General features: G+C 40.7%; 6 protein-coding genes across 7 annotated transcripts; all 6 read left to right on the forward strand.

Moving 5' to 3' along the window:
* The first annotated feature begins 2,987 nt into the window (after positions 1-2,987).
* On the forward strand, positions 2,988-4,812 carry LOC127220701 (zinc finger protein 728-like). Its single transcript, XM_051182629.1, has one exon. The coding sequence runs from the start codon at positions 3,082-3,084 to the stop codon at positions 4,165-4,167; it is 1,086 nt and encodes a 361-aa protein (XP_051038586.1). The 5' UTR covers positions 2,988-3,081; the 3' UTR covers positions 4,168-4,812.
* A 9,574-nt stretch (positions 4,813-14,386) lies between these two features.
* Positions 14,387-20,904, forward strand: LOC127220708 (zinc finger protein 728). Its single transcript, XM_051182634.1, has 4 exons — positions 14,387-14,439; positions 18,201-18,327; positions 18,695-18,790; positions 19,719-20,904. The coding sequence occupies exons 1-4, from the start codon at positions 14,434-14,436 to the stop codon at positions 20,810-20,812; spliced, it is 1,323 nt and encodes a 440-aa protein (XP_051038591.1). The 5' UTR covers positions 14,387-14,433; the 3' UTR covers positions 20,813-20,904.
* A 15,069-nt stretch (positions 20,905-35,973) lies between these two features.
* LOC127220696 (zinc finger protein 728) lies at positions 35,974-39,112 on the forward strand. The gene is made up of 3 exons (XM_051182621.1): positions 35,974-36,056; positions 36,970-37,065; positions 37,257-39,112. The coding sequence occupies exons 1-3, from the start codon at positions 36,023-36,025 to the stop codon at positions 39,110-39,112; spliced, it is 1,986 nt and encodes a 661-aa protein (XP_051038578.1). The 5' UTR covers positions 35,974-36,022.
* A 24,693-nt stretch (positions 39,113-63,805) lies between these two features.
* On the forward strand, positions 63,806-75,434 carry LOC127220695 (zinc finger protein 493). 2 transcript variants are annotated; one of them, XM_051182620.1, is made up of 5 exons: positions 63,806-63,929; positions 69,090-69,216; positions 69,843-69,938; positions 71,353-73,206; positions 73,627-75,434. In XM_051182620.1, exons 1-5 carry the CDS (start codon positions 63,924-63,926, stop codon positions 73,788-73,790), a joined length of 2,247 nt encoding a protein of 748 aa, XP_051038577.1. In that variant the 5' UTR covers positions 63,806-63,923; the 3' UTR covers positions 73,791-75,434. The 2 variants fall into 2 exon arrangements, with proteins under 2 accessions (XP_051038577.1, XP_051038576.1); XM_051182619.1 differs by having other exon boundaries at positions 71,353-75,434.
* A 10,491-nt stretch (positions 75,435-85,925) lies between these two features.
* Positions 85,926-95,435, forward strand: LOC127220698 (zinc finger protein 728-like). The gene is made up of 4 exons (XM_051182623.1): positions 85,926-85,972; positions 90,387-90,513; positions 91,220-91,315; positions 93,119-95,435. The coding sequence occupies exons 1-4, from the start codon at positions 85,967-85,969 to the stop codon at positions 94,510-94,512; spliced, it is 1,623 nt and encodes a 540-aa protein (XP_051038580.1). The 5' UTR covers positions 85,926-85,966; the 3' UTR covers positions 94,513-95,435.
* A 9,987-nt stretch (positions 95,436-105,422) lies between these two features.
* LOC127220703 (zinc finger protein 58) lies at positions 105,423-112,819 on the forward strand. The gene is made up of 4 exons (XM_051182631.1): positions 105,423-105,476; positions 108,351-108,477; positions 108,967-109,062; positions 110,842-112,819. Exons 2-4 carry the CDS (start codon positions 108,354-108,356, stop codon positions 112,005-112,007), a joined length of 1,386 nt encoding a protein of 461 aa, XP_051038588.1. The 5' UTR covers positions 105,423-105,476; positions 108,351-108,353; the 3' UTR covers positions 112,008-112,819.
* The last annotated feature ends 9,077 nt before the right edge of the window (positions 112,820-121,896 follow it).

A 121,896-nucleotide genomic window follows, 5' to 3' on the forward strand; every position in this document is an offset into this window, starting at 1 on the left:
CATTTTATGGTCTTTTGATACAAGAATGGGACAAAACACATGTTTTATTTCAAACTTGTATTTTTAAATTATGTAGTGTGCATGGTTGTTCTTCTAGTGTCCATGTCTGAGAGATTGTCTGATCCTCTGGAACTGGAGTTAAAGACAATTGGGAACAGCCGTGTGGCTCCTGGGAATCAAGCCCAGATCCTCTGGAAGAGCAGCCAGTGCTGTTTGCTCCTGAGCCATCTCTCCAACTTCAACATACACTTCTGTAGACACACCTGCTCTCCATTGTATGGATCTTAAAAGTATAATTTCTATGGGAGTTTCTAGAGTCTTCTGCCATTCAGTTTCCTTAATCATAAGTCCTGTGCTAATCACAGAACCAAATGAGACTTCTTTATGGATATTGCTTTTCCTGTATCAGCTGTGCTTGTAGGTCTCCTCTCTGGGTCACTGTTACATTTATATCTAGAAGCACATATGTCTACAGGTATTCATGTTTTTATCAGAAGTTTCTGTTAGTATAATGTATAGCATTCATTCTTTTTTCTTTATTTCAGGAAATGCTGTCATTTGGGGATGTGGCCATAGATTTCTCTGCAGAGGAGCGTGAATGCCTGGAGCCTGCTCAGTGGAATCTGTACAGGGATGTGATGTTGGAGAATTTCAGCAACCTTGCATTCCTAGGTGGGTTGCTCTTTGGTTTTCAATTGTAGTTGCCTTTTAAACCATGACTGTCCTCATCAGGAACTGCAACTCCTCTGCTACCAGCAGCTGTTAGGCCACAGGAGCAGCAGCCTGGGAGATTTCGCTTTCCTCAGGCACTGAACTCTTTCAAAGCTAGGAAGAGAACTTATCTAAATCTCTGTCCTCCTAAAGAACTCAAGATTCAAAGATTGAGATGGGATTCTTCTCCTCAGAGGCTGAATAGCAAGTACCTCACCTTCTTTCCTTACTCATGTCTCTCAAAAAGGCCTCCTTCTCCTCAGCCCTCAGTGGATAAAGGATAAATAGCCTTTATCCACTTGGCTCCTCCCTACCACTTCCTGTCTTAACCTTCTTAGCACATGTGAATTTTATGTATTCAAATACATTTTTGTATCAATAAAGAAATGTTCCAGAGCATAAACAAAAGTAACACATCTGAAAATAATATTCTTCATCATGGGTGAGGAATACTTCCATGATGAACTCTTAATTGTCATGATCAAACTATCTTTATACAGTATCACATGGGAGCTCGTACTTCAAAAGTGAAATTTGTGGGCAAATTTTAAGGAAAATTAAGAAGAGTATTCATATACCTGAGAATGATTTTTATTTATTCTTATGTTCACAACCTCCCCCTTTTAGAAGGATCCTTTATATTCATGGTAATGTTATAACATAAGTGGCATTAGTGGAAAGTATACAAGTTAAAAAGAATGTTACACTCTTTTCATATTTTTCCTTCTAGCTGAGGAACATGAATGTAACAACATGCAAATTTTAAATTCCTTCAAGCATCTGTTGTATCTTTTCATTCCTTATACATATAGCATATAGTCCTAGAGAGGGCATGTGATCTCCAGGAGCACACACTAATTATGCTGTTCTCTTTTCCCATGAACAGGTCTTGCTTCCAGTAAACCATACCTGGTCACATTTCTGGAGCAAAGTCTAGGTCCTTCAGATATGAAGAGACCAGCAGCTGCTGACATGCATACAGGTGTGTAGGAATGGGGAAAGGGACAATGACAAAGTGGGAGGCCTGAGATGCAGCAGGAAGCCTGGCTTTGTCATGAACACTGACTCACAGTGTTCTGTGGAGATCAGTTTTAAGGGTCTCCTTGTCTATGTTTTGCTGTGACAAAAGGATGTTATGATACATGGATTCTCTAATGCTTTCTCCTTTTCCCATTAGGTCAGCTAAGTTTACAGTGAATGCATACATTCTATAATTTCTAGGTGACTGTGATTTTCTTTGTATAAGTTAATCAATCGGTATTCATTCATTATGTCTTTTTCACAAGTTGATCAATGAATTTAATTTATTAACTGAGCATAGATCCTACTTCCTTCAGTCCATGAAATACATTATTTATTATTGTTGTGGACAGATTTCTAGTGATGAAGTCTATCTTTCATACTTTCCAAAACTAGAAATCTGTGCTGAGGATACATACATACATACATACATACATACATACATACATACGAGAGAACATGTGTCTCCAAACTGTGACTACTTTAATACTTTGTGTTCATTTAGTTATAAAATTTCTATATTTCTTTAAGCAGCTCATTTCTAATAGCATAATAATCTTATTTTCTTAATTGATCTTATGCTGTCCTTGTTAGGGACCTCACCATCCTCACAACCTCAGGTCTCTGAGATAGAAAATTACTGCCTCTTAAGAACTAAGCAGAATGTTCAGCAGAGTATTCCCAGATACAGGCTTGTGGGTTTTACAGCCAGTTACAGAGTAGCTCTGGGCTATACCCCCTGCTGCAGTTTTATAGCCAGCTAAAGATTGTTTCAAGGCAATTCTTCTACTGACCTCCTCACCCTGCCTGCCTGCAAACCCTGCTCATATCTTGCCTATGGTCCAATATAAACTTCTCCTGAGAAAATAAAGTTTGTCAGCTTGATCAGAATACTGTCTTTCTGTCTGGTCTCTGTATTCCTTGTCCCCATTCTCTCCTAGGTGTCCTGGTTCCTGGTTGACTGCCCCACAGGTCAGGGCACTTCCTTACATGTTTGACTTTGACTAATATTCTTTGTTCCCCTATGTTCTACATAGTCATCATCTTCATCTTCCACTGCAAGTTGCACAATTTTCACCTATTACTATGGTTTTTTAATTTGACTCCCAGAAAATAACTTTAGAAATTTTAATGTAACTCATTATTCATATTTTAACATGCAGGTGTGAGTAAATGTTTCTGTAGTTAAAAATGAACAAAAATACAGAGAATTTTGCTAACTTTTCATTCATTTCTTAACTTTATTCACTAGGAAAAAAACACTCTACAGGAAAAGAATGTGGCATTACCCTTCCTTGGAACTCACAATCCATTAACCACCAGAAAATTAATTTAAGCAATAAGCCCTATATGTGTGAAGAATGTGGTAAGGCCTTTCGATTTCCATCACTTCTCTATGTGCACCAGAAAAGTCATACAGGAGAAAAACCCTTCAAATGTGAAGTATGTGACAAGGCCTTCTATATCCCATCACAACTATCTGTACACATGAGGATTCACACAGGAGAGAAACCTTACAAGTGTGCACTATGTGACAAGGCCTTCTATCGTCGATCAGGACTTTCTGTACACAAGAAAGTTCATACAGGAGAAAAACCCTACAAGTGTGAACTATGTGACAAGGCCTTCTATATACCATCACAACTATCTATACACATGAGGATTCATACAGGGGAGAAACCTTACAAGTGTGATGTATGTGATAAGGCCTTCAATCGTATATCAGCACTTTATGTACACAAGAAAATTCATACAGGAGAGAAACCCTACAAATGTGAAGTATGTGACAAGACCTTCAATATTCCATCACGACTGTCTGTACACATGAGGATTCATACAGGAGAGAAACCTTACAAGTGTGAACTATGTGACAAGGCCTTTGTTCATCCTTCAGGACTTTACGTACACAAGAATATTCATACAGGAGAGAAACCCTACAAGTGTGAAGTATGTGGTAAGGCCTTCCCTTTTCCATCATTTCTTTCTGTACACAAGAGAAGTCATACAGGAGAGAAACCCTTCAAGTGTGAAGAATGTGACAAGGCCTTCTGTGTTGCATCACAGCTTTCTGTACACATTAGGATTCATACAGGAGAGAAACCTTACAAGTGTGAAGTATGTGGCAAGGCCTTCCATGCTGCATCATTACTTAAAGTACATGAGAGAATTCATACAGGACAGAGACCCTACAAGTGTGACCTATGTGACAAGGCCTTCTATATTCCATCACAGCTATCTGTACACATGAGGATTCATACAGGAGAGAAACCTTACAAGTGTGAAGTATGTGGCAAGGCCTTCCCTGTTTCATCACGACTTTCCATACACAAGAGAATCCATACAGGAGAGAAACCTTTCAGTTGTGAAGTTTGTGGCAAAGCCTTCCATTATCCATCATTACTTTATAAACACAAAGAAATTCATACAGGAATGTAAACCTACAAGTATTAAGTATGTGGTAAGGCCTACAACTGTCCATTAGGACGTTCCAAACAAAGAAAATTCATATAGGAGAGAAACCTTACAAGTGAAGTATGTGGTAAGACCCTCAATCATCCTCTAGGACTATCTGTACTCAAGAGCATTCATACAGGAGAGGAACCCTACAAGTGTAAAGTATGTGGCAAATTTTTCCATTTTTCCTTACTACTTTCAATACTTTCATGCAGGAGAGAAACCCTAGAAATGTGAAATACGTTGCAAGGTCTTTAAAACTTCCCAGATTCTTTCAGCTCACTAGATAATCCATTGTGGAAAGAAACCCCACAAGTGTGAGCAGTGTGGAAAATCCTTCTATATGAAGTCACACCTATCTCAGCACAGATGAACTCACACTGGGGAGAAACATTACAAATGTGAAGACTGGCAAACTGTACAAGTGTACCAGAAACCTCAAGGAATACCAAAGAATTCATTCTGGGGAGAAACTACAAGTATAAAGAATGTGGCAAAGAGTTTAAAACTTATGCAACATGTTCTATATACCAGACTAGTCACATGGAGAGAAACATTACTAGTGTGGAGAATGGCAAGGCCTATCTCCAGTCTTCTGGTCTTACAACAGCAAAGAATTCATTTGAGAGAGAAAGCCTGTAGAGAATGTGCCAAGGTCTTTGGCAATTCCTAAGATCTTTTAAAACACCTAGTAATTATACTGGAAAGAAATGCCACTAGTGTCAAAAAAACATTAAAAACCTTCTAATTTCTAGTTTTTCACAACCCAAGGTAGTTTAAACTTAAATAATACAAATGTTTAAATTTCATAACATGTTTTCTACTTTTTACTTCTTTAAAAGAAGAATATCAAAAAATATTGTGAATAGAAGCCATACAAATAGGGAGAATGTGGTAAAGCTTTTGGAATCATTGAGATGTTACCCAGGATAAAAGAATCCATAGTACAAGGATGAGGGTAGTGAGGTACTTTACCATTCTATCAACATTTCCCGAACTTAGAATTATCCCAAAGGGAAACAACATAACTGTGAATGGTGTCACAATGCCTTTAACAAGCCTTCATGCCTTCAGCTAGTCAATTCAACCTTCCTAATGCTGATATCCTATAATACAGTTCCTCATGTTATGGTGACTCCAACCATAAAATTGTTTTCTTTGCTACCTCCAACCTAACAGTTTGCTACTGTTATGAATCATGATATAAATATCCTTGTATCCAATGGTGTTAGGTGTCCCCTGTGAAAAGATCATTTGAACTCCAAAAGGTCATGACTGCTGCCTTAAACAAAGGTATTCATACTAAGCAACTCCCCTAGAAATGTGCAGAGCATTGAGAAAATTTTTTTTTGATGATTCATCCCTTCTTCAGCATCAAGGAAGTCACAAATGACTCTGCAAATGTAGAATATGGCCAGGTGTTTAGTTATTCCTCTTGCCTTTGTCTGCGTTATAGGGTTATTATTTGTAAGTTGCATGTTGAAGGCTAAGATTATGGCAAGACTTTTACCTGACTTTCACATAGGAAGTATCCTCTAAGATTTAATAGTAGTGAAAAACACTGTAGACCCAAATAATTCAGAAAGCTTTCAATAATATTTTGATTCATCAACACCAAATTCTACATGTCTAAGTGATAAAAAAAAAAAACTTGTATAATATTCCAATCTTCACCAACACCAAAGAAAATTTATTGAGAAGAAATAATTCAATTTCTGATGTCCTTGGTTGATTCTGCTCTCAACTTCACACAGCCCATTACTATGTATGAGTCTCACTTGTCTAGATTTCATGATGACTGTCCTATGGACATGTCTGTGGGTTATTTTATTTATGTTAATTGATGTAGTAGAATCTAGACCACTGAATGATGGCAGTGCACCATGCATGTGCCACCCTTGGCTTGGCTAGGACTCTAATCATTCTTAATAAGAAGAAATAAGAGTTGGCTTTCGGGGTAAAACCTGAGGGATCAGAGAAGCACTCAGCCAGGCACTAGAGTTCTTACCTCTACCAATGCTCCAGACAGTGGGATGATCCTGTCCTCAGGCTGATGCCTTTTTCAGACTACATCCTCAGACTGCTTCAGACTGACTCTGCTCAGACCTCACTGAGAGCTCTTGTCTCTTCTTGCCTTATATTGTCCTCTGCCCAGCCATATCACTCCTGTCACCACCTCCCTAGTGCTGGAATTAAATTTGTATGATCCAAAATGCTGGGATCACTGTTGCGTGAGCTGTTTCTCTTTTGGAATGGATTTCCTGTATCTCAGGTTGGCCTTGAATTAACAGGGATTTGTCTTTGTCTCCTGAGTGCTGGGATAAGTGTGTGTCACCACTGCTTGGCCTCTATGGGTAACTAGTGTTGCTAGCTCAGTGCTCTGATACTCAGGAAAGCTTTATTTGTTAGATCATAAACAAAATTCTGTGTATTTCCCCCTGTCTGTCTAAAATAAAAAAGATTATAAGAAAAACTATACAATAAAGGCAATAAATACATCAACAATGATAATCCATTTTCATTTGACTAATTCAGAGAAAACAGTCTATCCTAATGTTGTGATTCCAAAGTCTTGTAGCTAATTCATTTTCTAGCCTAATAGGAAGTACCGTCCAGTACCATCTTTTGATCTCTCTCAACCTTATACACGTAAAATATCTTTAGTGAGTTTCTTTATTGAGTCAGGTAAACAAGGAAAACTTTTAACTATAACTATCTAGTCTTGAACTCCTTCAGAGACCTAAGAAGGAAATAACATGAAATGAGTAAGCAGGAAGTGCAAGCAAGCAATTTCCAAAAACCGTGTGTTGGTTTGAGCTCCCTCATTCATGTTTGGGAGCCTTGCATTCCCACCTTTCCCTGTTCTCTGTTTCTCTGCATCCCCATCTCTTCCCCCTTTGGGACCTGCTCCTCTGCCTGCATAAGGGCGTAAGTCTCTTTCTTCTGTTTGTTCTTTCCCTGTTGACTTCCCCCAACCCCTCGGCCCTCCTGTTCCTGGGCATCCCGTCTGAAGCTGATGAGCTGATCTGCCACCACAACTCAGTGCTCTGATGCTCTGTGGCTGGCGTGTTCAGCTGTGGCAGCTATGCTAGAATTTCTGTTAGAAACATCCCACTTATTGTGTGGGGATGGATGGAAGTGTGGCCACGGTATGTTTGTTTTGGGCTGGTCTTGGATGCCTGAGTGTAGTGTACATATTCCATGTGTCTTGGTAACAACTATATATGTGGGCTCAGATTTTGCATCTGGGCTTTTCTTGCCCTGAATCTGATATGAGAGAAACACTTATTTTATGCTATTCTGTCAAAAAAGAACAAAGAAAGAAAAATAAAGAGCTAAGAAATTTATGTTTTAAATCCTGTAAAACTTGTAATTCCAAATTGGAACTGCTCTGGAAAGCAACTCATAGTCTGGCACTACCCTAATTAAGTACAGCTAACTGTTGTGCCCAGTCTCTGAATACTCAAAACCACCAAGAGGCCGGACCCAATGAAAAAGCCGGAGCCTTTAGTTTTATAAGTTAACTGGTGTTAACTCAGGTCTTCTGTCTGTGGGACACAGCTGGTGGAGTAGGAGGGACCCCAAGCAGCAGTTGGGCAGGGAATATATTGAGTAGAGCAAGGGGAGTGTCTGCGGGGGTGGGCATGGGCGTGGGGGTGGGGAAATCTGCTAGTTGCATAGCAACTGTCTCAGGTGCACCTCCAGTCTTGGGCATCCTACAGTGAGTTGATCATTCACTGTGTGTTGCTGTGTGTAGAAACCATCCCAGGGCAGTTGTTATGCTCTGTGTTACACTGTTATCAGTAAAGCACATCCAGAGCCTGCCAACTAACTCCTGCTTTGTTCCTTGTCACATGGAGGGTATCAGGCTTCCTAAGGAGTAGGGCAAGGTCACTCAGCACATGTTGCTAAGTCAGAGGCCTACTTCTTGCTGGATCTTTTCTGCAGCCTGTCATGGCTACCAAAGCAGAGGACTGGGTGAGGGGCTGGGCCCTTCACTAGCCACATGGACAGCCACCATTTTGATTAATGAGAAGGAAGTCATATGACTTCCCCACCATCTTGAATAAAGCTGACCACATGGAGTGAGTGGCCCCACAAAGGAGACATTGTGTCTCCACTATATTTTAGCCATATGAAAATTCCTGTCCTGTCCTAAAAGCAGGGTTTATAGAAGGTAAGATTCAAGGCAATACTGGTTTCCTGGGGTATTAAAGGTGCACCTCCATGCATTCATGTACAGGGATGTATCTTTCTGACAGTCAGATTATATAGCATAAAAGTATTCCCTTTATTATTGATTTTTAAAACACTAAATTGTTTGCAATGTTAAAACTTGGTTTTGTGTTAGGACTGCAGCTTGAAGGGGTCAGACCCTCAGCCATTCCCCTGCTTTTAGCAATATTGACTGAACTGCCCTCCTGTCTTTTATTCTGTGTCTCTGTCTTTTCTTTATTGTCTATAGCTAATCTTTCCCTCATGCCCACACCCCCACTCAGGTAGGAACTGAACTTAGGGCCTCTCGTCTGGTTCTGATTGCAGCCCCAAAAAGACATCTCCTGACATCTCCCCAATCCCTACCCCATAAGAAAGTCTGTGAGATATTCTGGACTTTGCAGCTGAAGACTGGAATTTCTGTCTCCCAATGTCCACAGAGTTACCTGGGACAGCTGCCTTTGGTAGCTGGTAAGCTGTCTCACTTCTGCTCATTTGTTTATCCCTCTCAGATCTGAGGATGTTTGATGACTAGGGTGGCCTTCCAGGTTTAACAGCCCCCCCCACCCCTCAAAATGACAGATAGTTTCCGAAGTTCTTAAATTCCTGTGGATTTTACTGGTCCCACCTTTTAGGACTGCATAGAGGCTTTTTTCTATGACACCAAGATGTAAATATGTTTCAGTTGTTTTACAGACATCTGCATGTATGTGGAAAAGGGCTCTGCTACTGTGTCAAGAAATCTGGCCTGGTGGAAACTAATATCAGTCACTAGAAAACCCCTTTTGGCCGGACCCATCTTTAAGTATATTTTACAGATCCATTCCTCCTGCCAGACATGTGCCAAGGCCAACTCACAGGAGGCCCTTCAGATACACCAGTCCATAACCAGGCCCACCTCTAAGGATGCCAATACAGACAGTGAATACTGACAGGATGACTCCACCTGCATTCCCACCTCCAGGGAAGCAGCAGATGTGTTGACTCGGGCATCCCTCAACATATCCTTCTCTGATTAGGCATGCCACCGCCCCCCAAGGTCCTGGTCCATCAGTACTGGTGCCACCATCCTGACTCAGTCATCTATGCATGATTGTCAGAAGCTGTCTTTGCGGGGGCTGTAATTAGAGCCAGGCTAGCAGCCCTAGTAGGTTCGTGCCCGAGTAGGGTAGTGTGGATAAGGGAAAGGCTAGCTAAAAGGAGTTAAGAATCCAAGACATAGACACAGGATAGTTCTCGGGAGGGCAGATTCAATCCATACTGAATATGCTTAGTTTATTCTTCAACATGTTTAAGTATCCAACCAAAAAGTGGGGACAATGGCAGAAGACTTCTATTATCACGTATAAGGGGCAAAGTGACTTCCTTAATCCTCCAGGTATTTGGTAGCCACAGGTGCCATCCAGCTTTCAGGGTTGAGAGGAAATGCACCTGGGCCCAAGTCTATTGTTATTTAGATAAGAGATATCTAGCACTAAGGCCAGAACAACCTGTGGAGGCCAAACTAATGCCATAGGCAATAATTAGATTTGAGCTCTCTGAACTTGTGGCTAAATAGAATGGACTCCTTTTCATGGGTCCTGATAATCCCCCCTTCTTAAATTAATAAATAATGCCTGTGCTTCTGCAAAAGGACAGATAGATAGTCTCCTTCCAACTTCCAGTGCTTACCATCTTCCGACTACATATTCCATCATGTGTGACCTGTCTTAGCTCTCCTGGAGGCAAGAAGATCTTACCCATCCCTGACTACCTGCCTCTGTAATACAAAACCATTAGGAGGTGGTGCATATTGTAATGCTATGTACCTCTGAGCCAGCTTTTCATTGAGAGTTCACAAGCAAGCTTGATAATGCTAAGTAATGCACATGCTTTTGTGGCTACAACATCTCCTGCAAAAGGAGAGGAGGAATCGAGATAAAATGGCCTTTCAAAATTAGTCTGGGTTGTTCTGAGTAGCTTTTGCTGTATCAAAATCTAAATCTGCCTTTTTAATTACATTGGATACAAAGACTCATAAGCATCAAGTCAAATTCCTATCAGAATGACCTCTGACATTTCACACTCATAAACACTTACATAACACAGCAAAAGTTGCAAACATTACTAATTCCAGTATAGCTAATAACAGTAGGCATACAACTGGCAGGATTACAAGTCTCATAATTTCAATTCAATCAAAGGATGATAAAAAAATGTTCTCTTGGTAAGTGAAGTATGAATGACTCCACAATTCTGAACCTTTTCTTTTTCCCTTTCCAAAGTACAATGCATTGCTGCTTGTAAAGTTCAAAGATAAGTTTGAGATACCATACTTCTTGAGTGTTGAGTACCAGCTGGCAAACTTTTGTCCATCCTCTCTTCATATGCTGAGGGGTTTTCATGAATCATTTCAATAATAGTGTCCAATTGTTCTAAATGAGTCCTTTTCCCCAAAGGGAAAAAACTGCAAAATAAGTTCTGTGTCCCAAGATGTGGTGTGGATAACTCCTAAACATTTAGTCCTTGGCTGGATCCAGGATGAAAACTCACAGGCCTATAAGTCGATGCAGAAGGCTTGCTGAGAAACTGGAAATCTTGAAATGACAATCTCCTTTTCTTCTCAGACTGTGGAATCAATGACATCAGAGTGTTGGGAACAGCTTTCAGCAGGTCTCACTCATGCATGGAGCAAAGGAATGGCAGACTTGTGACCGCAGGAGTCTGCCCAAGTGAGCCACAGAAAGACGGAAAGTATACAGAAAGACTGGATTCTGTGTTATTGTGTTGGTTTTGAGGTTTTTGAAAGCTGAGCAAAACACAGCTGCTGACAGACATGGTTTTGAAAGAGGGAAACATGGACATGCCACAGATCTCTGTTGTTGGGCAGGTCATAGTTAGTGATGAGGACCAACTGAGGGACATATGACACTGTGCCAAGAAGTCTATGGAAATGGCCACCAGCTGGCAACTGACTGAAACTCCTTCATGACGGTCTGGTTCTTTCTGTAGCCTGTCCATGCACGGACAGCACAGTGACACGGGCTTCTCTCATCTTCTCTGTCAACAGTCAGCCTTCCTCTTGATGTCAAAGATGACAGGTCATCCTGTCATAGAGATCACACAGTGTCAAACTTCTGTTCCTCCCTTTCCATTGCCGTAAGAAAGGTTTGATGCCTTACAGACTCAGTTCATCACACTTCACCAATCATGTATGGGCTCAGTCATGGACTTGCTGGTCATCTCCAGAACCTCCTGAAGCAATGTGGCACTGATGGGTACTGCCTGTGTGGCTGGTGACAGGTTCCTGTATACATCATCCATTTGCTCCTTGAAATCTTTGTTCAACATCTCACCTGCCTCTTCTGAAACCAACATCTAAGTAGCCCATGTGCTTAAACTCCTATAGGGAATCACATGAAAGAACCATATCCCTGTGTGCCTGCCACAACGTACTGCCCATAGTCCAGCTGCCAGTAGAGACTTCAGGTGTCAGCCCAAGGCCTAATAAATTAACATACCTAAATCTATAGGAATTTGCCCACAAGATGACCCTGCCTAATTAGCCACCCACAGCAAAGCTGTTGTGGGATTTACTACTGAGATTTTAGGGCCCCTAAATCAATAAAACAGTACAAGAGTTCTTATCAATGCTGTTAAAAGTTTACTGACCAGAGACAATGATTATTCTCTAAACTCAGTAAATCAAATCCCTGGTATGCTGACCACAAGCAGTCCAAAATAAACAGAGGTTCCCTGCTACACACTTGCTTAGATGTATTTACGATATCATGCTCCAAAGTAATTGCTGACATTTCTATAGTATGTCTGTAATTTTAAACTGTGGCAAAAGATCTGTTCCTTGAACTTTCTGCATAAAAACCTGATACTCTGAAGTAAAAATCGCAGCAGTTGCAAACCTCCTAGAGTGTGTTTGTGGCCGAAGCCACTCCTGGCCTGTTCATCCAAGTGTTGGTCACCCCACAGACCAGTCATCCACTGAAAGGTCTCTGGCAGTTATAGACCAGCATGACTTCTACTTCAGTGATCCAGCTCTATCGGCTTCCTGAGTACTGGGATGAAAGGTGTGTGCCACCATGCCAACTTTAAATTTTTTAATTATATATACTTTCTATCATTTTTACCAGTTGTGTGTATATGTATGTATGTATGTGGATATCAGTGTGTCTTTGTGTCCATCTATACATGAGCTTGAAGATGTCAAATACGGAAGTCAGATCCCCTAGAATTGCTGCTACTTGTGCTTGAGAGCCACCATATGCACACTGGAAAATAAACTCACATCCCTTGCAAGAACAGTAAATTTCCTTAGTTACTGAACCACCTTTTTAGCCTACAAGAGTACATTTTAAAGTGATTGGACCACACATCACCTGTAATGCAACATGCTAAAATGGGAGGAAATTGAAAAAGTTATTAAAATATTGTTATAGGCAATAAAGTTAAAATTGTCAACTTGGGCTAAGCAAACATATTTGGCCTAAGAATCCAGCTGTGGTATACTTTTCCACAACTATGCCTGAGTCTCTAACATCCTACCTGTAGGGTGTTCTGTGTTGCATGGGCAGGCAAAAGGATAGGTAACTCCAATATGAAGTTTTAGGCCTGTGTGGCAGCAGGAAGGTCCAGCATCTGAGGATTAATCCTTGAACAGCCATTCGAAGTCATATTTAATGATTGTTACACAAAGTGGTATATTGGGTACACAAGTTCCTCTTACTAAAGTCCTTGAGATATCTGTCTCCTGAAGGAAAGCAACAGACCCCTCCTACTGAGGTCTGTATTGTGATCACACCCCTTATTGTGTACCATTGGCAGCACCCAACAATCCAAGAGCTTCAGGAGTGCCACAGGCACTCAGAGGAGAGGGGAAGTTCAATAATGAAGAGGAAACGTAACTCAGAAGGAAACCCTAATGATGGACCAGGAGATGGTGCACACTCCAGTGTGATCCCAGGAGCTGTGCCCTCCTCCTGGGGGAGATGCAGAGGAGGAAAGCCTGTGCTCAGAGAACACCTGGTGCTGACTCCTTGCCTGAGTAGTGAGAAGCCAGGGAGGAGTGTGTGAGGTCTTTGTGGAAGAGCAGACCCTGAATTTATATTTATTACACAGGTTAATAGGTGAACGTGTGGGAAAGGAATTTACAGACAGAAAGATCTGGGATGGATTCTGGAATTTCATTGCAAGCAAACGTCAGAGATCTGCAGTTTCCATTTTGTTTAATGACTTTAAACATCTGTGTACCTGACCCATGCCCTTCACTGTGTGGATTCCAGGGTTCATATAAACCCCATTCCACCTGTGGAGTCTGGTCCATGCGTGGCTCACACTGTGTAAGCAGAGGATATTAAAGAAAAGCCATCTTCATCATAGCCATGTTCTTTACCCTGAGCTAGCCCACTGTCCATCTTCTACATTGTGCTTATATGTAACACATCTATAAATTGTCATTGTTAGCCTTGTTTTCTGGTTCTTCTGTCTTTAGCTCCTGAGACACTGGATGACAGGCAGGGTCACCAAGGGCAGCTTCAAAAAGCATCTTGAAAAGATGATGCTCAGTCCTACATTAGCTTCCTGATTCCTTATTATAAGTAAAACAGATGAATCTGAGTTTCCATGCGGTAGTTAAGATCTCATAGTAAGTAGACCTGAGCTTTAACATCAGAACCTTTCAGCGGAAATGCCTACGAAACGCGGCAAACAAGACCGTGAAAGGCTCGGCTGGCAGGCTAACATCGGGTGCTGAGATCTCAGGACTGAAACAGTGCGAATCCCGTGCTGTCCCTGTGATCAAGTCTGTTTCCTTCTAACTTCCCCTTTGCAGAGTGGGGGCAGGAATCCAAGCACAGTGCAAACCACCTTCTGTGGGATCCCGGAAGTCCTTCGCGCTGCCTTGTGGGAAATGTAGTCCCGCACAATGTGACGTCACAATAAGGGGCTATGGACCCCAAACTTCCGCGTTCAGTCTTCTAACTTAGCTTCTCTCCAAAGTTAGGTGCTGGTCCTGCTCAGCGCTGCGCTTGGATCTCTGCCATGGAGGTTGGTGCACGGTGCAGCGCCGTCCTGCAGATCTGAGGGACTGTGCAAGATATGGGCTGGTTGGGAGGCAGGAGACCCAGACCTGGAGGTGCTGCTGTGCTGACCTGGGCTGGACCACTGCACCTGGGTGCAGGTTTGACAGGGGAGAGAGCGCTTTGGCAGAGCCACGTGCTGGGGTGTCCAGTCTCTTAGCACGCCCTGCTGCCCGAGTCCACCTGTGCTCCTGGGACTGGAGCTCTGCGTCAATAGTCAAGGATTGGAGAAAGTGGGAGAGAACAGGGTTTCAAGGGCAGTGAGGGTCTGTGACTCTCCTGTCTGCGGAGGGAAGGGAACTAACTTCCTTTCCTACTGGCTGGGGAAGTATGCTCTCCCTAGTGACCCTTGCTGTTTTGGTTGGCGTCAGATTTCTCTGGATTTTGAGACCATGTGTACAACTCATCCCTCCTATAATTTATAGCCTGTCTATTACTCCTGGTTTATGCCCAGAGTGGTTTCTAATGTACCTAGTTCCCAGAGACCAAGTCCTGTGAGTGCTGCTGTTGTATGGGATGTTGGTTCCCTTTCCTTTGGGATGATTTGTATGCCTCCGGTTAAATAGGAATCCCTGATGTGTACTCCTATGTTTAACCATCACATAAACATCCCGGTATAGTTTTGTAATAGGTAGTAAACGACCATTGAACAATCCATACAATTACAAATACATACTACACTGCAGAATGGAAGAGACTAGAAAATAATACTACACAAAAATTCCGTTTGATACTGTGTGATGTCAGAAGTTTGGACTCCTTTTCAGATGGGAGAGAGGACTTGGTGTGATAAGAGAAATGGACCTCATGATTGCCAGGAGAAGGCTTGAATGTCTCTGAAAGGGAGAGGAAAAACCGGCCCTGCTGGTCTGGCAGGCTGTGTACACTGACCTCTCATCACAAGTTATCATTCTGTCTTTTCACTTTATTGATAGTGTCTACACTCCCTTAAACATCTCTGTCACTGAATGTAGTACCCAGGTTCCCTGATGCTGTCTGAACAGTTCTGGAAAAGTTTGCCTAAGTTTTCATGCTGAGCTAGAGATAATAGAATGTAACTTAGAAAAGCTGTGGCCCATTCAGGGCCCTTTAATTTGCACGTAGAAGTTTCTTCCTCCTTTGACAACTGCTGCTCTAGTCTTAAAGGGACAGGAGATAGTTTAGCTTGGAGATATTTGTATGACCATGCCCTGGGAACAAAAATTAGGTTACCCTGAATAACATGCTCAGACATAGAAACAGTTTCATGGGTTCACAGAATGAAGAATATTATTAATCAAGGCAACTTTAAAGTGTATAGGTGGGTAGCCCAGGATGGCCGGTGATATGAGATGGGGGACCTATTCTATCTGCTTAAGCTCCTATCTAGTGACATTCTTGGCTTTTGGATTGATGGAAGTTCCTGTTCTGCCAAGTCAGTGGATTGTAAAAGTCCCTTTCATTTATTGTCACAAGCTTTTTACTCTCAGAACCTGCAAAATTCCAGTCTCTCCACAGTTCTGAACTTCCCCATGACCCATCAGTCTGCAGACACAGACTCTCAGAGTTTTTCACACACAGCCAGACACAGGTTCTTATCAATAATTTTCCTTCACAGCCCCTTCCTCTAGCTTCCAAGGCTGTGTGACAAGGGCGGGTGAGTGAGTCTCAATTGTTATTGCATATATTACTCAAGTGTTTGTGAGCTGCAGTCTGGCTCATGACATTGAAGTCTACTCTTAGGAAACACAGGCTTCCAGTCACCTTGTCCCATCTACTGGAATTCCCAGTGAGTTTCCAGCCATATATAAAATAATAGACACTTGCTATTATTGCTAATCTGTAGGGAAAATAGTATCATTCTGTGAAGTGGGAAAAACACACTGACTTCTATATCAAAACAGCTTCCTTACAATGTAGAGATTTTACAGCACCATACTCAAATGTAACATACCAGCCCCAAATAGTTTCATACATTTAAAATTAAGCATCATCTGTGGCACATCAATGTCCTCTCTGCATTTTGAGTATGAGTCAGGAAATCCAGACTTCAAAGTCATCCTCTACTTCATAGCAAATTCTAGGTAAGCCTAGTCTTCATTTTCTCTCTTTGAGTTACAACATTTCAGTCAGCGAGTCCAAGGACACTTTTCCAATTCAATGACATTTTTGAGTTCAAAAGTATGTTTCAATTTGTCAGCCACTATCAGAAACTGTAATCAGTTTTTTTTGTTTGTGGTAGGTTGACAACAAAAGAAACAAAGCCAAGAAAGAAATAGTCCTGAGCCCATGGATTGGAATCATTTTCAGCTTTTGAGTTAAAAATTTTTTGTCACTGAGTCCAAGAGTACATCCATGGTCATGTCTCTCCATAATTCGTGCCCCAGTATTGTTCCTAGTTTCCTTCATGAAGTCACATTGACCCTGCATTCTCGCTGTGGGTACCCTACTGTATCTCTGCAGGGGTATTTTGACCTTTATGTCTAGACATGGGGGAGCTAGAAGGCAGTCCTGCCAAATGAAATTCGGTAGCAGGTATTGGTTCAAATGTCAGGAGTGTGACCCCCTAGGGAAGGATTTTATGCACATCTACACACAAGCACAATTAGATGAAAATTCTTATGGTTATAATTAACTCAGTCCCGCATGCACAACCAAGCATACATGAATCATTTTGAGGAAGAAAGTAAGCTAAATACAGAACATATGTGGCTATGAGGATACTCTTTGTAAAGTCTACATAGATAAGTTCTATAGATTTAATGAGAAAAACATATAAACTAATTTATTAGGGTCTGGATAGGGACCTGTGACAGAATCAGCTCTAGCCACAGATGAAACATAGGTCAGAAGGCAAAATCCACTCTAGGCTTCTGGACAGGAAACAGGTTTTGCATTCCTTCCCTTAAAGGAGGAATCCTGAATGCTTTGAATTGCAGGTTCCTCAAGTGCATATGTGCATACATAGACCTCTGTGCCCAATACATATCCCCACAAGGGTCTTCCTTTACCTTCCTGGTTTCTGCAGTTGTTCCAGGATGTGCAGAAACATCTGAAGATTTAGAGCAAGGAGGTCAGATGACAAAGGTCATGCAGTGTTTGTCATCATGGATCTGGGCTACTTCACGCAATATGATCTTTTCTTGTTCCATCTATTGACCTGAGACTCTTATTTTCTTTACAGCTGCAGAGTATTCCATAGTGTATATGTACCACATTTTCATTATCCATTGGTCAGTTGAAGGATGTTTGTGTCATTTCCATTTCCTAGCTCTTATACATAGAACAATAATAAACATAGCAGAGCAACTATCTATGGACTGAATGTCAAGGTCTTTTAAACTACTCCAAAGAGTGGTATAGTTGGGACATATAGGAGATTTATTTTTACCTTTTGGGAATTCTCTATAGATTGATGTTTCCTGTCCTGACCAGTCACTCCTCGTCCTGGTAGCTGCTTCCTAATTACTACACAGAAGCTTAATATTATTTGTAAATGATCAGTCAATAGCTCAGGCTTATTACTAACAAACTTTTACATTGAAATTAACCCATGTAATATCATGGTACTATGTCAGACTTGTTTTAGGGAAATTGCTTACCTATATTAGCAATGCTTCTAACTCTCCTCCTTCTTGATGACTTTTAGAATTGTATGCAGAAGCACATGATGCCTCTGTGTATGTATGTTATTATTGACAGTTTTAATAAATGCAACTTGTGGTATTCATTCGTTATTCTTTATTTCAGGATATTCTGTCATTCTGGGATGTGACCATTTATTTCTCTGCCGAGGAGTGGGAATGCCTGGGCCCTGCTCAATGGAATCTGTACAGGGAGGTGATATTGGAGAATTATAGCAATCTGGTGTTCCTGGGTGAGGAGCTTTTCCATGATAAATTCTTAATAATTGTCAGCATGAAACTTGCTACCTTTGAGAATATCTGATGGGAATTTGTACTTACAACAGTGAGTGGTAATGTTGGAAATTAAGTGGCATGAGCAGGGTATGTACACACTTAAGAGAATTTCACACTCTTCAGTTTTAATATTTTTCCTTATAACTGAGGGACATGAAGCTCAAGATCTTCAAATCCTAAATTCCTCCAAAGCATTCTGATGTGAAGAACTAACTCTCTGCTATTCTTTATTGTGTCTTCTCATTCTTTCTGTACAATCCTGGAGAGGACATGTTATTCCCAGGAGAACATGCTAACAATGTTGTTCCCTTTTCATACAAACAGGTCTTACTTCATCAAAGCCATATCTGGTGACATTTCTGGAGCAAAAACAAGAGCCTTTAGACATGAATAGACAAGCAACTGCCACCATGCAGCCAGGTGTGTAGGGATTAGGGGGTCGGTGGAGATCAATGGTCCAATAGGAATCTGGGCTTTATCCTGACCATTGAGACAAAAGGTTTTGGTGGAAATTATTTTCTAGGGATATCCTTTCTATCCTTTGCTTTCTAAGGGGAGCATCTTTCAGATGCTTATGATGCTTTCTAAGGAGAGCATCTTTCAGATGCTTATGATGCTTTCTTCAAGTCTCCCATGCTTAGTTCTCCTCCTCCCATAAGGCCAACTTGTGTTTATTGTGACTCCAAAGCTCTCTCATTTCTAAGCGAACTAGGCTTATTTTTCATATTATGATTTTCTTGGGTATTTACTTTCCTCTTAAAACATGCATAAAATCTTCCTGTCTTAAATCTTTGAAATGTATTATTTAATATTGTAAATACAGTCTTCTGGTTATCTAACCTAACTTTTATACCTTACAAAAATAAAGCTCTGTTTTAGGATATGTATAAATTATGTATACATGTGTTTTCCACATTTAACTACTTTTATACTTTGTGTTTATCTAGTCATTATATATACATATACGTATACATATACATATATATATATATATATATATATATATATATATATTTTACGGGACTGATTTCCATTAGTGTAATACTCTTAAGGGTCTTATTAACTCTTTTTGTTATGTCTTCATTCCATGTTTGACTTTGATTATTATTTTCGTTGTTGTTTTTCTATGTTCTATGTTGCCATGGTCTTATTTCAAAGTAAGGTTACATGATTTCTAGCTATTGTGTTTTTTAACTATGCTCCATTTAATATAGCTATAGAAATTTTTATAGAGCCTATCATTTACAAAAGGAAATGCATGTATAATAATTAGTAAATGTTTCTGTTTTTAAAAATAAGCACTGTGACTATAAAGAGGTTTGCTTAGCTTTCATTAATTTCTTACCAGGAAAAGAACAATATACAGGCAAAGAACATGATAAAACCCTCCATTGGGACTCACCACATACTAACCAGCAGATGACACATTTAAGAATGAAGCCCTATAAGTGTGAAGAATGTGGCAAGTCTTTCTGTTTCCCATCATTGCTTTCTGTACACAAGAGAACTCATACAGGAGAGAAACCCTTCAAGTGTGAAATATGTGGCAAGGCTTTCCACTCCCCATCATTATTTTCTGTACACAAAAGAATTCATACAGGTGAGAAACGCTACAGGTGTGAATTATGTGGCAAGGCCTTCCATTGTCCATCATTACTTTCTGTACACAAGAACATTCATACGGGTGAGAAACCCTATAAGTGTGATATCTGTGGCAAGGCCTTCCATTGTCCATCAGTACTTTGTAGACACAAGAGGATTCATACAGGGGGAAAACCCTATAAATGTGACATATGTGACAAGGCCTTCCATTGTCCATCAGTACTTTCTGACCACAAGAACATTCACACAGGAAAGAAGCCCTACAAGTGTGAAGTGTGTGGCAAGGCCTTCCATGCTCCACCATTACTTTCTGCGCACAAGAGAATTCACTCAGGACAAAAACCTTACATGTGTGAAGTATGTGGGAAGGCCTTCCATACCCCGTCATTACGTTCTGTACATAAGAGAATCCATACAGGGAAGAAACCCTATAAGTGTGAAGTGTGTAGTGAGGTCTTTAGCACCTCCTGGCAAATTTCCAGTCACTTGGTAATCCATTCTGGAGAGAAGCCATACAAATGTGAGGCGTGTGGAAAAGCCTTCTCTGCGAAGTCATACCTAACAAAGCACAAATTACTTCACAATATGGAGAAACTTTATAGATGCGAAGAATGTGGCAAACAGCTCAACAGTTCTAGAAGCCTTCAAGAGCATCAAAGAATTCATTCTGGAGAGAAGCCCTACAAGTGTAAAGACTGTGGTAAAGACTTCAGAACTTACACAGCACGTTCTAGACATCGGACCGTTCATATTGGAGAGAAGTGTTACAAGTGTGGAGAATGTGGCAAAACCTTTTACCAGTCCTCTGGTCTTAAGCAACACCAAAGAAATCATCTGTGAGAGAATGCTCACTAGTGTGAATAATGTGCCAAGGTCTTTTGGGACACCTAAAATCCATACTGGAGAGAAATGCCTTGAGTGTGAAAAATGTTGCCAACTCTTTCATAAGCTTTCTTATCATCTCAACACAAAGTAGCTCAAACTGGAGTAGAACACTACAAATTTTAAGGTGGTCATAAAATGTTTTACACTTCTTCAGACTATAAAAAGGTATCAAAATTTTCATTCTTAATAGAAGCCCTAATGGTAAGGGATGTGGTAAAGCTTTGGAATAATTCAGACCGTAACCATCACCAAAAAATACAGTGAAAGGCATGTAAAGAATGTAGGGAGTGTTCCATGGAATGAATGCTTTCTGACCCCCATAGGATTTATACTGAAGAGACACCGCAATGGTGAAGGCTATGGCAATGCCTTTAAAGGTCCCTCATTAAGAAAAAAGAAGTTCTCACACTTGGCAATACCCCTGCTGTGCAAGAGTCTCTGCAAACATGGAGTGTGCCCTGGTGCTTACCTGTTCTTCATGCCTGTTTCCACATCATAGAGTTCATATTGGTATAGTGCACTACAAATGTTAAGATTGTGGCAAGACCTTTATCTGGCTTTCATATCAGAAGTGTTCTCTGAGTCTTTACACTAGTAAGAAACTCTACACTAATGGCAGTGGTGGCACACACCTTTAATCCCAGCATTCTGGAAGCAGACGCAGGCAGATCTCTGTGAGTTCGAGGCCAGCCTGGTCTACAGAGCTAGTTCCAGGACAGGCTCCAAAGCTAAACAGAGAAACCCTTTCTTGAAAAACCAAAAAAAGAAAAAAAAGAAAAGGAAAAGAAAAAAATGAAGGAAGAAAAGAAAGGAGGAAAGAGAGAGAAATTCTGTACACCTAAAACTGTGGAAAAGCCTTCAACAATATCACTAATCATCATCAACACAAAAGTCTATACATACAAATAACTCAGGAACACCTTATGTAATATTTTTAATCTTCATCAACACCAATTAATCTTCACTGATGAGATGCTCTACAAATGCAGATGTCCTATTTCCTTCTGTTTTCAACTTCACAGACAAGCAATATGTGACGGAGTCTCTATTGGATGCCTGGATCTGATTGACCCTTAGTCATGTCTGCAGGTCATTTTCATGAATTCTAATTGACATAAGAGTATCTAGACTACGGGATGAGGGCAGTGCACCTTGCATGTGCCAATCTTGGGGATTTGGTTTCTACTTCATCCCTGTTGCCTCTGTATTTCTGCTGTGTTCTGTCCTGGCTTTCATGGATGGAGTGCACCCAGTGAGCTGCAACAATCCCTTTCCTCCCCTATGTAGTTTTTAATTGTGGTGTAATCACACCAGCAGAACAAAACAATGAGGGAAAGCTTTCTACTCTTCTTTCTACATTAGTTATCATCAGAGCCTCCACACTTGAGATGATGTCACAGGGCTTTGAGCATCCATTAACCTTAATTCTGCTCCAAAGCATTCCTAGGTACAAAATCCCCTACTGTTACAAAGAAAAGTACAGAGTTTATTGGTTGTTTGTTTGTTTTTAATCAGGATTTGAAAACCACAAACAGGATTTGAACATCACAGACAAATCTGTGAAAAGAAACTCAAATCTAAACTCATGAATCATGAGAAATTCATATCAGAAAATTTGTTTTGTGGGGAAACCCTACAAAGAAAAGTAATGTGGGAAGCTTTTGATTTAAACTCCGTTCTAACTAACCATGTGTGAATTCATATTATGGAGAAACCTCCAAAATGTGACTATGGCAGTAACTTTGTACAACATAGAGCAAGTTACTTACAGCAAAAAACATTGTGTGAAGTGTCGGGAGCTGTCTTGGCGGGGCTGCAATCGGAGCCAGCGGAGCAGCCCCAAGTCTGTACCTGAGTGGGGGAGTGTGGATAAGGGAAAGGCTAGCCATAGACAATAAAGAAAGACAAGGACGAATAAAGGTCAGGAGGGCAGATCAGTCAATACTGAAATGCCACGAGTTTATTTTTCACCACTCCTATATACCATAACTTAAAAGTGGAACACAGTATCATGTATACAGAACAGAGTTTTCTTCCTTTCTCATTCTAAGGGTTCAGGAACCACACCTTCGCTCTAACTTCTTCCCTAGCCTTAAGGTCAGGAGTAGCCATACCTCAGATTCAACATCTTCTCCCTTAGCCTTAACAGTCAGGAGTAGCCACACCTTAGATTTGGGTCTGTTGTTATTTAGACTAAGATGGCTGAAACATCCTTCTGTAGCCACACCTTTGATCTTTAGGTCTTGTGACTTGCTGACAGCTTTGAACTCTCTGTCCTTGTGCCAAGATGGAGTGCAGCCATCTTCATGGGCACCCACAGTGAAGGCAAAAAGTAGCAAAGTTCTTCATCCTCACTTATAAAGTAATGGCTAGAGGGGAATTATTGTTAATAGATCAATCCTGTTACTAATGAATGTTGGAAAATGTGAGGTGTTGCTTAGGATTAAAGTGACATTGACTTGATATGCTTTTGATATGCTAAAAAATGTCATTACTTTCAGAAACGAAACAGTCTTGTAAACTTTAACACAGCTAACCTTTCTAAGATTCAATCACATGACTTAGAGAAAGTTCACGGGGTGTTCTTTTTTTGTTTTGTTTCTTGGAGGCTTTTTTTTTTTTAATTATTATAGCTTGTTAGTTTTTGTTTCTCTGTGTTATAGCCTGACTGTGAAAGGATGGAAAAATACAGCCTCACCAATGACCACAGGAAGCTAGAAGTTTAGAAATACTATCTAAAAAGCCCTAAAAACTTCAAATTCCAGACCCTGTCCTCTGCCAGTAAATAGGGAAGGTCACACTCCTTTCTGTTTACGGAAGACAGGCCCTTGAGTACGTAATATTGGCCCAGTAAGATAACAGAAAATGTGCTGGATAACTGCTTATCTGACTTTGTAAACTGTTTGTGAAACCCCCTCCCCAGTGACCTATGTGTGGCCTTTGTTGTAAACCCTATAAAAATTGTCTCAATTCTGTCCTCGAGGTCCTCAGTCCTCTACTCCTGCATGGCATATGACTGTGGACCCCAGTGCACTTGCAATAAAAACTCCTCATGATATTTGCATCAAGACTGATTCTCATGAGTGATTCAGGGAGTCACCTTTTCTGTGTGGGAGCGTGAAGATTCATACTTTGCGGGTCTTTCAACTGTCCTGTAACTCTCTTTGTAGACCAGGCTGTCTCTGAACAACCAGAGAGCAATCTGCCTCTGCCTCCAAAGTGCTAGGATTAAAGGCATGTGCCGCATGCCTAGCTATTTTGTTGGGTTTTTTTTTTTTAATACTGTACAACCAAATTATTATATGGTCCAGAACATTGCAGATGCCAAGAGAATGAAGGAAGTAAGTACAGGACCTGCTAAGGAAAACTACAAGCAATGAATGGAGTGTGCTGAAGGGAGAAGCTGGTACTTTCAGGCAAAGCTGGAAGGCTGGGCACTTAAGTCCTGTGAAGTCATCACCAGTACAGCAGTTTCAGAAAGGTGTCAGGTCCTGCATTTGCCCCTCTGAATTTTGGGCTGATACTTGCTGTGATACATTTCTTCCATTTTAGAATCAAAATGTTTGCTCTGGGTCAGTGTGTGATGGAAGTAGTCTCTTTTTATCTTGAAGGAACTCACAATGAGGAAACTGCCTTGAGTCTTAGATTAGATACAGACTGGGGCCTTTTAGGCTCTTGCAATTGTTAAGTACTTTGTGGAGCTTTCAAATTGGATCCTACTTTGTGAATCAGATGTTCTAATACTGGGGAGAAGGAAAAGAATATTAGGATTTAAAGTTAGGCTACTGGAGTAATGATGTCTTTGAAAAGAAATGGGATGGCCAACAATACCCACAACTGTATTTGTATTCATAACAGAAATAGAGAATTATCTCTGACAATTGTCCTCTGACCTCCAAGCTTGGACTCCAACACACACACACACACACACACACACACACACACACACACACAAAACTAAATTGGGTTTTTAAAGTGCATTTTTGTTTCATATAGAGAAGAGATGGGGAAGTAATGCATAAGTCTCAATTATTAACATTATGGGATGTGTTATATGAGAAGCAAGTCTCTGGTAATTCCTTTCCAGGGGTCATCTTCAGTACTTTACTGCTGGTCAAAAGACTTGTTAACTGTGGGTGGAAGCAGCTGTTTGACTGAACCCTTCATGGTATAAGAATGAGAAAACACCCTGAGGATAAGCAGTGTTCACTCAGAAGCAGTTCCTTGTGAATCAGTAGCCATCATGGAATCATGAAATCTTCCTTCTGTTGGGTGTTCTATCATTGTCTAACCCATGACCTGCACAGAAATCTTCCAAAGAAGAAATGGGCAATCTCAGTCCTCCATAGGCCCAATATAGCTTCTTCACTAAGTGAGCTCACTCAATAGTCCTAAGAACTAACACATTCCTGACTCCTTTGTATGCAAGTAGGAATCATCTCTGTGTTCTGCTTAGCACAAATGAGGGAAGGTCACTGAAGATACTATTATGTTCAAGACAGTATCAAATACGAACAGTGTCAGGATCAGAGGAGAGGGAAAATTCAATAAGGAAGATGAAATGTAACTCAGAGGGAAACCCTACAGTGCATGAGGAACCAGGAGTCAGTGCACACCCAGTGCAATCCCAGGAGCTGTGCCCTCCTCCTGGGGGACGTGCAGAGGAGGAGAACACCTGGTGCTGACTCCTTGCCTGAGTAGTGAGAAGCCAAGGAGGAGTGTGTGAGGTCTTTGTGGAAGAGCAGACCCTGAATTTATATTTATTACACAGGTTAATAGGTGAACGTGTGGGAAAGGAATATACAGATAGACAGAAAGATCTGGGATGGATTCTGGAATTTCATTGCAAGTAATCGTCAGGGATCTGCAGTTTCCACTTTGTTCAATGACTTTAAACATCTGTGTACCTGACCCATGCCCTTCACTGTGTGGATTCCAGGGTTCATATAAACCCCATTCCACCTGTGGAGTCTGGTCCATGCGTGGCTCACACTGTGTAAGCAGAGGATATTAAAGAAAAGTCATCTTCATCATAGCTGTGTGCTTTACCCTGAGCTAGACCACTGTCCATCTTCTACATTGTACTTATATGTAACACATCTATAAATTGTCATTGTTAGCCTTGTTTTCTGGTTCTTCTGTCTTTAGCTCCTGAGGCACTGGATGGCAGGCAGGGTCACCAAGGGGGGCTTCAAAAAGCATCTTGAAAAGATGATGCTCAGTCCTACATTAGCTTCCTGATTCCTTATTTTAAGTAAAATAGCTGAAAAGAGTTTCCATGCGGTAGTTAAGATCCCATAATAAGTAGACCTGAGCTTTAATATTAGAAACTTTCAGCGGAAATGCCTACGAAACGCGGTAAACATGACCTGAGCTTTAATATTAGAAACTTTCAGCGGAAATGCCTACGAAACGCGGTAAACATGACTGTGATAGGCTCGGCAATCAGGCTAACATCGGGTGCTGAGATCGCAGGACTGAAACAGCACAAATCCCCTGCCGTCCCTGTGACCAAGTCTGTTTCCTTCCAACTTCACGTGGGCAGAGTGGGGCAGGGATCCAAGCACTGTGGGTTCCCGGAATTCCTTCGCGATGCCTTCTGGGAAATGTAGTTCGGCGCATGATGACGTCACAAGGATGGGCTTTCCTTACCGGAACAACTAGCGCGTTAACAATTCAAATTTTGCTTCTCCCAAAAGTTAGGCACGTGTCCTGCTCAGTGCTGCGCTTGGATCTCTGCCATGGAGGTTGGTGCAGGGTGCAGCGCTGTCGTACAGATCTGAGGGACTGTGCAAGGTGGCGGGTCCTCCGTGGAGGGAGCTGACTCGGGATGGTTGGGAGTCAGGAGAAGCTGACCTGGACATGCTGTGCTGAACTAGGCTTGCTCACAGCACCAGGGTGAAGGTTTGACAGGGGAGAGGGCGCCATGGCAGAGCCACGTGCTGGGGGTGTCCAGTCTCTTAGCACGCCCTGCTGCTCGAGTCCACCTGTGCTCCTGGGACTGGAGCTCTGGGTCAGAAGTCAAGGACTGGAGTAAGTGGGAGAGAACAGGGTTGCAAGGGCAGAGAGGCTCCCTCCTGGAGAGGGAAGGTAACTCACTTTCCTGCTTAGCTGGGAAAGTATGCTCTCCCTAGCTGACCCTTGCTGTCATGGTTAGAGTCACATTTCTTAGGACTTGTAGAACACGTGTACATCTAGAGCCTGCTGTATGTTATGGCCGGCCTAGTAGTATTGGTTTGATCTAACAGAGGTTCTGCAAGTTCCTAGTTTCCAGGAACAGAGAGTGTTGTTCCTTTGCTGCAGCTATGGGCAATGAAACACTAATATGAGACTCAGTGCCCACGTGTTTATTGGTGGAGAGAAGAGAAAGGGGGGGGGTAGTGGGTGGCCAACCTAAAGCAGCAGAGAGTGGAGGATTGGGGGGGGGGGGTGCTACTCTTGCTTCAAAAGGGAAATACACCCATCCATAACTTAATCCACTAAGCAGTCTGGTAATGAGTGACTTGGCCATGCCTGTCCCTCCCATCGTTAGGGGGCGGGGTCAGCAGAATGCAGGTTTCCAACAGAGTGCTGTGAAGGCTATTGTTGTATGGGATGTTAGTTTATTTTCCTTTGCAATCAATTGTTAGGTTTATGGATGCCTCCAGTGGAACAGGAATCTGTATTATTTGATACTGTGACCAGACTCATCACATTAATACATCTGCATACATAGCCACAGAATAATCGTTCACTTGGCTGTAGGCAGATTTCTCAGGACTTCTAGAAAGAGTGGACACCTCGCCCCACCTACACTTATTAGGACACCTACACCTTCCCATATTATAGGAAGCTCACAGAAGTTCCTAAAGTTCCTAATTTCCAGAGTCCTGTGAGTGTGATTGCTGTGTAGGATGTTAGTTTCTTTTCCTTTGGAATTAATTGTTGGATCTATGGATGCCTGCGGTGGAATAGGAATCGCTTATATAGACTACTGTTACCAGAATCACCACATTACACTCCCATATGACCCAGAATAATCCTGTAGTTAGTATGAAGCTGTTTTGCAGAATCCACACAATTCTGTACTCCACACTACAGAGTGAAAACTACTAGAGAGTAAATCTGCATCCAATTCCTTTTGAGTGTGAAGTCAGAAATTTGGGTACATTTTCAGATGTGAGAGAGGACTTGGTGTAATGTGATAAGTGGACCTCATGATTCATGGAGGCTTGAAAGTCTCTGAATGGGAGAGATATAGGCAGATGTTTCTCTCCTGTCAGCCAGTCCCACGCCCTGTCCCCCATAATAAAACCAACTCAGAGGCTGTATATTAATTATACAAGCTCAGCATATAGCTCAGGCTTATTACTAACTATCTCTTACATTTTAAGTTAACTCATATTCTGTATTTATCCTCTACCACATAGCGGTACCTTTATCAACATGGAACGTTAATCTCCTGCTCCCTCTGTGTCTGCTGGCAGACTCCTCACACTCTCTCTCCTTCAGATCCTTCTTAATTTGGTTGCCCTGCCTGGATACAGTCAGCATTTCATACCAATTTGAGTGACAAGTCTATATAGAATGTGTAAGGCGATTATTCCATAGCAGAGGGGAGAGATGGCGGGGTGGTCTGGCAGGTTCTGTACACCGTCCTCCAATCTCGTGCTTTCCTTCTGTTCCTTCACTTTAGCAGTAGCGTCCATAAAAGAAATCTTTTGAATGTGTTTCTCGAAGAAACAGAAAGATGGACCTTGTTTCTTGGCCCATTGGTCGGTGCTGTGAGTTTTGCCTGGGGAAAGGAGGGCATTAGTTGTTCTGATATGGGATATATGAGTTGTCACTGTCCTGCTGTTTCTTGTTTTCTCAGTGGCCTTTTGTGTTCTAGTAATTTTGGCTTCTTCTTCTCACGGTCTCTTTGCTATGCATATCCTTCTCTGTGGTGATATATTATTTATGATTTATTAAAAGCCTGGTGATTCAGAAAAACAAAATCAGCCTTAAAATGTACAGACAGGCAGTGGTGATACACACCATTAATCCCAGCAGCCAGAAACTGGGAGGTGGCTGTACATACCTTTAATCCTAGGACTCAGGATTAAGAGGTAGATGGATCTCTGTGAGTCCAAGTCCATCCAGACTTACACAAGAGTGAATAAGTCTAAAGGAGAATGATAGCTCACATCTGTTACGAGTAAGGTTTTTCCTGCTGGCCCAGAACCATCGCGGTGCCAGCCCTAAATAACTCACTGAGACTCTGTGTTTGATATGATGCTGTTAGCCAGGTACTAGTTTCTTATCGGCTAGCTCTGTCTTAAATATTAACCCATTTCCATTAATCTAAGTGTTTCCACATGGTCTCATCTTACGGGAGAACGGAGCCAGTGTTCTCCTCTCTCCAGTGTCTACATGCTGACTCCTCCCTCCTACTTCCTCAAATCCTCCTTGTCTCCTAATCCCGCCTATCTTGCTTTCCTATTGGCCAACAGTGCTTTAGTCATTAACCAGTATGAGAAACATATTTACAGAATGACATCTCCCATCATCTCCCCTTTTCTGTCTAAATACAAAGAATGGTTTTAACCTTAACAAAGCAAAATATATCACACAACAGTTTTCAAATAAGAATTATAGTTAACAATATTTAGTCTACTAACATTTAGCAAGATTTCAAGAAAATATTTCATCATCAATCCTATCTTTGTGAGTCTGAAGTCCTATATGTAACTTATCTTTAATCCTAAGGAAAACTATAACCATAACTATGTGTCTTCAACTCCATCAAAGACCACAGAAGGATAGTATATAAACTCTAGAAAAGACTGAGACATCTTGCTACCTGATCAGCCACCCAAAATTCTTCTGTCATCTTCCATCTTCAGCCCATAGGCCATAGTGTGTCTGGCAGACTCTTCAGCAGAGCAGGAAAATTTAAACTGTCCACCTGTATTGGCAGTTTGTTAGTCACTTTTCTCTGTGTCCTGTAGACTGGTTGGCAGGCATTTCCATGAAGCAGGAACCCTGTAGCAATGTCCATCTTGAATCAGCAGTCACTTTCCTGTGGGTCTTGCATGTCCAGTATATATAGCATAAAAACAAACAGTCAAGACAAGAGCAGTATCTTGTCCAAATGGCTAGTTTTGCCATATTAGAGGCAAACTCAATAACGAGTTTCTTTGATATCCATCTTCCTTTCTGACACAGGTTGAGTTGCCAGGAGCAGTTACATCTCACTTTCAAGAAAAACCCTAAACCATTTTAAATGCCATATTCTGTAGGTCTTTAACCAGTAAGAGAAACATATTTATAGGATGATTTCTCTCATCACACATCTTTAATCCCAACATTTAAGACAGAAGAAAGGTCTCAGAAGTATTCATTCTGCAGCCACACTGAGGGGAAGCAACAGTCTGAGGCTTGGTGAGAGCTCATGAAGAGTGTCAGCCCGAGATGGAGATGAGAGGTAGTGGTCAGGTGCTTTGCTTCCCTGAGCTTCAGCTTGACCCCCAATATCAGTATCTAGGTCCTTTTATTTTTTGTGTTTCACTGCTCTTCAGCCTGTATTTTCTTTTGGTTTGTAGGATATGCATGTTTAATGCTTCTTATATTATCTCTGACCTTCAGTTATGACAGATAGTTTTGCTGTGTGTAGAATCTTAGTGGCTTTTAAGACTTGGGATGCATTTCTCCAGGCCCTTCTGGGTTCCAAAGTTTCCACTGAGAAATCAGCTCTGATCTCTGTGTGCATATCTTCACTTGCAGCTCTCAGTATGCCGTGAAAAGGTTCTTTGTGCTCTTGTCTTGCATGTTCTGTGTGCTTCTTCTCATTGGAGGAGAATTTCTTTCATGATCTTGTTGAAGATCTTGTCTGTGCCTGGGGATTCTTCCCATCTGTGCCCATTTTTTTGCAGGTTGGTCTTCTCATAGTGATTATTATCTCCTATGTTCCCCTTTGTGGGTTCTTTTCTATTTTCATATTCTTAACTTATTTCATGTAGATGAGCTACTCTGTCTCTAAGTCCTGACACCTTGTTCTCTGTGATTCATTCAGTTGTAAGCTTTTGTGATTGGGTTGCTGACTTTTCAATTCCATCTCCATTTCAGCTAAAGCCATCATCAGTCTTTCTCTTTATTGAACTCCACTTTCAGATTCTGGATTGTGCTTGTCATTTCCATCATTCTTATATTTTGGGGGTTTTACTCTTTTTTCCTGTTGTTGTAATTTAGGAAAAGCAGCACATGTGAAAAAGATTCCATGAAACAGAATTCAAGCAGAGGGTTTTGTTTTGTTTTGTTTTGTTTTAATTAGGGGAAATGATCATAAAAACTGGAAAGGGGAAGAGGTAGATCAGCCTGCTGAGACAGGAGCAACAGGAGAGAGGAAAGAGAGGGAGAGAGGAGAAAGAAAAGTGTAGAGAAGAGAGAACAGAGAAGAGAGAGGGAGAAAAAGAAAAAGAGGGGGGATGGGAAGTGAGTAGGACCCTTTTACAAGGGAGCATAATGAATGTGCACAGGTGGTGCTCTCAGTCGTTGGAGCTGAATATGTATCCTGTCAGAACCCCAAGGGCAGGCCAGTACAGCTGTGTGAATACTAATAGTTGTAGGGCACCAATAAGCAATTTATTCTCCTTAACTTCATTGTCTTTAATGGTAGAGAGAATGTTTGGTTTTTTTCAATGAAGGAGGGAGGAGTTTATACAACACAGTCAGTGTTGAAATCCCAAGACTGACCACATGTGCCTTGTATCCCTACCTACCCCTTCCATAAACTAAGATTGCACACACGTGTCACCATACTGGCTTCTCTCTCTCTCTCTTTATTTACATGGTGTCCAGTGAACCTCTTACACTCCCTTGGTGCTCTTTAGTACATTCATTGACTGTTTTCTTGATTGACTGACTGACAGACTGTGTACCTGTGTTTGTATGTAGATACACATACCATGTCATGCACATTCAGATGACAGTGTCTTTCTTTCCACTGTGTGAGTGGTCAGGATCCACTTCATGCCATCAGGCTTTGCTGAAGGGTCTTTTTGTGCCAAGCTAACATGCAGAGCTTTAGTGTTCTTTCATGTCTTGTTCATACTCTTGTAATTTTTTGCCAGCATTTGTGTTTGTCCAGGCTTTCTTGTGCCTTAGCATGTGATGTCAGGTGTTTATTGTTTTCCATCACTGTGGTATTTTCAGCCTCACCCTTGACTTTTTCAGACTTCCTTACATGGTATATTTCTAACATTCTTTATTGTATATATGGTCCTATTTAGTTTGTGATCTAACAAATAAAGCTTGCCTCAAGATCAGAGTGCAGAGTTAAGCCATGAGTTAGCCATAGGGGCCAAGCAGTGGTGGCACACACCTATAATACCAGCACTTGGGGGTCATGTGCCTTTATTTCCAGATTTTGGGAGGAGGAAGCAGGAAGGTCAGGAGTTAAAGGCCACCCTGGGCTATATGAGACTGGATCAGTTTACAAGATAAAACAGAGTCACATGATCGCTCATATCTTCAATCTCAGCACTCGGGAGGGGGAGACCAGAAGGGATGTGGCTGGGCAGAGAGGAGAATATAAGGCAGAAGGAGACAGGAGCCCAGCCTTCAGCCTGAGGTTTTGTAGAGACAGGATGCACTCAGCCTGAGTATTCCTAGAGACAGGATCTCCCATGTGGTATGCATTGGTAGAGGTGAGAACTCTCTAGTGCTTCTCTGATCTTTCACCATTAACTCTGGGTTTCTATTATTAAGAACAATATGAATTCATGATATATATATATGTGTGTGTGTGTGTGTGTATATATATACATACACACATAGAGAGAGAGAATGTGTTATTATTTTGACTTTTTGTTAGTTGTCTGAATTTTCAGTCAAACCATTAACCCATATGTTATGTTCAGAACATATTTGTAGATTTGTGTTTGTTTCTTGTTTCTATCCAGTCCACATTCCCTATTCATAAGCTTTATTATGGTTATTGACTTTGGGCTTTAGGGATTTCACAGCCCCTCAAGCTAGAACTCCAAAGACCTCTCTAACATATTGTAGGAACCTATCTCTGGGCTAGAGAGTCTTCTCAATGGCTGGACCCCACCATTCCAGATGTCATGCCCTTTTTATTGGCTCTCCAAGGGATGCAAGTGAGAATTCCATTCTTTACTAGGCCTAAAATGAGATAAAAATGAGATGCTTGTGCTGATCTTTCCAGAGTCCACTCTTCTGTGAACATTTCTGTGGCTATCTATATACTTTAAATGATTTTACACCTTTCTGACATCTTATTTTATAAAAACACAGGAATTTTTATGTTTCAACATCACCACTCCTCTGATTTTTAGAATATATTTCACAATTAATATCATAGATGGGAAACAATTCTATGAACAAGAGAAGAATCATCCGTGTATTGCATGACTAATATCTCCAGGAATTTAGACAGTGTTGCCTTTATGTCCTAATTGTAATTATTCTTGTATTAGAATCTATGCCCATTTTAATTCTCCATGTAGTGGTCATTAATCAATTTGTATGAGTCATTACCACTATGGGGGAAAACAAGAAGAAACTAACAAAAGTAAGCAGAAAACAACAACATATAAGCTCTGTGGCAGCCAATAGCAGTAGAGCCCCGCCCAACATTTATTGGAACTTGTATGTTACAGAGGACAGTCTACATCCCAGGGCCACATGTTCAGAGAGCCTTGACTTGCGATCAGATTGCTCAGGATGACTGAACTAACTTAGCTGGCCTGGATGCCGAGCAGCTAGCGAAAATCTTTGTCCTTCCTGTGACCTGCAAAGATGTGTCCAGCAGGAAACAAATGTTGCTTTTTGTTTGTATGTTCATTGTGTGTGTGTGTCTGTGTGTATATATGTGTATGTGGTTTTTGTTGTTGTTGTTGTTTGTTTGTTTTTCTCTTTCCCATTGTTTAAAAACATACTTGACAAGGATTTTTATCTCCTTCATGGGCTCTCTTTACATTAGTTATCTGAGTATAAAGTTGAGGAGGAATTGCTCGGCAGGCTTTGTACCTTTGGACCTTAATAAATATTTCAATGAGAATAAACAACACTGGTACACACTACTGAGAAGAACCTATATTTATTCTACTCTCTCATTTACATTTGTGAACCCTTTTAGGTAAGTTCTCCAGTCAGTTTGACATTGATTTCTACTGAAAGAAAAACTGTAACTTCTCCTAGGGCAGAGTTTCACATTCCCAGAATTCCTGCAAACTTCATGGCTGGCAGGCACACAGGACACATGGAGTTAAGAATGAAACTCCATCAGCACCACGTTAGCCAGAGCTGGGATAAATATTTCTTCAGTTTAACCAAGCAGCTTATTTTTCTTACATAACTGCACACAGTAAATCTGCCAGAAGACATTTCCATTTGAAAAATATCACAGCAAAGATTAAGATGTCGCTACACTGACACTCCATTGTAATGAGCATCTTTTTGGTGAAGTACCTGTGCCCTTTACCTTAAGAATGGGTTCTTGTTCACAAAGAAACAGAGTTCAGGGTGAGTGCAGAAAGAGGAGGGATTTGTCATAAGCACAAGCACAGGTTTTATTGACAGAGGATGCAAATGTCTTTCGACCACTTTCATAAGAATAGGATTTATTCACTGAGACAAAGCTCAGAATGAGGGCCTGATCAATGGTTAGGATTTGGGGTGGAGTGAAATTCAGGTGAGGTCAGATCCATAGACTGGCAGAAGATCACCAGGTTGTTAGACACCATCCACTCCAGCTTCCTAGTGAACAGACATCAGCCATTTCCTTCTGAAGAAAACCATCCTGCATGCTCAACATTTCTGGTTCCTCTCATGCTTTCTGTAGGCTATGCCCTGTGTGTCATTCCCTTTGTCCTTTCCCCAGGGCCTGTGAGGGAGCCGGGTCAGTGTAAGTTCCTGCTAAATTTCCTAATCCTAATTTTGTTAAAATTCTTGTGATTGATTCCATTGTCTACAAGTTCTTCATTTATTGTGCTGCCCTTTGGTGGCTGAAACCTGTAACGAGTTTGGTTTTTCCGCCTGCCGCCTCTCGGTCTTGTCCCGCCGCCATGCCGCCAAATAATACACAGAGACTCTGTATTTGATACAATACTGTTGGCCCGGTTACTTGTTTTTTATCGGCTAGCTCTGCCTTAATTATTAATCCATTTCTGCTGATCTATGTATTTCTCTTACCGGGGAGCCGGCGGCATACTACTTTCCTCAGACTCTCCATCTTGACTCCTCCTTTCTACTTCCTATTTCCTCCTTGTCTCCTAGTCCCTCCTATCTTCCTTTCCTATTGGCCAACAGTGCTTTATTATTAACCAGTATGAGAAACATATACAGAATGACATCTCCCATCAGAAACCTATGTTGCCTGGTACACTGTCACTTGCATCTCTCTGTACATGCTCAGGAAGCCAGCCCTCAGCCTGGAGTGCCTGGATCAGATCTGCATGTTTATTGTGTTTATCATTAGTGATTGCTCATATTGAGTGAGAAGTGCCCTCTCCATCACCATGGCTCTCTACTGTGAAAATGGACATTCAGTGCGTGGTCTTTTGATACAAGAATGGGACAAAACACCTGTTTTATTTCAAAATTGTATTTTTTAATTATGTAGTGAGCATGTTGTTCTTCTAGTGTCCATGTCTGAGAGATTGTCTGATCCTCTGGAACTGGAGTTACAGACAGTTGGGAGCAGCTGTGTGGCTGCTGGGAATCAAGCCCAGATCCTCTGGAAGAGTAGCCAGTGCTGTTTACTCCTGAGCCATCTCTCCAACTTCAACATACACTTCTGTAGACACACCTGCTCTCCATTGTATGGATCTTAAAAGTATAATTTCTATGGGAGTTTCTAGAGAAACTGCCATTCAGTTTCCTTAATCATGAGTCCTATGCTAATCACAGAACCACATCAGACTTCTTTATGGATATTGCTTTTCCTGTATCAGATGTGCTTGTAGGTCTCCTCTCTGGGTCACTGTTACATTTATATTTAGAAGCACATATGTCTACAGGTATTCATGTTTTTATCAGAAGTTTCTGTTAGTTTAATGTATAGCATCCATTCTTATTTCTTTATTCTAGGAAATGCTGTCATTCGTAGATGTGGCTATTGATTTCTCTGCAGAGGAGTGTGAATGCCTGGAGCCTGCTCAGTGGAATCTGTACAGGGATGTGATGTTGGAGAATTTCAGCAACCTTGTGTTCCTGGGTAGGTTGTTCTTTGATTTCAAATTGTTGTTGCCTTTTAGACCGTGACTGTCCTCATCAGGAACTGCAATTCCTCTGCTACCAGCAGGTGTTAGGCCACAGGAGCAGCAGCCTGGGAGAATTTTGTTCCCTCAGGCACTGGAGTCTTTCAAAGCTAGGAAGGGAGCTTATCTAAACCTCTGTCCTTCTAAAGAACTCAAGATTCAAAGATTGAGATGGGATTCTTCTCCTCAGAAGCTGACTAGCAAGTACCTCACTTCTTTTCCTTGCTCATGTGTTTCAAAAAGCCCTCCTCCTCCTCAGCCCTACTTAATAGCCTTTCTCCACTTGGCTTCTCTCTACCACTTCCTCTCTGCTAGTTGCTGTCTTACCCTTCTTAGCACATGTGTATTTTATGTATTCAAATACATTTTGCATCATTAAAGAAATGTTCAACAGTATAAACAAAAGTAAATAATATTCTTCATCATGGGTAAGGAATATTTCCATGATGAACTCTTAATTGTCATGATCAAACTATCTTTATACAGTATCACATGGGAGCTTGTACTTCAAAAATGAAATTTGTGAGGCAAATTTTAAGGAAAATTAAGAAGAGTATTCATATACCTGAGAATGATTTTTATTTATTCTTATGTTCACAAGCTCCCCCTTTTAGAAGGATCCTTTCTAAATGTTATAACATAAGTGGCATTAGTGGAAAGTATACAAGTTAAAAAGAATGTTACACTCTTCACTTTTCATATTTTTCCTTCTAGCTGAGGGACATGAATGTAACAACATGCAAATTTTAAATTCCTTCAAGCATCTGTTGTATCTTCTCATTCCTTATACATATAGCATATAGTCCTAGAGAGGGCATGTGATCTCCAGGAGCACACACTAATAATGCTGTTCTCTTTTCCCATGAACAGGTCTTGCTTCCAGTAAACCATACCTGGTCACATTTCTGGAGCAAAGTCTAGGTCCTTCAGATATGAAGAGACCAGCAGCTGCTGACATGCAAACAGGTGTGTAGGAGTGGGGAGTGGGACAATGACAGAGTGGACCTGAGATGCATCAGGAAGCCAGGCTTTCTGTTGAACACTGACTCACAGTGTTCTGATGGAGATCAGTTTTTAAGGGTGTCATTAACAAATAACAGAGATTTTGACTCACTCTTCATTCATTTCTTCATTCATTTCTTAACTTTACTCACCAGGGAAAGAACACTCTACAGGAAAAGAATATGGCATTAACCTTCCTTGGAACTCACAATCCATTAACCACCAGAAAATTAATTTAAGCAATAAGCCCTATATGTATGAAGAATGTGGTAAGGCCTTTCGATTTCCATCACTTCTTTGTGTGCACAAGAGAAGTCATAAAGGAGAGAAACGTTTCAAGTGTGAAGTATGTGACAAGGCCTTCTATATCCCATCACAACTATCTGTACACATGAGGATTCATACAGGAGAGAAACCTTACAAGTGTGAAGTATGTGACAAGGCCTTCTATTGTCGATCAGGACTTTCTGTACACAAGAAAGTTCATACAGAAAAGAAACCATACAAGTGTGAACTATGTGACAAGGCCTTCAATATCCCATCACGACTATCTGTACACATGAGGATTCATACAGGAGAGAAACCTAACAAGTGTGACGTATGTGAAAAGGCCTTCAATATTCCATCACAGCTATCTGTACACATGAGGGTTCATACAGGAGAGAAACCTTACAGGTGTGAACTATGTGACAAGGCCTTCAGTCGTATATCCGCACTTTATGTACACAAGAAAATTCATACAGGAGAGAGACCCTACAAGTGTGAAGTATGTGACAAGGCCTTCAGTATTCCATCACGACTGTCTGTACACATGAGGGTTCATACAGGAGAGAAACGTTACAAGTGTGAACTATGTGACAAAGCCTTCGTTCATCCTTCAGGACTTTACGTACACAAGAAAATTCATACAGGAGAGAAACTCTACAAGTGTGAAATATGTGGTAAGGCCTTCCCTTTTCCATCACTGCTTTGTGCCCACAAGAGAAGTCATACAGGAGAGAAACCCTTCAAGTGTGGAGTATGTGACAAGGCCTTCTGTGTCACATCAGAGCTTTCTGTACACATGAGGATTCATACAGGAGAAAAACCTTACAAGTGTGAAGTGTGTGGCAAGGCCTTCAATCGTATATCAGCACTTCATGTACACAAGAAAGTGCATACAGGAGAAAAACCCTTCAAGTGTGAACTATGTGATAAGGCCTTCTATATTCCATCACAATTATCTGTACACATGAGGATTCATACAGGGGAGAAACCTCACAAGTGTGACCTATGTGATAAGGCCTTCAATCGTATATCAGAACTTTATGCACACAAGAATATTCATACAGGAGAGAAACCCTACAAATGTGAAGTATGTGACAAGGCCTTCAGTATTCCTTCACGACTGTCTGTACACATGAGGATTCATACAGGAGAGAAACCTTACAAGTGTGAACTATGTGACAAAGCATTCGTTCATCCTTCAGGACTTTATTTACACAAGAATATTCATACTGGAGAGAAACCCTACAAGTGTGAAGTATGTGGTAAAGCCTTCCCTTTTCCATCATTTCTTTCTGTACACAAGAGAAGTCATACAGAAGAGAAACCCTTCAAGTGTGAAGTATGTGACAAGGCCTTCTGTGTTGCATCACAGCTTTCTGTACACATTAGGATTCATACAGGAGAGAAACCTTACAAGTGTGAAGTATGTGGCAAGGCCTTCCATGCTGCATCATTACTTAAAGTACATGAGAGAATTCATACAGGACAGAGATCCTACAAGTGTGACCTATGTGACAAGGCCTTCTATATCCCATCACAGCTATCTGTACACATGAGGATTCATACAGGAGAGAAACCTTACAAGTGTGAAGTTTGTGGCAAGGCCTTCCCTGTTTCATCACGACTCTCCATACACAAGAGAATCCATACCGGAGAGAAACCCTTCAAGTGTGAAGCTTGTGGCAAAGCCTTCCATTACCCATCATTACTTTACAAACACAAAGTAATTCATACAGGAATGTAAACCTATAAGTATTAAATATGTGGTAAGGCCTTCAACTGTCCATTAGGACTTTCCTCACAAAATTCATACAGGAGAGAAACCTTACCAGTGTGAAGTATGTGGCAAGGCCCTCAATCATCCTCCAGGAGTATCTGTACTCAAAAGCATTCATACAGGAGAGAAACCCTACAAGTGTAAAGTGTGTGGCAAAGTCTTCCATTTTTCCGTACTACTTTCAATACTTTCATGCAGGAGAGAAACCCTAGAAATGTGAAATACATTGAAAGGTCTTTAAAACTTCCTAGATTCTTTCAGCTCACTTGATAATCCATTGTGGAAAGAAACCCCACAAGTGTGAAGAGTGTGGAAAAGCCTTCTAAATGAAGTCACACACCTATCTCAGCACAAATGAACTCACACTGGGGAGAAACATTACAAATGTGAAGACTGACAAACTGTACAAGTGTACCAGAAACCTCAAGGAATACCAAAAAAATTCATTCTGGAGAGAAACTACAAGTATAAAGAATGTGGCAAAGAGTTTAGAACTTATACAACATGTTCTATATACCAGACTAGTCACATGGAGAGAAACATTACTAGTGTGGAGAATGGCAAGGCCTATCTCCAGTCTTCTGGCCTTAAACAACATCAAAGAATTCATTTGAGAGAGAAAGCCTGTAGAGAATGTGCCCAAGGTCTTTGGCACTTACTAAGAACTTTTAAAACACCTGATAATACATACTGGAAAGAAATGCCACTAGTGTCAAAAAACATTAAAAACTTTTTAATTTCTAGTTTTTCTCAACCCAGGGTAGATTAAACTTAAATAATAATACAAATATTTAAATTTCATAACATGTTTTCTACTTTTTACTTCTTTAAAAGATATCAAAAATATTGTGAATAGAAGCCATACAAATAGGGTGAATGTGGTAAAGCTTTTACAATCATTCTGCTCTTACCCAGCATAAAAGAATCCATAATACAAGGAAGCCATACACATATGAAGAGTGTAGTGAGGTATTTACCATTCTATCCATATTTCCGGACCTTAGGATTATCCCACAGGGAAACAACATTACTGTGATGGTGTCACAATGCCTTTAACAAGCCTTCATATGTTCAACCAGTCATTCTCAAACTTCCTATTCCTGATACACTTCCATACAGTTCCTCATGTTGTGGTAACCCCAACCATAAAATTATTTTCTTTGCTACCTCCAACTTAACAGTTTGCTACTGTTGTGAATCATGATAAAAATATGCTTGTATCCTATGGTGTTAAATGTCCCCTGTGAAAAGGTCATTTGAACTCCAAGGGGTCATGACCCACGTGTTGAGAACTGCTGCCGTAAAGAAAGGTATTCATACTAAGCAACAACCCTAAAAATGTGCAGAGCATTGGGAAATTTTTTCTTGATCATTCACCCTTTCTTGAGCATCAAGAAATTCACAAATGAGCCTGCAAATGTAGAATATGGCCAGGTGTTTAGCTATTCCTCTTGCCTGTGTCTGCGTTATAGGGTTAATACTGGTAAGGGGCATGATGAAGCCTAAGATTATGGCAAGACTTTTACCTGACTTTCACATAGGAAGTATCCTCTAAGACTTCATAGTAGTGAAAAACACTGTAGACCCAAATAATCCAGAACACTTTCAATGATATTTCTATTCATCAACACCAAATTCTACACGTCTAAATGATAAAAAAAAAAAAAAGAACTTGTGTAATATTCCATGCTTCACCAACACCAAAGAAAATTTATTGAGAAGAAATAATTCAATTTCTGATGTCCTTGGTTGATTCTGCTCTCAACTTCACACAGCCCATTACTATGTATGAGTCTCACTTGTCTAGATTTCTTGATGATTGTTCTATGGACATGTCTGTGGGTTATTTTATTTATGTTAATTGATGTAGTAGAATCTAGACCACTGAATGATGGCAGTGCACCATGAATGTGCCACCCTTGGCCAGGACTCTAATCATTCTTAATAAGAAGAAATAAGAGTTGGCTTTCAGGGTAAAACCTGAGGGATCAGAGAAGCAGTCAGCCAAGCACTACAGTTCTTACCTCCACCAATGCTCCAGACAATGGGATGATCCTGTCCTCAGGCTGATGCCTTTTTCAGACTACATCCTCAGACTGCTTCAGACTGACTCTGCTCAGACCTCACTGAGAGCTCTTGTCTCTTCTTGCCTTATATTGTCCTCTGCCCAGCCATATCACTCCTGTCGCCACCTCCCTAGTGCTGGAATTAAATTTGTATGATCCAAAATTCTGGGATCACTGTTGCGTGAGCTGTTTCTCTTTTAGGCTGGATTTCCTGTATCTCAGGGTGGCCTTGAATTAACAGAGATTTGTCTGTGTCTGTCTCCTGAGCGCTCGGATAAGTGTGTGTCACCACTGCTTGGCCTCTATGGGTAACTAGTGTCGCTAGCTCAGTGCTCTGATACTCAGGAAAGCTTTATTTGTTAGATCATAAACAAAATTATGTGCATTTCCCTCTGTCTGTCTAAAATAAAAAAGGTTATAAGAAAAATTATACAATAAAGGCAATAAATACGTCAACAATGATAATCCATTTTCATTTGACTAATTCAGAGAAAACAGTCTATCCTAATGTTGTGATTCCAAAGTCTTGTACCTAATTAATTCACTTTCTAGCCTAATAGGAAGTATCGTCAAATACTACGTTTTGATCTCTCTCAACCTTATACACTTAAAACATCTTTAGTGAGTTTCTTTATTGAGTCAGGTAAACAAGGAAAACTTTTACCTATAACTATCTAGTCTTGAACTCCTTCAGAGACCTAAGAAGGAAATAACATGAAATGAGTAAGCAGGAAGTGCAAGCAAGCAATTTCCAAAAACCGTGTGTTGGTTTGAGCTCCCTCATTCATGTTTGGGAGCCTTGCATTCCCACCTTTCCCTGTTCTCTGTTTCTCTGCATCCCCATCTCCCCCCTCTGGGACCTGCTCCTCTGCCTGCATAAGGGCGTAAGTCTCTTTGTTATTTTATTTTATATAACCAAGTCCATTTAAATGAAAACAAACATTTATAGACAATATTTGGGAATTTGGATGTCGTTCTTTCCAAACTACTTCCTGCTGGTAAGGAACGCTGTCAAGGGGATTCGAAGAAGATGCAGAAATCCTGGCTGTAGTCTGTAAGGCTGCTTTGTCCAGCTTTTTGAATGTAGGATCACCTGTTACTCTGTTTCAGGCGGTCTGGCTTCATCAAACCACATTAGTCTGGAAGGAATCCACATCTTTTCATTTTCTGTGGAAACAAAAATAGAAATCCTTTTCCCCAGTAACTTGTCCTTCAACTTAAATTTTGGAGTCAAAGCATTTTTTTTAATTTATTATTTTACATGTCGATCCCAGCTCCCTCTCCCTCCCAACCTCCCTCCTTCTCTACCTTCCTCCCTCCCTCCTTCGCTCCCTTTTACCCTCTCTGCCCTCTCACATGCACTCTAACCACCCTACCCTCCTATCCCCCACCCCAATTCCATATGTAGGGGAATGCTATCAAGTTGGGATCATGGAGGTCTGACAGGTTATGTGAAGTAGAGACTAGGGCTTCTCTCCTGTCTCTAGATTAAGGCAGTTATCCCTCCATGGGGGATGTGTTCGCAAAGTCCTTTTGTGCACCAGGGATACATCCTGGCTCCACTGACTGAGGTCCCTTAGACTGCTCAGTCCTTCTGGCTGAGACCCATATTCAGGGGGGGCCTGAGTCAGTCCCATGCTGGCTTCCCAGCTATCAGTCTGTTGGCCCGTTAGCTCCTCCTTGTTCAGGTAAGCTGTCTCTATGTGTTTCTGCCGCCTGGTCTTGTCCTCTCCATCTGCATCTGAGTTCTATTTCGACTCAGTGTTTATGTATGGGTGTTTGCTCCTGTTTCCAACAGGCATTACTTGAGGGCTGCATGGATAAGTTAGTTGTTGATCTCACTCTCCGGGAAGGGCATTTATGGTAGCCTTTCCACGGAAGCTCAAATTGTTATTTGGCAGCAGTCTTGTAATTCTCTAGACCTTTCTTTGTGTTCAATTTTATCTTCAAACCAATATTGGCTCCCTCTTTTAAGCTCTCTCTCTCTCTCTCTCTCTCTCTCTCTCTCTCTCTCTCTCTCTCTTTCCTGTCTTCTATTCCTAACCAGGTTCAATCTTCCTGGTCGCACATGTTTTCCTTTCCTCCCCCTTGTTTTCTCCTTCTTCTCTCTCCATTTGCTGCCCCCCCCACTTCCCCTGAGCTCTGGGGGACTTGTCCCTTCCCAGTTCTGTGAGGGACTTTATGTGAATCTCTTAGTTCCTCTGGTGGTGTGAATTATAGGCTGGTGATCCTTTGATGTAGGTCTAAAATCCATATATGAGTGAGAACATACTGTGTTCCTCTTTTTGTGACTGGGTTACCTCATTCAGGGTGGTTTCTTCAAGTGCCATCCACTTGCCTGCGAATTTCAAGATACCATTATTTTTTCTGCAGAGTAGTATTCCATTGTGTAGATGTGCCACATCTTCATTAACCATTCTTCAATTGAGGGGCATCTAGGTTGTTTCCAGGTTCTTGCTATTACAAATAGTGCTGCTATGAACATAGTTGAACAGATGTCTTTGTTGCATGGATGTGAATCCCTTGGGTATGTGCCTAAGAGGGGGATTGCTGGGTCCTGTGGTAAACTAATTCCCATTTTCCTGAGGAACTGCCATACTGATCTCCAAAATGGCTGTACGAATTTGTACTCCCACCAGCAGTGGAGGAGTGTTCCCCTTTCTCCACATCCTCTCCAACATGAGTCATCATTGGTGTTTCTAATTTTAGCCATTCTGGCAGGAGTAATATGGTATCTCAAAGTTGATTTGCATTTCCCTGATAGCTAGGGATGTGGAGCATTTTCTTAACTATCTTTCAGCCTTTTTTATTTCCTCTATTGAGAATTCTTTCTTAAGTTCTTTACCCCATTTTTTAATAGGGTTATTTGGTGTTGTGTTGACTAGTTTCTTGAGTTCTTTGTATATTTTGGAGATCAGCCCTTTGTCAGTTATAGGATTGGTGAAAATCTTTTCCCAGTCTGTGGGTTGTCATTTGCTCTTGTCTACTGTGTCCTTTGCCTTACAGAAGCTTCTAAGTTTGAAGCATTTATTAATTGTTTCTCTCAGTGTCTGTCCCCCTGGAGTTATGTTCAGGAAGTGGCCTCCTATACCAATTTGTTCAAGGGTACCTCCTACTTTCTCTTCTAAGAGGTTCAATGTGGCTGGATTGATGTTGAGGTCTTTGATCCATTTGGACTTGAGTTTTGTGCATGGCGACAGACATGGGTCTATCTGCAGTCTTCTACACACCCTCATCCAATGGTGCCAGCACCATTTGTTGAAGATGCTGTTCTCACCCCATTGTATAATTTTAGCTGTTTTGTCGAAAATAAGGTGTTCATAGATGTGTGGGTTAATATCAGGATTTTCAATTCGATTCCATTTGTCTACCTGTGTATTTTTATGCCAATACCAGGCTGTTTTCAGAACTATAGCTCTGTAGTAGAGCTTAAAGTCAGGAATGGTGATGCCTCCTGAATTTCTTTTATTGTATAGGGTTGTTTTGGCTATCCTGGATCTTTTGTTTTTCCATATAAAGTTGATTATTATCTTTTCAAGGTCAGTGAAGAATTGTGGTGGGTAGAATTCTGTGCTGAATCCATCTGGCTCTGGACTTTATTTTGGTTGGAAGGCTTTCGATGACTGCTTCTATTTCATTGCGGGTTATAGGTCTATTTAAGTTGTTTGCCTGTTCTTGATTTAAGTTTGGTAAGTGATAGTTATCCAGAAATTTGTCCATTTCCTTTGAATTTTCAATTTTTGTGGAATACAGATTTTCAAAGTATGACCTGAAAATTGTCTGGATTTCCTCTCTGTCTGTTGTTATGTTCCCCTTTTCATTTATGATTTCGTTAATTTACATGTTCTCTCTGTGCTTTTTCGTTAATTTGGATAAAGGTTTGTCTATCTTGTTGATATTCTCAAAAAACCAATTCTTCGTTGCATTGATTTTTTTTTTTGTATTGTTGTCCTGGTTTCTATTTTGTTGATTTCAGCCCTCAAGTTGATTATTACCTGGCATCTACTCCTAAGGGGTGAGTTCGCTTGTCTCTGTTCTAAGGCTTTCAGTTGCACTGTTAATTCTCTTATGTGACTATCCTCTGTTTTCTTCATATGGGCACTTAGTGCAATGAACTTCCCTCGTAGCACCGCTTTCAAGATGTCCCATAAGTTTGGGTATGTTGTGTCCACATTCTCGTTGAATATTAGAAAGTCCTTAATTTCGTTCTTTATTTCTTCTTTGACCCAGGAGTGGTGCAATTGCACATTGTTCAGTTTCCATGAGTTTTCAGGTTTTCTGCTATTTGTGTTTTTGTTGAATTCCAATTTTAAAGCATGGTGGTCGATGAGATACAGGGGACTATTCATATTCTCTTGTATCTGTTGAGGTTTGTTATGTCACCTAGTATGTGGTCGATTTTAGAGAAGGTTCCATGTGGAGCAGAGAAGAAGGTATATTCTTTTGTCTTTGGATGGAATGTTCTATAGATGTCTGTTAACCCCAGTTGAGACATAACTTCTATTAGTTCTTTTGTTTCTTTGTTGAGTTTCTGATTTGTGGTCCTGTCCAGTGTTGAGAGTGGTGTACTGAAGTCTCCCACTATAAGTGTGTGAGGTTTTATATGAGCTTTGAGTTTTAGAAGTGTTTCTTTTACGAATGTGGGTGATTTTGTATTAGGGGCATAGATGTTCAGAACTGAGACTTTGTGTTGATGGATTTCTCCTGCGATGAATATGAAATTACCATCTTCATCTCTTTTGACTAATTTTGGTTTGAAGTCTAACTTGTTAGATATTAAGATAGCTACGCCTGCTTGCTTCTTATTTCCATTTGATTGGAAAATCTTTTGCCAACCCTTTACCCTGAAGTAATGTCTATCTTTGAAGCTTAGATGTGTTTCTTGTATGCAGCAGAAGGATGGATTCTGTCTTCGTATCCATTCTGTTAGCCTGTGTCTTTTTATAGGTGATTTAAGACCATTAATTTGAGTAAGGACCATTGATTGTTGATGCTTGTTTGATTTAGGTTTGTTGTTGGCAGTGGTATTGTGAATATATTAGTTCTGCTTTACCCTTGGTTTCTGGTGTAGTTGCATTATCTGTTGCCTACATTTTTGTGGGCATAGTTACCTTCCTTGTTGGAGTTTTCCTTCCAATACTTTCTGTAGGGCCGGATTTGTAGGTACATATTGGGAAAATCTGGTTTTGTCATTAAATATCTTGTTTTCTCCATCTATAATAACTGAGAGTTTTGCTGGATATAGTAGCCTAGGCTGGCATCCGTGTTCTCTTAATACTTTTAGAACATCTATCCAAGACCTTCTGGCCTTGAGGGTTTCCATGGAGAAGTCAGGTGTAATTTTGATAGGTCTGCCTTTATATGTTACCTGTCCTTTTTCCTTCGCTGCTCTTAATATTCTTTCTTTATTCTATATGCTAGGTGTTTTGATTATTATATGTCAAGGGGTCTTTTTTCTTTGGTCAGACTATTTGGTGTGCGGTATGCTTCTTGTACTTTCATGGGCATGTCCTTCTTCAGATTTGGAAAGTTTTCCTCGATGATTTTGTTGAATATGTTTTCGGCACCTTTGAGCTGGGCTTCCTCACCTTCCTCTATGCCTATTATTCTTAGGTTTGGCCTTTTGGTGGTGTCCCACATTTTCTGGATGTTTTGTGTTAAGGATTTGTTGGATTTATGATTTTCTTTGGTCAATGAATCTATTTCTTCTAGTTTATCTTCTGCGCCTGAGATTCTCTCTTCCATCTCTTGAATTGTTTGTTATTCTTGTGTCTGTAGTTGCTGATTTTTGCCCAATTTTTCTATTTCCAGCATTCCTTCAGTTTGTGTTGCCTTTATTTTCTCTATTTCAGTTTTCAAGTCGTGAACTGTTTCCTTCACCTGCTTAATTGTTTTTTCTTGGCTTTCTGTACTTTCCTTAAGGAATTTGTTCATTTCTTCCACATTTTTGTTTGTTTTTACCTCCATTTCTTTAAGGGATTTTCACACATCTTCTTTGAGGGCCTCTATTATTTTTATGATGGTAATTTTTAAGTCCTTCCCTTCTGCTTCCTCTGCTTTGTTGTGTTCCATTCTTGTTGGTGTAGATTCCCTCGATTTTGGTGGTGTCATGCTTGTCTTTCTGTTGTTAGGTGTTTTCTTTTTGCTGTCTTCCCATAGGCTCTTCCAGTAGGTGTTGGTGGGGCCTCTCCCTCTCTCTATGGTACTTCCCCGGTGGGTTTATGTGGGTCTGAGATTCAATTTCTGTAGCTCTGTGTGGTCCAAGCTCTCTAGGAGGTTTCTCCGCATACAGGACTGGGACTCCAGCAGAGGATTGGAGGTGGGGTCAGAGACCAAGCAGGTGGAAATTACGGTTGGTCCGGCGTGGATAGTCAGGTCTCCTTTGTTCAGAGTTCTCCGAGAAGTCTCTGAAGTAGGGTGGGCTTGCATATGTCTCTTTCTTCTGTTTGTTCTTTCCCTTTTGGCCTCCCCCCACCCCTCGGCCCTCCTGTTCCTGGACATCCTGTCTGAAGCTGATGAGCTGATCTGCCACCACAACTCAGTGCTCTGATGCTCTGTGGCTGGCGTGTTCAACTGTGGCAGCTATGCTAGACTTTCTGTTAGAAACATCCCACTTATTGTGTGGGGATGGATGGAAGTGCGGCCATGGTATGCTTGTTTTGGGCTGGTCTTGGATACCTGAGTGTAGTGTACATATTCCATGTGTCTTGGTAACAACTATATATGTGGGCTCAGATTTTGCATCAGGGCTTTTCTTGCTCTGAATCTGATATGAGAGAAACACTTATTTTATGCTATTCTGTCAAAAAAGAAAAAAGAAATAAAAATAAAGAGCTAAGAAATTAATGTTTTAAATCCTGTAAAACTTGTAATTCCAAATTGGAACTGCTCTGGAAAGCAACTCATAGTCTGGCATAGGAACTGTCTCAGGATTGGTGCACCTCCAGGCTCGGGCAACCTACCCTGAGTTGATCGTTCAGTTGCAGCTGCAGAGAGGTTGCTGTGTGTAGAAACCATCCCAGGGCAGTTGTTATGCTCTGCGTTACACTGTTATCAGTAAAGCACATCCAGAGCCTGCCAACTATCTCCTGCTTTGTTCCTTGTCACATGGAGGGTATCAGGCTTACTAGGGAGTAGTGCAAGGTCACTCAGCACATGTTGCTAAATCAGAGGCCTACTTCTTGCTGGATCTTTTCTGCAGCCTGTCATGGCTACCAAAGTAGAGGACTGGGTGAGGGGCTGGGCCCTTCACTAGCCACATGGGCAGCCACCATTTTGATTAAAGTTAATGAGAAGGAAGTCATATGACTTCCCCACCATCTTGAATAAAGCTGACCACATGGAGTGAGTGGCCCCACAAAGGAGACATTGTGTCTCCACTATATTTTAGCCATATGAAGATTCCTGTCCTGTCCTAAAAGCAAGGTTTATAGAAGGTAAGATTCAGGGCAATACTGGTTTCCTGGGGTATTAAAGGTGCACCTCCATGCATTCATGTACAGGGATGTATCTTTCTGACAGTCAGATTATATAGCATAAAAGTATTCCCTTTATTATTGATTTTTAAAACACTAAATTGTTTGCAATGTTAAAACTTGGTTTTGTGTTACGATTATGTGTTAGGACTGCAGCTTGAAGGGGTCAGACCCTCAGCCATTCCCCTGCTTTTAGCAATATTGACTGAACTGCCCTCCTGTCTTTTATTCTGTGTCTCTGTCTTTTCTTTATTGTCTATAGCTAATCTTTCCCTCATGCCCACACCCCCACTCAGGTAGGAACTGAACTTAGGGCCTCTCGTCTGGTTCTGATTGCAGCCCCAAAAAGACATCTCCTGACATCTCCCCAATCCCTACCCCATAAGAAAGTCTGTGAGATATTCTGGACTTTGCAGCTGAAGACTGGAATTTCTGTCTCCCATTGACCACAGAGATACCTGGGACAGCTGCCTTTGGTAGCTGGTAAGCTGTCTCACTTCTGCTCATTTGTTTATCCCTCTCAGATCTGAGGATGTTTGATGACTAGGGTGGCCTTCCACGTTTAAGAGCTCTGAAGCTGGCTTAAGGGGTATAGAGCTAGTTCTCTTTTGGGGGGAGGGAACAGAGGGGAGCAGGGAGATATCCCAAGCCTATTGGCTATCGTGGGATTTGGGTCATTCTCCTCTGAGGCCAGTTTATGGTAGCGAACCTGTATAAACATGTGGCAGACTCTACTTGCTGTTTGATAAAGTCTACTAATTTATGAAAGAGCCATGGGCCAAAGGAGACCAAAAGCAGGAATCCTATAGGAGGCCCAAGCAGGGAAGTGAGTAAAGTACTCAACCAAGGAGATGTAGAGAACCAATTTTGATATCAGGATTCCTGTAATTCTGTAGCCTTTTGGCCATTTTCTAATCTTTCTCTTTCCCTTGTCATACTGTCTTTGATGACTCCCGAGCGGTTTACATAAAAGCAACATTCTTCCTTGAGTGCAACACAAAGGCCTTTCTGCTGCAGATAAAGTAAGTCGAGTCCTCCTCTATTTTGGAGGACTACCTCAGACAGGGACTGAAGAGACTCCTCTTGGTAGCTGATCTGATTCTGAAGTTCCTCAACATCTCTGTCTATGGTAGCACTTAGCTCTGATTGGCTAGATTGACCTATAATGAGGGAGGATATCCCTGTGCCTGTTCCTACAGCTCCTAGTCCTACAAGGACAGCTATAGTAACTGCAGTAATGGGTATAAGTAATGCATATAAGTGTGAAGTTGTTTTCTTGGGTCTGTTCCCAGAAATGAAAGAACTCTTCAGGGTGATAGTAAGTTAGGTGAGGGACAAAGGTGCAGAAGCCAACATCAGAGAAATAATGAGTAGACAGGCAAGGGGTGAGTCCATCAAGACAAGCCCAGTAGGTATTACTGAGAGAAATAACATAGTGATCATAGGTATTAAGAATTATGGTGGTATTGCATAGCTGGGTATATGAGGGTAAAGGAGAGGGTGAGTCAGTGAGGTAAGGCAGAGTCCTGAGACCAAAACTTGCTGTAGGGTGAGACTGGCTACTAAAGCAGGTTTCCATCGACAGTAATTAGAATGATTGGTGGTATAAAAGGGTGCAGAAATAGCAATTCCTTCAGGAGGGTTGGGAGGAATGATAGCAAAGCCAACAATCTTCATCTATTTTGGGAGTAGTGGAATTTAGTGCAAGGAAGGTCTTGTTGATGAGGGTCACGATGACACCCTGGGATTTGTCCATGTGGGGACTTGGGTTATAGTCCTGTGGGGGAGTAAGATTAAGTGGTCGTGGTCTAGTGCTATCTGGTTTTGGATGTGAGCCTGTTGAGGGAGGAAATATGGGTTATGGTGGCAGCTGCTCCCCCCATAAAAATAATATTGGTACTGAAAGACCCGCAGAGCGTGGACCTTCATGCTCCCACTCAGCTAAGGAACCCCCCACCACCACCAAATCACTCATGAAAAGCAGTTTTGATGTAAAAGCATGAGATTTTTTATATTCCAAGTGCACTGGGGTCCACAGTCATGCACCACACAGGGGTAGAGGACTGAGGACCCTGAGTACAGAATTGAGGCAGTTTTTATAGGGATACAACAAAGCCCGCACATCGTAAACCAATCATCTCATAGCATCCAGAGCCGGCACAGTGCGGACCAATTAATTTAAACCATCCGAGCCCACAATTTCTAGACCAATCAGTTTTCTATAGCCCCAGGCATGGGCTCCTGGGTGGGGTGACAAAGCTCATATCCTGTACTGTAAACAGCAAAGAATGTGACATTTTGCCTATTTACTGGCTGAGGGCAGAGTCTGGAATTTAAGGTTTAAACTTCTAGTTTCCTGGGGTCATTGGAGAGTTAGGCTGTATTTTTCCATCCTTACAGTACCAATAACAACAGTGGGGGTGTAAATGGGGGTTTCTTTGAGGAGCTTAATTGAGAAGGGGATTCCCTCATCGTGTCCTTCTTTATAAAGGCAAAGGCCCCCGTGTGTCCTTGTTACTAATTAGGGGCATGATAGCCTGGGGTGGTAAAAGTAATTTTGATAGGACTACACCAGCCTTTTGTGGGAGAGGATGTATGGCATTCCCAGGGGCCTGGATAGTGTAAATTGATTCATAATATTTACTAATGTAGGAATAGGTGTTTTGAGGGTATCCATTAGTGACTGTGATGTAGTCCCAACTGGTGGAGGATTTCCAATAGGTGTCACCTGTGGTTTCAATAATAATCAGAGCTGTCCCCACATTTATGTTGGAGGCTGCGGTCCCTATGGGGGCCCGTGCATACATAAAAGGTGTATCTCAGCATGACTGCCCATTGGCTTGGATGGGAGCAGCCAGTGTAGGCAGAGCCCTCAAAGTGGATGGATGGTACGGCTGACTGATCAAAGAGGCCCTCAGTATCCCATGGGGCAGCAGCACCTAAGGCTTGTTTGCATAGATCAGGGTTATGTTGTTCAGGCCACCAACGGATATTGTGAACACGAGAGGCAGACCAGACTATGTCTCCTCTTTCAGGGAGGACCACCCAAGTATAGTTCCAAGGGATATGGCAGTTCAGTCCGTTTATGGAAGGCCTGTGAGGAAGGTGACACGTGGGGCTGAAAGGACTTCAAGAGAAGAAAGAAAATGGGTAAGAGGGAGTTAGACATCCATCCAGGTGAAGTTTGCCACGCCGGTGGCAGAGTCTTCATCACCGTCGTCATTCTTAGGAGAATCTTTATCCAGGCAGTCATCTGGGACCATCATGTTGTTAATCATAGATGCAGGCTGAGCCTCGTCCCCAAATTAGGATGCAGTCTGGGCTATTCCAAGCGCCAGTAAGAGCATCTTTCCACTTTGCCAAAGCATGTGACTTGGATGTGGTAGGATGCCAGAGGCAATCAGCTGCAGAGTTTTATTGAGAGCGTTTTTAAGGAGCTGATTGGCTCATTCTATGATACCTTGTCTCTGACGAATGTAAGGGATACCTGTGACATGGGAAATGTGTAGGGACATACTGAAAGACCTGTAGAGTGTGGTCCCTCACGCTCCCATTCAGGAAAGGCGCCCCCCCCAATCACTCATGAGAAGCAGTCTTGATGTAAAAGCATGAGGTCTTTTATATTCCAAGTGCACTGGGGTCTATAATCATGAGCCATGCAGGGCCAGAGGACTAAGGACCACGAGGGCGGAAGTAAGATAGCTTTTATAGGATTACAACAAAGCCCGAGCATAGTAAACCAATCGTCTCATAGCATCCTGAGCCTGTGCAATACAGACCTGTGCAGTGCAGACCAATCAGTTCAAACCATCCAAGCCCGCATCCCATAGACCAATCAGTTTTCTATAGCCCCAGAGGTTTGCATTTGCTCGGGTTTCTGGGTGAGGCGACAAAGCTCACATACTCACAGGTCCTGTGAGTACAGCAAAGAATGTGACCTTTCGCCTATTTATGCCTCAGGGCAGGGTCTGGAATTTAAGGTTTAAACTTCTAGCTTTTTGAAATTTGAATTAATATGAGTTAGGGGTTGTAAGGATGGAAAAATTTAGCCTAACTCTCCCTAGACTCTGCCCCCTAGCAGTGAGTAGGCAAAAGGTCACATTCTTGACTGTTTACCACAGGGCAGTTTTATGACAGCACTTGTAAGTGAATGAACACAGGAAATGAGCCTTGTCACACCACCCAGAAGCCCTATCGAAAGCAGACTTTCTGGGCTAAGCGCGGGCTTGGATAGTTCAAATTAATTGGTCCACACTGGATGCTATGAGATGATTGGTTTGTGATGCACGGGCTTTGTTGTAACCCTATAAAAACTGTATGAACCCTGTACCCAGGGTTCCCAGTCCTCTACCCCACATGGAGCATGGCTGTGGACCCCAGTGCACTGGAATATAAGAGACCTCATGCTTTTGCATCAAGACCACATCTTGTGAGTGATTTGGGGGGGGCGCCTTTCCTGAGTCGGGGCGTGAGGGTCCACGCCCTCTGCAGGTCTTTCAGGGTAATATAATAAGCTGAGCAAGCTGTTGTCCTTTAAGAAGGGAGAGTACCCCTTGTACAGCCTGAACTAGAATTTTTTAATTTCTGTATGTGTGCCTGGGTCAACAATACCTGGAAAATCTGGAGCCCCTTTAAGGTGGTGGAAACACATCCTAGGATCAGCCCAAAAGTGTTTGGGGAAGGGGGCCAAACACTCCTGTGGGGAGGGGTTAATACTGAGTTGGCCGCAGGACCTAGGTCCAGTCCTGGACTGCCCTTGCTCCCTCTCCATAACTCTGTGATATGTTTGTATTCTGGGGAAATAGGGTAGGGTTGCTGCCTGGGAAGGCTGGTATCGACACGTTTGTCCTGGGGGGTTGGGGTCGAGGTCAGGGTGAAAGACAAAAAAGTAAAGTTAAAGAAACCCCCCACTTGAAATGAAGGACAGACCCTGGAAAGCTAACCCAGACCAATATCTGTTCCTTAGAATTTGCTAACAAGGCCCTGAGATAACAAGATACCAAAAATTCACACTGCCCCCTCCTTTCTTGTGAGTCAGCAGGTGGTAAATAGGGTCCTTAAGAAACAAAGAGATAACTGTACCTCCGGTTTGCCCAGACAAGATTAATTAGCACACCCTGAGGCCCTAAGTTCTGTTGACCCTAATAGCGAGATCATCCGGCCTCAAAGGGTCATGTACTCAATGGACAGAGGGTCCCACCCCCTCCCTAAGCTTGTGGGTTTTGCCTTTAAAAACACCTGTGCCCAGGGGAGGGCTCTTCTCTCTAGCCTGCATGCTAAGGAAGCCCATTTGCGCAAATGTTTCCTGTTCATTAAAGCCTCTTGCAAGTTGCAGCAACTGGACTGGACATTGAGTTCTTGGGGGTACCAACCAAAACTGGGAGACTCCTCATTCTGAGGGTCTTACAAGGGTGTCCCGAGGCTGCCCCTGTCTGAAGTTTCCCAGACCTCTAGGCAGGAGTGGGCAGCCCTGAATATCTGTTTTGTCTTTTTGCAACCATATTCCACAAATCTTTTAGAGACTCTTTACTATCCATTATACATTAAATTATATGTTGTATGTTGGTTTATATGGGGGCAGTATAGTGTGACTCTGCAGCTATGAGGACAACTTTTTATTCTAGAATCAGTTCTTTCACTGTAGTACTGAAGGATGAACTTCAGGTCAGTAGGCTGGGTGGGAAGTGGTTTTATGTGCTGAGCCTTCTGGTAGACCCTTCATTGTTCATTCATTTATTCCCCTGACTTTTTGTTTGTCTGAATCTGCCTTGAGATCATTCTCATTTGAATGAGAATGCCCTCTTGGGAGTCATATATTTGAATCCTCGGTTCCCAGTTGGTGGGATTGTTTCTGTTTGTCTGTCTCTCTGTCTCTGTCTCTCTGTCTCTGTTTATCTGGCTTTGTCTGTCTGCCACTCCATGTTTCTGTCTTTCTCTCTGCTTCTTACTTGTAGATCAAGGTAGATGATTTCACCTATTCATGCCTTTGCTCCAGCTTCATTTACTCTAATGCTCTGAAACTGCAAGCTCCAAATGAAATCCATTGTTTATAAGTTGCCTTTGTCATGGTCATTTGTTTCAGCAAAGGAAAAGTCACTAAGATAGAGGTTTGTAAGAGGAAATGAAATGAGCTACAGCTGTGAGAGGCTTGACCTCTATGGAGAAATGTGGAAGACTTTGGGACTTTGAGCTAGGAAATCAGTTTGAACATTGTAAACAGCTTAATGGGCCATATTGGGCATTTGGAAAACAGTAATAAGGAGAAGAAAGTGGACTATGAAGGTGCAGCTCAAGAATTGTAGCAGGGGAAAATAATAGCAACTCCACTGGAGACCATTCTTAGATGTTTTGGCAAAGATCTTTCAGCCCTTGTCCTAAAACTTTGCCTGAGGCTAAATTGGAAAATATTCAATATTGACTCTGTTGTGTGGCTCATAAAAATCACTATTAATATGAGTCTAAAATGAAAAGGAGTAAGCAGGGGGAAAGGAATTCATTTAATATTGGAGCTAAGGCTTGAACTGAAACAGATGATAACAGTAAAGAGAGGCCAGATCCAAAATTAAATAAAGGGATTGATGCTCTCAGGTTAAAGCCCCACCTGGTTTAGCTCCCAACTTGTAAAAAGGGATTGAAAGATATCCTCAATGTTCACAGAGTAGTTACATTACTATACTTGATAATTTGTAATTTGTTAAAATAATTGATTCCATTTTTCTCATGAATTCTTCCTTTAGTATTCTACCTATTTACTACTCAAACTCCTATCCCTTGGTACACTGTGATTTGCATCAATACTGAACTCTGCGCATGCTCAAGAAACCATGCCTCAGCCCAGAGCTGCTGTATCAGAATCTGTATTTCATGTTCAGTAGTGTGTATGTTAGTTGTTTGGAACTCTCTTCTCACTCACTTTAACTTTCTTCTGTGATAAATGCATATAACATATGGTGTATCATATAAACCTAAATGTACAGTGTCTTATGGATGCATTTTTAACACTTATAATTTTTAATTTTCAATTTTATTTTTTATTTTATGTACATTAGTGTTTTGCTTTCATGTATGTGTGAAGATGTCAGATCCCCTGGACTGGAGTTATAGAGACGTGTGAGTTACTAGTGCTGAGAATTGAACCTAGTTCCTCTCTGGAAGAGCAATCAGTGGTCTTAACCATTGCACCATCTCTCCAGCCCTCTTGTTTCACGTTTTATTTCTCTTAAAACCAAACTACCCATAGTTGCTTCAAGAATCTTTTCTCATTCCCTTTCCTTAAAGATGTGTATGGTTATGTAGCCAGGTTAGGGGCATCTTAGGAATTTAACTCAACTACATAGAAACACTTCTAGGTGTTCATCTTGGGCAAACTTTAGAGTTGTGTCTACAGACACATGATGGCCACTGGCATTTATATTATTAGAAATGCCTTTAATCAATGTAATGTGTGGTATTCATTTATTTCAGGAACTGCTGTCTTTCGGGGATATGGCCGTTGATTTCTCTGCAGAGGCTAGGGAATGCCTGGGCCCTGCTCAGTGTAATCTGTACAATGATTTGATGTTGGAGAATTACAACCACCTTGTCCTCCTGAGTGAGCTATTGTGTTCTGATGGAAAACACTTTTTAGATGACTCCCTGTTTAATTCTTGCTGTCTAGAAGGTCACCTGTCAGATGTTTCTGGTGTTTTAAGAGTCTAAGCTTTGTTCATCCCCTGTAGTAAGCTCTGCTGAATTTACAGTAAGAGCTGAAGGTCTTCACTTAGCTGAGACCCTTATAACTGTCTTCATTGTTTCCTTCTCCTCTGAAGATTTATATTCTTCACCTATGAGTGAAGTCATTGTAATACAGCAACTTCACACGTAAGTTTCTTTGATATCACTTACACTCATGTTAACTAAAGTCATCTCATCAGACTTCTTAGTGAATGATGTATAATGTATGCATCTTTTTTTTCCCTTATCTTTTTCTTTTTACCTTTTTGCAACTTGAAACAAGCTAGAGTTACCTGGGAAGAACAAGTCTGCAGGGCATTTTCTTGATTAGTAATTGATGCAGGAGGTCCAGCCCACTGTGTGTGGTGCTGTCTTGAGCTGGTGGTCCTGAGCTGTATGAGAAAGCAGGGTAAGCAAGCTTGTGTAGAAAGCCAGTGAGCAGTGATCCTTCATGGCTTCTACTTTGGCTACTGCCTCTGAGTGTCTGCTTCTGTCCCTGTCCTGACTTCCCTTGGCCTGAAAGTTGTAAGGTGAAATAAATCCTTTCTTTCCTCCCTAAGTTATCTTTGGTCGTGTGTTTTATTGCACCAATAGAAACCCCAACTAAGGGAATTTCATAATCTTCTTTCTTTCACACACACAGTACTAATGGTTTGCAGTACTTATACTTTATGGATGAAAGCTTTTAGAATTTCTTTTTAGACCCATATTCTTTTTTCCTAAGACTTCCATATTCTGTAAACTGGTTGTCTATAATCATTTCTCTACATGTGACCTTTATATTTTTGTGGATGGAGCATCGAGTGGTAAACAGTTCAGGACAGTGTGATATTAAAAAAAATCAATAAGATCTAGTTTTGTGGCCAATAGGACTGTACATTTCTACTTCGTGTTTAAATGTGAGGGTCTTATTTACTGTTCTAATGCTGTGAAGATACATCATGACCAAGGCAACCGTAAGCAACTTCCCCAATAAATGCTTTCATTAAGGTGGAGAGCATGGCAGCTGGTATGTAGGATGGTGGGCATGATGTTGAAGTAACTAAGAGCTGCATGCTGATCTACAGGCAACAGGCAGTGAGAGGGGGAGACAGGGCCAGGCATGGACTTTTGTATCTTTTGAAAGCCCACTCTCAGTAACACCACTTCTCCAACAAGGTAACTTTTCAGAATGATTCTTAAACAGATCACCAAGTAAAGACTGAGCATGCAACTATATGAGCCTATAGGGGCCATTCTCATTTGAACCACCACAAGGAAGACCTGGCAGTGGTGGTGCACACCTTTAATGCCAGCACTTGGGTGGGAGGGGCAGGTAGTTCTTTGTGAGCTCAAGGCCAGCATTGGTCTGCAGAGAGTTCCAGGACAGCCAAGGCTGCACAGAAAGATCCTGTCTTGAAGAACCAAAACAGAAGAAAAAAAATTACCACAAGGAGACTTGGGTTGTTGTGCCTTGTACATTTTCTCTCTTTATTGACTACTCAACGTTTTTAATGTTGTAAATGAATAATTCTTAGAAATGGTAATTTTATCATCTATTCATTGACAGATATGTTGCCTTTAGCAGAAGTTCTCAGTCATGGTGAGCTTTAATTTTCATTCGTAATTTGGTATGTTTGATGTGCTTTTGTTGATAAAAAAGAAAATATAGTCTTTAATCCTTGAAATAAATTAGTAAGGAGTGTTGCATACAATCTGCTTGTCATGTAGCATGCTGTTCCAATCTTACACAATTACTATTAACTTACTGTTTTCCATGTATGTCTACTTTGTACCTTTAATTTGTATCCGGCCATACAATTTCTGTATTTGTTTAATGCACTTATTTCTGATGGCATAATGCCCTTGAGAGTTTTCACAATTTTCCATGCTGCAACTTATTTAGCTATTTAGCTTTGAATAATATCCCATCATTTCTATATTCTGTGTTGTCTTCCTATTCTTATTTTAGTGGAATTTAGATAGTTTCCTCCTGTATTTTCTGAATTACAATGCATTGAGTATAAGCATACAACTATACTATAGCTTTTCATTTATATATAAAAGTATAAGTATAAATATAGGTCTTTATTTTAATGGCAAGCATAGTTAAGAATGTTAAGTTTTTATTGTTTTAGTCACCAGGAATAAACCCCTATAAAAGAATATGACAAAGCCTTTGATGTAAAAATACTCTTTATTCAGCACCAGGAAATTCATTCTAGAGAGAAATCCTACAAATATGAAGAATTTGGTAAGGACTTTAGTTCCAGCTCAACAATTTATACACACTTGAAAATTAATCCTGTAGATAAAGCCTACAAGTACAAAGAATGTGACATAAAGCATATTTGTACCCTTCATTGCTTAAGGAATATCGCAGAATTTGTTCTGGAGAGAAACTCTACTTGTGTGGAAAATGTGGAAAGTGTATCCCTGTCTTTCATTCCTAAAGACACATCAAAGAGTTCATTCTAAAGAAATTTCTCCCAGTATCAAAACTGTGACAAAGTGTTTTATCACCTGTCTTTCCTTAAGATTTATCATAGATTCCATTCTGTAAAGAACCTCTACACATGTGACAACTGTGGCAAAGTGTTTTCCTGTCATTTGTTGCTTAAGCGACATCAAATAATTCATTCTGGAGAGAAACTCTACAAGTGTGAAGAATGAGACAAAGCCTTTTACCTTCCTTCATTCCTTAAGCAGCATCTAAATATCCATTCTGGAAAGAAACCCTACATGTGTGTGAAGAGTGTGGCAAAGTATTTTTTATACTTCATCGCTTAAACAACATCAAAGAATTCATTCTGTAGCGAACCCCTACAAATGTGAAAAGTGTGGCAAATGTTTTTCCTGTTCCTCATACAAGCGTGGGAAACCTGGTCTCCTTACTCAACACAAAGTAGTTCATACTGGAGAAGAACCTTACAAATGTGAAGAGTGTGGCAAAATGTATTATTCCTCCCCAGCCCTTAAGAAACATCAAAGAATTCATTCTGGATAGAAGAAACAGAGCATGTGGAAACAGGCAGAGCCTTTGGAAAGGTTGCCCTGAACAAATGAATCCACAGTGGGGAGAAGCTGTGCCCATGCATAGGTGAGGGGTGTAGAGAGTGCTTCACCACAAGTCAACACTGTGTGCCATCAGCTAAGCTCTTACTGGACAGAGTCAGCGCAAAATAGAAGGGGATGACAAGACTTCTAAAGGTTTTTATAATGTAAATATCACAAAAGCATCCACTCTGAGCACCACAGCTGCAAATACAGGGATTGTGTCAAAGTCTTTATTATTCAATCTCAGCTAATTCCCACTTGAGATAAACCTTATACACGCGCTCCCACTTGAGATAAACCTTATACACGCATGTGCGCGTGTACACACACACACACACACACACACACACACACGCACGCACACACGCACGCACGCACATGCACACACATTATGACCAGGCATTTAGCTTTATCTTGCCTATATAAGCATCAGAGTATTCATACCAGTAATGAGCCCTACAAAAGCAAACAATGGGATCAATTCTTTCCTTGTTTTTCATACTGTAAATAAACATCCTCAGAGACTTCAAATAGGAGAGAAACTCTACAGAAATAATATGGTAAATGCTTAAAGAATAATATATGTATTACATTTGTGGCAAAGACTGCAAATGGAGAAATGGAGATGTGCTAGTTAGATTCAGCTGTCACACACACTCAGCCCAACATTATCTAATTAGATACCTATTAGATATTTATTTTCCTATTCAGAAAATGTAGTATAAAATACTGTTGTAAATCCTTGAAATGTATTATGATATCATGTTATCCACAGTGTAATTGCTATGCAGCAAATCTTTTAAATCTTCCAAATCTAAAAATTCTAATCGTAAGATAAATATATGTATTTCTGTGTCAGTTTAATCTCACACAATCAGCAGATATCCAAGTTTGACTAATATCATTGTTTGAATGATAATGCCTCCATGGGCTCTGGTATTTTAATGCTTAGTTCCTGGTTGCTGGTGCCTTGGGTAGCTTTATGAGGTGTGACTTGCTGGAGGAAGTAACTGGGAGTAGGCTTTCAGAGGGAAATATCCTACCATTGCTAGTTTGTTCCTTTGCTTTACGGTTTGCCTTCACCATGCTCCAGTACCATACCTGCTGCTTGCTGCCTGTCATACATCTCTGTGATGGACTCTAATCCCTCTACTGCCATAAGCTCAAGTACACTCATTCTTGCCTCAGTCAGGGTATTTTAAGATTTATTTCTTTTAATTTATGTTGTATGAATATTGTACCCACATGTACATGAATGAACCATGTGTGTACCTGGTACCTGCAGAGGGAAGAAGACAATGTCAGATCCCCTGGAACCAGAATTATGGACAGTTGTAAGTCACCATGTGGGTGCTGGAAATAGAACCTATGTTCTCTGCAAGAATACGTGTCCTTAACTTCTGAGAAGTCTCTACAGCCTTTGGTCATGATATTTTATCACAGCAACAGAAAGGTAACTCATAGAGATTCTTTATGCTTTTTATGTATATCTGGTCATACATTTTATTTCTGGTTAATGGGCTTGTTTGTTTCAGCATTATGTCCTTAAGTATTTATTTCTATTATTATCAATGCTACAATTTCCTTAGCCATTTAACTTCAGAATTTCTGAATTTCACTAAAGTGAATATGACTGTAGAAATGTAGTTTCTTACCTGCCTATAAAATTATAGTAGTCTACATATTAAAGATAAGCATTATAAATTCAAAGGATGTCGTTCAGCTTTCATCTCAACTTTCACTCATCAGATACAAAACTATATAAAGAATGTGGCAAGACCTTTGATTGGAATTCACTCCTTATTCAACACTAGGTAATTCATTCAAGAGAAATCTTACAAGTGTGAAGAATGAATGTAGTTTGACCTTTAGAGCTTGCTCAACACTTTACACCAGAAAAGTCATTCTGGATGGGAAAACAATGTGAAGAATGTGCTAGAGTTTGTTTGTTTTTCTATCCTTCATTACTGGAGAGAACCTTCATTCTGGAGAGAACCCCTACAGGTGTGAAGAATGTGGCAACACATTTTGAATACCCTGAAACCTTAAGCAACATCAAGGAATTCATTCTGGTGAGAAACCCGGACTGCTGAGGGCCACTCCTCATCGTTCCTGTCTTGTACTCACAGCAAGCTTAATGTGAAGACACAAGGTGAGTCTGGTCCCACATCATCTCCAGGGAGCCATCTCCTTTGTCTTCCCTGAGGTGCCACAGAAGCAGGTATACAAAGCCCTCAGCATCTGAGCATGAGCACTTCAGAGACCTTCTCTCTTGCACCGATTCTGCCTTCACAGGAAGATGACATCTCTCTGTAATCTCTGTAATCTTCATGATATACAGACTCACTGCAGGGGTGGGGGTGGGCAATCACTGAAACTGGCTAAGTTTTGGTATGTGTGGGGCTGGAGAATGGCTCAGTCACCAGAGGTTAGGCTCACAACCCAAAACATACATGTTGATATAAGTGAGCATCAGTACTTACATCTCTCCAGTTTGGGGGCTGAGGGTGGGGGATGCAAGCCATTGTCACCCAGGCATTTCCTGCCATAATGAACACTGTCTTCAAATTGTAAGATTAAATAAAACCCTTCCTTACTGGTCTTGTCAGATACTTTATGAAAGCAACGAAAGCTTACAAATAGAAAGTCATGATACCCTGGTATGGTATTGCTGGTTCATAACTCAATGGTTAAAGATTAGAAGCAGAGATTTCAGGAATTCAAGATTTTCACCTACACAGAATTTAAGCTCCACTGGAGCTGCATGAAAGTCTACCTTAAGTACAAAAATTGTCAGGTTCAGGCTGGAGAGAAGGCTCAGCAGTGAAAGGCTAGGCTCACAACCAAAAAAATGGTCAGGTTCTTCCTAGTTAAGATCCATCTGCTATATCATTTAATATTTTCTATGGTAGATTTTCCAGTCTAAATCTACATCAAATGTGACTTAGATCTTGGGAGATATGTCACCTACTTCTGTGTAAACATGAGTAGTATTGCAAAGTGAAAATGTCTGCTGGATAAACGATCACCTCAGAGAGTAGTTGTTGGGGTGATGGAGATGGGTATTATCTGGAGAAGCCACACTCTTGTAAAATGCAAAGCAAATAGTATTTGGTATGTATTTTCATTTTTAAGGGCCAGTAAGAGAACACAGATAATTTCTAGACCTTGCAACTTCTAACTTACACTATCTTCTCCAAACTCAATTCATGTTTACCACTGGGGCTGTATTATTCATTCTTCTGTATCTAATACTATAGAAATATCAGCATTTGTGTTACCAAATAGTTATTAAACTCATGATTGATCATTGCAGGGAAGAAGATGTGTGTTTCTTATGGTGATTTAAAAAAAATCTATGATGTTTTCCCGCCACTGTCTCAGACAAAATATAGCTTCCGTGTGAATTAGTGTTTACCTCGTGAGTATTGACTCTTCCTTCTATAGAGGTTTGTACTTTGGTCTTGGGTATGACCAGTACAGAACTAAATATTCTTAGAAGACTTTGGAGGTCCCAATGGTGGAAATCTAGCTTTATTCTGGTCAGTCCATTTCCCTATTACAATGGGCATATTTCTGATATCTTTCTATTCAAGAAAGAATCATCTGCCCGAGAGGTGAACTTTTAACTTTGTTCTATGGACTTTATTAAATCCCCTGTTTTCCTTGACCCATGAACTGCACTGTATGGATTGCAAGGTTCACAATAAGACACCCAGCACTGTAGCACATGGGGACAGGGTTGTTTGTTGTAGTGGCTGGCGTGTTTATACCCAAGGGCTGCTTCATCCCAGATCCCAGGCAAGGGCTTTACCTCTCAGATGCTCCCTAGACCTTTCTGTGCTCTGAGACAGGCTCTCTATTATTTTGCCCAGGTTTGACTTTGATTTGGAGTCTTTTACAAGCTCCTAGGCAGCCGCGACAACGGGGCAGGGGCGGGACACACAGTCTGGTTTAAAATCATCTTAATGATATAGGGATCATTGATGTATATTTTTGGCTGAGTTATTTTAAAGTAGAATGGAGTCAATGTTAACTTCACACATGGGAGTAAGACTCCATAATAAGTAGACTTTAAGTTTTGAATCGCCACGTACTGGCCAGACGTAAGTTGCAAACCCAACAAACACTATTGTCAAAGGCTCGACTCACACTAACATCTCCCGCAGTGAATCCAGGATTTAAAAACAAAAACAAAAACAAAACAGCGTGGCCATCAGTGACAGGGCTTCTCATTTCCTTCTCCCTCTCTTTGGAAGGGGAAAGAAAAGCAAGAGGCACGCAAACCCCAGCCTGCGTAAACCCCAGCCTGCGTTCCGGGCGCCTAAGCCTCCGCACAGACTTGTGGGAAACGTAGTCTTCCGCCGTCCCGCTGCGCCAGGAGCCATTGTGGCAAGGGCACTTCCGCATTGCGTCTGCACCAGCGCGTCTCCTCGCAAAGTTGGGTGATCCTCGGGTCCCGCTCAGCGCTCGGCTTGCGTCTCCGACATGGAGGTTGGTCCGGGATGCCTCGCACCTCTGCAGGTCGGAGCGACCGAGCGGGGTGGGCGGGCCCTGGCTCGGAGTGAGCGCGGGACGGGAGCACCGACCTAGGCTGGGCCACAGCGCCCGGACGCCCGCTGGGGCCGGGGCTGGGACCCGTGCCGGGGCTGGGGAGGGGGCGTGCGAGTGGCGCTGGAAGCGAACGCTGTGCAAGCAGGGCCGGCCGCCTGGGTCCACCGTGAGCTTCTGTTATAATGGCTGGTTCGGCAGGGGAGGAATTAGTGTGGAAGACCCAGGGTTGCAAAGGCAGGGCGGGTCGGCTAAGAGCCTGCCTGCATCTGGAGGTGCTGGTGGGCGCTCTCATCCGGATGAGCCAAGGCCCGGTTTTATCACTAGCTAGACCCAGGCTTACCCGGAGGTTGTCAGTTTTCTCAGGACCCTGGAGCAAATGGAGGGCTGGCCCCGCCTGCACCTTGTAGTCGGCCCAGTATTGCTAGAGATGATAGAAGTTCACCAAGTTACTAGTTTCCAAGGAGGGAGATTTTTTTTGCGAAAGAGAAAATGTTAATCCAGTTGTTTTTGGAATACACTGTTAATTTAGGAACTGCTACTTTGCATAGAAATCCTTCATGATCACCACTGTGACCTGACCCCTGAGACTGACACTCCCCATGCAGAGCCATAATAATCCCCTAAAGGGAGCGATTCGAGTTTTGCAAAACAAATTACTGATCCTACACTTGTGGAATGAAAAATACCAAAGGATAATAAATAGTACCTCATCCAATTCCACCGGTATTATGGGGTCATTGGCTTGGACTCCTTTTCAGAACTATGGGACGAGTTAATGTGAGGGTTTAAGTTTGTCTAGGGATTGCTAGCAAAGGGTCATAGTGCTTGAGTTTCTCTGGGAAAGAGAAATCTTCCGGGATACACAACCAGTTGTTGACTTTGCTCTCTAATCACTCGCTTTTTTTTTTTTTTTTTTTTTTTTTTCCTGTCGTCGTCCATTGTTTAGTGTCTAATCTCTGAAATTGACTGTCATTGAATGTGGTATCTGGGTTCCATGCTTCTCCCTAAGCAGTTCTTCTGGGAGGGTTTGCCCAAGTATTTGTACTGTCAAAAAGTAAAATATGGATTTGAAGAACTGTGGCTCACTCATGGTCCTGCAACCTTTACACAATAGGTTCCCCGCCCTATTTTTGTGCTGTTTCCTATTTTGTCACACTTTAATAAGACCAAGTGTGTATATTAGAGAAACTGGCTTATGGCATTAAAGTCTACTCAAATAAAGCATGGTATATTTTAGCCAGGCATTGGTGGCACATACCTTTAATCCCAGCACTTGGGAGGGCAAATGGATCCCTGAGTTTGAGACCACCCTGGTTTAGAGAGAGTTCCAGGACAGCCAGGCCTGTCTCAGAAAACTTAAAAAAAAAAAAGAAAGAAAGAAAGAAAGAAAGAAAGAAAGAGACAAGGTACCTTTTAAAAAACAAATTTCATTAAGATTTTCTATTTAACTTAAAGTAATAAATGAATGTGAAGCTCCACAGTGTCCATTCCAAAAGGCTGTATAGAAGTTCACGGAGGTGTAACAGCTTTGGTTCTGGTTAATCAGCGTGTGATGTTTTATATGAAAGGTGTGGTCTTTAAATCATCTTATCTTACATGCCAGAATTCTCTGTGGATTTTGTAACTATAATTTACAGATGCTTCCTAGATAATGTCACTGATCTGTAGGAAGATAACTCTGTTTTCCCTGCCTTGTGCATCAAAGCTGTTTTCTTACTGTGTAAAGGCGGTGCAGAAGCATGCTCATTATAACTTATAAATCCCCCACGCATGCACCTGATTGAAGCATATTCTTTAATGCCATGAACATTCCATCTGCATCTGGAAGGTGGAAGCAGACAATCGGGTACAAGGTTACCCTCTGCTTAGACAGTTTAAGGTCAGCCTAGCCTAAATGAGCCTTGTCACAAATTATTTTACAACAATAACTTATGATTGAACTAAATATGTTGTCATCTGACTTAGTAACAACAACCAGACAGAAATCCATCCAATTGACATTGTCTGATTTTCGTGTGGTTGAGAAGGTCTGTTGACTCAGTTTGACATGAAATTTAATACTTTATAACATACTTTTATTAAAACCATTAAATTTTGGAAATTAGGCACTTGTTTTTATTTACTGTGTGAGGAAAAAACTGTCTCTTTGGTCTTGCTTATTTGCAGAACGTATTCAAAACTTTTGTTATTAATTTTTGTTAGTTTCTGTTGTGACCTCATGGTCCTGAATTCTTCCATGCTGTGCTCCTTTCCATCCGAGCTGAGATTTAGGTAATTTTCCCATTTTCCACTCTGCAGTTGTGACTGATTCGGCCCTGCATGGCTTACATTCCTCTCTCTATGCAGCTTGAATTGCTTGCCCAGTTTACATAACAGGTTCAACTGCATGCTACATGTGTCTTTGTAGTTAGCCAAGACAAAACACCAGCTCTGCTTGTGGACAGTGACAGCCACATCCTCCATGGTCCTTCACACCCAACGAGTAAACTGCTAATGTGGGGATTTCTTCCTCTTCTCAGGAAGGAGTCTGGTCTCCCAGGGTGTACATTCCTGCCCTTTTCCTTACAGGCTCTTGTATATGTATATACTAATGTGTTGTGTAAATGATGATATGGGAGAAAGAGTTACTAAGGAATTGCTCATTTTGGTAACTCATATAGTGACATTGTATTAGACATGTGCTTGGAAAACTCCAGAAGGAAAGCTTTCAGGATAATGATGTCCATTTTCTGATCTATGTGACATATATTGGAAAGAATTTACAGCAGTTATTTGTGTAGATTTGAATAGGAGACAGAAACGTATGCAAGGAATGAAAATGAAAAACACAGATTTTCATCATTGTCTCTTCTGTTTATAAACATTTCTGTCCTTGAGTCCATCCATAGTTGTTTTCAAATGCAGTGACATATTTTGGGTTGAAAAATAAAACTATGTGTCAGATTGACTGGCAGAGTCTTTCAAATACCTGCAATTATTATCTTCTTTCAGGTAGCTACATACAAATAAATAAAATGAATGAGCGTATGAACCCCAACTATTTACAGGATGGACTGCACTTAATATTTCATTAGGAACAAGGAGTAACATTGTACTGAATATTTAAAATTACTGTTACCTTTGCACATTGAACATAGGAACAAATCGTGTACTACTTCGTTAGAAACTAATATGTTGTCTAAATATGCATTCCATGTTTCAAATAAAGACATTAGCTATGGTCTTCCATCCCATTTTCAGTGTTCCAAATAATACACTCTGTCTGTGTATTGCAAAATTAATTAACAAGAATTAATGATACCTATATGCCAGATGCTTGTGGGTCAAAAGCTGGACCAGAGACCTGTGGACTACTTTATCATACTCCTGGTGTGTTTTTAAGGTAGCATGTTCTCTAATACATAGACATACTATGTCCAAAAATTAAATCACTGGTAGCTAGAAGTTAATTGGGAATCCAGCCCTCTCTTTGCATTTAGCTTTGACTTCCCTATAAGCTCCTAGTACTGAAGATTGCTAGGTTTCTATGTCAAAATATCTCTGAGGGACAGACACATAGCACACGCATGTGCGTGCGTGCGCACACATACACACACAACGATATGCAAGAGTTCTTAATGTCTTCTGCACCTCTATTCTGTTGATCTAGGCTTGTGTCTAGGAGCAGCCTCCATTCAAAAGAAGGAAAGTTAAACTTCTGTCTGATAGCGGTCTCAGGGGTAGAGAACAGTGGAGGATGAGTTTCTCATCTCTTGAGAAGATGCTTTCAACAGAGTTTCGTTTTTTTGTTTGTTTGTTTGTTTGTTTTTCCTTAAGAAAGGACTGGATCAGGTGGCATACACCTTTAATACCAGGCCTGGGGAGGTAAAGGCAGGCAGATCTCTGCGAGTTTAAGGCCAGCCTCATCTACATAATGAGTTCCAGGCCATGGAGAACTACATAGTGAGACCTTGTCTCCAAAGGAAAGAAAAGAAAAAGATTTGCTTTTCAATAAACCGGTTATCTTTCATCATTGTGTTTGTGACTTAGGGCTCTCTTGGCCTCCTCATTGCTGGTTCTCTCTGCTGTTTTGAATGACTGTTTCCCCTTGTATAGGTTTCTCGTGGCTGCAGCTCCCCAAAAAGGGGACAACCTTTTTGTTTTGTGGCCTTCTCAGTTCTCCTGGTCTCTTAGGGAGCAGCAAAGAAGCTTTGTTTATGTATTCATGCAGTTCTTTTTCCATCCATCATGTGTGAGGTATCTGTCATCCCTCAGCATCCCCTGCTTTTGTTTCTGCTGAGATAACTTAGTGAGGACTTTACAGAAGCGCCTTCTGGGTGAGGAAGCCACCGTTCCCCTTTCCTGACAGAATGCTTTCTTACACTCACAGAGATCTGCTTGCCTCTGCCTCTCCAGTGCTGGCATTAAAGGTGTCCATCACCACACCTGGGCATTTTAAATTTAAAAATTAAGCATTTGCTAGGTGGTGACACACGCCTTTAATCCCAGCACTTGGGAGGCAGAGGCAGGAGGATCTCTGTGAGTTCAAAACAGAAGTAGTTCCAGGATGGCTAGGGCTGTTACATATCAAAACCCAGTCTCAAAAACAACAACAACAAAGAAAACTTAAGTGTTTGAGGACATGGCCAGTCTAAAACTTATATAGTTACAAAATACCCCCTTTAACATGCAAATCTCTGATTTTCTATTATTTAGCCATAGAAAGAAAAAATAATTTACAGCTGTACATTTGAAAACTTCATGCAAAGATGAAATGGAATACAACACTAAAATGTAAAAAAAAAAAATTAAAAATAAGGGAAAATAGTAATTAGAATAACAAATTATAACTCTTGAATTTAGCATATTAAGCTAATATCATAATAAGTTCAACAGCAGCTTATGAATATGGTAAATAAATGAATACATGTTTGATAAAGATAAACACAAAGTAGGAAAGGGAAAAATGAAAGATGTTAGTGATATCTAATTATTTTAAATATTAACAAAGTGTTATTGTTATACTTCCTAAGAATGTATTCATGAGCATAGGATGCCTATTGGTATCTATGTTATTGATTTTAATTAATATAACCTATTATTCATTTGTCTTTGTCTCAGGAAATGCTCTCCTTCAGGGACGTGGCCATTGATTTCTCTGCAGAGGAGTGGGAATGCCTAGGCCCCTCCCAGTGGAATCTGTACAGGGATGTGATGCTGGAGAATTACAGCAACCTTGTGTTCCTGGGTGAGGATTGTCTATAGTAAATTCTATTTTTGTGTCTGTATGAGTGTTTTTTGGGTTTTTTTGTTTGTTTGTTTGTTTGTTTTTTGAGCCAGGGTCTCTCTCTGTAGTCCTGGCATCCTGGAGCTCTGTGAGTACCAGACTGGCCTCTAACTCAGAGATTCCCCCACTGGTATAAATGCCAGTGGTTCATATTGAATTCTTAATTCATGGTCAACATTAAATTCCTTTTATAAAACATCTTGATTGACATGTAAAATAAGATTGTTTCTAATTTAAATGTAAAAAGTCATTAAAAAAAATCTCAAGTTAGCTTGTACTTTCCAACAATGAGGGTCATGGACCTGCATCTAAGGAAGAATTAGGGAGATTATTAATGTAACTAAGACAATTTATTTTTTTATTTCTTCTTGTTTTTTAACTTGACTGTGTCCTAAAGTATCCTTTACTCTAGTGGTGATGATAGAAATTCATAAACATGAGGCAGACCCTCAAGTTTTAATTTTTTTTTTCAAATGAAGGAAATGAAGCTGAGTATATCCTTTGTTTTCCCTAAAGCACAGTCCTGGAATAAACATGTTATTTCCCAGGTGAATAACACACAAACCATATTTTCTTTTCTCAAACAGGTCTTGCTTTCTCTAAGCCATACCTGGTCACGTTTTTAGAGCAAAGACAAGAGCCTTCAGATGTGAAGAGACAAGATGCTGCCACCATGCACCCAGGTGTGTAGGAGTGAGGGGACAGAGGACAGAGTAGGCTTTCCAACAGAAAGCCAGGCTTCACTGTGTGCACTGAGATGTTACGTTGTAATGGAAATCAATTTTTAGGTGTCTCCATCCATCCATCCATCCATCCATCCATCCATCCATCCATCCATCCACCATATGATACTCCAAGTGTCTACACTTGGTTGCTGAGAGTCTGCATTGCAACAGACATTAAACTGTTTCCTACACCTATGAAATTTTTACATGTTTAAAGACATGAAGCCATTAGAAAACAGTATAATCACAAATAAATTTCTTTCACATCACTTACATGTATGGTAATTTAAATCTTTATAATTGCTATGAATGATTGTAATGTATTCTCTTTGTGAATACATTGTGGGTATTTTTTCAAAGATTACAACCTTACATGTCTAGAATAATGTTTTTAAAAGCTTATCAGTTGTTTTTCAGAATTTAATAGACTTAAGGTTCTTTTTATTATTTTACTACTTTATTTTCTGTATTATTGAAGTCTGGATTGTTGAAAATCATTTGTTTACATGTAAATTATATGTTTTTTGTGGATACAGTGTACAATACTAAACACTTTAGGACAGTGTAAGATTAAAAAGAAAATCAGTGAGCTTTGTTTCTGTGAGCATCAGAACTGTGTGTTTGCACATGACTCTCATGTTTTTGTGCCTTCTACATCATCTCTTCACTGGTTATTATAAGATTGTGTTACCTTGTAAATGAATATTCTTAGAAACTGGGCTAATTTTGCCAATTAGCCTTTGACTGATATGTGCATCTAGCAGGTTCTATCATTATAGGTAAACTTGAGGATTTTTTTTTCTTTTCATAATTTGATTCTTTCAGATACTTATTTTCTTGTGAAAAATACAACATATAGCTTCCTGACTGAACGCCCTGAAATTTCATACTTAGTATTATGGAGAATCGCAGTATGTATTTTGTGCCTTCCAAATTAAAACTATATTTAGGATATAAGTTATGTATTTCTACATTCTTCCAACCTTAGATAATCACTGTTATTGTAATGTTTTCCACATTTAGCTATTTATATTTGTCATCTATGTCTGGTCATATAATTTATATATTTTTAATGGGCTCATTCTGTTAACATAATACCCTTAAGAGTTTCCATTATTATTGACAGTACATCTTTCCTATTTAACTGTTAATAGTATTCAATGATTTTTGTATTCTATTTGGTCTTCCTCTTATTTCAGTGGGAATATATATTGTTTCCATTACTGCAGTTTCTAACTTACAGTGCAATGGAAATTTGTAATTTCTCATTTACCTATAAAAATGTAAATAAAGGTCTCTATATTAAAGGTAAGCATTGTAAATATAAGAATGTTACTCAGTTTTTATTCATATCTCAACTTTTACTCACCAGATATAAAACCATATAAATGTAAGGAATGTGGCAAAGCCTGTGATTGGAACTCACTCCCTGAAAACCAGAGAATTCATCCAGAAGAGAAAGCCTACATGTGTGAAGAATGTGGTAAGACTTCTGTTCCTTGTTCAGTACTTTCTGAACAGCAGATAATTGATACAAGAGAGAAAGCCTTCAAGTGTGAAGAATGTGGCCAAGTCATTTGCACTTGCTCAGGGCATTCTAGCTACCAGAAAATTTGCATTGGAGAGAACCCATACAAGTGTGAAGAATGTGGAAAAGTGTTTTCCACTCATTCATGTCTTACTCAGCACGAGGTAGAACACACTGAACAGAAATTCTATAGCTGCGAAGAATGTGGGAAACTGTTTCATTGTCCTTCTCACCTCACAGAACATCAAAGTGTTCATTCCCAAGAAAATTCCTTTAAGATTGAAGTATGTAGTGAGGTCTTTTGTTCTCCTGTAGAACTTTCTCAAGACCAAACATTTTGTACTGAAGAGAAGCCCTACAAGTATGAAGAATGTGTTAAGGCCTTCAGTGCATGCTCAGTGCTTTCTGAACACCCAGGAGTTCATCCAGGAGATGAAGCCTACAAGTGTGAAGAGTGTGGCAATGCCTTTTGTGCTCTCCATTCAGTATCTAAACACCTGAAGATTCATTGTGAAGTGAAATCCTATAAGTGTGAAGAGTGTGGGAAAGCCTTTCCTAGTCATCTTTCTCTGATTCAGCACAAGATAGGTCATACTAGAGAGAAACCTTACCAATGTGAGGAATGTGGCAAAATGTTTTACTGTTCTTCAAACCTTAAGCAACATCAAATAACTCATTCTCAAGAGAAACCCTACAAGTGCGAAGTATGTGGCAAGGTCTTTAGAACTTGCTGGCAACTTTCTAAACACCTGAGAATCCACTCTGGAGAGAAACCATACAAGTGTGAAGAATGTGGCAAAGCCTTTTATACTCTCTCATACCTTACACAGCACAAGTTAGGTCACACCGGGGAGAAACCTTACAAATGTGAGGAGTGTGGCAAAACCTTTTACTATCCTTCAGTCCTTAAGGAACACCTAGCAATCCATTCTGGACAGAAACCATACAGGTGTGAAGAATGTGGCAAGGACTTCTGCACTCGCTCAGGACGTTCCAGACACCAGCGAATTCATACTGGAGAGAAACCTTACAAGTGTGAGCAATGTGGGAAGGCCTTCTCTACTCATTCATACCTTTCTCATCACAAGATAGTTCACACTGGCCATAAACCCTACAAGTGTGAGGAATGTGGCAAAAAGTTTTACTACCCTTCTCGCCTTAAGGAGCATCAAAGGATTCATTCTCAAGAGAATCCCTACAAGTGTGAAATATGTGGCAAAGCCTTTTATACTCACTCATACTTTACTCAGCACAAGTTAGGTCACACCGGGGAGAAACCTTACAAATGTGAGGAGTGTGGCAAAACCTTTTACTATCCTTCAATCCTTAGGGAACACCTAGCAATCCATTCTGGAAAGAAACCATACAGGTGTGAAGAATGTGGCAAGGACTTCTGCACTCGCTCAGGACGTTCCAGACACCAAAGAATTCATACTGGAGAGAAGCCCCACAAGTGTGAAGAGTGTGGGAAAGTTTTCTCTACTCATTCATACCTTTCTCAGCACAAGGTAGTTCACTCTGGAGAGAAACCCTACAAGTGTGAAGAATGTGGCAAAAAGTTTTACTACCCTTCTCGCCTTAAGGAGCATCAAAGGGTTCATTCTCAAGAGAATCCCTACAAGTGTGAAATATGTGGCAATGTCTTTTGTACTCCCAAAGGGCTTTCTAAACACCAGAGATTTCATACTGGAGAGAAACCTTACAAGTGTGAAGAATGTGGAAAAATGTTTTACTACCCTTCTCGCCTTAAGGAACATCAAAGGATTCATTCCCAAGAGAATCCCTACAAGTGTGAAATATGTGGCAAAGCCTTTTATACTCACTCATACCTTACACAGCACAAGTTAGGTCACACCGGGGAGAAACCTTACAAATGTGAGGAGTGTGGCAAAACCTTTTACTATCCTTCAATTCTTAAGGAACACCTAGCAGTTCATTCTGGAAAGAAACCGTACAGGTGTGAAGAATGTGGCAAGGACTTCTGCACTCGCTCAGGACGTTCCAGACACCAGCGAATTCATACTGGAGAGAAACCTTACAAGTGTGAGCAATGTGGGAAGGCCTTCTCTACTCATTCATACCTTTCTCAGCACAAGGTAGTTCACTCTGGAGAGAAACCCTACAAGTGTGAGGAATGTGGCAAAATGTTTTACTACCCTTCTCGCCTTAAGGAACATCAAAGGGTTCATTCTCAAGAGAGTCCTTACAAGTGTGAAGTGTGTGGCAAAGTCTTTAGCGCTCACTTAGAACTTGCTGCACATCTGAGTATTCATTCTGGATAAAACCCTGCAGGTGTGAAGGATATGGAAAAGGCTTTAACTTATCCATCCTTACCTTGGGACAAATTCTTGGAGAGGAATCTTACTCATGTGAGGAATGTAGCAAAATGTGTTATGTTCTCCAAACCTTAAGGAACACCAGCTAACTCTTGCTGGAGGGAAATCACAAGTGTGAGGACTGGAGGAAAGTCTTTTGTACTCAGAATTTTCTGAAAAAGTCCACAAATATGGAAAAACTTCTGCTAAACTTTTTAACCTTACCCAGCACAAGCCTATTCATGGGAAAATGCTGGAAAAGTTTTTACTCTTCAATCCTTAAAAGATCACAGAGTTCATTTGCAAGAGAGACCCTGTAAGTATGAGGGTTATCAAAGCCTTTACATATCTTCAGGCCTTTTCAAACTCAAATGAATCTATCGCAGAGAGAAGTCAAACCCTTGTGAACAATGTGGCAAGGGCTTTAATAATCAACACTTTCTAGCCTCCAAAAATATTTATACTGGGGAGAAACACTACAAATGTGAACGAATTGATAAGGCTTTTAAAGGCTCTTCATCTGTTAGCACAAAGGTATTGGTACTGAAAAGAAACCTTACAATGGTAAAGAATATTATGAAGGTTTCGTTTATCATTCCGCCCTTGCTTAACATCAGAGAATTCACACTTGGGATGATCTCAACAAATGTGCAGAATATAGCCAGGTGATTAGCTATAATTTGTCATTGCATAAGCATGAAAGAGTACTCTAGAAAGGCAAAGTATGTGGCAATGTCTTTAGCAGTTTTTCATACTTTAAATGTCCTCAGAGACTTCATACTGGAAAGAATCTACACATAAATATAATGTGTCACACACTTTAATATTTCAAATCTCAGTCGACACCAAAGATTTCCATAAGCGTCATTATTCAACTTCACACCTCTGCATTTTCTAGGGGAATCTCAGCTGTGTGGTTACCTAGATCTGAGTGGCTTAGGGATGTGTCTATGGAATGTTGGATGGATACTGACTTATGCCCAGTCCCACCCCTGGGCAGGTGGTCCTCAGTAAATGAGAATTCTGACCAAGCAGAAATCCAAGGGAGCAAGCCAGTAAGCAGAATTCCTCAGTGGCTTCTACTTTACTTTTTGCCTCAAGGTTTCTCCCTTTGGCTGAATTGGCTGATTAATTCCTAAACTGGAATAAACCCTTTCCTCTCCTAAGTTATGTTTTAGTCATGGCATTTATCACAGCAACAGGCATCAAAGTCAGACAACAATGGACATGGAAGGCTTTTCAGTTTCTTTATACCTTGATTATAATCAGAGTTTATACTGGGGAGAATGTCACAATGTCTTCTAGAGTGGAGAATCAGACCCCTAGCATCAGCTAAGAACATCTGAGACCTATAGCAGAGACTTTCCTTTGCTGTAATCTACAAACCTATTCTTTTAGACAATGTTTTCAAGGTATATCAGTTGATTGTTCTAACTATAAATGTTTCCAGAAATTGTTACCATGTTGTCAGACTATACTTGGGTAACCTGAATCTAGATTCCTGAGCCATGATCTATATGGCGATTTCTCCCTTGGGGTCCCCCAATTGTGTAAGTAACCCTTTCCCTTTGGTCTGTAAAAGAAACCCAATAAATTCACTTTTCTCATCAACTTGGGCTGTCGTGAAATACTAGGATGGTTTGTTGTTGGGTCCTTTTGTAGTGACCAGGTATTTGTGTCTAGAGATAGCTAACAATACATGTCATTCATATATGGCTCCAAAATAAACAATGTCTCATTCCCTTTCAGGTGAGAACTGTGGTTTTTGTATAACAACACAATCCCTGTTTTCGTGGAAATAGAACCGGATTGAAGCAGGGATACAAGCCACACATACTCATTCAGCAGATAGGGTGATTTGGTTACTGGCTACTTCTTCAAGTATTAATTATGGAAGTTTCAGACACATACACACACACACACACACACACACACACAGAGGCATATAAAAATTGAGTTTACTTGGAGACAGTATAGAAATTTTCATAGCAACATGATTTACATTTGTTCTTTAATTTTTTTTTTTTTTTTTGAGCTATTGTCTGCCTTTATGGAGAAAATAGATAATCACCATCTATGTCACCTCATTCTGATGCCAGCTGACATTTTCTATCTTAGGTCATTTTAAAAACGGTTTTCTCGTGTTGTAATTGTTACAGGAAAGAGTTACATTCAGTTTTACAGGAGAATCTTGACAGACTGACTCCCTGAAGTTATCAGAAAAACTGTACTGAAGACACACCAGTACTCTTTGAAAAGAGGCAACACTAAGAAGCATCCTAACCACAGTACAAGGTCTAGTACAGGAGAGTTAATTTGTCCTTATTGACCCACCAATTACAAAGTTCTTTATTGAGGTCTAGATGACTCACTGGTTAAAATAACTTGCCTCTCATACAGGGAACCCATGTTTGGTTTATAGCACCCATATGTCTGCTCACAGCTATCAACACCAGTTGCAATGGATATGACTCCCTCTCCCTCTTCTGGGCACTGCATACATACAGCACATTGACATCTTCCCTTCCCTGAAGTTACATCAACATGGGCCTCTGTGGCTTTCAAGTTTAATGATTGGTAAAAGTAACTGAACTACCTATGTATGACAAGAAAAGAAAGGGAGGTTTGGAAGAAAGGTCACTGTTCAGAATTCCTCTCTAGTATTCATGGAGAAGACAAGTGGAAGATGTAGGGTTAGCCCCACCTCATCTAATCTATAGTATCTTAACCATGTACTCTTCCCATCCCTTCTCAGATTTCTCCACTGGGACTACCTTCCCTTCTCTCTCCCAACTCAGTAAGTTGTTAAAGAGTACTGAGTCCATTGCCTGTGGCCTGTGTATGGAGTTTCATGGCACAAATGACTGCAGTATGGGAAGCTTCTCAGGCTAACACTATGTTCCCTGCACCCACCAATTGCCAGCAATTCCACAGCTGAGCTTAGTAATTCACAAGCCCCTCATTGGTCCATGCAGTCTGGCTGTCCTTGTCTTGTACAGGTGTTGGGAATGTAGTTACAACTGCTGTGAGCTAATTTCTTCAGTGACCTTGTTATTTTTAGTAGATACTGTTTTGCTGAAGACATCTAATAGCTCTGGCTCTTCGAGGCTTTCCAACCCCTCTTCACTTACCCATTCTCATAACAAGAAATTTCTGCTAGATAGCTCATAGACCCTAAGAGAAAACCAACTACTATTATTGTGTTAAGTGGACATAGTATTAAACCAACTCCTAATAACTGACAATTATGTCCGAGGGTTAAGACATTTCATCCATCATCAGTGAAATTTCTGGTTGCGGTAGATCATGATCAGCACAGATCCCCAATGGCCAACATGCAGAGAGAATAAGTGACTCTAATTTCCACTACTAAATTGAACATTTATGCCCCACCCTCTCCTCTAAAGGTTTAGGAATTATTGTGGTGGAGGGGATAGGAAGAGTGTGAGAGTCAGAGTCAGTGAATGACAATGCAGCCATGTCTTTTGGGCACACAGAACAGCTACACATACAAACTCACAGGGGTTTTGATGCCATGCCAAGACTGCCACAGTAAACCAAACTAAATTCAAGCACAGGGCAGTTGGCCACAAAGTTCCACCACTAGCCAAGGTCCTCCGGGAAATTCCTAACTCCTGAGTGGGTGCTAGAGGGAGAAATAACTTAAGTCGGAAGATTAAATGTAGCCAAGAATGCATGAGGAACAAATAACAACTCTACAATACAAGTGAAATGTTATATAAGCAGTTTGGCTAACAGATTATAGCATAAAATAGGACCAGTCTCGTTGCTGGCCTTGGTCCCCAGCTGTTGATGCAGACCATCTAAACATCTCACTCATGAGGACATGGATATGACATTTCTGCTCTGAGCCAGTCTTCCCTTTCTGCTTCAGCTGCACTCAGTGTTAAAGCTTTGCCTCTCTCTTGACCTTAGGAGCAGCTCCTTCTCGATATTGGTTTGGGGCTTATTATCAATACAGACTGTTGTTCTTTTGCTGCGCAGCTAATGCCTAAGAAACACAAACACGAGACTCAGCGCCCACGTGGAGTTTATTGAGAGAGGGGAGAGAAAGAGGGGGTAGCTGGTGGCCAACCGAAAGCAGGAGAGGGGGGGGGGGGACCAGAGAGAGAGCAGAGGCAGAGAGAGGCAGAGAGCAGAGGCAAAGAGAGAAGCACTTGGCGCGCTTGCTTTAAAAGAGGCTTGCGCATGTGTAACTGAGTCCTCTGGCCACCAGGTAAAGCTGACATAGCGATGACACAGCCATGAGTGTCCCGCCCATCGTTGGGGCGGGGGTCAGCTGGCTGCTAGTTCCTAACACAGACTCTACCTGTATTTTTTAATTAATTTTTATTTAATTTAAAAACAACCTTATTTTACATACCAATCCCAGTTCCCTCCCCCTTCTGTCTTCCCATTCTCCCCCCATCAACCCACCATCCACTCCTCAGGGAGTGTGAGGGGATCATCAGAGTGTCACATCATTTGGTGTAGAGCCTAGGCCCTCCCCAATATGTCTAGGCTGAGAGAGTATCTCTCCATAGGGATAAATACTGGTTCCACTGGCAGAGGCCCCATAGACTGCCCAGGCCTCCCAACTGACACCCAAGTTCAGGGGGCCTGGTTCAGTCTTGTGGTGGTTCCGCAGCTGTCAGACTAGGGTCTGTGAGCTCCCTCCTGCTCAGGTCATCTGTTTCTGTGGATTTCCCCTTTGCTCATCACTCCTCCCTCTCTACAACTGGATTCCAGGTGTTCAGCTCAGTGTTTAGCTATGGGTGTCTGCTTCCATCAGCTACTGGATGAAGGCTCTAGGTTGGTATTTAAGGTAGTCATCAATGTCATTATCGGGAAAAGGCATTTAAAGGTAGCCTCTCCACTATTGCTTAGATCCTTAGTTGGGATATCGTTGTGGATCCCAGGGCAGTTCCAGGGTGCTCTGCTTTAAAGGAACTGGACACAGTAAATATTTGACAAATCCTTGTGAGAAAACTAACTACAAACCAGTTCTTTTTAAGGGACGATAGAATCTGACATCAGAATTTAAAAAAAAAAAAATTGATAATGATAGTCACGAGAGTGCTACAGGTCCATAAACACAGGAGAGTAGGGATTTTCTGGAAAAGTTTGAAAGGGTGCCAGCCCTTCTAAATCAAGAGGTTAAAGTAAGAGAATGCAGCAGAAGACTGAGCAACCATGGGAGTCGAAAGAGTCACCCAGGGTCCAATATCAGTACTTAGGGTTAGGGAAAATTAACAAAGAAATGGAACATTTCTGAAATAGGCTGTTACAGCTTGGAGAAGTCACTTTGTTATGCAATACATATGTAACCCTGCGTTGCTCATAGGTTACCTCTTCTTTGTGATGAGAAAATGAATAGATTGTCTTTACATTGAACAAAAACTGCCACAATGATAAAGGGGTATAAGTTTAGTCACTGCACCAACTCTCAAAATGATTTATAGTGTTAAAATAAGTAAACTAAAAGGGGTTGGCCAAGAAATTATTTATATTAGGAAAAGGGAGAAACAATCTTGATACTAAACATTGCATTATAACAGCATGAACAAAATGCAAAAAACACAAAGTCAAATGAAGATTGAAAACAAAATATCGAGGCACAGTGGACAGCTCAGTGGGAAAAGATGCTAGCCACACAAGCTGTAAAGCATAGGTTTGAACAAGGGACAGCACAGAAATGCGGGAGGAAATAATTGACTCCACAAAGGTGTTCTTAGTCTTCCACGTGCACATTGTTGCACAGCTATTCCCACATACAACCACGGCTGCCGACAAATAACATTTTTAAAAATAAAAACAAAATGTCCTAAAATTAGGAAGGAATTGTAAGCATCTTACACTTGACTGGTTTCAGGAAAGATATGCTCAAACCTTGGAATGGGAAGTGAACAGTTAGTCCTTAAATGAAATGTGCTCAGTGGGCTTTGGGTTGGACTTTGTAGAATTCTGCACATTTCTGTCCATTGGGAACAAGTAAAGGCCATTTCTACATTGAGGTATTGTAACAAATAAACGGTGTGATGTGACCACCCCTGCTGTAAGGTGACTTTCAAACTAAATAGCTGTTCACTTGATGAGAACTAGAATCACAGAGGAGACATGTTTCTGGGGATGACTAGACAGTTTTTAAAGTCAGTTACTGAGTCAAGAAGACTGTAAATGTGGCTGGCACTGTGCTAGTTAGTGTTTTCACAGCTTGATAGGAACTGTCATCTAGAAAGGGAAACTGTTATGGGATGTTTGTACACTGGGTGAAGGCATACTCAAAATCTTAGGCAATTAATGGAATGATTAGCTCCAAACAAGGAAACCTAGTTCTCCATAATGAGGCAACAGGAAATGTCCCCTAGACCACATCCATGAAAGCCTATCTTGTGAAAGTGAAAACCCATCTGAAAGGTGAAAGTCCAGTGTGGGAGTAACATGTAAGGAGTTCCTTTTTTAAAACCACTCTTTTGGGGAAAGTTTCATCAAGGTCGTCAAAGAAAACAGGGACTTTGGTCTAGGGATCAGGCAACATCCAAAGATAGATGGCAGCAATGTCCATGTGCTGTTGCTTTGTAAACCCTTAAGAAGCAACTCCAGGGGAGCCATTGAGCTTTAAACCATTATTACATCAACCCTGCTTGACCAGGAAATTCATGGGATGCTCAGTGACTCTCCCAAACAGTTCTTGTATGGCCACTGCATACAACAGTTGAAGGTGACCAGTAAGTTGAATTGGAACCCCACTGTGTTGAAGATGCCAGAACCATAGGCTATCCACTATAACCTGTATGTAAGAAGAGGAGCTGACCCAAGAGAGGGGACATCTGTGCTTCAAGCAGCAGCAATGTGAAGTTAGCATGAGTCAGGTCCTTTGGAGTCACGATTATTCTATCAGGAACCTCAGATGCTATACAAGTGAAGGTATAGGATTTGCCCTAGAGGGTCCTATCTGCCCTTGCCCCATGGCTATGGACAGTGGGCACATTACCACTGTGCCATTGTGTATTAAAGCTGTAATCTTGTAAACACTGTGGAATAAGCAGTTGTTCGATTTTTAAAGTCAAGAGACTTTGGACTTTGGAGTGGGACTTTTAAACTCTGTGGAGACATTTGGAGATGGACTAAATGCCTTCCTAGTAAGCGATAAAAATAAAAGCAGAGGGTGCCAAGGTAGAAGGTTATGGTTTAAATTGAGATATATGAGTGTCAAGTTGACCAAAAGTGAAGCTGTAATGGCTCAATAATCAATTATATGGAGTTCAGTCACCATGGAAACCAACTTCATAACATATTTGTGAAGAAGTTTCTAGACAGAGTTGAGTATGACGATTCACTCTGCATGTGGACAACAATATCCCAGAGACTGAAATAGTAGACTGAATTAAAAAACAAACAAAAAGACTGATGAGAGATGTCATTCTGTAAATATGTTTCTCTTATTGGTTGATGAATAAAGCAGTGTTGGCCAATAGGAAAGGAAGATAGGAGGGACTAGGAGACAAGGAGGAAAGAGGAATAGGGAGTCAGCATGTAGAGACTGGAGAGAACAGACACGAGCCCCACTCTGGTAAGATGAGACCACGTGGAAATACTTAGATTAATAGAAATGGGTTAATACTTAAGACAGAGCAGCCGATAAGAAACTACTAACTGGCCTACAGCGTTATATCTAATACAGAGTCTCTGTGTGTTAATTGGGGCTGGCATGGCGGAGGGACCAGACCGGAGGAAAAAGTACTCGTAACTTATGGCACCCCAACGTGGTTAATAAAAACTTCCACTTAAAATTTAACTAAAGCTTAAAAAAGGGTTTTATAAATAAAAGAGCAAAGACAAGCAAGGCTTCTTGCTAACAGCATTTTTCTGGGTTGGATTCTGTTTTGCTAGAGACAAACAGAGATTTGCACGGCTCCTTTAAGGGAGATTTCCTGACTTAACATAAGCAGCAAAAAACCGCACGGATTTAAAAAAGCACTGCTAACAATTTATTGGTGTGTACGAGAGCTGGCAATGGCAGTGATCACATCTCCAAGCCAGCAACATGCTGCTGGATGGCAGCGCAAACCAAGGCAATAAGTACAGCTCTTAGTTCTGGCGATAAAAGTACCTGCCGCCATCTTGGATAGACCATGGCTAACACATCTATGACTTTCATTTTAGCAATGTTGTTGTTTACCAGATAAAAGACTCATGGCCAGAAAAAGATAAAGATTTACAGTAAAGACAGATTCACTTAAGAAAAACCTCTAAAGGCTTACAGTGTGTTTTAAAATATACGTAGGCTTGGGAGAGAAAAAGAATAAATGGTTTTAAAAAGACAGAGAGGAGCTAAGTGTGGTGGCACATGCCTTTAATCCCAGCAAGCAGGAGACAGAGGCAAGCTTTCTGTGATTGCAAAGTAAACCTGGTATGCAGAGTGAATTCCAGGACAGATAAAAGTTACACAGAGAAACCCTGTCTCAAAAAATAATAAAATAAAAAGTAAAAGAAACAGAGTAATAAAAAAAAAGTAAAGATGGAAAGCACAGAAAAACTGTGGATACTACACGCTATTCTGTTGTCTTTAAACTGTTTGACTGCTGAGAAAATAACAACTGATAAAGGAAATTCTGCTGCATTAATTCAATTTATATATTTTAAAAATGCTTTGACTTCAAAATTTAAGTTCAAGGACAAGTTACTGGGGAAAAGGATTTCTATTTTTGTTTCCATAGAAAATGGAAAGCTGTAGATTCCTTCCAGACTAATGTGGTTTGATCAAACCATACCCCCTGAAAAAGAGTTCCTGGTGATACAACATTCAAAACAGCTTGAACAAGGCAGCCTTGCAGACTACAGCCAGGATGTCTGCGTCTTCTTTGGATCCCCCATGACAGCACCCCCTATCAGCAGGAAGTAATTTGGAAAGAATGATGCCCAAATTCCCAAATATTTTTTATAAATGTTTGGTTTCATTTAAATGGGGTGGGTTATAAATGGTTAATGATCACAACCAACATTTTTAAAGGTAAAAAGGGAATTATGCTATAGCTATGAATACTTTGTGTTGGAATGGATTTTCATTTATTGATACAAATTTAAGGTCAATTTTGTGATATGTATATTTCTCTTCTTGTTTAGGTGTTGTGTAGAAATGTATAATTCAATACGGATTATAGATACTACCTATGATAGTCAGATGTTATAATTAAGTTAGTTAAGATTTTTAGATATACAGACATGTATTTGAAATAAATAGGCATTCTTCAAACCTTTCAAAGACCTACAGAATATGGCATTTAAAATGGTTTAGGGTTCTTCTTGACAGTGAGACGTAAATGCTCCTGGCAACACCACCTGCGTCAGAAAGGAAGATGGACATCGAAGAAACGTGTTATGAAGTTTACTTCCAACATGGCAAGACTAGCCATTTGGAAAAGATACTGGTCTTGTCTGAACTGTTTGACTTTATGCTGTATAAACTGGACATACAGGACTCACAGAAAAGTGACTGCTGATTCAAGATGGACATTGCTACAGAGTTCCTGCTTCATGGAAGAGTCTGCCAGACAGTCTGCAGGACACAGAGAAAAGTGACTGACAACCTGCCAATACAAGAAGACAGTTTAAAGTTCCTTGCTTTTCGAAGAGTCTGCCAGACACACTATGGCCTATGGGCTGAAGATGGAAGATTACAGAAGAACTTCGGGTGACAGACTAGGCAATGAGTTGTCTCTGTCATTTCTAGAGTTTATATACTATCCTTCTGTGGTCTTTGAAGGAATTGAAGACAGATATGGTTATAGTTTTCCTTAGTTAGGATTAAAGATAAGGTACATATAAGACTTTAGACTCACGAAGATAGGATAGATGATGAAATATATCTTTAAATCTCACTAAATATTAATGAACCAAATATTGTTAACTGTGATTCCTACTTGATAACTGTGGTGTGATTTATTTTGCTATGTTCATGTTAAAACCCTTCTTTTTATTTAGACAGAAAAAATGAAATGATGGGAGATATCATTCTGTAAATATGTTTCTCATACTGGTTAATGAATAAAGCACTTTTGGCCAATAGGAAAGCAAGATAGGCGGGACTAGGAGACAAAGAGGATTCGAGGAAGTAGTAAGGAGGAGTCAACATGGAGAGTCTGGAGAGAGCAGAACCTCCGGCCCCTTCTCTCTGGTAAGATGAGACCACATGGAAGTACTTAGATTAATAGAAACGGGTTAATAATTAAGATAGAGCTAGCCGATAAGAAATTAGTAACTGGCCAACAGCATTATATCTAATACAGAGTCTTTCTTCTTTCTCTACTTGACTAATACTATACATGATGGAATTCAGATATCTACATTGTTATTAAAACTCATCCTTAAACATTGCCATGAGAAAAACAAAACAGGAAAGAGGACATGGGTTCCTTACAGAAATGAAACAAAAATAATTATAACAGTGAGAGCCTATAGTGTCGACTTAGAAATAGCTTCCTGGTGAAATACTATCCGTCATGTGAACTTCTCCTTAATCTAGAGGTTTGTACTCGGCTCTAAGTCATGGTGAGTACAGGAATAAACATTCCTGAGACAAGAGAGGGGTCTCATTACTCCATGGTGCCAATCTACTTTCTGTATTCTGATAAGCAAAAAATATTTCCCTGATTGTATTTCTGATTCTGCCAGACAGGAGAAATTCTAGAATTAGAGAAGACTATAGATGGACTTTGCTTTGGGCTGCCAGTTCCCAAACACTGTCATTTAGACTTACTATCAATTATGAAAGCTCTGCCTATAAGCTTAGGGTTGTCCCACTATCTCTCCTAACTAAAATCAATTCATTTATATTAATCTACATTTTTGCCTCATAGCTTTTTACCTTTCTTTCATTCTGTGTGTTCATGTCTTGTTGGCATCTCCCTGCACCTCAGTTATCTCCTCCTACTTCCTCTCTCTGCTCAAAAGTCCCACCTACCCCTCCTACCTAGCTATTGGCCATTCTGCTGTTTTACTGCAGCAATCACAGCAGTATATCTTCACACATTCTATAAATATTCCACAACAGAAGACAGAAGAAAACGAACCAGATAGTTCCATGCCTAGAGAAATTCTACAGGCCAGATGTTGCATGGGTACACACACCACTGTGACACTAGGAACTGTGTCTTTCTACTTGGGAGAGGAGCTGAGGTGGTAACCCACAGGTGCAGAGAACAACTGCTGAATACTTCCCTGAGTTTGTGGTGAACCAGGGAGTGTGTGAAGTTCTGCAATGATTAAAATTCTAATATAGATTAATGGACGAAAGTATAGACGACGTATGGACAGACGGAAAGATTCTCATGGATTCTGGGAGTTCTTTACATGTAAATGTCAGGGTAGGCCTTTTAATTTTGTTCAGTGACTTTTTTTTTTTTTTTCTTCATTAAACGTCTATGTCCCTGACTTATCTCCTTCATGGTATGGATTTCAGTGTTCGTAGGACAACTATTTTTCCAGAGATATGAATGATTCATAAAGTATGTCAACACAGGGGAAAACGGAGTACTTACATGTTGTGTTATTTACAAATGCCAAGGCTTCCTTCATTCTAGGGACATACTTTACCGCCAAGATAGCTCCTCGTTCCTCTCGGTACTTCGTATTTTGAGACAAGACCGCTATAAATTGCCCCCCCCGCGCCCCGATTTATAACCCTTTCATGTCAAACCGGGTGAAAGGCGCGGACATCAAGGCAGATGATGAAAATCATCTTCAAAGTGATAGCCCTCCCACATGAGCCTCTTGCTTCGTTATTTTAAGGCACAACGAAGCGAATGCCACGTTTCCATGACGGCAGTACGATTTTATAATTAGTTGGCGACTTTTTAAAGGACAGTGTGATCAGACATCTCAAGTGACATCCAAAAGGGTCCTGTTTGCAGTCGGACTTTAAAAGCAGCCTGGTTGCCAGCAGACCTGGCTAACTTCACTGCACCCTCTTCTGCAGACAGAAGAGGGAGAACATAGGATTCTGGGAAATGTAGTCCGATTCCCTGTGACATCACAAGCAGTCGCTCTACGAACCGCACTTCCGCATCCCGTCTGCAGGCGTTCGTCCTCCCCTAAGTTCGCTGCTGTTGGGTCCTGCTCCTCGCTCTTAGCGGATCTCTGACATGGAGGTTGGTCCAGGGTACAGCACAGCCCGAGGGATTGTGCGGGGTCCGGGGTGCGGGGGTCGGCTGGGAGGATGCGGACCTGGGCTGGGCCAGAGGTGGGGAGGGAAGAGGACCTGGAGATGCTGTGCTGACCTAGGCTGGGCCACTGAGCCTGAATGCAAGTCTGGGCTGGGAAGAGCAGGATGGGGTGGAGCTGTAAGGGAAAGCTTTGTTAGGGCGCAGCTGCTGGAGTCCGGTGTGCGCTTCTGAGGTAGGGCAGCTGGCTCTGGCCCCAAGCGTGGAAAGTACAGTATTGCCCCCGCCCCGTTGTCCAGAGCACTGCCTGCACCTGAGGTGTTACAGGAGCCCACTTTTAGCCTGTCCGGGGAAACGTGTTCTCCCTAGCTGACCCACTCTCAGAAGTACACCTTCTACAACAAGTGGAGATCTGGCCCCTCCTGTACTTTATGGTCGGTCTAATACTCTTGGTTTGAGTTGATGGAAGTTTCCAGGGATAGAGTTCTGTTAAAGAGATTGGCGTATGGGATGTTAGTCCCATTTTCTTTGGATTAAATTATTAGATTTCTGGACTGTTGTTTTGAAGGGGAGTCCTTCGTGGCCTCCTCTGTGATCACAATTCTCAGACTTGACACTGTGCAGTGAGTGTCCTAAAGGAGAAGGTTTGAGCTTTGCGTCATTCTAGCAATCGTTGATCCTATATTGCAGAGTGAAAAACAGTAGAAAATAATACCTCATCTAGTTATGTCAGATATGGTTAATATCAGAATTTGAACTCCCTTTCAAGAGACAAGTCATAAGTAATGGGAGGTGGAGGTGGCCTAGTGACTTCAGGGAGGGGTCTTGAGGAGAAGCAAACCTCCATACCTAACAGAATCTTTACATTGCTCTTTAGTCATGGACTTGTCTTCTGTCTCAGGGTACACTGAAGGGTCTCCCTTGCAGGTACTCTGTCACTGTCCCTGAATGTGGCATTCAGGCTCCCTGAACAGTCTTCTGAAAACATTTGCCCAAGTATTTATACAGGATCAGAAAGATTGAAAGGACGAATTTGAAGAGCTGTTGCTCACTCCGGGTTCTTTGATTTGGGCATAGTAGACTCCTCGGCCTATCCTGTATAGTTTCATAGTTCACAACACCAACCAAGTGTTTGTGTGGCATTAGAGTCTATTGAAAAGAAACATGGACTTTAACCCATCTTATCTTCAATACTAATATTTCTGTTGCCTGTGTAACTATAAGTAAAGTACAGACACTTACTAGGTAACGTGGTGTCACTAGTCGCCAGGACAAGAATAGCATTGTGTTTTACATTTAAAGTGGGAAGAGTACACTGCCACACCCAGCAAAAATGGTTTCCTGCAAGGTAGGAGGGATGCAGCAGTAGGTACTCATATAACTTAGACCTCTTGAGTGTGTATAACTGAAACAACCCATGAGGGAAAACAGAAAACCAAACAAGCAGACAAAAAAACTGAAGCCTGCTCTTGGTGCACCCTGGCCATCTCTGTATTGTGAAGTGAAGCCAGGGAATTAGGAGTTCAAGGTCATCCTCCATATCATAGGTTATCCAAGACGAATCTATGCTAAGTGAGATTATGTGTCATTTAATGTAGTTTATGGATGTATTAACTACTTATGGCTCCAGTCACTTGGCCTAACACCATTGAGCTGTCAGAAATCTAATTGACCTTGACTTTCAAAGTATATACTTGAGAAGGTCTATTGGCTGTATTTGAGGTGTAATTTAAAATTACATTAGATTTTAGTGATTAGATTATTGTTTGCATTTACTGTGGGAGGGAGAATTTTGTTCTTTGCCTTGTTTAAACATTCCTCCATATTTTCAGGGGATGTTAATTATCATTGATAATTAATTTGTTTTAGTTTCTGTGAGCACCTCATAGTGTTTTCTTCTGGTTTTCCCTGAACTGTTCCCATTTGAGCTCCTTAAGCATCTGATTGGAGGTTTCAGTCATTTCCCATTTCTCTCTTCAACTCGAAGCTGATGCAGCCCTCTGTGGTTTACACTCTCTTTTCTCTGTAACTTGGATTCCTTCCCCTGTGTATGGAATGCTTCTTTACATTTAGCCAGAACAGAACTCCAGTTTTGCATGTGGATATGACAACCACAACTCCACTGTCTTTCACATATGGTATTGTGACAGCCAGCCAGGAAACCAAACTGTTAATACGAGATTTTTTTTTTCCCCTCTAATATTTCATGTTGTCCTTTCCTGTCCCTTTCCCTACAGACTGTTTATTTTTAATGAGGGAAATAATTGCTCCCCCCCCAACTCAAGTAGTAACCATTTTATATTAGGCATGTCATTCTTGGGAAATGATGAGGCGAAATTACTGGTGAACTCTGTGACATATGTCAGAGGCCATGGAAAGAAGCAATAGAAGGTATTTAGAAAGATTTAAATAGGAGTCAGTCAAAAACATAATCAGAATGAGAAGTACAGGTTTTTATCATTTTCTCCATTTCAGTTGTAAATATTTCTGTCAGTGAGCCCCTCCATAGTTGTTTTCAAATGCAGTAGTATGAGTTGAGAAGTTATATGTGTTTGTCTAGACTCTTTCTAAGACTGTAATTGTTCCCTTTGATGTAAGTACATAAAAGTCATACGGATGAGAGTGTGAACCCCAACTGTTCACAGGGTGGACTGCACTTAATATTTCATTAGGAACACACAATAACAGTGTCCTGGGTATTTTAAACATCAGCCATACTGAGACAGCTGCCATTGATATTAGAAGTAACAGTCTAAATAAATTTACAGTTCACCTTTCTAATAAAGATATGAGACGTGGTCTCCCCTCTTTTTCAGGGTTCCAAGTACACACTCTGAATCATAATATTGCAAAATGTGTTGACTAAATACAAAAATTAGTGACTGCTGTATGACACATTTATGTCGCTCACTGTCAGGAGGAAGAGAGGCCTGGGCAGCCGCTCATGAATGAGTGCTCTGATGGAGTTAGATAGGAGGAAGAAGTTTACCGAGTTGTAGCCCATAGTAGTGGCTGCAGGTAATGTATGTTTCAGATGCTTGGAAAACATTGTGAGCATATGAAACTGGTTTGAAGACTATGCAGAGTACACTTACTACAAAATTAAATTACTATAATTACTACAAAATTAAATCAACATTTCTCATATTTTTGATATTTAATCATAGGAAGGAAAAATTTTATCACTGCTCTCATAGATTATTTTAGGGATTCTATGTGATAAAAGAAAAAAAAAAACTGAAGTGAGGAAATTTTAAAATAAGAGAAAATAGCAAGTAGCATAACAAATTATAATTCTTGACCTTTGGTTCCCAAGGCATAGCTCTCATGAACGCAAAGCCTGATGTAGGATTACAGCAAATGCACAAATAGCTCTCTGAAAAAGGAAAGCAAAAAAAGGAAAGGGGAGGTAGACAAGTTAGAGTGTTGTCTAGTGTGTTTTAAATCTTCAATAATGTTATTACTACACTGACTAATTTGTAATTTTTTGAAATACTTGTGATTCCATTTTGTCTGTGAGTTTGTCCTTTACTGATCTACTGACTGTTCCATCTCATGTCTTCTTGGTGTACTGGCTGTAGCATCACTATTGAACTGTCTACAAATTCAGTAACCCAGACCTCTCCCAGAGCTGCCACATCAGAATCTACATTTTCCTTGCATTTCACATTCATGATTGATAAGTACCTTCTCCCTCACCATGACTTTCTCCTGTTAGAAATATATATGTGTGTGGTTATAAAACACGCACAAGAGAAATATAATGTGTTTCTGTGAATGCATTTATTTTCATTTTATATTTCTAAAAAGTCAAATATCTGTGAGATAATAGGATCTTTGCATTCTCTTTGCTGGAAGATGGGTCAAGTGTGACCATTGTGTGACCAAAGATGAGATCCTAAGACCATATCAGACAGATTTTAGGAATGTTACTTGTAGGCAAGGTTTCTCTGTGTTCCAGCAGCCTTTACCAAATAACCTGTCAGAGACTTAAATTATAAATGCTTGGCTGATAGCTTAGGCTTGTTTTCAGCCAGCCCATACAATCTAAATTCACCCATTTCCATTAATCTATGTGCTGCCCAAGATTTGTTTACATCATCTGTGAACTTCCCATGTTGCTTCTTCCGAATTTGGCTCAAGACTCCCGAAACCCAGCGAAAATCCTACTTAGCTATAGGCCATTCAGCTTTTTATTAAGCCAATCTGAGTGACAAGGCTTCACAGTGTACAAAAGGGTATTCCACAGCAGTTGTTTACTTCTATGTGTGAAGGACTTCTAGCTTTTGTCTTATCTTGAGCAGAATTTAGAACTGTACTCATAACCACAAAATGGTGGTGATTTATGTTATTATTGTGGTTTTAATTTAATATGGATAATAATTATCTATGTTTATTTCAGGAAATGCTGTCATTCAGGGATGTGGCCATTGATTTCTCTGCAGAGGAGTGGGAATGCCTGGACCTTGCTCAGTGGAATCTGTACAGGGATGTGATGTTAGAGAATTACAGCAACCTGGTGTTCCTGGGTGAGGATCTCATCCATAGTGAACTCTTATTTCACTACCAACATGTGGCTTCCTCCCATTGTAGAGCATGCCATAGGAATTTGTGCCTTCCAGCAGTAACTGTTGTATACCTGATTTAATGGAAAAATTGGGAAAATTACTGATAGTTCAAGAAATATTATATTTCTTCTTGTGTTTTTAATGTGCCTTTTTTTTTTTTTTTTTTTTTTTTTTTTTATTGTTTTTCAATGTGCTTCCTTCATTCTGGTTGTGATTCTGGCCTGAAATAATACTTTTTTTTTTTTTTTTTTTTTTTTTGGTTTTTGGAGACAGGGTTTCTCTGTTGCTTTGGAGGCTGTCCCTGGAACTACCTCTGTAGACCAGGCTGGCCTTGAACTCATCTTGGCCTGCATCTGCCTCCCAAGTACTGGGAATAAAGGCGTGTGCCACCAACTCCTGGCCCTGGTTGTAATTCTATAAACTCAGTATTGTGAGGCATGGAGCACACATGTTAAAGAGAATGTTTTCCCCCTTCAGATTTTGTAATTAAAGCTAAGGATTATCAGATTACAAATTACTCCTACATATTCTATATGTTTCTCAGGAAACATTTAATGAACTAATTTTCTACAATTCTTTAATCTCTTCTTATAAGCTTAATAATGGAATAGTATGCTCACTCCCAGTAGAAAACACTAACAGTGATGTTTCCTTTTCCCCTAAACAGGTCTTGCTTCCTGTAAGCCATACCTGGTCACATTTCTAGAGCAAAGACAAGAGCCTTCAGATGTGAAGAGACAAGCAGCTACGACCATGCACCCAGGTGTGTAGGAGTGAGGGGGTCAGAGGTCAAACATAATCCAGGCTTTATCCTGAACATTGGTGGAATCATTTTTTTAGGATCTCCTTCTGTATCTTTTGCTGTCACAGAAGGGCATCTTCCAGATGTCTCTGGTGGTTTAAGTCTCTAAGCTTTGTTCCTCCCCTCCAGTGAGCGCTACTGATCTTCACAGTGAGTCAGATCTTAATTTTGCCAAATTTATATTGTAACTGACTTTTTACTGTCTTCCAGCCCTCTGGAAATTCCCACATTTCTAAAGACCTGTAAGTGCAGTAACTTTAAACATGAAATTCTTCCGTGTCATGTACATTCTTGTTAATTACAAATTTGTAATCAAGCTATGAATGCCTGTACTGTATTCTAATGATATTTTTTTCCTATAACATACTCAGTGTCAATTTAAAATGCATTTCTTTTGTAGGTATAACATCCTAAATAAAATCAGCACATCTACAAGCATATTTTTAATGACGATCAATAGGTCTTCAGAACTTTGTGGACTCACTAATCTTTTTCTTATTTTGTAGTTCTATTTTCTGTGTTCCTCTTACCTTAAGTTTCCTTAAACTATTTCTTCACATGCAGCCTATATATTTCTGTAAGTGGATTGTCCAATGCTAAGCACTCCAGGACAATGTAAATTATTTTTATAAATATGGGAGCATCAGTCCTGTGAACATCAGTATTGTGTACTTCCACTTCATGGGCAATTATGAGTCTCATGTTTTCACATCTTGTATATCCTGTTATTCAATTGTTTTATCTTGTGAGTGAGTACAAATAGTCTTAACTTTATGAAATACTCATTGACAGTAATATTGCCTTTGGTGAAAGTCTGTCATTTAAACACAAACTTAAAAGTTTTTCACAAGTCTATATCAGGAATTTATTTCCTTGTTAAGCAAATGTAATATAAAATACTGCCTTCAGCTCTTAAACTCTATTATTCCACAGTTTTATAGATAATAAACTTCCTAGGCAACAAACATTTTCAAACTTCTGAAACTAAAACTCTATTTTTAAGGGAGGAAAAAAAACTGTTCCTACAGCCATTCAATTCAAGACAATCAGTATTAACATGCAGACACTCAAGTTTGGCTACCTTAGTTGAATGAGAATGTCTCCTCATGGATTCCTGGCTTTGAACCCCTGGTCCCTAGTTGAAGGTGTAGCCTTGCTAGATGCAGAACATGACTGGGAGTCGTAGTAAAATCCTCCCTTTACTGTTGGTGTGTTCTTCTGCTTCATGATTTGCACTCTCCTTGAGCTGCAGCTTCTGCTCCAGCCACCATGCCTGCTATTTGCTTTCATATGGCCCTCCACAATAGACTCATATTGTTCTGGAACCATGAGCCCAAGTTAAGTCTTCCATCTGTAAACTGCCTTGGCTATGGTACTTTATCACAGCAACAGAAAATTACCCAATATAGATACATTAAAATTTTGTTTGGTCAAACAATTTGTCTGGTGAAATTAATTCTTAGTGTAATCCCTTAAGAAGCTTTTATTATTATTGATTGTATGTTTCCTTAGCCATTTAACTTTGGATAATGGCTTCAGAATTTTAATATTCCTTGTCTTCATCTTTTCAATAAAAATTTATAGTTTCCATCTACAGTATTTTCTGAACTTCATACAGTGAATATAGGTTTGGAAATGTATTATAGTTTCTTATTTGTCTATAAAATTACAAGTATGAGTAACAGTCTCCATGTTAAAGATGAGCACTATAAATATAAGGAATGTTACTTGGGTTTTATTCATATCTCAACCTTTACTCACTAGGGGGAACGCCCTATAAATGTCAAGAATTTGACAAGGCCTTTGATTGGAACTCACTCCTCCTTCAACACCAGAGAATTCATCCTGTGGAGAAACCCTACAAATGTGAAGAATGTGGTAAGGTCTTTAGTGCTCACTCAGCACTTTCTATACACCAGAGGATTCATACAGGAGAAAAACCCTACAAGTGTGAGGAGTGTGGCAAGGCCTTTAGTACTCGCTCTGCACTTTATATACACAAGAAAATTCACTCTGGAGAAAAACCCTACAAGTGTGAGGAATGTGCAAAAGCATTTTATTTCCCTTCATTACTTAAGCAACATCAAAGAACTCATTCTGCAGAGAATCTCTGCAAATGTGAAGAGTGTGGCAAAGCCTTTTATTTACCTTCATTCCTCAAGCAACATCAAAGAATTCATTCTGCAGAAAACCCTTACCGGTGTGAAGAATGTGGTAAAGCCTTTTCATATCCCTCAACCCTAAAGCAACATCAAAGAATTCATTCTGGAGAGAAACCGTACCGTTGTGAAGAGTGTGGCAAAGCCTTCCGTAGATCTACATACTTTCACCAACACCAAAGAATTCATACTGGAGAGAAACCCTATCAGTGTGAAGAGTGTGGGAAAACATTTTACTATCGTTCGAACCTGAAGGGACATCAAATTATTCATTCTGGAGTGAAACCCTTCAAGTGTGAAGTATGTGGCAGCATGTTTAGAACTAGCTCAGACCTTTCTAAGCACCAGAGAATTCATGCAGAAGTGAAGCTCTACAGCTGCGAGGAATGTGGAAAAGCCTTTTCTACTCATTCATACCTCATTCGGCACAAACTAGGCCATTCTAGAGAGAAACCATACAAATGTGAAGAGTGTGGAAAAACGTTTTGTTATCCTTCAATCCTTAAGGAACATCAAAGAATTCATTCTGGAGTGAAACCCTACAACTGTGAAATATGTGGCAGCATGTTTAGAACTCGCTCAGAACTTTCTAAGCACCAGAGAATTCATGCTGAAGTGAAGCTCTACAGTTGTGAGGAATGTGGAAAAGCCTTTTCTACTCATTCATACCTCATGCGTCATAGACTTGGTCACTCTGGAGAGAAACCCTACAAATGTGAAGAATGTGGCAAATCATACAGCTACCCTTCACTCCTTAAGGAACATCAAAGAATTCATTCTCAAAATCCGTACAAGTGTGACGTGTGTGGGAAGGTTTTTTGTACTCGCTCAGGACGTTCTAAACACCAGAGAATTCATACTGGAGAGAAACCTTACAAGTGTGAAGAGTGTGGGAAAGGCTTCTCTACTCATTCATACCTTACTCTGCACAAATTACTCCATACTGAAGAGAAACCTTATAAATGGGAAGAATGTGGCGAGGTATTTTATACTTGCTGAAGACTTACTAAATACCAGTAAATTCATGCTGAAGAGAAACTCCACAATTGTAAATAATGTGTCAAAACATTACTTCAGGCTTTGAACTACACCAAAAAACTTCATTCTGAAGAGAAACCTTAACTTTATCAATCTTTAAGGCATTCATTAAACACAAGGTACTTCCTACTGTAGAGAAACCCTACAGATATGAAGGATGTGGCAGAACATTTTACTGTACTTCACACTTTAAGGAACATCAAAGGGCTCATTCTCAAGAGAATCCCTTCAAGTTTGAAGTGTGTGACAAGGTATTGTGTGGTACCTGGAACTTTGTCTAAGGGAGTGTTTATTCCCTTAACTCATTCATCCCTGAATCTAATCAGTCTTGGCAAAGTTCAGGGTGTTTGTTTGTTAGGTTGTGATCAGACCTGTTGGATGTGAGAGGAACCATCTTTCTTGGACTAGGATCCTGGATTGTATAAAAGGAGAAAGTGAACTGAGAACAACCATCCGCCTTTCTCTGCTTCCTGGCGACATGAGCAGCTACTGCTGCCCTAACTTCCTCCCTGTGAATCCCAGTGTCATGGTTTGAATGAGAAATGTACTCTGTAGTCTAGGCATTTGAACATTTGTTCCCTATTTGGGGAGAATTGGGAGTAGGTCACTAGAGGTGAACTTTGAGAATAAAAAAAGCTCCCTCTACATCCAGGTTGCTCTCTCTGCTTCCTGCTTGCCTTTGAGGATGTGAACTTTCAGCTTCCTGCTTCAGTCACCTGCAGCTTCTTGCCATGCCCTTCCTCTATCATGGACTTTGATCCCTTCTGTAACATAAAGTCATTCCTCCATAAGTTGCGTTGGCCATGGTGTTTAATCACAACAGAAGAGTAACTAATAAAAGCATTGCTCTTGTATCATGAGCAGTATTAAACTGTTTCTCCTGACATTACTCATGTAAGGGTATTTTATCACAGCAAGAGAAAAAATAAGGCTGCAAACCAAAGAAAACAAGCAGTTTGTTATTTAATGCTATGCACCATAATGTCTTCTTTGTCCCTGTCTGGTTACCTCGTTCTTTTACAAAAAAAACTATTTCTTTACTTACATACACACTCCACAGGTGTAGTAACAGTAAAAGTTTACTATGATATTTTTCTTTTTCTGCAGAATTTTGATACCACATGTGGTATTCATGTTGGTGCAAATGTGGCATTAGTGTTTATAACACTTTTCTTGCTTAAACTTTTATTTTCTGAGACAGGGTTTCTCTGTGTAGCCCTGGCTGTCCTAGAACTCACTCTCTAGACCAGGCTGCCTTCTAACTCACAGAGATGCACTTGCCTCTGCCTCCAAGGACTAGAATTAAAGACTGCCACCACCGTCCAGCACTTTTTTGATTCTTAATAGTAAGTTATTTTCTCATCAAGTTCGGATTGATTTTTCTGTAGGAAGAAATATACAGATCTACTTGTGCGAATCTACTTTTACCACCTCTAATTGTTAAAAAGGCTGTTACACTACATGGTTTTGACATTTAAGTAAAAAAAAAAAAAAAATTAAAGTTTGTTGCCATATTGGTTCAAATCTTTATGTCACTTAACATTACATTGGTCTATTTGGGTAGGTTTTTTGTTTTGGTTATTGTGTTTTTGTTTGTTTATTTTTTATGTGAGTACCTTGCAGCCCTTTTCACTATGTCTATGTTGTATAGTTTGAGGTCAGGAATGTGATATATCTGACTATTTCTATATAAATTGTGTTCCCTGGGATCTTTTGTGTTCCCAAATGAGTTCTTTCTTTTCTAGTTCTAAGGTGAATGTCACTGAAATTTTGCTCTGGATTGCATTAAGTGTGTAGATAGCTTTTATCAGTATTGCCAGTCTTAGAGTGTGAGCCCTGCCAATCCATGAACAAGTGGTATCTTTCTGCCATCTAATTCTTCCTGTGGAAACTATTTGCAGTATTTAAAATTTTTGCTAATTTCCAGGGCTACATAGTGAGAGCTTGTCTCAGAAACAAAACAGAAAGAAATCTTTAACCACCTTCATTAATGTTACCCTTATAAACATTTTTCCCTTTCTCCTCATTTTCTGCCTCTATTTTTCCTCTTACTTTCTTTCTTGTCTCCCATTATGAATGGGCATTTTTCCCCCCAGTTTTCTTCTCAGAACATCTGTTGGTGTATATGAAGGCTAGCGATAGTTTAGTTTCAGATCAAGCTTTTCTTCTTTTGCTATCTCTATAATGTCTTAAGTTTCTAGTTAATAGTTAGAGCACACTAGTCAATCAGAATACGGATAGTAACCCTTGTCTCATATCAGCTTTTCCAGGAACTGTTTTCATTGTTTTTCCTCCACTTACTAAAGGTTGGCCATCCTCTTGTCATCCATTGCCTTTATTTTGTTGAGAGATGCTCCGTCCACTCCTAGTTTCTTCTTCAACATGTTGTGCAGTTCATGAAGTGCCTTTCCTGCATCTTATTGAAAGGCTCATGTGATTTATGTCTATTAATGTGCTGTGTTATATGTTGGTTTATATATGTTGAGGAAACCATAGGAGAAAAAAACCTATTGTTGTGATTTATAACCTAAATGTTCAATTCTTTGAGAAGTTTTTAGGTTTTAGGGTTTGGTTTGGTTGGGTTTGTTTTGTTTTGTTTTGTTTTGTTTTGTTTTTGTGAAGTATCTAAACATTTATTATAGATAGTGGTGTACTATGATAATGGTTTGTGTGTGTGTGTGTGTGTGTGTATTTTTCTGATTTTGTTATGGTTATGTCCGCTTGATAGAATTAGCTTGGTAGTTCCTTCTGCTTCTTGGTCATTTTCTTGGTAGTTCTGCTTCTATTTTATGAAAGAATTGGGTTTTACTTTGTGGTCAGACTTAGTTACTGCTTCAGTATCCTTATTGTTATAGGACTGGTTAGGATGTTTATATATTCTGGCTTTATGTTCACTCAGTTGTATATATTTAGAAGTATATATTCATTTCTCCTAACATTTCTAAATTTTTTGGAAAATAAATTTACAAAAGCTTCTGTGATGGTTTTCTGTATTCCATTGGAGTCTGTTTTAACAACTCCCTTTTATCTTCCATTACATTAGGTCTCAGTCTTTTTTCCTTCCTCCCTCCCTCCCTCCCTCTGTTTCCCCCTTCCCCCCTTTCTCTTTCCCCCTCCATTATTCTACCTCCTCCATCACCCTGTGTCTATCTCAGATTTCTTCACTGGGAGTTAGAGAATCTTGTCTATCTTATGAGGTAGTCTACTATTTGTTTAGTATGCTGTTCTTAAGGTTTCCAGTTCATGAATTTTAGCACTCATATTATTTTTAGTATATATTGTTTATACTTCATGTCAGCTTCTGTATTTTGGTTTGGCATCTTTTCTCCAGCTTTGAGGTGTGTCATTAGGTTATTTATTTGAAACCTCTCTTTATATTCAATTAAAAATCTTAGTGTAACTTTTCTTCTTAGGACTACCTTCCTCTTAGTTTTATTCAATGAGCCATTACTCATTTAAAGATATATATTATTTAGTTATTTAGAACAACCAATTAGTTGTTCACTTTCTGAGGTTACTCTTTCTGTTTCTACTTTAGTACAATGTCCTTTGAGAGGATGTGCAGGATTTTTGTTTTGTTTGTGTTTGTGTTTTTAAAGACCAGCTGATATTTGGGTATTTACCTTTGGAGTTTCTTATACAACTTGGATTTGGAGGTTCAGAAATCTGACTCAAATCTTGCTACATCTGTTTATGAGTGAGTAGATATACTTCTTCCTCTGCTTTACATTTTTCTTGCCTTTAGGTGGCTCTCTCAATTTATGAGCAACATTTACATGTTGACTTCATTCAATAAGTTCTGTCAAAGCCTTTCCATCTTATAATGAACTTGCCCAAACAAAAGACTCAGCAAAGCCACTAAGGCTACAACATACAGGTCTCCAGATCCCTGAAGAATCAACCTGTTTAAGTCCACTGTGAACATAGTTCTATTTATTTCCCAATGAACTGGCTTCAAACACAGCCTATGTTGTTCCTGGGTCTCTTGGTAGTTCCCGTGGTGGCTGTCTGTGGTCCTCTAGGCACTGGTACTTATGAGCGCCTCAGATAAAGTGACCAGGTGTTTCTAATGGCTCTAATAGGACAGTCCATCGGGATGATTCCACTCATACTGTATGAACTAATGAAGCCTTTGCCTAAAGGAAAGACCAGTAGTTGTACTGCAGCAGTCACACTGATCCTGTCTACTGAGATGTTCCACAGCATCACTAGCCAGGTTGTCAACAGGTTCCTTCATTTCTCATGTAAAAGTCTTTCCTAATTCCAGTCTGAGTGCTGAGTATTTCCTGATTACACTACCCTCTTATATTGGCCGTCACTATGCCTCGGCCTACATATTGGATCACAGCTTTTGAGGTTTTTTGTTTGTTACAAAGGCATGGAAGGGTGAAATTCTGCCTCAGTAATCATAAAAATAAATGAAAAATTCTTAAATAGCCTAAAGAATGAATGTATGGACTGAGGAAGTGGTGGGCAGATAGAAAAATACTAAGATAGACTTTGGAAATTTCTTTGCATGAAAACACCAGAAAGCAGGACACACACACATGCACCCTTCCTCACCATACAGGGTCTCTTTGTGTCTCTTGGCTGCCGTGGAATGTGCTGTGTGGAGCAGTCTGTTGTCAGACTCACACTGGTCCTTCTGACTGTGCTGGGATTTAAGGTGTGCTCTGTTGGAGATATGTAATTACACTGTATAAAGATGTCACTGTGATTGGTTTAATAGAAATCTGAATGGCCAATAGCTAGACAGGATTTTGGGGGCAGAGAGGTGCTGCAGAGAGGAAGAAGGGCAGAGTCCAGGGACACAGAGCAGGCAGTACGGCTTAACAAAATAAAGGTAACAGACCCACACAAAAGAATGTAGATTAAAAAGATACGGGTTAATTTAAATTATAGGAACTGGTTAGCTTGAGCTATCTGCTGAGTTTTCATAATCAATAAGAAGTCTCTGTGTTGTGGTTTGGGAGCTGACTGGTGGGACAGTTTGTCTTAAAACAGTGCTCCATCATGCCTGGTCTAGAAACCAGGATTTAGCCTTGTATAAGGATTCCTAACAGCCCTCTGGTCCATCACCTACATGTTTTCCTAGCTGTGGAAACTGACTCATCTATGGCTCACACATTATGTTAATGTGTAAGATCAGGGATATCTAGAATATATATGTATCTATTATTGAATCATGTCCTCTTGCTGTCAATGAATAGGCTCCAGTACTGGCCACCTCTCCATCGCTACTTGTTATTTTTGTTTCTCCTTCATTAATGTTTAATCTAAATTGCTCAGACCAGCTTTGAACTCACTCTAACACAGTCAGGCCTCAGGTGTAATCATTCTACCTCAGGGATTACAGGGACCTGCCACCAGGCCTGGCTTCCAAATTTATTTTCAAGAGTTAGCAGTGCATTGCAATATTTGTTTGTAGCGGCCTATTTTAAAGTAAAAACTGACTCCTGTGACTGCCCATGTGCAGAGGCTGCTGTTTCCATCCATCCTCACCTGCAGAGGAAGCCCAAGAACTGCACACAGCCCTCTATGTGGTCCTAGAACTCTTTTTTGCAGACTGGCGGGCAATTTCATCTCTGGCATTACAAGCCAGGCTCTAGAAACTACACTTGTATGTTCAGTCTGCACACATGTTGTCCCCCAGTTAGGTAAGTGTCAGAGCCTGCCCCAGGCTCTGCTTGCATCTCCTACTTGAGGTTGGTTCAGGGTGCAGTGCAGCCCTGTAGGCCTGAGGAATTGTACCAAGTGTGCATGTTCAGGCTTGAAGTAGCTGTTGTGCAGGAACAAGCTGACTGTGAGGTGCTGTGCAAGCCTAGGGATGCCAGGTCAGGGCTGGGGAGAAGGCAATGCGGACAGTTATTGATATTTAGTAAGGATCAGGAGAAACAAATTGGCCAAATAGATGTTTATTCAGGGATAAATAACTTACAACATAGACAGATGAACACCAGCAGGTTCCTGGTCCCAAGATGCCTCCGAATGTCTCCTGTCCCCATGCTGCAAGCAAGAGAGCTCTCAGAGCCCCCTCCTCAGACTTAGTTACCCCAGGTAACGTCCTCCCCTGTCTCTACTCCCAATGGGCATGGTCTACACCACAGGTATGGACAAAGTGAATATCTCACTACAGACAGTGAGGGGGTGGATGCTTCTTTAGGACCAGGCTTGCCCAAGTCCAGCCTGCCTTTCTGAGACAGGACAGCTGGCTCCATATTCCAGGAAAGAGTAAAGACTCTAGGAGAGCCCTGGGAGGCTCTAAGTATGGATTGCCTTAATCAATATGGTCTTAACTACTTCTATTTACCCACAAACTTTTTTTCTCTTTACAACTGAATATTGCTCCATAGTGTATATGGACCACATTTTCATTATCCATCCATAAGGCATCCCTAGCTATTGTGAATAGAGCAGCAATGAACATGACGGAGCATATATCTCTGGAAGATGATGCCACGTCATGTCATCATATGTCAAGAAATGGTATAGCTGGGCTATGTGGTAGTTTTTCTACGATGCTTTCTAGAGTAGTTTCCCCAGTTTTCAAGCCCACCAACTAGAGATGTTGTTTCATTATCATGTTAGACAACTCATTCTAGGAAAAATTTGAAGGGAAGGTGTGCTGGGTGTTGACATTGGGTTCCTGGTAATCTATGTGACACAGGCTAGAGGCCATGGAAAATATATAGAAAATATTTTTTAAAGATTTATTTGTTATGTATACAGTGTTCTGTCTGCATGTATGCCTGCAGGCCAGAAGAGGGCAGCAGATCTCATTACAGATGGATGTGAGCCACCATGTGGTTGCTGGGAATGAACTCAGGACCTCTGGAAGAGCAGCCAGTACTCTTAACCTCTGAGCCATCTCTCCAGCCCAGATTTGAGTAGAAGTAAAAAAGATATGTAAGCAATGAACATAAGAAGCTATTCTCCAAGCTGACTACTCTCTGGTCAGTGGCCAGCTCATAAGTAAAGGAGAATGGAGGCTGTGCTTTTCATTTCCCAGCTTTACATTGTGGAATGTGTGTGGATAACTACAAAGATGCTTTCAGTAGAGTCTACCCTGATTTGGTATGACATAGAGGGACATAACTATTAAACCATAACTTCCTTTTGAAGCCTCAAACACCACCACCATGTACATCTCCTTTAACAAGGCTACATCTCCTAATCCTTCCAGAACAGTTCCATCAACTGGGGACCAAGAATTCAAAAGTATGAGCTTGGGGTGGGAAGCATTCTCATCCAAGCCACCACACAACCCTTCTTGTTTTTATTAGACTATGAGCCCACCGCATGGAATAGTTACACCAACATACAGGTGGCCCTTCCAACCTTAAGAGTCTAGAAGCATCCTGTGTCCACATTCCCTGTACTTGATCTATAACAGTAGCAGGGATATATTTTTATTAATGTACCACATGCTACATGACACTTTGCAACTTGCCAAGGCCATCCACGTCATGGCTGCAAGGTTGTTTAGGGAGAAAGTGACAGAGCATCACCAGTAGCATACATAACTGATTTATAACTTTGTCCCTGCCTGTTTGGCAAACGTTCTTCCCCCATAGGTATATCTTCCCTTCTCCTGCATCTGAAAACTCCTAAGAGCTATTTTTAAATGAATAATATGGATTTCCAAATAGGAGAGTCTGATGGTTAGATTTTGTCACCTTGACACAAGTCACCTTCTAGGATGATGGAACCTTTATTATGGAATTATCTCTATCAGGCTGACCTACTGTCTGTGGAACAACTTCTTGTTGGATGATTGATGTGTGCAGGCTCAGACTACTGTGGTTGTTGCCATCCCTGGGCAGCGTCCTGGGTTGTGCAATAAAGCAGACTGGGAAAGCCACTGGTACAAGCCTGTAAGCAGCATATTTCCATGGTTTCTCTGTTTTTGCTTCCCGTTTCCTCCCATGACTTCCCTCAGTGATGGTTCATATTCATTAGGCTTATATTGTGTTATAAAACATGATAGCAAAGGCCCACCCACATTAATCATTAAGACAGGACATGCCCTACAGGTTTGCGCTTACAGGAGATCTAGACAGTCCGTTTCTCATTTGAGGTACCTCTTCCCAAATAATTACCCTGCACCAACTACAAAGCCCAACCTGGAAGTGGTCCATAACCTGTAAATCAAACAATTGCTTTCCACCACCAAGATGCTTTCTGTCTGGGTGTTCTAAAATCACAACAGAGAGGGAAACTAACCCAGAGACTAAGGAAATGAACAGGAAGCAACATGCCTTCTTTGCATGGATGTATATGACAAGCCAGCATATTTGTGCTCTGATAGTTTCTAGGATAGAAAGATAACAAATGGTGAGTGATTATATATACTTGCTAATTCCCACTTAATGGCCTCTGTGGAATAGCAGAATGAGGTGGCTCTTGTTACTATGAAGCCTTCTTTTGTTTCTTTGACTTAGAATGTTCACAGACTACACATGCTAATGAGAAACCCATGTGAGAGGCCCAGCATTATCAGCATGTGAAGTATAGGCAGATGGTTTGGAATAGAGAGAAGAATAACCACAGAAATAGGCCAGAAGGTGACCAGCCAGAAGGCACATGTTCTGTACGGCAAATAAATATTACCCACAAGTGTTAATGAACAGTAAAATCTTTGTTTTTGTCAAGCAGAGCTGGGGAAATATTTGGGTGGTATTACATCATCTGATGCACTCCATTGATCAACCTTTTAAAGGAGTCGCCATTTACTTTATCCTAAGCTAGTTCGGTATATCTTTAAAGAAGGCACAAACTATTTACAAAGTCAGATCATGTGTCTCTTGTAGAAATACATATATTAGTAATTATGGGTTAATATTTAAGACAGAGCTAGACAATAAGAAGCTCTAGTCATTGACCAACAGCTTTATAACTAAGAGTCTCTGTGTGTAATTTTGGGACTGACAAGGCTCTGGGACCAGGCTGGCAAGAAAGTGTTCATAAAACAGCCTCTCTGTGAGGGATTCAGTAATAAAGCATCGTGCAATACAAACACACACACACAAGTAGTACAGCCTCAGTGTGTAGTGGGCATGGGGCCTTGAGAACTGCACTAATACTGAGTATATTTCACTGGATTGTACAGAGCACTGATAACAGGAAATACCTTTTATATAGTCATGAGCCAATATGTGATAAGTTATGCACACAATATACTTCAAGCACTGATTCTTTTTTTAATATTCAAGCTTGACATTACAAAAATATTTTTTTCTTTTATGGGTATGTGTGTATGTATTTTACATGTGTACATGAGTCCAATTGTGGACAAAAAACTCTGCCTATATCCAATGATATCAGAACATGGAGTTAGATCTCCTGGAAGTGGAATTACAGGTCCCTGTGAGCTGACAGGTGTGTGTTGGTAAGTGAACCCTAATCTTCTACAAAAGCAGTTCAGTGCTCTTAACTACTCTACTGAGCCATCTGTCCAGCCCCCTCTGAGAGTTTAAACTGATTCTCGCCAAAGCGCATGTTTTTCAGAATGCTGCAATGGAGGAAACTAATGATCTAGGAATCAGAAAAAAGAGAGGAAACTGTGAAGACAGCTCAAAGATGTGCATAGGGGATTTAATAACTGGTGACGTGCCAGGAGTAATCACACACACCGGTGTGCTCCCAGGAGCCATGTGTATCCACTTTGGAGGGAAGTTAACCATTAACTCGTAGCACACTTGGCGGTGAGTAAGCAATAAAGTTTGGGAGAAAAGTAGGGTTGGTGAAGTTCTGGTATGATTTTACAAAAACTAAGTTTCTTACCTGGATTAATGGCTGTAATTGAGGACAAGGAATATATATGTGCAAAGATCCTGAAATGGAATCTGGGAATTTTATGCAAATAAAACTCCAGAGAAATGGACTTTTAACTTTGTTCAATTATTAAAACCATCTGTGTGTCTTTGGCCCGATTCCTGTTCCAATGTTCACAGGAATATAGTCTGAGTCGTGGGGTCTCAACCATAAGTGGCTCACACAGGGTATCAGCATAGGAGAACAGGTACGATTTATGAGTGTGGTGCTGAGCCAAAGCCTCCGTTATACTCAAGGGCTTTACCACAAGATAGCTAGCTCCTTACCTGTTTTTGTACTTTTCATTTAGGTACAAGGTCTCTAAATTGTCCAGTTCAGCCTTGGACCGGGCATCTTGTCAGTAAACGATAAACAGCTAGGAGCACATTCACACAAACCAAGTCTGGTTTCAAAAATGATCTTTAAAAGAAGTTCGCGGTGGTGGTGCATGCCTTAGGAGGCAGAGGCAGGCAGGTCTCTGAGTTGGAAGCCAGCCTGGTCTGGTTACAGAGCAAATTCCAGGACAGCGAGAAAACCTGTATGGTTTAAAAGCAAAACTAAACCAAGAGAGGAGTTGGAGGAAGGAGGGGAAGATAGGAAGGGAGGGAGGGAGGATGCAGCAGGAAGAAGAAAGGAATTCGAATTTCAACATTAGAGTCTTGCTTCCTTATTTAAAAGTGACAGAGTCAACGTGATTTTTTTTTTTTTTTGCGATGTAGGAAGACTGAAATCAGAATACATAAACCAGAAGTGACCTGTACGTCCAGTATTTCTGTCAATGTCTCCACTCACATTCATAATCTCGTGTTGTGGATCTGAAGGCGAACACCAGCCTCAGTGGTTACAGCTCTCTTGCAAACCTGGCTTCTCTCTCCCTCCCTTCCATATCGCGGGTTCACCTGGACAAGTACAGGAACTGCAGAAACCGCCACACCTGCGTTTCCGGAACTTCATCGCGCGGACTTGTGGGAAATGTAGTCCGGCCATTGTGATGCCACGGGGACCTGCTCCGGAAACAGTTTTTGTTCGTTTTGTCTGTTAGTGCGCTTTTTCCCCAAAGTTGGGCGCGAGTCCTGTCCTGCTGGATCTCCTGCTGCGTGTCTGACTTGGAGGTTGGTCCAGGGCGCAGCTCAGCCTGAGGCTCTCTCTGTGCGGGGTGCGGGTCCGTCTTGGAGAGAGCGGACCTGGGCTGGGAGGGAGGGCGGAGAAGCTGCCTTGGAGGTGCAGTGCTGAACCGCCTGGGACGCGGGAGGTTGAGGGTCAGGGCTGGGGAGAGGGCGTGCCTGATGGCGCCAACTGATGCTTTTGTTAGGACACTGCCCATAACTCGGGTGTGTTTGGCTTCTGGGACAGCACAGCAATGTGGTAACGCAGGAGTGGCGTATGGTGTAAGGTTCTGGATTCCCAGGTCTTGGTGGGTCATCTGATAAGCTGCATCTCGGGTGGTGCTGGGAGCTTGACTGGGGATACATTCTCTTACTAGCTGACCCACTCTCAGATGAACGTTGATGGTTTTCTCGGTATATCTAGATAGATGGGTTATCTATCTCTCTTGTGTCCCATAGCAGGCCTAGTTATAATCTTGGGGATATTGTCTTCGGTTTTTTTTTTTTGTTTGTTTGTTTGTTTTGTTTTGTTTTGTCTTTTCCTGCCAGTTGCTGAATTAAAAAGAAAAAAAAAAATCTGAGACATAACAGTTCGCAGATGGGAAATTCTGGAAGACTGCAGACAATTTTGCCAGAATCCATCTGGTAAAGGAAAGCTTGACTAGGAGTGAAGGAGCAGACATGCACCAGACACACAGAGAAAGAAGGACCCACTGCAAAGCCGAGCAGTGACTGGGGAAGCTGGTGCCCAGCTTTGCTTTGAGCACTGGGGTGATTAAGCCCTTATGGGTCTTCCATCCCCATGTTAAGGTTGATTTCTTTCAAGAAACGCAGGATGTCTGCTGTGTGAACATGCCTTGAGCTGGCCTTGACTTGTTGAGCCAGTCCATCAGCAGGGGTCCCAGGGGCAGGTGAAAAAGCTCACCTTGTTTACAGTGCCAGGCTTTTGTGTCAGGTCAGCACAATGGGGAAGAACTCACAGTCGTGTTCTTGTAATGTGAAGTAAACAGACCTCATTCTCTCTCTAGACTTCTCCATGACAGAGGCAGCCCATAGAGGTTTACATTCTTCTCTGCTAGTTTGTCCCTTGGATGCCTTCTCCTCCCTTACACCAGAGGTTAAAGCATCTGTGCGATACTACTCTACAGTTATCCAAAGCAGAATCCTACTCTGCATGTGCAAAATGACAGCTACTTCTTCCACTATCACTCACATGGAGCTTTGTGTCATCCAACCAGCAAAGCAGAGTTCTGTTAATTACTCTTCCATGGGGAGGAGTTTAATCTCCTATAGTGTCCAGTTCTGCCTAGTCCAGGATCTTTTTATTGTATTAATGTTTGCATAAGTGATGGTATGAGGGAAGGAGATACTGGTTTTTATGGACTCGTGCACTAATCTTGCTATGTTAGGTGATTCTTGGAAAACTCTGAAGGGAAAGTATGCTGGCTAATGGCATTGAGTTCTTGGTGATCTGTATGTTAGAGATCACTGAGAGAAATTATAGAAGTTATTTGGACATAATTAAATAGAAACAAAACAGAGTAAACTTGAGAAACAGAGGCTTTCATTACTATGTCTTTTGAGGTTATGAACGTTTTTGTCAGCTAGCCAAGTGTTTAAATCCTGCATTCCATTGTTCTTTTCTTTGTGGTAGTTATGTAAAAATAAGTCAGTGGATGAGAATGTGAGTCCCAGCTGTTTGTTGGATATACACCACTTACTGTTTGGTTAAGATTTAGTAACAATGTACTGCTTATTTAAGATCAACCTTCTGTTATACAGCGCAAAGCATGTGATATTTAAGTTGAAGCTAAAATTCTAATTGCTCATTCCTTTTTTTTTTCAATAAATACATTGCATATGATCTGTCATGTTCTTTTTAGGGTACCTTTTACAGTATCTGAATCATCGCATTGCAAAAATGTGTTAACTTAAAGCAAATATTAATGGTTGCTGTGTGCCATACCTAAGTATGTCAAAGGCCAGTACAGGTCAATGCATCAGCATTAGTACTAAACTGTGCAAATTAAGAAACCCAGACCTCAGTCCACAGCTGCTACATCAGAAACTACATTTTTATTGTATTTCATATTCATGATTATGCATATTAAGGGTGGAGAAGTTTCTTCTCTCTGACCATGATGTTCTCCTGTGAGAAACATATGTGTGTTATGTAAAACGTGTATGTGTCACTAAAGGCATGTTTTTTTTTTCCTGTGGAAACGTTCATCTTACATTTCATCTGTCTTAAGTTTCCACATGGACTTATAGGATCTTCTGCCTTCTCTTTCCTTGATAAGTGAAGTGTGAGATCATGTGACCATATCTGAAGTGTCTGAGGAAGAGGACTCAACTATGTTAGAAGCATGTCACTCATGCCTAGTGCTCTTTTTATCCTAGGCAAAATACAGATTTGTGTAAACAAGTGCAAGGTATCTGTGTTAGAGGGTATTTTTAAACAGTGATAAAGACCGTGACCAAATCAACTTGGAAAAGAATGGATTTATTTCAACTTATAACTTCAAGTAATAGTCCATCACAGGTCAGTGAAGGCAGGAACTGGATCATAGGCCATGAAAGAACACTGCTTGCTGGCTTGCTTTCCATGACTGGCTCATCCTGCTTTTGTTTGTGTCGAAGACCTCCTGCCCAGGGGTTGCACCATCCACAATGAACTGGGTTGGTGTGTATTCATGAATGATTAAGAGCAGCCTCCTAGAGGGTTGCATACAGGACATTCTTATGGAATTCACATTGTCAGTTGAAGTTCCTTCTCAAATACCCTGGCTTGTGTTACATTGACAGAGAAGTAGCCCCAAAATGCCTATTATTAATGACTTTAATTAAAAGTGAGGTCTCATTCATTGACCTTTGTTTCAGGAAATGCTGTCCTTCCGGGACGTGGCCATTGAGTTCTCTCCAGAAGAGAGGGAATGCCTGGAGCCTGCTCAGTGGAATCTGTACAGGGATGTGATGTTGGAGAATTACAGCCACCTTGATTTCCTGGGTGAGGATCTCATCCACAGTGAATTCTTATTTCACTATCAGTATGTAACTTCCTCACTCTATACATTATCTCATGGCAGCTTGTGCTTTCCACCACAAAGTCTCATAGTCTTGGTTTTAAAGAATATGGAATATGTTTGGCTAAGAAACGCTGCTTTCTTTTTTGTCTGTTCAGCCTGTCTGTGTTGGAAGAATACATCCTTCACAGTAGTGGAAAGGTTAGAAACTCAGCTCCAATGACCATGTACCTTACGTATTATACAAATGCTTCACAATTCAGTTTTAATTTTTTTCCCCTTAAATGAAACTCAGAATCTGGATGTTGTAAATTCCTTGATGTCCTGTAGTGATCCTGTGAAAAACATTTAAGGATCTGATTATCTGAAGTCATTTATTACATCTTCTCTTTTCTTATAAACAGTGTCCAGGAAGGGAATATGTCAATTCCCAGTAGAAGACCTCTTAATCTTGTTCCCTTTCCTACAAACAGGTCTTGTTCTCTCTAAGCCACATCTGGTGACATTTTTGGAGCAAAGACAAGGGTCTACAGATGTGAAGAAACAAGAGGCAGCTACTGTGCATACAGGTGTGTAAGAATGAGGGGAGTGAAGAAAAGAGTTGAGATGCAAATATTCAACAGGAAGGCAGGCTTTCCCATCTGCCTTGGATGGTGATATTATAGAGATAATTTTTAGGTCTTTTCTTGTTTTTGTTGTCAAAGGACACCTCTCAGATGTTTATGATGGTTTAAGTCTCTTAAGCTTTGTAATTATTCAGTTTATTTACAATGATTCCCAAAGGTAATTTTTTTTTGAGTTAGCATCATAATTTTGTACTGTTTTCTTAACCTCTGAACATTTGCACACATTTCTAAAGACCTAAAGCAGTACCTTCACACATAAATATATTTCACATCACTTATGCTCATGCTGATCAAAATCACCTCATCAGAGTTCTTCATGAATGATGTGAAGGTATTCTCATTTTTATCACACACTCACTAAGGACTTAGAATGCATACTCTTTGTGGCTATATAGTCATGGATTAAAACTCTCCAAAACTAGAATATTTTAATAGGTGATCAGTAAGTTTTCAGAATATTGAGAATTCAAGATTCTTTTTTCCTAACTTGGCAGTTTGATTGTGTACTGTTACTTGACAGTGGATAACCTATAATCAGTTGTTTATGTGTAACCTATATAATTCTTTGGAAGGATTATCCAATTATAAACATTTCAGGACCATGTAAGATAACAATATATATGAGCTCTGGTTATGTGATCATGAGAAGTGTGTATGTATTTCCACTTCATCTGTAAACGTAAGTCTTATGTTTTCATAAATTGAACATTGTTTCTTTTCATTGCTCAGTGGTTGTTTCATCTTGTAAATTACAAATTCATAGCAAGGCAGCTAATTTTAGCACCTTTTCATTGGCAATATATTGTCTTTGGCAGAAGTTGTTATTCATAGGTGAACCTAATTTTTTTCATAATTTTTATATTATTGAGATGTTTGTCATTCAAATACAACATAAAATGCTGTCTGAAATTTGTGAGGTGTGTTATTTAAGGTTTTGTAGACATACTTGTTATGCACACTTTCATTCATGCCTAAAAATCCTAAACTTCATCTTTAGGATAAAAATGGTCTTTCTATATGTGTCCACTCTCACACAGTCACTTTAGTTCCCCCATTTCCCAGTCGATGATGCCATGTATGTCTACTATAATACCTATGTGTGGATGATGCCATCTATGTCTACTTGTCTACTTATACCTATGTTTGGATGATGCCATGTATGTCTACTTATAATACCTATGTTTGCTTAAGGTATTTATTTTTCTTTATGTAATACCCTTAAGGGATTCCTTCATCATAGATAATTATTACTTAATTAGCTACTTAACTTTAGATAATATGCCATTCCTCCTCCTCCTTCTTCTTCTCCTTCTTTTCTTCTTTTCTTTTTTTCTTCTTCTTCCTGGGTTTTTCGGGGCAGGGTTTCTCTGTGTAGCCCTGACTGTCCTGGAACTCACTATGTAGACCAGGCTGGCTTTGAGCTCATAGATATCACCTGTCTCTGCCTTCCTAGTGCTGAGATTAATGGTGTACACTACCACTACCTGGCATGCCATTATTTCTATATTCAGTTTTATCAGACTTTTACTTGAGTAGAAGGTTAGATTATTTCTACCTACTATATTTTCTGAGTTATTCTCAGTTAGCATAGGTGTAGAAATAGTGTTATTTCTGATTTATCAATAATAATGTAAGTATGAGTATGTCTCCATTTTAAAGATAAGCCTATTAATATAAAGAATGTGCAAAGTTTTTGTTCATGTCTCAACTTTTGGTCAACAGGAAAAACAGTCAATAAATGCAAAGATTACAGCAAGGCCTTTTATTGTAATTCACTGCTTATTCAACACCAGACAGATCATGTAGGGGAGAGCCCCTACAAATGTGAAGAATGTGGTAAGGCCTTTCGTATTCGCTCAAGACTTTCTGTACACCAGAAAATTCATACTGTAGAAAAACCCTATAATTGTGAAGAATGTGGTAAGGCCTTTAATACTCATTCAAAACTTTCTGTACACCAGAGAATCCATACTGGAGAAAAACCCTACAAATGTGAAGAATGTGGTAAGGCCTTTAGTTCTCACTCAACACGTTATAGACACCGGAAAAATCATACTGGAGAAAAACCCTACAAGTGTGAAGAATGTGCCAAAGTGTTTTCCTACCCATCACTGCTTAAGGTACACCAAAGAATTCATTCAGCAGAGAGACCCTACAAGTGTGAAGAATGTGGGAAGTTATTTTACTGTCCGTTGTTACTTAAGAAACATCAAATAATTCACTCTGCAGAGAAACCCTACAAGTGTGCACAGTGTGGCAAAGCCTTTCACTACCCTTCTTTGCTTAAGCGGCATCAACGAATCCATGGTGGAGAGAAGCCCTATAAGTGTAAAGACTGTGACAAGGCATTTTACTCTTCTGCCTTCCTGAAGCGGCATCAAAGAATTCATTCTGAAGAGAATTCTTACAAGTGTGAAGAGTGTGGCAAGAGATTTTACTCTTTCCCACAACTCCAGGATCACCAAAGACTTCATTCTGGAGAGAAACCATACAAATGTGAAGAGTGTGGGAAAACATTTTCTACTCTGTCGTACCTTCCTTGGCACAAATTGCGTCATTCTGGGGAGAAGTCTTACAAATGTGAAGTATGTGGCAAAATGTTTTATTCTACTTTAGACCTTAAAAAACACCACAAAATCCATACATACAAGTGTGGGGAATGTCACTATACCTTTACAAGTTACTCAGCCCTTACTGAACACCAGAGAGTTCATACTGGAGAGAAACCTCACATATGTGAACAGTGCGGAAAAGTCTTTTCTCGGCTTGATAGTCTCAGTCAGCACCAGATTGTTCATACTGGAGAGAAACCCTATAAATGTGAAAAGTGTGGCAAAAGTTTTTTCCGATCTTCATCCCTTAGAAGACATAAAGGGATTCATCCTTAATAGAAAGTTGACAAGTATGCACAATGTGATAAAATTTTGCTAAAATCCATTCCTTATCCACAACAAATGAATCCATTGAGTAGAGAAGTCATGCACTTGTGAAGAATGGTGAGTGCTGTACCACTAGGTCAACACTTTCTACCAACAATAAAGTTCATTTAGGGAGAAAAAGTCCAATTCTGAATGGAGTGACAGGCTTTTGGTATTTCTTTATATATTAAGTAACACAACAATCTTCACTCTGAACATCAATGCTATAATGTGAAGGGTGTGGTAAAGGTTATCATTCAGTCATGGTTCAACCTCACTAATTCTCCTCAGAGAGAAACCCTACTAGGGCAGAAAAGGACCAGGGCTTAGCTTTTCCTTATCTCTACATAAGCTTTGGAGAATTCATTCTGATGAGAAATCCTACAAAGGCAACTAGTGTGGCAAGTTCTCTACCTGTACTTCACACTGTAAGTATCTGCAGATACTTCATACTGCAGAGACACTCTATACGTACAATCACTGTCAATACTTGAACAATACTTCAGTCTTTAGCAACACCAATGCATTGATATAGGTGAGAAACCTACAGATGCAAATGTCCTCCTTAGCATCAGCCATCAACTTCACCTAGCCCAGCATTATCTGACTGGGTACTTTCTTGGATCAGAGTGCCTTACAGGCATTTCTGGGGATTGTTTTCTTGATTGGTAAGTGATGGGAGTCCAACCAGGGCAGGCAACACAACCTTTGGGAGGTGTTCTGGGTCACATAAAAATTGTGGGTGAGCAGGAGGTAGAGGAACATGTTAGGAACCATGGTTTCTTCTTCCTTTGTTGTCCTGGCATCTCTGGAAGAGGGACCCTGACCCTTATATTGAAATAAAATGTTTCCTCCCCTAAGTTGTTTTGGGCCATGCCATTCATGACTTTAACAAATCAATGTAAGATGGCAAAGGACACAGGGAAGCATTCTTCTTTTTCATACCTCTGTTGCCATCAGACTACTTGATACTGTGTCATAAAGCCTTTAGGTGCTTTCATACTGCATAAAAGTCCTATTGATGTAAAGAATATGACAAATAATTTTATGTTTCTCTTATTTAACACCAAAAATTTTATTCTGTAAAAGCAAAGACAGTAGCTACATGTTGAACAATTGCTGCAAATTCAACATGGGAAATTTAGCCATGAATGAACTTAACATACTTGATAAGCAATTTATTCTACTCTTCATACCTTAACATCAAAACAATATATTTTGTATAGAAAACCCTACAAATAATGACAAAGCCTTAAATACTTAGGGCCCATGAGTGAATTCATATTGTAGAGAAACCTATATAAAATTAGTATGGCAGGACCCATTTTTAGTATACACACCTCAGCTTAGCAAATGAACCACACTAATATCTATAGTGTAGCAATGTCTTTTCTTATGACTTACATAGTAATGGATACAATTGTAAGTGGAGTTTTCCTGTCCTGTATCCTCTCAAAAATAACACAAGCTCAGAAGCTTGTATTAATTATAAATGGTTGGCCAATAGCTCAGGCCTATTACTAACCAGCTCTTACATTGTAAGTTAACTCATATTCCTTATTTACATTCTACCATGTAGTGGTATCTTTATTAGCATGGCACATTCATCTCCTCTTCCCTATGCATCTGATGGTGACCCCTCAGATGCTGCCCTTCTCCTTCCCATCATCTTTAGTTTAGTTGCTCTGCCTATACTTCCTGTCTGGTTCCTGGCCAGTCGCATTATATTATACCAATTCAAGTGACAAATCTTTACAGTATATAAAAGAATTATTCCACAGCATTTCTCCCCTTTTATGTAATTAAAAGGGAAGGTTTTAACTTTAACATAGTAAGATTATATACACCACAAAAATAGTTATCAAGTAACAATTACAGTTACAATATCCAGTCTATTTGTTTTTGGCAAAATTAGAGAAAGTATTCTATTATGTATCTTTGTGAGTCCAAAGTTTGCAACCTAATTTACTAAAGAAAACTATCTCATCTTCAATTCCATCAAATACCCCAGAAAGGTGAAGTGTTATCTAATGACACCGACGTCAGGCCTGGATAGTCACCCAAAATTCCTCTGCAGTGTTGGGGCATCCATCTTTGGCCTATAGGCCTAATATGTCTGACAGGCAAATTTGAGAAGCCGGAATGTTGAAGGACTATCTACATCATCTTGGCAAATTTATCTAGTCACCTTTCTTTGTGTCCTGCCTGTCCAGTTTGGACAGCATACTGTCAGCAATTGATGCAAGGACAATTTATTTGCCCATGTGGCTAGCTTTTGCCATAAAGAAAACTACATATGGAGTCTCTTCTATGTCCATCATCTTCTCTGAAGTAGATTGGTGCTGCCATAAGTAGACATGTCTACTGTTATGAGAAGCCTTAGGTTATTGAACATATTAAATGCCATATTCTATAGGTCTTTGAAGTGTTTGAAGACCATCTAGCAATCTAATATATTGGTGTATGTCCTTGAAAACATACCTAATATAACTATATGTTTGACTATTACAGATGACTATTAATCTGGATTTCTTAATTATAATTACATTTTTTTAATGAGTTGCATGAACACAAAAAAAGAGTAGAAAAAAATCAATAAACCAAAAATCCATACCAATGTAAAATATGTAAAGTTAATAGTTGTCTTTTGGATTAAAGTAGATTCAATAATTACCCTTTAATTCCATCATTTCTATATCATATCCCCATTTCTTTTAGAAACAGATCTCTGAATTTAACTCTTTCGTTTAGCCTTTTTTAAAAACTATGACCAATAACAATTTGTAACTAACCCCTTAAACTAAGACAAAAGTCCATAATCTATTGGAGAGGGTGTGGGTATAGTTCTCTAGACTATTTCCTGTTGATTGGGGGCACTAGTAATCTTTGGGGGACCCTGAGAAAATTTACAATTAAGGTCAAGTCCTGACTGGAGTATTTTGTGAGGCTGTATCATCTCAGCCAGCAACCTTGAAGCTGTTCAGGATGTAGAATTCTGAGGAGACTGTAACAGGCAATTTGAAATGCTGGATCACCTAAGCCATCCATTGTCATTGGTGTTTGGTCCCCCTGTTCTGAAAGTTCATAAACTTTTAAAGGTACATATTTGTATCACTATAAACTAACTGCATTGTATGCAAGTCAGCCAAAGAAGATTTTTTTGTTAGATGTTTGAGCAGGTACCATATACATCATATGTCTTGTAGTTCTTCCAAGTTTAGTTCCTTATGTCTGCAGTCAGTATTTCAGGGGGTCTTCCTCAATCAAACCTGATTTTCTTTATATCAGAATAAATCCACAACCTCACATTTTCTGTGGAAATAAAAGCAGAACCTCTTCTTTTGACTTAAATTTTGAAGTCAAGATATTTTAAAAATGTGTATCTTGGATTAATCCAGCAACATTTATAATCAAATGTTTCTTAGCAGCTACTGCTGCTTCCTCAGCAGTCAAAAAAAACTCAAAGACAATACAAAAGCATTCAATATTCAGACTATTTGTATATTTTCTGTCTTTATGGTCTTTATGTGGCTTTTACATATTACTTCCTTGTTAGGATTTTATTGTAAAACTATGTGTTTCATATTTTATGACTTTTTATACCTTCTGGTTTCTCTTCCAAGCCTATGTGTATTTTTTAAACACACTGTAAACCGTTTAGGTTTTTTCCATCTGAATCTGTCTTTACTGCGTCTCTCTCTTTCTGACAACCTGAGTCTTTAAACTGCTAAGTGGTGTGACTAGGATCAAAGCAGTGGCTTTGGTGGCTGTCTGCGCCTAGCTCCTTGGTCTGTGAGAGCTTAACTTCATGGTAGAATTGCCGGTGGGAGCCAAATGCATTGCCACAACTCTGGGGAGTTTCTGGGTCCATGTCATCACTGAGTAGTGTGACACCTGCTGCTCATAAACTTCATTTAAGTGTTTGGTAGCAGGACCTGCCAAAAGCCGTCTGTGCTGCCAGCTTGAACCAGGAAGCTGCATCTGAAAGGAGCTGTGTCTGCTTGCTGCCATCAAACAGTGCCCACCCGGGAAGACAGTTACCAAGAAGCCTTCCTTAAGTGTTCTTTTGTGTGTTTAAAATTCTTTTCTTAAAATTTCTCAGGTTTTATGTGAAAGTTCTTGCCAAAATGTTTGGGTACTATATGTAGGTGGAAGTTTCTGTGTCTTGCAGCTGCTCTCAAATAAACACTCAGATGCTTATATTAATTATAAATGCTTGGCCAGTAGCTCAGTCTTATTACTAACTAGCTCTTACATTTTAACTCAATCCTCCATATTCCTTATTTACACTCTATTATGTGGTGTTTCCTTTATTAGCATGGCATGTTCCACTCCCGCTACATCTGTATCTGGCTGGTGACCCCTCAGACTGCCCTTTCTTTTTCTGTCATCCTTAGTTTGGTAACCCAACCTATATCTCCTTCCTGGCTGCTGTCTGATCAGCATTTTATTGTACTATTTTGAGTGACAAATCTTTACAATGTATTAACATTTATTCTTGGGTCTCATTTTACATTGCATTGGTCTATACATTTGTTTTTTGTGAATCTTATTCAGTCCTTCTCATAGCTCTGTAGTAGAGTTGAAGGTCATCTACTCTCTGACTGCCCTTTCTCCTATCATTGCTTTTGTTATCTCTGTTCTTTTATGTTACATTGTAATTTTTTCCCTATTTCTATGACGGCTAATCTTATGGAAATTCAGAAAGAAAAGTAGGTTACTGAACAATGTGTTTATGGGTAACAGATTAAATAATTTATAAAATACATAGAGAAACTAAGATTGCAAACAAGATATCCATGGACAGAAAATGGGCTGATATGGAAAACTGCTTGTCACACAAGCCTTAAGACATGGTTTTGGACAGTAGAATCCATGCCAATGTGGAAGGTGAGTAGAAGGTTGAGGAGTGTTTAAGCAAACAAGTGTAGTGAAGTCAAGATGGACTTAAGACATTTCAGTACCACTGAGGGATTCAGGTTGTTTGGAAATTTTTACAGACTCTTGTCCATCATGTAATTGCCAAGTTCCAAAGCAAGGTGTAGTAACTAAGCTAAGAAGTATTGCTGAGACTAACAGGACCCTTGATGGGTCACCATGCTGTTGATGTCTTTCAATTCAGCTGCCCGGACTGTATGGCTCTTCAAATGATGAGATCTAGAATCAAAAAGGAGATACAACTTTCTAGTAGTATCTGTTAGGAAACTTCTATAGTAGATTAATGTGTGGCTCCCTTTTATGTGAGTGACCGATGGCATTAGAAACTGCTTTATAGAACCATTCTTTGTTTCCTTTGTCATGACAGTATATGCAATGTGACCTGTCAGGATACACTATATAGTGTGGGTCAGTTGAAGAAGGAACTCCAAGATGAGATTTTAAGGCCTATGTGGCTTCCTCTGATGGAGTGAACCCTGAACAGCCATAGGGCATATTTATTGAAAGTTACACAAAGTGTTTCCTCATACCAAAGTCCCTAATCTAATTTACATGTCTTACCAAAAGAGCATCACGTGCCTTCATTACTCATTCTTTATTGTGTATCATTGACAATACACAATAAAAGACCATCAGGTGTGCCTGAGGTGTCTTGTGACCAAAGTCATGGGATGGCTGCAAAGCCCCTTCAGTAAAACAATCATCATTTTCCACAAGGATTCTTCAAGGCCAAAGTACTTCTAAAAAAAAAAAAAAAACAGCTGTTCATTCTAATATCTACCCCATGCATTGATTTTGCTAAATTTCTACAACAGTGACCAACAGCAATATCCTTTGAAGTGAATTAGCCCAACATAGAGGGTGCCCCATTCACTTTCAGGAAGTACACATGATAGGCATGGGGAATTCCTAGACATTTACAAGATTCACAGGACCCTCCCTGATGAAGATTATACAAACTTTGAGGACTGAAGGGGAGGAGGACCCTCATCAGTGGAGCTGCCTACAAGCCCTACAGTGAGCTTCAAGGCTGCAGCTTGTTTGGGTTCTCACCTAGCATCTGGTAAGCATTTTAGTGCTGCTTCCTCTGCTGCTGCCACCTTTACATCGTCCCCGTTCTGTTCTCAGCCCTCAACCGTGCCCATCATTATCCATGAACTCACTATTTCATGAAGATTAGGTACTTACATGGAATGTTGCTTAGTCTGATCACAAACCAATCTGTGGTAAGCAGATGTCCTTTCTCTCTTAATTAGAATATCAGAGAGACAGTGAGTATCTTGGTAACATGTTAATTGTTGTGTGACAAATCAGAAGACTTTAGTGTGTTGTTCATGGGTCCATAGGGGCTAGTCCTCTGATAGAGAAGATGGCAGTAGGCAGGTATGGTACTAGAGTAATAGCAAAGGCCTTACTCGTTGATCCACAGGTAGGAGACAGAGGAAGCTAACTAGAAATAACACAGGATCTTGGAAGATCTTCAGAGCCCACCCTCAAGTGACACATCCTGGCAACAAAGTCACACCTTCTAATCCTTACTAAATGGTTCTTAGAACCTGGAGACCAATATTCAAATATGTGAGCCTACTGGGGACATTGTCATTTGAGGCACCAGTGACTTTAAAGTGTAAGACTACACAAGTCTTACACTCTGCTGTAACTGTTAGAGAGATCATCTTAAGCAAATCCCAGTACTCTGTGCTGACAGCCAAGACCACATACTTAAAAGTCTCGATTTTGTGGAACTGTGAGTTCATTTGAGATAGCAAAATTGAAAATACCATTGAATGAGCTCTGTGCTCAAAACGACTCTTCTGGGAAATTATTTCCCCAGGACCTGTACCCAGAGACAACGCTATGCTATTGGGCCTGGCGACATCCTAAGCAATTAGAAAGCAGTGCCCATATGATACTGGTTTTGTAAGCCTTTGCAACCCTTGGGTCTTCATGGAGTTTTGGAACAGTTGCAGAGAACCGTCGCCGGGCAATTTGTGGTATGCTCAATGTCCTTCTCACAGTCCCTATGTGGTCACTTGACAGCGAAGTTGCAATTGAACCCAACAGTGTCCCTCTGTCAGTGTCCACTGAAAAATCCTGTTTGAAAGGAGAACAGCTAACCTAAGACAAGAGCTATTTCTGCTTCACACCAAGGAGATAAGGGCTGGAGCCTGCCCGATCCTTTGTAGTCTAGGCCATTTTATCTGGAGCCTCGGGTGCCATGCATTTGACTGACAATGCAGGATTCAAGCTGCACTCATGCATTCCCTGGACTACCACTATAGCAGCAAACGTGTGATTTTAAGAGCAGCTTGACTCCCTGTTGCTTGAGCAGATGCAGCTTTTGCTCGACATCCTCTGGGATGGCTAAGGAAAACTGTTTGGTGCTGGGCAACCACTCTAAATTCCTAAAAGATAAGCTCCCAGCAACTCTGTCTTCACCCCCTCTCCAGAGAGACAACTAAAGCATGGTCTGGTTTCTGTAGACTAGCTTACTGCCACTTGGCTGGGAGTGAGGCAGTCGCTCAATTAGCTGTAAATTCCACAGAAATGAAGTGATGGTGGCTGTTCTGATGGAGGCTTCACCCCAGCCCCTAGCAACCACAGACCCAAAGAGTCTGGAACGTTAGAATGGAAGTTCCACCCAAGCGCCCTCCCCCACCTTCCTCCAAACCCTGCTGCATCTCAGAAAACCCGCCAAATGGTGACCTCTCCCCCAGAGATGCTCAAGGCCACTCCCACAGGGTATTCTAACTGACTCCTGGTTTTTCCCGTCTTCCTCTCCCGTCTCCTCTCTGTAGGGCAGGAAGGCCATCCGCGAATGTTGTACCCGTTAAACGAGGGTTTTTCTTTTCCTAACTTGGTTTGATTTGGTCTGATTTGGATTGCGTGTATATGCGGAGAAGCTTATCGGGTGTAGAAACTTTTTCAGTGACCTTTGCCTTTAACGCTCATACACACACTCTTTAAGCTGGGCAACGGTAACTGGTGACAGCCCCATGATACGTGAAAATCCGACTCGATTCAGTTCGTTTTCTCCATGTTTCCTAACCGAGACACTACAGCACGGAAACCCAGTAACAATGGAAAACATGCTCCCCGGCTTCCTGGAACCCCGTCGCGCAGACTTGTGGGAAATGTAGTCCTAGTCTCTGTGACATCATGGGCCCGTACTTTGGAAAACACAGTTGAACTTTGAGTTATCACGTGCATGCTGATCCTGCCCAAAGTTGGGCGAGTGTCGGGTCCTCCTCCGCAATCCAGTTGCATCTGTGATGTGGAGATTGCTCTAGGTTCCAGTGCAGCCTGAGGGACTGCACGGAATCCTCGGGCACTGGATTTGTCACTGACGCTAAAGCTGTAATTTTACCTAGATCTCCATCCCTCTGTAGAACTCAGGATTCAAAGGCTGAGGTGAAACTGTGCTCCCTCAGAGAGGCTAGATAACAAGTAGGTAACCTCCTCTCCTAGCTCCTCTGCAACCTCCCCCTCCTGCCCAGCCCCTACCTTGGAGCACTAACTATATGTGGTTCCTCCCCAGCTTCCTGTCAGTTGCTGATTCAACCTCCTGACCATAGGTTAATTTTATTTAATCAAACAATGCAACATGTCTTTGCATCCGTGGAAACATATTTCGCAGCATAAACTAATGTGACACCTCTTGAATTAACATCCCACAGCTGGTCAGGACTGGGGAGAGAGCCATGTAGATGGTGGCAGGATGTGTATAGCTGCCTGGGATTCAACTTGTGCTTCTGAGACAGAGAAGCTGGCTTGGTGCTTTGGGAATGGAGAAGCTTGGAAGAACCAGGATTGCAAGGATAGTGTGGGCTAGCCGAAGGTCCTTGCCTGGAGGTTAGGTGGTCGAAGCATTTGCTCCTTAGCTGGGCCATTCTCATGTGACTGTTACTGGATTTCTCAGTACTTTTAGGCAAGGGGGGATCAGGTCCTTTCTATAACTTATGGCTGACTGTTACAGACCTCAAGACCACCGAGAAAGACCCACTGAACAAAACTAGGAATTAAGAAATCAAAACAAAAGAAACAAATGAAAATAAGTTTTCATTTAGAACCACAGTCCCCACCAATTTGAGACCTGCTGTGGATTTTCTTTAAAGGCACAAACCACAGTTGTCTCAACTCTGGGGATTTTCTGCCACATAAGGCATTTTATGGTGTTGGCTTTAGTTTGTGTTTTCTAAGGAAGCAGTAGTTGAGATTACAGAAGCAGAATATGCATCTGATTAACATTTTAGCATAACATTTATGTAAAAAGGGGAAGAGGGACCAGTTCTGGGAAGTGAGCCAAGAGGCTCTGAGATCAGATTCCTCTTCAGATCACACTCAACACACAATGGCTGACCTGTGGAATTGGGGGTCCTCATTAACAGCCTCAGGCTAAGAGTAAAGTCCTGCTGTATCCCAGGTTTTTTGTTTTACACAACAGCTTAGTTTGAAATAGAGCTATTTTTTAATCCATTGCACATCCAATTACTCTTGTCTTGCTTTGAGTTGAGGGAAGTTGCTAGGTTCCAGGGATAGAATCCAGTGGAAGAGCATGTGGATTTAAGAGTGATTCGCCCCCCACACACACACCAGTGTCCAGCTTTGTGAGCTATATCTTTACACTAGCACATCCACAGAGAAATAAGGACCATGTCATAAAGGGATAGGCTGAGTTTTGCATTGTTCCACAATGGTGATCCTACAGTGTCATGTGAACATTAGAGAAAACAGTCAAATGAATAAGCCTCTACATTATATCTCAATGAAAGAGTCTAAGCTTCAGGCTTTAAATGCCATCCTAGTCAATAGCAAAGAAAGGCTGCTGTGTCAAGGTCTGTTTCTTAAAAATGACTTTGATGTGGTCAGCAATGCACCTTGAACAAAGATCAGGTTTGCTGTGTGTATGGGAGTCAATGTT

This window comes from Phodopus roborovskii, unplaced genomic scaffold (assembly GCF_943737965.1).
Source record: "Phodopus roborovskii unplaced genomic scaffold, PHOROB, whole genome shotgun sequence".
NCBI classification, from domain to species: domain Eukaryota; kingdom Metazoa; phylum Chordata; class Mammalia; order Rodentia; family Cricetidae; genus Phodopus; species Phodopus roborovskii.

Coding starts and splice junctions, on each gene's coding strand:
- LOC127220703 (XM_051182631.1), top strand. CDS start 108,354: ATGCTGTCCTTCCGGGACGTGGCCATTGAGTTCTCTCCAGAAGAGAGG. Junction 108,478..108,966: donor CAGCCACCTTGATTTCCTGG/GTGAGGATCTCA, acceptor TCCTACAAACAG/GTCTTGTTCTCTCTAAGCCA. Junction 109,063..110,841: donor GGCAGCTACTGTGCATACAG/GTGTGTAAGAAT, acceptor TTTGGTCAACAG/GAAAAACAGTCAATAAATGC.
- LOC127220698 (XM_051182623.1), top strand. Junction 90,514..91,219: donor CAGCAACCTGGTGTTCCTGG/GTGAGGATCTCA, acceptor TCCCCTAAACAG/GTCTTGCTTCCTGTAAGCCA. Junction 91,316..93,118: donor AGCTACGACCATGCACCCAG/GTGTGTAGGAGT, acceptor TTTACTCACTAG/GGGGAACGCCCTATAAATGT.
- LOC127220696 (XM_051182621.1), top strand. CDS start 36,023: ATGTTGGAGAATTTCAGCAACCTTGTGTTCCTGG. Junction 36,057..36,969: donor CAGCAACCTTGTGTTCCTGG/GTAGGTTGTTCT, acceptor TCCCATGAACAG/GTCTTGCTTCCAGTAAACCA. Junction 37,066..37,256: donor AGCTGCTGACATGCAAACAG/GTGTGTAGGAGT, acceptor TTTACTCACCAG/GGAAAGAACACTCTACAGGA.
- LOC127220701 (XM_051182629.1), top strand. CDS start 3,082: ATGTGTGAAGAATGTGGTAAGGCCTTTCGATTTCCATCACTTCTCTAT.
- LOC127220708 (XM_051182634.1), top strand. Junction 18,328..18,694: donor TAGCAATCTGGTGTTCCTGG/GTGAGGAGCTTT, acceptor TCATACAAACAG/GTCTTACTTCATCAAAGCCA. Junction 18,791..19,718: donor AACTGCCACCATGCAGCCAG/GTGTGTAGGGAT, acceptor ATTTCTTACCAG/GAAAAGAACAATATACAGGC.
- LOC127220695 (XM_051182619.1), top strand. Junction 69,217..69,842: donor CAGCAACCTTGTGTTCCTGG/GTGAGGATTGTC, acceptor TTTCTCAAACAG/GTCTTGCTTTCTCTAAGCCA. Junction 69,939..71,352: donor TGCTGCCACCATGCACCCAG/GTGTGTAGGAGT, acceptor TTTACTCACCAG/ATATAAAACCATATAAATGT.